Raw genomic sequence first — 144,179 nt, 5'->3', positions numbered from 1 at the left:
GAAGTGCTATCAGAATCAAAAATCCGATATCCGCATGTGCAAAAACTACTCTACGCCCTACTGATTACGTCACGAAAGCTTCGTCACTACTTTGAGAGCCACAAGATTACCGTGGTGACAGATTTCCCACTAGGAGACATCTTACGCAACAAAGACGCAATAGGACGCATATCCAAGTGGGTGGTTGAGCTTGGTGCTCTCCACATCGGTTTCACCCCGTGGAAAGCAATTAAATCTCAAGCCCTTACTTATTTTGTTGCCGAATGGACAGAAATCCAACAACCCGTATCAAGCGCTATCCTTGATCATTGGAAGATGTACTTTGATGGATCACTTAAGCTAGGAGGAGCGGGCGCAGGCGTCCTCCTAATTTCACCAGACGGAAGACAACTAAAGTATGTCCTTCAGATATTATGGCAAGCCACCAACAACAAAGCAGAGTATGAAGCTCTCATACACGGGCTAAGAGTGGCTATTATGCTCGGAATCAAGCGACTACTCGTATACGGCGATTCGGCAGTAGTCATCAACCAAGTCAACAAAGATTGGGATTGCACCAAAGAGAACATGGGTGCCTACTGTGCTGAAATCCGAAAACTCGAAAAACACTTCCAAGGACTAGAAATTCTACATGTCCTAAGGGACTCCAACATTGCAGCAGATGTTCTTGCCAAGCTTGGATCCGACAGGGCAGAAGTCCCACCCAGCGTATTCATAGAGGAGTTATTAGCTCCTTCTATCAAACAACCCGGTGAGACAACCACATAACTCACAGCCAAAGGCAACCAGATTCTGGTGATCAACACATCATGGACACAGGTTTTTATTGATTACATCAAAGAGAATAAGTTGCCAGTAGAAAAACAGCAAGCCACACAAGTCATCCGCAGAAGCAAGAATTACGTCCTAGTAGGAGACAAGCTATATAGAAGAGCAGCATCATCAGGAGTACTCCTAAAATGCGTCTCATTTGAAGAAGGCAAACAAATCCTAGACGAAATACACTCAGGCTACTGTGGAAATCACGCGGCCTTAAGAACACTAGTCGGCAAAGCATTCCGCACGGGTTTTTACTGGCCAACCGCTTTGAAAGACGCAGAAGAACTCATCAGAAGATGCAAAAGTTGTCAGATGTTCGCAAGACAAGCTCATGTGCCAGCCCACAACCTCATCTGCATTCCACCTGCTTGGCCTTTCTCCTGCTGGGGGCTAGATCAAGTGGGACCTCTCAAGAAAGCAAATGGCGGTTTCGAGTACATCTTTGTAGCAATCGATAAGTTCACCAAGTGGATCGAATACAAACCACTCACAAAATACAGCGCAGCCAAAGCAATCGAGTTCATCCAAGATATTATGCACTATTTCAGCATGCCAAATCGAATCATCATAGATTTGAGTTCTCCCTTCACAGCTATAGAATTCATAAGTTGGGCACAAGATTGTGGCTTCAGTATAGATTACGCATCAGTCGCACATCTAGAAGCCAACGGATAGGTAGAAAGGGCCAATGGACTCATACTAGCCGGATTAAAACCAAGATTGTATGAAGAACTAGTAGACTATGGGTCAAAATAGATCGAAGAATCACCCAAAGCTGTATGGGGGCTAAGGACTCAAATAAGCAGAGCCACCGGATACTCACCTTTCTTCCTGGTATACGGATCAGAAGCCGTACTACCCACAGACCTGATCTGGACGTCACCAAGGATAGAACAATACGACGAAGGAGAAGCAGAACACACCCGAAGATTAGAACTCGACAGCACAGAAGAAATTAGAGTAAATGCTACCCTGCAATCAGCAAAATACCTACAAGGACTAAGGCGCCACTACAACAAGAATACTCGGTCTCGATCATTACAAGTCGAAGACTTAGCACTAAGAAGAATACAAAAAACCGACGGGCGCCACAAACTACTCAGTCCATGGGAAGGTCCTTTTATCGTCGCAAAAGTCATCGGACCAGGCACATACAAGCTCATAACTGAAGACGGAAAAGAAGTCAACAATACATGGCACATCAGTCAGCTACGAAGATTCTACGCATAAAAACAACTCAAGGGAGAATATGTATACAAGACACAAGAGATCAACGTTCATGATCAACAAAGATACCGCAGTGTACCATTGTAACACATCAATATTCATGATCAACAAAGATGATTATTTCTCGACAAACATATATCCCATGGCTCTATCCGAGTTGTCTCTTAAAATGCAAAATGGCTGAAAAGACACCTGAGCATCCCGACCAAGAGCAAAATAGCTGAAAAAATGCTTGAGCCCGCCGATGAGGGTAGCTAACAAGCTAACACCCAAAATAAAATGCAAAATGGCTGAAAAGACGCCTGAGCATCCTGGCCGAGAGCAAAATAGTTGAAAAGACACTTGAGCCCGCCGATGAGGGTAGCTAACAAGCTAACACCCGAAATAAAATGCAAAATGGCTGAAAAGACGCCTGAGCATCCCGACCGAGAGCAAAATAGTTGAAAAGACACTTGAGCCCGCCGATGAGGGTAGCTAACAAGCTAACACCCGAAATAAAATGCAAAATAGCTAAAAAGACGCCTGAGCATCCCAACCGAGAGCAAAATAGTTGAAAAGACACTTGAGCCCGCCGATGAGGGTAGCTAACAAGCTAACACCCGAAATAAAATGCAAAATGGCTAAAAAGACGCCTGAGCATCCCGACCGAGAGCAAAATAGTTGAAAAGACACTTGAGCCCACCGATGAGGGTAGCTAACAAGCTAACACCCGAGATAAAATGCAAAATGGCTAAAAAGACGCCTGAGCATCCTGGCCGAGAGCAAAATAGTTGACAAGACACTTGAGCCCGCCGATAAGGGTAGCTGACAAGCTAACACCCGAAATAAAATGCAAAATGATTGAAAATACGCCTGAGCATCCCGGCCGAGAGCAAAATAGTTGAAAAGACACTTGAGCCTGCTGATGAGGGTAGCAGATAAGCTAACACCCGAAATAAAATGCAAAATGGCTGAAAATACGCCTGAGCATCCCAGCTGAGAGCAAAATAGTTGAAAGGACACTTGAGCCTGCCGATGAGGGTAGCTAACAAGCTAGAACCCGAAATAAAATCAAAACGACCGAAACTAAGCCTGGGCATAGACCAGAGCAATATCACGAGCAAGACCCTCTAGCTACTTGTACCAAATAGCAAGAGGCTCGGGGACTACACTGGAGATACCAAAGAACGCAAGATCTACATATAACGAGTTGTTTACAACTCGACGGATCAAGAAAGGTCGTCAACACAAAGATTTACATACAACGAGTTGTTTACAGTGCACAAGAGAAGGCCAAACAAGCACTCGACAGATCAAGAAAGGTCGTCAACACAAAGATCTACATACAACGAGTTGTTTACAATGCACAAGAGGAGGCCAAACAAGCACTCGATAGATCAAGAAAGGTCGTCAACACAAGTTGTTTACTTAAACAGAAAAGTACTCGACAAATTATCCGAGGAATAGGCAGGGCATTTAGGCAAAGAAGACATCAGGAAAAAAGACCTTCATTCCAAAAAGAAGTATAATGTCATATTACAAGGCACGGGCATGAAAGTCAAATACATCAAGCCTCATCATCAGGAGAAGGGAGGATGATATTAAGATTATCTACTATCCTAGTAGCTAAGTCTTCAACTTCAAGCTCCATCCTCTCAACAGCATCGATGTATTCTTGACTATCAGATTCCTCTGCTATCTTGGACAAAGAAACCGCTGGATCAAGAACTTGGACTTGGGCCAGAACATTCTTGGTACACAGTTGAGCGCACCTCTTCATGAACTCTTGGAAATGAGTTGGAATTCGAGGAATCAACTGAGCCCAAGATTGCCCGTCATCCGCCGGAGTTCGAAGAACGTCGGCCATTGAACGAAAGGATTTCCACAAAGCCTTCCAGTTTTCAGTAGCCGTCGTCAACCTGCCAGACAAGTCTTTAATGGTTTTCTGAGCCTGCACAAGATCTCTATCAGCTCCATGCCTGATCAACTTAGCAAGCGCAAGTTCCTCTTCAGCATGAGTAATTACCTCCTCAGCCTTGTTGTGACTTGTATGAACAAGAGTCCTCATTTCCTCAACGCCCTCCGAGAGCTTCTGCTTTTTGACCTGGAGAGCTGGACAAAGCGGCAGATAACAAGTCAGCAGAAAGGAAAGTTTCATTACAAAAAGAAACAAAAATAATTCTCAATACTGTTGCACTCCTTCTTCACGGCCTCCAAGTCCTTCATGGCCGCCGAGTTCTTTTGGGCCTCCTGAAGAGCGGCATCCCTCTGCTTCTCGGTTTCAACAACCCGGGCATGAAGAGATTTTTCTTCATCCTGATGCGTTTGACACTCAGCCTCCAGCTCAGCCCGGAGGAGATCAAGATCAGCTTTTAGGGTGCTCACTTCTAAAGATAACTTTTTCTTGTTTTCGGACGAGAAAAAGAAGCCGGTGTGATCATGAGAGAAGGACTGAGCAAAAAGATACAAAGAAGAACAAAGAATAAGGACCAAAGAAAAGCTTACATCCAAAGAAGGAACAATGAAAAAGCTTACCTAGAGCTTTTCTCTAAAAGAAGTCGCAAGGGATGACAAGTCTCCCCAGGCAGCAGTTAATTCCAATAGCCGATGAGTGGCATCGAACTGCTGCACCACATCATCGGCAAAAGGAGGACCGCTAGAGGCAAGAGAAGGAGAAGGAGAGCCCGGTCGAGGCAAAGAAGGAATAACCAGAGCGACCTCCCGGGAAGCCGAGGCCAATCCTTCAGAAGGACCCGACGCAATGGCCACGGTCACCTCCGGGGCGGCCAAGTCTGCAGCAGCGCCATCGCCAGAGAGCTTTGTAGCCCCCACAGCCACTTCACCAACAGTACGCTACGAATACTGAGGCTCGGTACTCGGTGGCACGGTGGAGGGCTGAGAAGAAGTCGACGAAGAAGCAAGAGAAGACGAAGGACTAAAAATTGATAAAAGAAATCGTCGATGAGAACCAGGAAAAAGGAGAACATAAGCAAAAGGAGGAAGCCAGAATCTACTCACCCGGCCACCTTCTTCCTCGTGAAGCCAAAAGAACACCTCATAGGGGGGACCACGGTGGCAAAAACATCCCCGCCACTTGGCGACAAGAGTGGTATAACCGATACCAGAGCCTCGGAAGAAACCGGGGCCGGAGCCATAGAAGAACTCGGCGCTGGAGGTGCGGAAGAGCTCGGCACCAAGGAACTAAACACCAGAGCTTCAGAAGAAGCCGGTGTGGGAGCCTCAGAAGAACTTGTACCCGACGTCCGGTTACTTCAAAAAAGATCAAGACTAAAAGTCAAGACAAAGAGGACAAATTCAATAGAAGGGGAATATGAAAACAACTCACCGCCGCATGATAAGGGGTACTTCATCATCCTCTTCCCCCTCGGTCTCGACCAAGGCCACCAGGGCACCCGCTGAAAAAAGAATAAAAGCACTCGGTTCAAGACAATAACAGGAAAACAAAGGGACAAAGAGTATAAATATGCTCACCTAAGAGCATGCTAGCTACAACTAGAGTACCTGGAGGAGTACTTGGCTTGCGAGACTTCTTGGAAGCAGGCAGGCCAGATGAAGACCCATCCGTTCACCCCCTCTTTGAGACACTACGAGGACCACAGGGGACTAGACAAGGAACATATTCTTCATATACATCAACAAATCCAGAAGAAACTCTAGGAAACGCTATGGAGATTGGGGACTTACTGGTTGTAGAAGCTACGATGAGTTCATTCCTAGTTTTTGCCACGACAGGGGAAACAGCGAGAGAAGGGATCGGGTCAACAAAGTTGTGCCCAAATTCCTATGAAAAAGAATAAGACAACAAGACAAGGAAAAGTTAAACAAAGAAAGATAAAGCAAGAATACATAAAGTACCCAAACGAGGAGAAAACAACTTACAGCTAGAGATGGGTTGTTGGCGGAGAACTCGGAGACAGTAGGCAGGACAACGCTTGCTCCCTTCAGCATCTTCTAGAGATGCTCGAGTACCTCCTCATCGGTCAGCTCAAGAGCTGGGACCATGTGAGAAGGATCCTCAGCCCTGAGTACTCGAAGCCAAGGTGCTCTCGCTCCTTCAAAGGCTAAACTCGGCGATGAAGAAAACCGGTTAAACCCTGCTGTTTCAGCATACTAATCCTATTAAGGAGTGGCTGGATTGCCTGGACCTCAGTGGGCGACACAGGGTTCTTATCCCATCGGTCATTAACCATGGGACCAGATCCAGAGTGGACAGCAAGGGAAGGGATCAGATTGGTGGCATAAAACCAGTCGGCATGCCAATCCCTTACAGAATCAACCAGGTCATAGTCAAAGAACTTGCTCTTAAGACCCTGGCGAAATTAAATCCCACAACCACCAAGAACGCTGGTTTCTTCGCGGCGGGGTTGGGGTTTCAGACGAAAGAAGTAACGAAATAGAGAAAGAGAAGGGAGAATTCTGAGGAAAGCTTCACAAAGATGAACAAAGATAGAAAGGTGAAGGACTGCATTAGGAGCAAGATGGTTCAAGCAAATCCCAAAATAGCTGAGAAACTGATGAAGAAAAGCAGAGGCAGGAAGGCAGAGTCCAGCACGAATGAAAGAGACAAAAAGGACAATCTCACCAGGACCTGGGATAGGGACCCGATGCTCGCCTAGAACTCTCCATTCAGCAATGGCCTTGCTCTGGATCAAACCATCGCTGACAAGCTCACGGAGCTACTCCTTGGTGGTCATCGGAGTCGGCCAAGACTTCTGGGCGTCCCTCATGGCAACAAATTCCTGATTTTCAATCACGGGGAGTGAAGATTCCTCGTCCATGAAAGAAGATTGGGACTTGCTTGTGGTTTTCTTCTTACCCATATACTAACGAAGGAAAAAAGCGACTAAGGGAAGAGAAAGACTTGACAGTGGCACTAAAGATGGCGGCGGCAATGGTGACGGCAGATGACTGAGAGCTAGGGTTTGAAGGCAGTAAAGAAAAAGAAGACGAAGGGTCTTTAAATAGATTTTACAGCGTTAAAAACGGCCCACCAGGCCTATTAAAGCACCATGTGAGAACACAACGGTCCATTTACCGACACAGCTAAAATGACGGAGGGCACAAATCCACACAATGGTACAATTCAATGGGCAGATCTCAGACTTATCCATCCAGCGATACTGCGGAGTTATCAGATAACTGCAAGAACAACCCGGCAACAAAGAAGAAAAGAAAGGCAACTTCACAAGGAACATGAGAACTCGGTTCTTACAAAAAGAACTTGGGAATATCATGAGCAACCGGAACTACAGCAGAAAAGTAAATAACAACTCAGAAGACAAAGATTCTTTCCATTACAAGTGACTTCAAAAATAGAAGATTACAAGTCTTACAAGACCCAACGTACTCAGTACCACGAAAAGCAAAGTAGCAAAGAAGAACACGGACACGGCTAGGCTCTAGAATGACTACGTGTCCCAAATTGCTACTCGGAAGGACAAACCGCCATCGGATACACTGTTTTCTTCAAAGGACTGACGTAGTGCATCCAAGGTGGAAATCAGCAGCATGGCAGGACAACATGGAGTAGAGAAGGCCGGCAGGCATCTGTCTACCCAAGACCGATGTGATGCTGGATATGGTGTTGATTTGCACCGGACAGTCTCAAGACAGGCAATGAAGATCAACCCAGAACTGCCAGATGAAGGAACAAAGTCCACATCACAAGACCTCCTCCAACTACCGCCACGCACATCCTGGTACATTGCTGCCGTGGAATTAGCCTACCTCTAATCCCTATCACAAGACCTCCTCCAACTACAACAAGGTACACAGGAACTACGGAACCTACCCGGGGGCTGCTCTACTTCACAAACTACCATGATTAGTGATCACAAAAGCTTCAACAGAATGTTCAATGGATGAAAGCAAGCACTCCGGGAGGGTATTTATAGACCAAAGGAGCGGTGCACATGGACTAGGAGTACCAACAAAATAAGACTAACAAAGGACACAGTAAAAAGACAGGACTCAATAATGGAAGACTCAGGCGAGAGGGAACAGTACTCGAAGACAAGCATATTTGGAAGAATATACCGACACAGTACAACCCGTGAACAAAAGGCATTCAAACTCAACCACCACCATACAACTACATCTGACAACAGCAGACTACCAGAGAATATGCCAAAACACTGCTTTCGAGTTCTTCCTGAACAAAACAACCCGGATATATGCTCGGGGGCTGCAAAAGGAGAGGTATACGATTCTATCAAACAACTCAGATTCAAGACCCTCCAACTTTTTGTTCCAAATAGCAAGAGGCTTGGGGGCTACACTCAGTGAGTGCACTTTTTTCGAAAAAGCGCACGTCACCAAGAAGACTTCTTCAAGACAAGACCCTCTAGCTCCTTGTTCCAAACAGCAAGAGGCTCGGGGGCTACACCCAGATGGATGTATTTTTTCTTCAAAAAGCACGCACCACTCGGAGATCTCAGGAAGCGCTACATGGTTTCACTCAAGAAAGCACTCGGACGATGCTTGTTCCTACTCGACAAGACCTAAAGGAACAAGACGAGGCTTCCAGAACTCAACCATGAAGTGCTCGGGGACTTATCGGTACGGGACCCACAGGATACCCCGCAAGGGAGGAAGAAGACATAGTCCAATTAGGATTCTCCTCCTATAATCTTAGTAGTAGTATTACTCTGTAATCCTACTAGGAACTCTCATTGTAAACCGACTAGGACTCTGACCCCCTGACTATATAAAGGAGGGCAGGGCTCCTTAGATCGGGGGTTCAACAGAGTAATTGTACGACACAACACTTCATAATCAATCCAACGTGAAGGCTAATGCCAGCTAGACGTAGGGCTATTACTCGATCTACGATTGAGGGCCCAAACCAGGATAAATCGACTGTCTTTTGCATTAACCATCGAGTTCAGTATACGCCGAAGCCCAAACATACTGCCCTAGGTACCCCCATGGCAGGCTATCAGTGGTCAAACATCGACAGATGGATCATGCCCAGATGACATTGCTACTACAAGCTCTCCTATATCACCACATTGCTTCATGTCACAAGGTGATACTAAGGTATCTAATGTTAATGTGGTTGATCATGTTGATTCATATGATGAGCTTGTGAGTAGACTTGCTAGCATGACCATGTCTTTAGAAAATGAGAGTTAAAACAATGAAATTGAAAAATGAAAACTCATTTCTAAAGAACTCATGTGAAGAACAGAAGCACTTATTTGATGTTCTTAAATCTTCGCATGGTGAGCTAATATTGACTCATGAGAAACTACTTGCATCTCATGAAGAATTATTGGAACAACATGCCTCTCTCATTAAAGTGTTTTCAAAGAAACTTAAAAAGAATGAGAGCTCGTCACATGAGTCAAGTGATCAATTGCAACATGTGACTAACTCTTGTGATGTAGGGAAGAAGCATGTATCCACCTCTTGTGATGATTTATTAGATATGCCATGCTCTTCACATATAGATGCTTATTCTACTTCTATGTCTTGTGAGACTAACCTTTTGAAGGAGAACAATGAGCTCAAAAGAGAAGTGAAGAAATTGAGCAACAAGATAGAGAGGTGCTATAACTCAAAAGTCACATTTGAGCATATGTTGACAAATCAAAAGAAAGTTTGGTGATATGAGTGGTCTTGGCTTCAACAGGAAGATGACAAAGGAAGAAAGAAAAAGGGCAAAGAAGATGAAGAAGGAACTACAATTGAAGTTATCTCACTCCATGTGCAACCGATGTCATAAAGTGGGACGCTTTGCAAATGGTTGCCCAAACATTGAGAAGCTCAAGAAGATGAAGAAAGAAGAGAGGCTCAAGCATGTGAAGTGCTTCAAGTGCCACACTTGGGGTCACCTTATCTCAATGTGCCCAACCAAGCAATTGGTGAAGCAATAAGAAGAGCCTCAACCAAAGCCACAAGATGAGCAAGAAAAGACACCCCAAGAGGAAATCAAGATCAACCATAAAGATGGTAGTGACTTGATGATGATGATGAAGAATACAAGAAGGGGTGGAAGAGCAAGGCATCCAATGCAAATTCAATATGACAAGATGATGAGCAAGAATGAAGATGAGAAGAAGGTGTATGCTCACATCAAGTGCTTTAAGTGTGAGGATGTGAGACACTTTGCCTTGAAGTGTCCTACCAAGCTTGAGAAGAAGGCTCAAGAAATTTATGAGACGTAAGGCAATGGGAAGCACCACATGAGCAAATGGAGAGAAGACTCAATCAAAGAGAAGGTGCTACTCAAGCCAGAAAAGGGGACACATGGCTCATTCATGTCCCTTAGGTAACTCACTTAAGCCTATTTCAATTGATGCAAATACTATGCTTAGGAATACCTCATTGGTTGCAATTGCAAAACATCCCGTTATTCATACCAAGGCTATGCCTAAGTATATTGCACCTAACTTGAAAGAACCCAAACTAGTTTGGGTACCATAAAAAAAGTGGATGATTGTTTGTAGGTACCATGGGCATTGGAGGCTTGGTTCAAGTGGTATTCATTATGTTGATCATGTGATTGAGCCAAGTATTGACAAGTGATGATTATTATCCCAATGCCATGACAAGATAATGAAGTCCAAGTGCTACAACATACAAGTGCAACATTCATATTGTGGATGATTTATTGATATATTTGATGGCTTGCAAAGATATGAGTTGAAGCTTGATAATTGGATGATCATGAGCTAACCAAGGTATATCTCTAACTGATCTTATTCATTTTGGTGCATATGAGTTGATTGAATTGGATATATATGCAATGTTGCTGGCTATAAGATGTTTGAATGGATAAATTGCTTAGTAATCAAATTTGGATTGATTTGAGTTGGATAAATTCATAAGATTACTTTTAGTAAGTGGATTGAATGAAATTATGTCTTGTGAAAGTATTCAAACAAGTTAGTTTCAATGTTGATTCACATTTGATGAATTATAGCTCAAGTAATTGAAATCTATCCTATGTTGCAAAATCTGAGGTAGCTGTGATCAAATCTGAGTTCGAGTGACAAAATCTATTTGGATTGGCTTGAAATATGGTATGCATGCTCTAGACCTATGGTATGAGACTCTATAGAAATTTTTTGAGAATTGGATAAGAGATGCTTCGGTTTTGGAGTAGATCTTGTCAGCGATAGTACATCAGTTTTCAGCATGTAGCAGTGGTGGAAGAATTGAAATATGGAACCAATCTAGAAGTCAAATGAATCTCAAATTTTTACAGCCGCTAGATGACTTAGTAAGGCACATCTCCACAAAATTTCGTGAGATTTGGATCTGTACATTGGGATATATGTATTTTTCTTTGAAGGGTACAGAATCTGCCAGAAAAGTGATAAATGTTGGATTGATCCAGAGTCACTTTGATTGAAAGGTCCTCATGTTGGAATCATGTTTATAAGTATTTGAGACACCTAAGTTTAGTTTCGAGATGATCTAGAAGCATGACAAGCAAAGAGTATAAGGCCATTTGATTGTGGAGTGTACTTGGCACATACTTGGTACTCAAATTGAAGATCAAGACCAAGCTCAAGATGGAGATGAAGTTTAAGTTCTAGAGATTATTGGAGATCATTTGGTAGAAAAAAAAAGAACTTAAACAAGTAGAAAGAAAAGGACTTAAAGAAAATTTCATGGTTACTCATCAAGTTAAGTCCATCACTTAGATTAATCAATCAAGATATTTCAAGTGAGTGTCAAGAATGGTTCTTTGGAGAGAGGTCACTTCTACCTAGTATAGGGACTTGTTGCCTATGTGTAGGTAAACCAAGTGTGGTACTTGGAAGGCTAATATGGAAGTGGTGATCCGATAAACATTTGAGATGCTTAGTTGAAGCAATCATAAGGGTTGATCAAGAAAAGCAAGCAACACCAAAAAGAGAGCTAGTCATGTATTTCAAGTGGTATTCTCACATTGATGCTCTCATGCAAGCAAAGATGAAATGAAGAAGCAAGCCAACCACAACAAGAAAGTGTACTTGATCATTAGTAATTCTTAAATCATATGGGTGAGGAATGGACTCTATCTATGATGATTGGTCTTCACCAAGCTATAAATTGGACTTCACATTGTTATTGGAGTAATGAATTGGAATATATATGACTATCCTCTACTCCAACATAGCAAAGGTATCATTGTAATGTGCATGATCATTTCATCCCTTACTAATATGCGGTTAGTGCATATAGTTCATACTTCATAGGATCATGCATAACAAACGAAAGTTTTAAATTCATAGCCTACCTGTCGGGTTCATAAACCCGGGGTCCCTCGCGGACCGGCTTCCCCGCAAAAGCTCGGCCCAAGCAGATAGTGCGCAACTCATGGGCCGGCCTGTCGACGAAATATGGTCGGTAGTCTACCTAGGGGTATGCCCAAGGTAGTAGATTGTCGGCAGACAGGTGCGTAAGCCACAAACAAGACGGTGACGCAAGACAGACATGAGGTTTTATCCAGGTTCGGCCGCCAAGAAGGCGTAATACCTATGTTCTACGTCTGATTGTATTGCTGTATGTCAATGAGAGATGTTTTTTAGAGGGGTCCCCTACCCGCCTTATATAGTTCGGGGAGCAGGGTTATAGATCTGGAAACTAATCCTAGTCAGTTACAATTGCCATAAGTGGCCGGATAAGGATTCCTATTCTAACCGACCAAGATCTTGCTTGATCGCCAAATCTGTCTTGACTCCTTGCGTGGGACTCCGAACAGGTTGGCCGGGCCGCGCGTTGTCTTTTGGTGGACCGGACCCACTGATCCGGGCCGGCCCAAGCTTAGCCGTAAGGGCATAGGGGTTAATACCCCCACAGCTAGTCCCCGAGCACCATGCATTATGCTGCGACACGCCATTTTAACCTTCTCCGAATAGTAAGGCTTGAGTCCTTGACATCTCTGACCACCGTTGTCACCGGAGAAGTAGGTTGTCCGAAGAATGTATGGTGCTCTTAAGAAAAAAGAAAAAGATTTCTGTCCTGTGAAGTGTGCTTACTTGTATTTCTGAAAAGAAATGTAAGTGAATCTTGAAGCGTCGCATCCTTGATCATCAGAGGCATAGGGGTCGAAAAACAAACACATTCACCGCAAGGTGAAGTGTGCCCACTTAGTCCCCGAGCCTGGTAGTAGGTGACGTAGGCACGTGGTGCTAGGGTCTAAAAAGAATTCCCAGTTAAGTTGAGAACCCAATCATCGTACAGACGATACGAGATGCATCGGTAGGTGCATCGTACCGATGTAGTCCTTGGGCTTGCTAGAAGGCGAAGTATGAGCCTTGTAGCAAGGTCTAAATAAATGTCTCTCAACTGTATGTAAGTACAAATCACATGTAGCCGAGGAGAACGATCTTCGAGCAAGGGTTGAGACAGTTCCTGAGCACGATAGTAATCCTTACAATCAGTCAAAGCATAGGGGTCGATTAAATAAACACATTCACCGCAAGGTGAAGTGTGCCCACTTAGTCCCCGAGCCTAGTAGTAGGTGACGTAGGCACATGGTGTTAGGGTCTAAAAAGAATTTCCACTAGAGTTAAGAATCCAACCGTCGTACAGGCGATACGAGATGCACCTGCAGGTGCATCGTACCGATGTAGTCCCCGAGCTTACTGGAAGGTGAAGTACGAGCCTTGTAGCAAGGTCAAAATAAATGTCTCTCAACTGTATGTGAGTACAAATCACATGTAGCCGAGGAGAGCAGTCTCCGAGCAGTGGTCGGGGCAGTCCCCAAACACGGTAGTGGTCAGAGCAGTCCCCGAGCACGACAGTGGTCTGGGCAGTCCCCGAGTATGGCAGTGGTCTGGGCAGTCCCCAAGCACGGTAGTAGTCGGAGCAGTCCCCGAGCATGGCAGTGGTCTAGGCAGTCCCCGAGCACGGTAGTGGTCTGGGCAGTCCCCGAGCACGGCAGTGGTCTGGACCATCCTTGAGCACAAGATATGCAGCGAAAAGACGACCGCCGCTTGTACTATTATTTGGAGTATTTATTTATCTTCTTATTCTATCAAGTCCAATCGTACATGTCTGGTCAAAAAAGCAGACAGGTATAGCACGTCATACTATCTTCTTGCCCTTTCTAGCGAACAGTCGCTTGGCACCTGTAAAGAGGTGCATCAGTGTGGGCCCTCTCACACTAGCAACAAAGAGGCGCGTACACTGGTAATGAAGGGGCGCGTTTATTGGCGTAGATCTCAAGGTTGTGAAAACAACCGTCTGCAGCACGTGCGCATGTCTCCCAAGAATCTCGGGCGGATGAAACGACGGAACTCTTGGTTATTTATAATATAGAACTGGTAAGTTACTTTTTACCGATCCCCATTATCATTCGCCACCGCATCCTTCTTCTTCCACCTGCCAAAACCCTGTACCTCCAAAATCATCACCAATCACCCCTCCACCGTATCCACCCCTTTAGCAAGGACAGATTAATGGTGAAGAGAGACGCCCAGAAGAAAGCCGGAGTCATGGCGAAGGAGTGGTGGAAGTCAAGGAGCAATGAGCAGACCATCGAAGACCTTGTCACCATGGGAGTGCTCCACAACACGGCACTCGCGGGATGGCGTGCGCTGGAAGGAGAAAGCTACCCCGATCCACAACCAGGTGAGATTGTGGTTTTCGAAGATTTCTTCAAGCGGGGTTTTGGGGTTCCAGTGCACCCTTTCCTTCAGGGGCTCTGTTTGTATTACGAGATTGGGATATGCAATCTGCATCCCAACTCGATTCTCCTTGTCTCCACCTTCATCCATCTTTGTGAAGCATATGGTGGCTTCCAACCCCATTTTGACCTCTTTCGCCATCTATTCTGTCTACGGAAGAAAGGAAGTGGCGGCTCGAAGATAGCCAGAGGTGTATACCTCAATCTGCATGACGGGATGAAGGCCCAGTACTTGCACTGTCCTTGGAACACATTGCTGGACAACTGGTACAAGAAGTGGTTCTACATCCGCGAAGAGCTAAACACGATCACCCTGTGCGACATGGGGTTCGTTCCGGAGAAGAAGAACAGCTGGTCTGAGAAGCCCGAGCACTTGGAACAGATCATAGAACTGCTTGGGATGATCATGTGGGGGAAACTAGATGGTCCAAGCGTGGTCGGGAACTTCATCAGCCGAAGGATCCAGCCCTGCCAGAGGAGGGTACATCCTGGCTATGAATACCAGGGTAGCGCAGATCCAACGAGGACCAGGAAAAAGGCGCTTGACAAGATCGAAGTCAAAGCCAAGATTGGAGAGCTATTCAACTTAGCCAATCCAAATTATGTCAGATTGAGCGACATCGAGCATGCCTTCAAGCTGGCCCGACCTCCCCCAAAGGTAAATTATGCTGCCTTGTACCCGTAGAGTTATGTTGTAACAAAAACTTACTGTGTTGTTGCCTGTATATTTCTCAGATTAATGGTTGTGATAAAGTAGCAGTGTTCATGTCTCCACCCCCTGGTGTGGATTGGCCTCAAGTTGTCAGCCCAACCACCCAGACTAGCGCCAGGATCGAAGACGTCGACTAGGCTATACTTGGGGTTGGGGAGGAGGCAACGGCCAGGGCTACTGGCAAGCAGCCAGCGGCCAGCAGGCGTCGTCAGGCCATCTTCCCATTGTCAGATGATGAAATAGAGGATGCAGACATCTTCCGACTCATCCCTCGAAAGAGGAGGAGACAACTGGAGTCGATGGAGCAAGGTGGCTCCTCCGTGCTAGTGGAACTCGCATCGCCGACCACTGCAATGCTGAGGACAAGCGGCAAAGGTGTCGAGCATCAAGCCCCGGTGCCGGTACTGGCCGTGGAAAGTGACCCGGTGGCACCCGTAGAGCACGTGGACCAAGCACGGACGAAGAGACGCACCTTCGCCACATCATTCCGTGCTTCCAAGCTGTAAGTATCTGTAACCTTGATGTAAGCTTTCAATTTATATTGAATACTGTTGTCTTCTGAACTTATCTCTGATATATTAGGTTGGCGTCCACCGAAAATCTTGACCAGCTAGCCGGGTGCAGCATGGCTTCGCCAGCAATGGCGGAGAGAACTACCCCACAGCCGGCTATGGAGGAACCTATAGAAGAAAATCTAGCGGAACCTCAGCAGACGAGCAGCCAGACGACAGTCCCCGAGCAGCTGGTCGAGAAGAGAGCCAAGCCAAGTACAGGTGCTCCAAGCACTAACCCTACTGAGGGGGATACTTCAGCACCAAGGGGACCAGACCAAGCTGAGGAGCAGCAGCCGAAGGTGGCACAGAGCACGCTTGCCGATGCTACGGCTCGTGGGAAAGCCATAGTGGTCGCAGAGACTACAAACTCCAGACCAGCACCGCTTCCTGAACAAGAGGCCAAAGAGGACGAAGTAGAAGAGGTCCTAGGCCATCCCCAAGACAAATGACAACATGTATATGTGTCGTGCTGGCGGAACGACCAGTGGGTTATGCATGAGGAAATCCTAGAGGTTGAAGAGACCCTGAAAGTTGAACGAGCTGCAAAACATCTAGTGATGGAAGTCTAGGTATGTTTGGCTTGACCACTTGATCCTGCTATTCAGTCAAACTGTCTGACTTAGCTTGTTTACATGCAGGACTTGATGAAGACCGCAAAGTACCGAAAAAATAGCTTCGACCAGATTGAGGGGACCACGTCAAGCAATAGAGAACTGGCGGCCGAGGTGGAACGCTTGCGCCACCAACTTGAAGCTGCCGACCAGGAGAGGACGGAGCAAGAGGCACAAAACTAGAACCTGGTCGTCTAGCTCAGTAACAAAGAGCAGGAAGAAACAAGTAAGTTGTCATTTTATCACAGCAAGTGCATGACACGTGGCGTTGCATTGTTGGTAGTGACAGCTATAGTGCAGGCTTAGAAGCTAAAGTAGTCCGTCTCCAAGAGGAGAATAGCCGTGTGGCCGCAGAGTGTGGTCGCCTGAAGGAGGACAATGAGAAACTGGTGCACGACCAGTCTCAACTCCAGGACCGCGCAACTAAGATGAAGGAGGAACTGAAAAGTAAGTGTTCTAGACCACCTTGCTCATTCTTTTGCCCACGTTATCTTGTCGTGCCGTTATATTTTGATGTCTTGTACGGTTTGCAGTTTTCAAAGTCAATGCCAAGAAACATCTAGAAGCCGTGATGAAAGATCATGACGGCTGGAAGGCGCGATGCCTAGAGACCACCGAGGATCGGGACACATGGAAGAACCGGTGCTAGGAAGTGGCAACTGGCATTTTGCCCATCCTTGACCTTATCGACCCAGCGCTTACAGAGGAAGTGCCAAGGACACCGCAGCTCGGACTGGTCGAGAGATGCCGAAAGGCATGGTGATGGTTCCAAGAGTTCGTGAAGGAGGTGGGTGAGTACACAGGTGCACATGTGCTAAGCATGGTGCGTGCCCACTACCCCCTGATCGATCTCAAGCGCCTAGAGGCTGGGTACCCGAAGGAGGTAGACCCAGACAAGGCTGAGGAGCTTTGGATGACCTAGCTGGACCTGTCATCAAAGATAATTAGCGACATTAACCTGTGTGGAGGTGGGACAGCACCTGTACGGGGTACGCCATCGACAAGTCAGCTAGAAACGCCATTAGTTGTGAGCCAACCGACGAAACCTGCGGTCTCGACTAGCCAGGCATCGGCGGGGCCATCCTCTTCAGCTCGACCAGTACAAGAGTCCCCAAGACTTGAGCAGGATATCGGAAGCAGCGAACAGCGGGTGCTGCGTGACCCGACCAGCCAATAGAATAGGCTAGAGCTGTAGAAGAAGGACGTAGTTGTGTTATTGTAAACTTGGACCTCTTTAGGCAAGCTTGTAATAACGTAACTGTATCTCATCATAAGCTTGTTTGCTTTGTATAAAACGTATTTAAGCTTGAAACTCATGTTGGTGTAACTAAGTGAGAACATGTTAACGTTCTGTTTAGCTATACCATTTTACTCGACACGTCATCCTGAAAAGTTTGTGAGGCCCTAGTTTGCCATGTGGTCGGAGTGTGAGGTGCATGACCTGTGCACACGTAGACACAGATAAGTCAAACCAGGGGGGACCTGTCGATCACCTGTAGCATAGAGAGCGGATCCCATGCACGTGTTGGGAGGAACCGGAGACAGGGCCTGCTCCGAAAACCGTAGAAGGAATGGTGGTCGGCTTTTACTGGCTAAGTTAGAATAACCATAAAATTCGAAGTGACACATTAGAGTGTGTGGAGAAATCAAAATAGCTTTATTGAAGTAAATCGAAAGTACAAGATGAGTACATATCTCAGTAGTTAAGCATAGAAACGCCTAAGCTTGTCGATGTGCCATGAATTGGGTACGTCCGTACCGTCCAGGTGAGCTAACCTGTAAGACGTTGGTCGTGTGACCTCCTTGATCATGAAGGGCCCTTCCCATGGAGTTGCGAGTTTATGGACACCAGCCTGATTCATCTTCCACTTCAGGACCAGGTCCCCGACCACGAAGAACTGCTCCTTAACGTTCTTGTTGTAGTACCTGCGTAAGACAGCAAGGTATTTGGCTGTACGTACACAAGAATCGAGCCGCTTCTCTTCTACACTATTTACTTCTAGCTCCCGCATTTCGTTGACCCTACCTTTGTCGAAGTTCTCTACCCATGCTGATCTGAAAGCTATATCTGCTGGGAGGACTGCCTCAGCGCCATAAACCATAAAGTATGGTGAGACGCCGGTGTTAGGACTGGGCTGAGTTCTGAGGCCCCAGACCATGGCTAGCAACTCTTTGAGCCATCTTCCGGGAGCTTTGTCATTTTCACTATACATCCTCTTCTTCAATGCGTCCAAGATCATGCCATTTGCTCGCTCAACTTGTCCATTAGCTCTAGGGTGCGCCACCGAGACATATTTTACTACTATGCTCCTTTCATCGCAGAAGTCCCAAAAAGCGTTCCCGGTGAACTAAGTACCCAGATCAGTGATGATGCTATTGGGTATGCCGAAATGGTGGATGACCTGGTCGAGGAACGTGATAGCCTTTTCTGAGGATGCCTGTACCAGAGGCATGTATTCTATCCACTTAGAAAATTTGTCGATCAGCACAAAGACGCATGTAAATTTCCCAGGAGCCGGTTTGAAGGGCCCGATCATATCCAGTCCCCAGCATGCGAAGGGCCAAGAGGCTGGTATTGTCTAGATCTCATGTGCTGGTACATGGATTCTCTTGGCGAAGAACTAACAACCCTCACAGTGGCGGACTAGCTTCTCTACGTCGGCTACTGCTGACGGCCAATAGAACCCTACTCGGAAAGCCTTACCGACCAGTGTTCTTGAGGCCGCATGGTTGCCGCAGGAGCCAGAGTGGATTTGGTCCAGGAGATGTTCGCCATCCTCCTGGGTTATACACTTCATCAAGATTTCCTCCTTTGTGTTCTTGCGCCATAACTTGCCATCGACGAGCAGGTACTGCTTACTACGACGCATTAGACACTCGTTTTCTGTCCGATCAGTGTAACCGCTGTCATCTATTAGGTACTTGATGAAAGGTATTCTCCAGTTGGGCTCATGAGTGGTCAGAGCCGGCTCGGTGGTGCTCGACGCCAGAACCGTAGCCACCAATTGCTAGTCTAGAGGCTTGTTTACCGTGGAATCTTCCTCTTCGATGGAAGGCGTGAGCAGGTCTTGGACGAATATGCCATGTGGGACTTTGGCTCGGGATGATCCTAACTTTGACAGCGCGTTCGCTGCTTGATTTTTGTCCCGGACCATGTGTATGTACTCGATGCCATAGAACCTGCCTTCCAGCTTTCTGATCGAGTTGCAATATGCATCCATCTTTTTGCTGGTCATGTCCTAGTCCTTGTTGAGTTGGTTGACGACCAGAGTCGAGTCTTCGTAGACATAGAGACGTTTAACGCCGAGCTCAACCCCAATGCGCAAACCATGTAGGCATGCTTCGTACTCGGCGGCATTATTAGATGCTGGGAAATAAATCCTAAGGACGTACCGGAGCTGCTCCTTGGATGGTGACATGAAAAGGACTCCTGCTCCCGCACCGTCAATGTTGAGAAAGCCGTCGAAGTACATCAGCCAATACTTGTCGGACCCCGGAGAGGCAGGCGTGCTTAAGTCTGTCCACTCGACGATGAAATCGACGAATGCCTAAGACTTGATTGTAGTACGGCTTGCAAATTCCAAGGAGAAGGGGCATAGCTCCATTGCCCATTTGACGATGCGCCCGTTCGCATCCTTGTTGCTAATGATGTCTCACAGAGGATACTCAGTCATGACCACCACATGATATCCGTCGAAGTAATGTTTCAACTTTCGGGATGTTATCAGTATGGCGTAGATTAACTTCTGAATCTATGGATACCTGGTCTTGGACTCATTGAGTACCTCACTGATGAAATAGATTGGTCGCTGTACCTTGTAGACGTGGTCGGGCTTGTCGCGCTCTACCACCATGGCCATGGAGACCACTCGATTAGTAGCCGCAATGTAAAGCAGGAGTGTTTTGTCTTCTCTAGGAGCAGTGAGGACCAGAGGTGACGTAAGGTATTGTTTCAGCTGTGTGAAGGCAGCGTCTACTTCCTCTGACCACTCAAACTTTTCGAATGCTCTGAGCAGTTTAAAGAACGGTAATCCTTTTTCGCCTAATCTTGATATGAAACGGCTGAGGGCGGCCATGCATCCGGTGAGCTTCTGAACATCCTTCACCTTTTTGGGCGGCTTCATGTCCAAGACAGCTTTGACTTTCTCTAGGTTAGGGCGTATGCTATCGTGACTGACGATGTTGCCAAGTAGTATGCCAGAAGGAACACCAAAGATGCATTTTTTGGGTTTAATTTCCACTGGAATGTGTTAAGGGCTGCAAAGGTGCGTTCTAGGTTGTTAATAAGGGTATGTGCTTCCTTGGTTTTGACAACTATATCATCGACATAAGCCTCAACGAGGTCGTCTTTTATCTCATCTTTGAGGCAGGCCTGTATAGCGCGTTGGTAGGTAGCCCCGGCGTTCTTGAGCCCGAACGACATGGTCATGTAGCAGTAGGCGCCAAAAGGCATGATAAAAGATGTCTTGATCTGATCGTCCTTTTTGAGAGCGATCTGGTGATAACCAGAGTAGCAATCGAGAAAGGAAAGCAGCTCGCAACCGGCGGTTGAATCTACGATCTCATCTATGCGAGGTAAGCCGAAGGGGTCCTTAGGGCAGTGTTTGTTGAGATCAATGTAATCAACGCACATTCTCCATTCATTATTCTTTTTGCGTACAAGAACCGGGTTGGCTAACCACTCCGGATGATACACTTCTTTGATAAATCCGGCTGCCAAAAGCCGCATAACTTCTACCCTAATTGCCTCCTTTTTGTCGTGAGTGAACCGTCGTAGCTTCTGCTTGATAGGTTTGGCCTTGCCGTTGATGTTCAAGGAGTGCTTGATCAAGTTCTGAGGTACACCGGGCATGTCAGTAGGTTTCCATGCGAACACATCTACGTTGCTCCTCAAGAACCTGATGAGCGCGTCTTCCTATTTGGGATCCAGGTTGGCCCCGATAAGGGCCGTTTTGCTGGGATCACCGTCGACTAGCTGGATCACCTTGTGTTCCTTGGACTTGATGTTCTTGCGTGGAGCCTCGAGCTCCGGGATCTCCAGGTGGTCGGTCAAGGTCTTCTTGGCATCGAGCATGGTCTTGGCCATGCGAATAGAGACGTCGTGAGCCTCTGCTATTTTGAAACTGTCGTCCTCGTAGATATAAGCTGCGTACACGTTGCCTCGGAGGGTTAGAACTCCTTTCTCGGTAGGCATCTTGAGCACCAGATACCTGTAATGAGGTATGGCCATGAACTTGGTGAGCGACGGTCGACCAAGAATAGCATGGTAGGTGTCATTGAAGTCAGCGACCATGAAGTTGACGTAGTCAGTGCGGAAGTGGTCCAGGGTCCCAAACTACACAGGTAGCATGATCTGCCTGAGAGGTGTAGAGCTCTGTCTAGGGAGAACACCCCAGAACTATGCCTCATACGGCTTGAGGTCTACCTGGGCTATCTTCAGGGTGGGCAGACTATTCTTGAACAGTATATCGATGGAGCTGCTGCCGTCGATCAGTACTCTGTCGAACTGAACCTTGTTGATACAAGGATCGAGGACCAGGGGAAAACATCCTGGCTCAGGTATTGCGGCCCATTGGTCCTTTCTGCTGAAGGAGATTTCGTGGTGAGACCACGGAGGGAGCCGTGGATCGGTGAGGAGGTTGTCGGTGTTGGCCATGTTCAAGCAAGCGCGGGCGAGCAGCTTGCGTTCTCGTTTGGTCTCGATGGACACTTTGCCTTCGATGATGGTGTGCACGCGATCAGTTGGCTTGATGTACTTGTGACGAGGATCTGCGTCTTCGTCGTCGTTATCCTCGTTGTGCTGTTCCCCTGCGTCGTTAGGCTTGTCGGATGTATCTGGATCCTGTTGACACGTGTAGATAGACTTGAGAACGTGGCAATTCTCCATGGTATGGTTTGACTTAGGATGGAGCTGGCAGGGCCCTTTCAATGCTTTGGCGTAGTCATCTTCATAGTTACGATGTCCGCCACCTTTTTTAACGGTGTTGACCTCGCCATCGTCTTCCCAAGCACGCTTGCCTCTGTAATCGTCACGGTGGTTACGCCGCTGATTACATTGGTCGCGGTGGTCGCGGGAGTCGTTGCGCTGGTTGCGGCGGTCAAAATTGTCGTTTCGACCACGGTTGTCGCGGTAGTCGTCGCGGTGTGGGGGGTGGTCGGAGCGTGGAACCCTTACTGCTTCTTCAATAATTATCTTTTTAGCGTCGTCGGCGTCCACATATTTCTTAGCGGTGGCCAGGAGCGCTGTGACCGATTCAGGTCTCTTGTGGAGGAGCTTGTCCCTTAGGGCATCATGGAAGCAGAGGCCAGTGATGAAAGCCTTGATTGCCTCGTTGTCGGAGATTGATGGGACCTTGATGCGCATCTCTGAGAAACGCCGGATGTACTCGCGCAGTGGCTCATCTTTTCGATCTCAAATTCGTTGCAGATCATATTTGTTGCCGGGTTGCTTGCAAGTAGCAATGAAGTTGTCGATGAAGGCTTGCTTGAGCTCTTGCCAAGAATCAAAGTAGTTCGCCGGCAAGCTGACCAGCCATTGGTGACCTACATGGCCAACAGCGACTGGGAAGTAGTTAGACATGATGTGCTCATCAGCCATGGCTGATCTGCATGTAGTTTCGTAGAGCATGACCCATAATTCGGGGTTCTCCTTGCCATCGTACTTCTAAAGTTTCTTGAGCTTGAAGTTCTTGGGCCATATGACTTGGTGAAGGTGCGGAGTAAACTGCTTCAAACCTGGCGGGCCGTGGGCAGTGTCGTATTCCATACGGTGATAGCTTTCGTGGGATGCACGATCGTTGGCTCTCTGGTTGATGCGAGCGCACAGATCACATCCTCCGAGGTAATGGCGGAGATCATTATTGCCATCGCGGCGATCTCGGTTGCCATCTAGATTAGCCCTGCGATCATGGTTATCGTGGCGATTGTCGCGGTTGTCTCGGCGATTATCGTCTTGAACGTCGCGGCGGTTGTCCTCCCGATAGTGGTTGTCATCCCGACCACCATCATGGCCACCATTTCCGCCTTGACAGTTGTCTGATGGGTCGTTGTTGCGTGAGCCACATTGGTTGGGTGGCTGTGAGCGGCTTAAGTACTGGCGGCTGTGGCTTGACTCAACTAAGACGGATGGAGCCCAAGCTTGATTTACAATCTCTACGGTCTGGACCATAGCAGCCATCAGATAGGCTTGTATTTCATCGCGAACTGCTTGGGTTTTCGGGGTATCGGGTAGCCGTTGCATCGTCGCCATAGCAACGGCTACATTGGCGCTTGGAGTCCTGAAGACCTGTTTGTCCCCCACCCTATCAAAAGCATTGTTGAGGTCGCGTGGCTAGACCCTTATGCATCGTGCCTCCTCTTCTGCTTCGGCTTCGATTTGTTGGTGATTAAACCGGTCAATATTGCGTGCTTCGTGCGCAATCCTTTCTTGCTCTATTTCGCCAACTGCTGGTGGCTCGTCGTTGCTGACAACATTGATCAAATCCCCTCGCCTTGGTGGGAAAGACGGGAATTGTGGGAACCCTGGAGCGTGGTCCGGGATATCTAGATCGTATTCGACGCCCTCATCGTCATGATGTTGAAGCTCGGTGTGGACGGAGGCGTTAGATGCGATGCCAGACGAGGAGCTAGAGTCACCCTCTTGGACCGTGTGGGTGGATCCTTCTTGATAATCCTCAATCCGGATCATGTTGACGAAGTTGCTTGGCCTCGGCCGAGGCTGATGTACAAAACACAGATCCGAGCAGCGTTGTATGTTATACGCATAGTTGGAGGCAGGGTTTCATAGGCCGTAGGGCTGGGCCTAGTAGTTCTCCATCGAGGCTCCGTACTCGAAGAGCCAGAGGCCCGTCGCGGAGGCTGGCTGGCGACGAGCGGAGCGCCCTTTAGGAGTAGATATGACCATGAGATCTGTACCAAGTCGTGCAGGACGGCTGGCCCGAGCTGGTCTGGTAGATCTGTTGTGGGGAGTGGCTACCTGCTCATTAGGTTGACTTTGAATTGCACTTACTAGAGCTAGGGTTTCAGCGAGTTTGGTGCTGACCCGATCGATGGAGTCGAGCAGGTCGGTGTTGTCGATCTGCTTCCCTTTGTAGCGAGGGAGCGGACGATAGGTTGTCGGCGTGGCTGAAGGTGATGCAGGTGTGGTTGGAGCCGGATGTACCATGGTTGGAGCTAGATCCATTATGGTCGGAGCTGTGTCCACCGTGGTCGGAGCCGTAGCTGATGCAGGTGAAGTAGTGGTCGACGTAGATTGAATCCGCGTCTCCTCCGTAGTCATGGCGATGAAGTCGTCGGAGCCGGTGGTCCAGGTGATCTGGCCGATGATGAACATGAGGCCATTCGGCGTAGCCACAAAGCCAGAGATGATGACCATCTTGTTTGCTTGGAGAGCAGTACGCACACCCCCTACCTGGCGCGCCACTGTCGACGAAATATGGTTGGCAGTCTACCTAGGGGTATGCCCAAGGTAGTAGATTGTCGGCAGACAGGTGTGTAAGCCACAAACAAGATGGTGACGCAAGACAGACATGAGGTTTTATCCAGGTTCGGCCGCTAAGAAGGCGTAATACCTACGTCCTACGTCTGATTGTATTGCTGTATGTAAATGAGAGATGTTTTTTAGAGGGGTCCCCTGCCCACCTTATATAGTCCGGGGAGCAGGGTTACAGATCTGGAAACTAATCCTAGTCAGTTACAATTGCCATAAGTGGCCGGATAAGGATTCCTATTCTAACCGACCAAGATCTTGCTTGATCGCCAAATCTGTCTTGACCCCTTGCGTGGGACTCCGAACAGGTTGGCCAGGCCGCGCGTTGTCTTTTGGTGGACCGAACCCACTGATCCGGGCCGGCCCAAGCTTAGCTGTAAGGGTATAGGGGTAATACCCCCACACGGCCCAAGTGCCTAAAACAATAGGCCAGGAGGGCAGTCCAGTTATCGATCGGAAGGTCAGGCCGAGGAGGAACAGCTCCCGCTTGTCGACTCTGGCCCACCTCTCCGACCGAAGCGCTCACTTCGGTCTCCAGCGCCTCTAGACGATCTCTCCGACCGGAAGGCCTAGCAAAGCACTACCTCCGACTCTAACCCCATGTCTTCGACTGGGGTATGCAAAGACCCTGCTCACTGCTCTTCTCCGACTGGTGCAACCAGAGCCGACTGGGACCAACCGACCGGGGACGCTCGCCCGAAAGGGACTAGGGAATGAACGAAGAAAGCAACGCAAGGTGCTTAAGTCAAACCATGATACTAGGGACCATACCCTGTCACCTACAGGAATAGTACTCTATAACCACCCTGACACAAATAGTATTGTAGGTGCTGACATTTTCCTCTACAGTATTGTGGACGCCGTTAACTCCCATACGGTAAGGCCCCCACATGCCTCTGGGCATCGACAGTGTTGCGGACGCCAGGATTTACCATACCAAGTGAACATGGTGAGACTCCTCACATGCTTCTAGGCATCAACAGTATATGCAGGTGCCGACATCTGCCATACCCGAAATAAGACGACATAACCTCCCACATACAACCGACATCCAACAGTGTTATGGGTGCCTATCATCCTCCTATACCCGCCGGCGTGGGCAACAAGACTTAGAAGCATACGAACTCTCTCCCTCTCACTTGTAAGGCCATCCCCTTCATCTATAAAAGGGGATGCGCTCTCTCCCAAGAGACTAAGTTGATTCAAGTTCATACAAGCTAATCCAGATCGATCAAGTTCACTAGCTCACAACCACAGAACCGCTAGGTTTGGACCTCAAGCACACGCTTGAACACTTACCTCATAGAGGAGCTCCTATCGCTCTCGGCCCTTCCCATCGGAGCCGACCAGACCTCTCATGCACCCCATCATTCTCCTTCTCATTTGTAACCCACTACAAACTTCGAGCACCTAGGCTCAGGAATAAAGTCACCGACCGACTCAAACTAGACGTAGGGCACGTTGCCTGAACTAGTATAAACCCTATGTCATTGAGTGCTAGGCCACCTCCGATCACAACATACGACAAAACTACAAATATTTACTTGTTGGTCACTTTCTGCACCAACAGTTGGCACCGTCTATGGGGAAGACGATGTATGTTCAACACTTTTTGGTCATCGGATGGCCCACTTTTCTACCACCCTCCGTCCGTGGGGAAGATGCTATACATTCAACACTTTTTGGTCATCGGATGACCCACTTTTCCGCCACCCTCACCATGGCGGGCTCTGGCGATTCGAATTGCTTTAGCTCACTGGAGTTTCCTGCACTCCCACCTGTTGGGATGTGGGTTCCACCCATCTTTGAGCCATCCTAGGCCTTCCTCCTTGGAAGCCTAGACTTTGTCGCCAACCGGCTCGGCGTACTACACCTCCGCGAGGAGGCACTTATCCTGGCACCCGTCGGAGGGGTGCCCTCCATCGACTCCGGGATGCACGACTTCAAGAGCGTGACATCTACGTGCCATTCTGATCAAACTCTCTGCTCAAACCACACTATAAGTAATATGCGTACTATTATTTACTCTTTATCTACTATCTCCCACCGATCATCTAGAGGCACCGTACTGCCCGTGCCATGAACATTGTACGTTCGGTTCCCCTACGGCCTCATGCCCTCATAGATGCGTACGCTCGGGGGCTTCGAAGGGTGCTGGCACCATCCCCCCTCACATCCGAATTTATGGGAATGGTGAGCTACGCACCTGCCACTCTCCATGAACTCCCAAAAGACGAGGGTGAGAGCAATGGCTCCAGCATCAGCGACGTGGCACCTCACCACCGTCCATCATGGGAGTGTGCTATGGTGGACTCTCTAGGGCAGCCGCCGATGGTTGTGGAATCTATATAGACTCACACCCCTCCGTACCCGCGTGTGGGGGCCATCGTGTCTATGCAAGCGCACACCGAGGAATTACGACAACGGCGGTAGAACCAACCACCGCCTACGGCGGCGCATTCGGTACAGCACATTGCGCCCCATGCGCATGGCCCAGTGGGTGGCACCTGGGGTCATGCCCGTCAGGTCCAACACAACATCATGAACTAGGGGAATGATCTCCCACAGTTCGCTTGGGATGGCCAGAACATCGCCACTGCGGCAATGCTTCTGCGTGGCGTTCCCAAGCCTATCGACCCCTAGGAGTGGGCAGTCTACCGAAACCTCTGGGTTCTAGTAGAAGTCGCCGTTGTTCAACAGGCGGAAAGCTCTGCATCATGACTCTGACATGTGCCCTCTCTCCCCACTAGGGGAACGGGGATGCACCAGACGAATTGCTCCATCCGCTCGCCGCTATAGCCGCCAGGTGTGGCTCGAGGGCAGCAGCCGCGCCACAGTCCGACCTAGCGCCTGCTCCCCATTGACCGTTGGTACACGAGTGGCCCAGTCCACACTAGGACGCTCGCAGCATCGTCAGCAACCGGCATCGAGCTTAGCACGATGATGATGTCCACCGGGCAGTGGCAAGAGCAGGTGACATAGATCCTAGCCGAACCATTGAGGGGAGCGGTGAAATACAGCCCGACGTAGTCGCTGACCGAATGACCAGAGTCCTAGCCCTAAGGGCCTAGGGCCGCTAGCCTTTGACCAGCGTATTCAGAGAGCGCTGTTCCCATAGCACTTCCGACCACCCACCAACATCACTAAGTACATCGGGGAGACAAACCCCAGTATTTGGCTTGAAGATTTCTGGCTCGCCTGCCAAGCCAGAGGGGTGGATGATGACTATTTCATCGAATTCCTCCCACACGACAGCATCTGCAACTAGGCGGACCTCAAGAGGGTCTTCGTCGGGAATTTCTAGGGGACGTATGTCTGCCCTGGGAACTCCTAGGACCTCAAGAGTTGCTAGTAGGAGCCTAGCGAGTCCCTACAGGACTACATCCGTAGGTTCTCCCAACGATGCAACTCCCTCCCTGATGTCATCGACGCAGACGTCATCAGTGTGTTCCTCTCTAGGATGACCTGCGAGTCCCTAATCCACAAGCTTGGATGGCCCTGTACCACCCACGACCTGCTCGACGTCGCCACTAACCACGCCTTCAGCGAGGAACCGGTTAGAGCGGTCTTCAACGGAGGCCAAGACAAAGGCAAGGCCAAGCGCATGGACCAAGATGAGGGCCCCTCTGCATAGAGGGGCAAGAAGAACAAAAAGGACCGGCGCTGACCAGACCAAAACCGTGTTGGTTGCGGCAACTGACCGCACAGGCAAGCAGCCCTAATAGGGCCTGCCTGACCATTTCAACAAGCTCATAGATAGCCCATGCACCAACCACGCCTACCCCATCAAACACCTCTATAAGGACTGCGAGCTCCTCAAATGTTTCCTATGACAGGCCGGTGGTCCAAAAGAAGGGGATGGCAAAGAGGCGATAGCCAAGAAAGGAGGCATGGCGGGAAAGGACAGAGATGGTTTCCCTGACTCTAATGAATGCATCATGATCTTTAGCGGATCCGATGCCATCTGGTCCAAGTGCTAGCACAAGGTACGCTATACGGAAGCACGCACCACCAAGACAGCCGTCCCCTCCTTCCTCAGCTAGTCGGAATCTTCGATCACCTTCGATCAGAGGGACCATTCCTCCCACATCACGAGACTAGGATGCTACCCGCTTGTCATCGATCCCATCGTTCGTAAGAAGCGCCTCACCAAGGTGCTAATGGATAGAGGCAGTGGCCTCAACATCCTCTACGTCGACACCCTTGACGCCATGCGTATCCCCCGATCAGAGCTTCGCCTGGTGGGCTCTCCCTTCCACAGAGTGATCCCGGGAGCACAGGCATACCCGCTCGGGCAGATCGACCTACCTGTCATGTTCGGCAGCCAAGCCAACTTCTGCTCGGAGGTTCTCACCTTCGAAGTGGTGGACTTTCTAGGATCCTACCATGCCATCTTGGGGCGGCCATGCTATGCCAAATTCATGGAAATTCCCAGCTACACCTACCTCAAGCTGAAGATGTCGGGACCAAACGATGTCATCACCATGAGTAGTGCCTTCTCACACGCCTTCACGTGCGACCATGAGCACTATGAGCTCACCACAATGGTCATCAACTCGTCCGAGCTCCCATGGCTCGGGGAATCATCGATCCCGATAGTCCTAGACTACAACCAACTGTAGCACCCGGTTTTAAAGACAAAACCAGATACACACTATATGTGAGCCCAGGAAGTCAAATCTCACATATAGCCACAAATAAGGTAATATCAAAAGACAATACTTATTACATAACGTATTAGTAAAAGAAAAGTACCCTCAGAGTAAAGACAGCAGAAAGTTGACTCCGATCTTCTGGCGAAGACTCCAAATTCACAGGGACGACTGACTGGTTGACCACAAGCCTAACTCCTCCAAACCAGCAATCTGGTACCCATCTAGGATTTTTATCCAATGTATAGAAAAATAAAGCAAGCGTAAGTACATATCGTACTTAACAATTATATCATGGGGTTCATGAGGCTCAAAAGGGCTGACACTGGTTTACTGCGATTAGCTTTAATAGATCATCTTTTTAAGCAGTTGGGTGGCAAAGAATTTATCATTCCCATAAACACATGATCAGGTAAACATGATTAATGTATAGCATAAACAATCAATTATTAGCATCATCATTATCCATTAGTGATCATCTCTATTCCATAAGGGTCCAAGGCCGCTCGTGTCCGTGAGCACGGCTGTTATAACAGTTTTATACTCTGCAGAGTTTGTACACGTTCACTGTGAGTTGTGATTTACCCTTTCACCCGAGGTAGCCATTCTCTTGACCCACTTCCAAGGAAGGTCGGCAGGGTTCACTATAAAGCCTTTCAAAGAATTCGTCTAACCAGTTAGGGCCGCTAGGCGTATGTGGCCCATCTCTAGGAGTGGCATGCGTGGGCCTCGCAGCACGGTACACACTTCCCAGCAGCAAAGGAAAACATACCCCGCGCCTAAAAGGTAACCACTAACAAGCTAGAAAAGATCCTCATACTGAGCTAAAGCCAGAGCCATATGGCCCTCACAGCTGTACTGTAAGTCCCGGATGATCGCTTACAGATAAGTCCTTAGGGAGAGGAATCTGAAGCATATAAACACTCTAGCCCCCTGTGTCCATGTTACTAAAAAGTCATGTTTTAATGTTTATTGCATATATCATTAGTCAAGTTACAAGATCATGGTTTTGATTAAGCACTAGCAAAAACTACCCAATGCAATGTCCCAAAGGTATCAAGGTACAAGTTATCCAATATCTAGGATATCCTATTTGGCAACAAGGTAGACACATGCAATATGAATTAAGTGTTTAAATGTGAATAGGTAACAAGGATGGTCCCATGCTATACTTGCCTTATACACCGATCCTTCAGTAAGCTTTATTCTTTGATGTCCTTCTTCTTCTTCTGGATCACCACGTATATCTCACCGACTGGACGTAATTCGTAGAACACCACACAAACATCCATACACATACATGCATAGCATACAGTTGTATCTATATCAGAATAGTACACCAATCATAGAAAAATAAGTAAAAAAGATTAATATATGATTCTACGTATCACTACGAACACACAGTCGCGAGAAGCACGCTAATCGAAGCTACGGTTGAAAAGTTACAACTATCGAGGGATTTGCTTAACATGTGGAAAAATAAACTATAGGCTTCATTTATGTTAACTATATGAATTCATAAAAGATATTTTATAAATAGTATAGATTAAATTAAGTCAATTTTAGATTTAAATTATAAAACAAAAGTAAAACAAATCATATTTTATGTATAAAACATAGTTGCATAATCATTAATCAAGATATGATTTAAACTATAATTTTTATGAAATAGTAATGTAGTAAACATCATTACTAATGCGTAGATCTCGACGTTATGAAACAAACGCAACTTGAACGGACTATTTCGGAGTTAAAATGAGTAAGTTACGATTTAAACAAGTTTTACTTTAATTAAATAATAGATTAAATCTACTCACGAATTTCAAGTGTTGAAAACATGCCTAGCAGTTGTATAAACATGTAGAAAACGTAAATACGATCCTAACGCAAATCGAACGGGTCAAATCGGACTTAAAATGCAAAAGTTACGCATGAAATAAGATTCAGTGGCATTTCTGAAAATATTTGAACTCATTTTTGAATTAAAACAATTAAAATTCTGAATTTAAATGCATTTTGGACTGGGCACACTAATTCTGGAAAACACAAGGTTTAAATCAGAAGAAAACAGGACCTAAAAGAAATTAGTTTGAACTAATTTGGATCGCGGGTTGATTCTACAAAAATAGGAGGGCTTTTCTGCAAAACATGCACGGTTGACTGCTGACGGGTCGACACGTGGCAACTGCTGGTTGGCGTGGTGCACCACGCGGCCTGGTGGACTGGCTGACCTGGCGCGGTAGGCTAGGTCTACGGTCCACGGTGGACCGGTTACACAGCGAAGGGGTACGGGCTTATCGTGGCCGTCCACGTCAGATCTGACGGTGCAGGCATGTACAGGGGCAGCAGGTCACCGGGGAAGAAGCACAGGACGGCGGCGCCATTGTTGCCGACGGCCCGAGCTCGTCGGTGATCACCGGTACGGTGATTCCGGTCATCCCCAAGACAACCAAGCGCACCTAAACGATCTACGGAATCTTGCGAACACGATGGAGGCGCTACCGAGGCGAGGAGGGTGCCGGACCATTGGTTCCGCGGCGGCGCCATGGCCGGCGGGTCTGGATGTCGCCGGTACGGTGCTCCAGTGCGCAAAAGGATGAAGGGAGGGCACGGGAAGATGGAGGAGCTCACCGTGAGTTCCACGGCGGTGGTCGCGGCGTCTGGAAGACCTCCAAAGGGGCTGTCGACGGTAGCGGCGATCTGAGGAGAGAGGGAGGGCACGGGTGAGGGCGAATCTGACCAAAACGTGACCAAAAACAAGATATAGAGGTACCTACGGGCTCGTGTGGTCACGGCGAATCTCGGCGTCGAGTTCCGAGGCGTGGGAGGGGTGAATTGCCGGCGACGGTGGTTCTCGGTTGCGAGGCAGAGGATGGAAGAGGAGGCGGGGCTCAGCTAGGGGCTTTATAGCCCAGGGGTGCTGCGTCGATGGAAGGGGAGCGGGGCATGCGGGCGAGATGGGGCGCTTGCCTTGCATGAGCGCTGGTGGCGGCGGCTTGCCGTACATGGCCACGCCATCGACGGGGCGGAAGAAGGAAAGGGAGCGGGAAAGAAAAGGAAGGGGAAGGAAGGGGACGATAGGCGGCTGACAGACGGGGCCAGCGTCGTAGTGAGGGGAAGAGAAGAGCGGACGGCACGTGCGATGCGGCTGATGCGCGGACGTCTGACGGTGTGGGGCCTGGAGTGCAGTGAGAGGGAGAAGGAGGCGGCGGCTCTGAAGGCCGAAGCGGAGCGGGGTGCGGGGCTGGGCCGCGGCGCTGATGCGGGCCACGCTGGCGAGTGGCGCAGTGGGCGCGGGGAAGCTGGGCCGCGGGGCAGGCCGAGCGTGTGGAAAAAGAGAAGGGAGGAGCGGGCCAGGGAAAAAAAAGCAGTGGGCCTTCGGGCCAAAAATGAGGGAGAGGGTTTTTCTTCTTTTTCTAATTCCTTTTCTATTTCTAGTTTTCCAATCCAAATTCAAATGTAAACCAAATGCAAATTCAAATAGAGTTTGAACATACTCTTCAATTCCAATATAAGTTAGAAAATTTTAGTAAGTTTTCAAAAATAATTTATACAACTTTTTATATTCTTTTATTTCCTAATTTTCTTTTCTTTTCTTTCTTTTATTTCAAAGCCATTTTCAAACTCTTTTCAAAAACATTCCAATTACTTCGGAGTTTTGGATCCACACCATCCATCACAATAAATAAGATGCAACAGCATGTATGCTCACACATGTTACTACCTTATAATGTATTTTAAATTAATGAAAAATTTTATTTTCCTATATTTCATGTGCACAAAAATTCATAAATAAATCATTTTAGCTCTACTTTAAAAGAGACAATTTTTAGGGTGTTACAATTCTACCCCCCTTAAGATGAATCTCGTCCTCGAGATTCGAAAGACGTCGACTAAGAGATAGGAATACTCCGTCCTTGGATTCTTCTTTACTTCCTCATGTAGTTCCATCGTCTTTATAAAGATCCACTTTACTTGCATACCTATCGCTCTTACTCCAAGTAATTTGCCTAACTAATTCCAAAACTTTGATAGGTGTCTTGAACAACTCTCAGGTAACCCTAAGCACTCGGCCATAATTCTTTTTCCTCATATGTTCACCTTTCAATAAGGCTTCCTTATCTTCTTGGTCCGAAAGAGAATCTATCACCAATCTTCAAAACATTAATGATCCTAGGAACCTGTGGGTTATTGGCCCATCACGCTTCCTTAGCTGACTTAACAAGCAAGACACTACTTTTCTTCTCGTATAAGGACACATCCCACATCTTCACAAGATGCATTATTGTAGATACAAAGCTCTTGTCCTGATCTATCAAAGCTAATACTTAGGCTTTACTTTGACCTCTTGGACTCCTTTAAACACTTGGCTGAGGTCTCTTGATCCAAACTAACTTAAAAGCTTCTTCGGTAACTTTATCAACATCTTGTTGGTCTTGGATAAACTTTTCTTGAACTTCTAACCAAAACTCATTGAAACTCTGAGTTCTCTCTTACATCCTTGAGTACCACCACGCTTTCGCTGCGCACTCTGATTTCCATTGTGCAAACTCGAACGTATGATACTTCATCTTACCAATTCCTCAACTTGGCTACCCCCCTTAAGAAAAGATAAACTAGGGGACACCAAAGTATAGCTTGCATCGTCTTATGATTGAAGTCTACTGTTGTCCATAATTTCCTCAGGATTTTTGATCGTCCAAAATTAGAGATATGAACCGATAAAGACAGGCAGCTCCGAAGATGGGGTAGGAAAAACAGAAGAAACCATAACCCAACTATTTATTTCATTAATCCTTATACCTTAGGCCTATAAACTAAATGAAATTGTGGGAACACCCAACAAAATCATTGCAATCATTACAAAGATGCAAAACAAGCATAACATAATGACAAATCAACAAAGCACTTAAAGATGCACAACTCATTCATCGACTCACTTGCGATACTATCGTTTTTATTACATAAGGGACACAACTCCTATTTCTTAAAAATGGCATGATTACAAGGACATCTCTCGCATGGGAGTGACACGTCATCCACTACATCAATTTCACCATATGCTTCTTTTGTATTGTGTGTCACCATCACTTGCTGGTGGTAGTCCTGTATTGACCTAACTCTGGCTACCTCCACGGCATAATTGTTGATCCTTCTGTGGGCAAGATTCAACATAATGTCCTTCCTGCTGGCAATGATAACACTTTCTCTTAGCTAGATCTTTTGTGATGTCATACTCCACAGAATTATTGCTCAGAGCTTGCTGATTCTGTAAATTCATCTTTGTTTGACTAGACCGCTTTTTAGCTCGCTTGATCTTTCGGGGTTGAAACTCCATGTAGGTGATTGTCCACCCATCTATGCATACCTCATGTGGAAAGACTGGAGTAACCTTAGCTTGAGAAACTTCCAATTCTTTAGAGTCTAAGTTTAACTGACTAGGGATTGGAGTTGGATGTGACGATGTAATAGAACTCAAATGTTGATTTCTTCCTGATTCTGACTCTGGTGAGATCTCCTTTCTCTTCTTATCCACATTGTCCTCAGGTACAGGCTGAATACCTTCGTACTCAATTCTTTCTCCTGATGGTGCGGTTAGAAGCACCGAACGCTGGGCATACTTGATCACTCCTTCACAAGCAGATAGCCATCCTATTCCAAGAATGACATCAATGTCTACTAACTCTAATACAATAAGATTTGCTTCAAATTTTACTCCTTTGATGTTGAGACTAACTCTTGGGCATTTGTGGTTTGCCTTCATTTCTCCTTCTGGGCTCTTAACTATCACTGGTCTCCTCATTGGAAGCATAGCTATCTCATGTTCCTTTACGTATGCACTAGAGATAAATGAATGTGAAGCTCTGGGGTCAAACAGCACTATGGCGGAAACTGAGTTTACTGGAATGAAACCATACACAACCTCCTTAGCTCTATGAGCAGTAGTCATATCCACATTATTCAATCTTCCTTGGATGTAGTTTCTCTTTGCTTTACTTCCTTGCTCCTATTTCTTCTGGACCTTCTGTTCTTGCTTTGGCTATGGGTGATCCTGGCATTCATGTGCCATTCTTCCAATATCTTCATTGGACTTCATATTATTCCAAGCTTCTGTTACTTGTCTTTTCACTGGTCCCTTTGGTATATTGATTTGACCTTGTGGCAAGCACTGTTGAAAACTCCTAGGTTGAGTCATACCACTGGTGCTTGTTGTTGCACAGCTACAAACTTCTCCTTGTTGAATGCAGTCAAGGACAACATAGCTTGGTCCTCCTGACCTTTGATGCTGGTGGTCTCCTCATTATGATTCATCTATATAGACAAGGATAGAGGATTGAGAATAGAGACAAAGTTTTCATAATAGACAGAGGCTGATGTGAGCATAAATTTTAGCAAATAACAAGGTTGGAGAGAAAACAAGAACTAAGCAAGATAAAAGCATGCTAAAACGTCCAGTTCTATCTAGGCTTGCGTCCTACAGTCAGCATTGCTCTGATACCACTTTGTAGCACCCGGTTTTAAAGACAAAACCAGATACACACTATATGTGAGCCCAGGAAGTCAAATCTCACATATAGCCACAAATAAGGTAATATCAAAAGACAATACTTATTACATAACGTATTAGTAAAAGAAAAGTACCCTCAGAGTAAAGACAGCGGAAAGTTGACTCCGATCTTCTGGCGAAGACTCCAAATTCGCAGGGATGACTGACTGGTTGACCACAAGCCTAACTCCTCCAAACCAGCAATCTGGTACCCATCCGGGATTTTTATCTAATGTATAGAAAAATAAAGCAAGCGTAAGTACATGTCGTACTTAACAATTATATCATGGGGTTCATGAGGCTCAAAAGGGCTGACACTGGTTTACTGCGATTAGCTTTAATAGATCATCTTTTTAAGCAGTTGGGTGGCAAAGAATTTATCATTCCCATAAACACATGATCAGGTAAACATGATTAATGTATAGCATAAACAATCAATTATTAGCATCATCATTATCCATTAGTGATCATCTCTATTCCATAAGGGTCCAAGGCCGCTCGTGTCCGTGAGCACGGCTGTTATAACAGTTTTATACTCTGCAGAGTTTGTACACGTTCACTGTGAGTTGTGATTTACCCTTTCGCCCGAGGTAGCCATTCTCTTGACCCACTTCCAAGGAAGGTCGACAGGGTTCACTATAAAGCCTTTCAAAGAATTCGTCTAACCAGTTAGGGCCGCTAGGCGTATGTGGCCCATCTCTAGGAGTGGCATGCGTGGGCATCGCAGCACGGTACACACTTCCCAGCAGCAAAGGAAAACATACCCCGCGCCTAAAAGGTAACCACTAACAAGCTAGAAAAGATCCTCATACTGAGCTAAAGCCAGAGCCATATGGCCCTCACAGCTGTACTGTAAGTCCCGGATGATCGCTTACAGATAAGTCCTTAAGGAGAGGAATCTGAAGCATATAAACACTCCAGCCCCCTGTGTCCATGTTACTAAAAAGTCATGTTTTAATGTTTATTGCATATATCATTAGTCAAGTTACAAGATCATGGTTTTGATTAAGCACTAGCAAAAACTACCCAATGCAATGTCCCAAAGGTATCAAGGTACAAGTTATCAAATATCTAGGATATCCTATTTGGCAACAAGGTAGACACATGCAATATGAATTAAGTGTTTAAATGTGAATAGGTAACAAGGATGGTCCCATGCTATACTTGCCTTATACACCGATCCTTCGGTAAGCTTTATTCTTTGATGTCCTTCTTCTTCTTCTGGATCACCACGTATATCTCACCGACTGGACGTAATTCGTAGAACACCACACAAACATCCATACACATACATGCATAGCATACAGTTGTATCTATATTAGAACAGTACACCAATCATAGAAAAATAAGTAAAAAAGATTAATATATGATTCTACGTATCACTACGAACACACAGTCGCGAGAAGCACGCTAATCGAAGCTACGGTTGAAAAGTTACAACTATCGAGGGATTTGCTTAACACGTGGAAAAATAAACTATAGGCTTCATTTATGTTAACTATATGAATTCATAAAAGATATTTTATAAATAGTATAGATTAAATTAAGTCAATTTTAGATTTAAATTATAAAACAAAAGTAAAACAAATCATATTTTATGTATAAAACATAGTTGCATAATCATTAATCAAGATATGATTTAAACTATAATTTTTATGAAATAGTAATGTAGTAAACATCATTACTAATGCGTAGATCTCGACGTTATGAAACAAACGCAACTTGAACGGACTATTTCGGAGTTAAAATGAGTTACGATTTAAACAAGTTTTACTTTAATTAAATAATAGATTAAATCTACTCATGAATTTCAAGTGTTGAAAACATGCCTAGCAGTTGTTGAAGACGGAGGAGCTCACCGTGAGTTCCACGGCGGTGGTCGCGGCGTCTGGAAGACCTCCGAAGGGGCTGTCGACAGTAGCGGCGATCTGAGGAGAGAGGGAGGGCGCGGGTGAGGGCGAATCCGACCAAAACGTGACCAAAAACAAGATATAGAGGTACCTACGGGCACGTGTGGTCATGGCGAATATCGGAGTGGCGTCAGCGTCGAGTTCCGAGGCGCGGGAGGGGTGAATTGCCGGCGACGGTGGTTCTCGGTTGCGAGGCAGAGGATGGAAGAGGAGGCGGGGCTCGGCTAGGGGCTTTATAGCCCGGGGGTGCTGCGTCGATGGAAGGGGAGCGGGGCACGCGGGCGAGATGGGGCGCTTGCCTTGCATGAGCGCTGGTGGCGGCGGCTTGCCATACATGGCCACGCCATCGACGGGGCGGAAGAAGGAAAGGGAGCGGGAAAGAAAAGGAAGGGGAAGGAAGGGGACGACAGGCGGCTAACAGACGGGGCCAGCGTCGCAGTGAGGGGAAGAGAAGAGCGGACGGCGCGTGCGATGCGGCTGACGCGCGGGCGTCTAACGGCGTGGGGCCTGGAGTGCAGTGAGAGGGAGAAGGAGGCGGCGGCTCTGAAGGCCGAAGCGGAGCGGGGTGCGGGGCTGGGCCGCGGCGCTGATGCGGGCCACGCTGGCGAGTGGCGCAGTGGGCGTGGGGAAGCTGGGCCACGGGGCAGGCCGAGCGCGTGGAAAAAGAGAAGGGAGGAGCGGGCCAGGGAAAAAAAGCAGTGGGCCTTCGGGCCAAAAATGAGGGAGAGGGTTTTTCTTCTTTTTCTAATTCCTTTTCTATTTCTAGTTTTCCAATCCAAATTCAAATGTAAACCAAATGCAAATTCAAATAGAGTTTGAACATACTCTTCAATTCCAATATAAGTTAGAAAATTTTAGTAAGTTTTCAAAAATAATTTATACAACTTTTTATATTCTTTTATTTCCTAATTTTCTTTTCTTTTCTTTCTTTTATTTCAAAGCCATTTTCAAACTCTTTTCAAAAACATTCCAATTACTTCGGAGTTTTGGATCCACACCATCCATCACAATAAATAAGATGCAACAGCATGTATGCTCACACATGTTACTACCTTATAATGTATTTTAAATTAATGAAAAATTTTATTTTCCTATATTTCATGTGCACAAAAATTCATAAATAAATCATTTTAGCTCTACTTTAAAAGAGACAATTTTTAGGGTGTTACACCAACCAACCTCCTCGATGGCCTTTCGATCGCTTGAGGAAACCAAGGCAGTGGGAATCGACCCCACCGACCCAACCAAGACGGTTCGGATCAGGACCCAGCTCCTGGCCAAATAGGAACGCAAGCTCATCGACTTCCTATGTGACAACCATGACATCTTTGCATGGCAGCCTTTTGACATGCCGGGCATTCCACAGGGGGTCACCGAGCACGCACTGTGCCTCGTCTTGGGCTCGAAGCCCGCCAAGCAGCGCCTGCATCACTTCGACGATGAGAGGCGCACGGCCATGGGCGAAGAGATCATCAAACTCCTTATAGCTGGATTTATCAGAGAGGTATTCCACTCCGACTGGCTTACCAATCCCATTCTTATTAAAAAGAAGACCAAGAAGTGGAGAATGTGCGTTGACTATACGGGCCTCAACAAAGCGTGTCCAAAGGATCACTTTCCTTTGCCGCGCATAGACCAGATAGTCGACTCCACCTCGGGTTGCGAGATTCTCTCCTTTCTGGAAGCCTACTCAGGCTATCACCGGATCACGATGAAAGAGTCTGATCAGCTCGCAACCTCGTTCATCACCCTATATGGTTCATACTGCTACATAACCATGCCATTTGGCTTAAAGAACACTGGTGCCACCTACCAGAGGTGCATGTAGCAATGCATCGCTGACCAAATCGACTCGCTCGATCAGCCTGACCAAACCGAGTGGCCAAGACCAACGATCACCGTCTATGTTGATGACATAGTGGTCAAAACAGCTCAAGCCTGTGACCTGATCGCAAACTTGGCCACGACATTCACGAACCTCCGAAGGTTCAACATTAGGCTGAATCCCGAAAAATATGTTTTTGGGGTTCCAAAGGGGAAGCTTCTAGGATACATTGTGTCCGAGCGCAGCATCAAGACCAACCCCAAAAAAATCATGACCATCTCCAACATGGGTCCCATACACAACGTCAAGGGCATGCAAAGGCTCACCGGTTGTCTGGCTTCCCTAAGTCGATTCATCTCTCGGCTAGCGCAAACGGGGGATGCCACTCTACAAGCTCCTCAAAAAGATGGACACTTTTGTCTAGACTGAGGAAGCCCAGTAGGCCCTAGAGAGCCTCAAAGCGCCCCTGATGTCAGCCCCGATCCTTGTCGCTCCCAAACAAGGAGAACCCCTTCTCCTCTACATCGCAACCAGCAACCATGTGGTAAGCGCCATGCTGGTCGTCGAAAGGGAGGAGCCAGGACACCGACTTAAGGTCTAGCGGCCCATATACTTCATCGGTGAAGTACTCGCTGACCCCAAGGTCCAGTACCCCCAGATGCAAAAACTCCTATACGCCGTGCTGATGGCGACCCAGAAGCTCCTGCACTACTTCACCGACCACGAAGTCACAGTCGTCACTTCATAACCACTCGAGGACATCATTCGCAACCGCAACACCATGGGATGGATCTCTAATTGGGCACTCAAACTCATGGGCCACGACATGAGGTACATCCCCCATACTGCCATTAAATCTCAAGCTCTCAAGGATTTTATTGCCGAATGGACAGAGGTACAGCTACTGACCCTAGACATCACCCATGAGTACTAGACAATGTACTTCGACGGGCCCGTAATGGCGCCCGACTCAGGGGTTGGAGTGGTTCTGATCCCCCCGGATGGGAGTAGGCTCCGCTACGCCATCCGCCTCCACTTTTCAGGCTCAAACAATGTCGTAGAGTACGAGACCCTCATCAACAGACTACGCATCGCCATCGAGCTCGGTGCTACGTGACTCTATGTTCGTGGTGACTCAGAGCTAGTCATTGATCAGGTCATGAAGGAGTCCTCCTGCAAAACCCCCCTCATGGCAGCATACTACCAAGAGGTGCGCAAGCTCGAGGACAAATTCTAGGGGATCGAGCTACATCATGTCCCTCAAAGGGACAACGATGCCACTGATTTTCTTGCGAAATTGGCTGCCAGGAGGGAACCATCCCCAAGCGGGGTCTCCATCAATGACGTCCACGAGCTATCCGCCCGCATCCTAGAAGGTCCGATCTAGACACACCCCGACGCCCAGCTGGTGCTCAAGGGCTCTGACCCCAATGCCGAGCTAGCACCCGGGGGCTTCAACCCCAACACCAAGTCGGCGCTCGGGGGCTCCAATCCTAGAACCTCCATGATGACGTCACCCGCAAACATCGCCGTATTGGCACTCGGTCAAATTGACTGGCGAGCATCGCTACTTGCCTACCTCCTCAAGGAGATTCTCCCACCCAAAAGGACTGAAGCCTGACGAATCGCTCGACGCGCCATGACCTTTGTCGTGCTCGGTGACGAGCTCTACAAACGGAGTCCATCAGGAGTGCTCATGAAGTGCGTCCGCACCACCTAGGGGAAGCAGCTCCTCCTCGAGGTCCATGCTGGGATTTGTGGACATCATGTGGCCCCAAGGTTGCTGGTCAGAAAAGCCTTTCACCAAGGTTTTTACTGGCCCACCGCGCTACGAGATGCAGAGGAGGTCATCCACAGGTGTGAAGGAGCTTTGAACCATCCCCATCACCAGACCATTCATGGTCTAGGGCCTCGACATGGTGGGGCCCCTCAAAAAGGGCCCAGGTGGCTTCACTCACCTGCTCGTAGCAGTCGACAAGTTCACCAAGTGGATAGAGGCCAAGCCCATTACCAACATCTGCTCGGAGGAGGCAGTCAAATTCTTCCTCAACATCATCTACCGGTTCGGCATTTCTAACTGTATCATCACTCACCATAGGACTAACTTTATTAGAAAGAAGTTCCTAGACTTTAGTGAGGGATACGTCATTAGGATCTACTGGGCCTTGATCGGACATCCATGAACTAACAGTCAGGTTGAATGTGCCAATGGCATGGTCCTCCAAGGACTTAAGTCACGCATCTTTGACCAACTCAATAGTACGCTGGGCGATGGGTTGTAGAGGTCCCAGCGATCCTCTAGAGCCTAAGAATGACCCCAAACTGATCCACAGGGTTCACACCCTTCTTCCTGGCCTACGGAGCTAAGGCAGTGCTACCCTCCGACCTCGACCACGGTGCCCTAAGAGTGAAGGCTTTCGACCGTGACCGAGCCACGGAGGCTCAACAAGATGCAGTCGACCTACTCAAAGAGGCCCGCAAGACGACCGTCATCCGCTCCGCTTGCTACCAACAAACTCTCCATAGGTACCACGAAAGGAAGATCAGAGGGAGGATACTCGAAGTCGGCGATCTCGTACTCCGGAGGACCCAATCAATGAAGGAAAAACACAAGCTCTCTCCACCAAGGGAAGGGCCCTATACGGTGACTGAAGTAATCCAACTGGGCACCTACCGATTGGAGGACAACAACGACAACGTTCTCACCAACACTTGGAACATTGAACAGCTACGTCATTTTCCCCTAAATTTGGTCTAATCGTTTTTTAGTCAACACTTGCCCCTATAAAGCACCCTAGCCCGAACACTTTTAGCCCGGTTCGCTTGGGGGCTAATAAGGGTACAATACTGAATACTACCTCTCATTTTTACTCCCTTTTATACTAACACATGGTAAACAACTTTGTCCCCAAACGGAAGCGCATTCCTTTTCCTTTGATTGTCCTACGTAACTTTTGTTCTTACTCCTAACCGAATGCACCCGCCACGACCTACGGTTATGAGTAGCCGAGCCCCACGAGCCATGCCCATGCTCTTAAAAAAGCTATAGCCTACAGAACTAACGGGCTGGTATGAAAAAGAAAGGACAAAAAACAAAAGATATGCTAGGATAAAAACAAGGAACGGATAGTGATTTCTATCAAAAAGCAGTTCTGATGTATTCATTGATACAAGAAACACACCGAGAGATAGGTAGGGAGCAAAGGGATGCCCCATGTAGGCCATGCCGACTCCGTCATGAACGACGAGCATGGGCCCCGGTCGGATATTTCCGACTCGAGCTCTCCAAACCCCGTCACTCAGGTCATCAAGGTAACACTAAGAAACCCCCTCTATTTCTTTATAATCATTTCATACATCCATACGCGCATTCATTCCATATGCCTGTGCCTCCTGGATGATTCAGGCCCTGAACCGCCCGGGGGCTCGAGAACTAAGCATCGCACGTGCAGCGAAATGCATGACAACGCTCCATGTTGCATCACAAAGCGGTAGTTGCCTCATTCGACATGAGCAACAACTGAGTTAGGGGAGAAAAATGCAGATGAGCCCCATGTGGCCCTCGCCCAGTCTAGCAGATAGGGTCATCTCAACCTTGTCATTCCATCCTGAATGCAGATGAGCCCACAGAATCTCCATCGAGGGGAGGCCGTTAGGCCACCCGGGTCAGTCTTCGAAATGACCCAGGCATCTACTGGGTTGTAGGTAAAGGAGCAGTGGAATATCATAAGAGGGCTATGCTGACCCCATCACAAACAACGGACCCAGATTCCACTCGATCATACCCGTTAGCTAACTCACCGAGCGCGTCAGTTGAGCCTGAGCGATCGGGACAAGTGACAAAACTCAGCCCCTCCGGTTGTGAGGAACCGAGGACGGGGTAATGCACACAACTCAAACTGACCCCTACTAAAGCCCAACGGGGCTCAGGGGCTCAAGACACAAAATGCCTAGGTCTACGACCCCAAACTCGCCCCATCAGGATCCACGACTCCGAATCGCCCGATCCCACGACGTGCACCGACGCTAGGATCAGCGAGCTCTGTCTCGCCCAATCCCTAAACTAACTAACTAACTGCCTTGGCTGCGCGAGCTGCACCGACACTAGGATCCGCGAGCACCGCCTTGTCGCCTCTCCTGATCCCTAAACTAACTAACTAACTACCTCGGCTGCGCAGGCTGCACCGACGCCAGGATCCATGAGCACCACCTTGCCGCCTCGCCCAATCCCAAAACTAACTAACTAACTACCTCGGTTGCGTGGGCTGCACCGACGCCAAGATCCACGAGCACCACCTTACTGCCTCGCCCAATCCCTAAACTAACTAACTAACTGCCTCAGCTGCACGGGCTGCACCAACGCTAGGATCCACAAGCACCGCCTTGCCGCCTCGCCCAATCCCTAAACTAGCTAACTAACTGCCTCAGCTGCGCGGGCTACACCGATGCCAGGATCCACGAGCACCACCTTGCTGCCTCTCCCGATCCCTAAACTAACTAATTAACTACCTCGGCTGCGTGGGCTGCATCGACGCTAGGATCCATGAGCACCGCCTTGCCGCCTCGCCCAATCCCAAAAAATAACTGCCTCGGCTACACGGGCTGCACCAAGGCCATGATCCATGACTGACTCGACTGATCCCATGGCGTGCACTGATGCCAGGATCCACAAGCTCTACCTCATTTGATCCCTAAGACTAACTACCTCGCCCGGTCCCATGGCGCGCACCGACGTCAGGACCCGTAAGCTCTGTCTCACCCAATCCCTCGAAACTAACTGCCTCGGCTGCGCAACGACGCCTTGGTCGATGACTCCATCTCGACTAAAAAACAAGCACACACGCTCGCTAAACAAATAGCCCCCTAGACGGTTCTGCCCGAACTGCCCAGGGGCTCAAGGGCTACATCCGCGGGTGCGCTCGTGTGCACCCACTGACGAAATGAAAACCTCCCCCACTGGCAACACGGAAAACCCCCCAGACGGTTCTACCAGAACAACTCGGGGGCTCAGGGGCTACACCCGCGGGTGCGCACCGGCGAGACAAAAACCCTAGATGATTCTGCCTGAAACACCAAGGGGCTCGGGGGCTCCTGTTGGGTTCATAAACTCAGGGTCCCTCGCGGACCGGCTTCCCCACAAAGGCTCGGCCCAAGCAGACAGCGCGCAACTCATGGCCGGCCCAAGTGTCTAAAACAATAGGCTAGGAGGGCGGTCTAGCCACCAATCGGAAGGCCAGGCCGAGGAGGAACAGCGCCTGCTTGTCGACTCCGGCCCACCTCTCCGACCGGAGCACTCACTTCGGTCTCCAGCACCTCCGGACGGTCTCTCCGACCAAAAGGCCTAGCAAAGCACTACCTCCGACTCCAACCCCACGTCTCTGACTGGGGTATGCAAAGACCCTGCTCACTGCTCTTCTCTGACTAGCGCCACTAGAGCCGACTAGGACCAACCGACCGGGGACGCCTGCCCGGAAGGGACTAGGGAACGAACGAAGAAAGCAGGGCAAGGCGCTCAAGTCAAACCATGATACCAGGGACCGTACGCTATCACCTATAGGAACAATACTCTATAACCGCCCTGACACAAACAGTATTATAGGCACCGACATTTTCCTCTACAGTATTGTGGGCGCCGTTAACTTCCATATGGTAAGGCCCCCACATGCCTCTGGGCATCGACAGTGTTGTGGACGCTGGGATTTACCATACCAAGTGAACATGGTGAGACTCCTCACATGCCTCTAGGCATCAATAGTATATGCAGGTGCCAACATCTGCCATGCCCGAAACAAGACGACATAACCTCCCACATACAACTGACATCCAACAGTGTTGTGGGCTCCTACCATCCTCCTATACCCGCTGGCATGGGCAACAAGACTTAGAAGCATATGAACTCTCTCCCTCTCACTTGTAAGGCCATCCCCTTCATCTATAAAAGGGGATGCTCTCTCTCCCAAGAGACTAAGTTGATTCAAGTTCATACAAGCTAATCTAGATCGATCAAGTTCACTAGCTCACAACCACAAAACCGCCAGGTTTGGACCTCAAGCACATGCTTGAACACTTAGCTCATAGAGGAGCTCCTGTCGCTCTCGGCCCTTTCGACCGAAGCCGACCAGACCTCTCGTGCACCCCATCTTTCTCCTTCTCATTTGTAATCCCACTACAAACTTCGAGCACCTGGGCTCAGGAATAAAGTCACCGACCGACTCAAACTGGACGTAGGGCATGTTGCTGGAACCAATATAAACCCTATGTCATTGAGTGCTAGGCCACCTCCGATCACAACGTACGGCAAAACTACAAATATTTACTTGTTGGACACTTTCTGCACGGACACTACCACTATCGCTTGAATGATTAATTTATCTAGTGGTTAGTATATGAATTTGTTCATGAGCTAGTGAACCCAAGTACTTGATCTATTTTGGATTGCTAACAAGTGACAAGTACAACATTGGCAAGATAACCCTTGTAAGAGATGTGAAGAAGCTTGTCATTGGTTCAAACCGAACTTGGAAGCTTAGGCAAATCAATTTAGTTCAAGTCAACATTAGAAGCTCATGATAGTGATAAGAGTTCAAGAACAAGACAACAATGCAAATGGATATCTAGTTTGATTGTTTCAAGTGGTGTCTAGACTTAAATTCACATGTGGTGTCTAGATCAACTTACAAGTGATATCTTACAAGTGGTACTCATGAAGATAGCAAATGTTCAAGAAATGGTTTTATTGATAAATCAATCATACACATGGTACCACACTTCTACACGTAGTATCTATCATGCAAGATGGTGGTTCCATAAGTGATCCTTAACTTTAAGTGATCATCAAATGAAGAAAGTTCCCTCAAATTCAAGAGCTCAAGATTATCAAGTGAATGACCCATACTTAGACATAGGGGGAGAAGCCCCACTACAATTGGTATCAAGGTCACAAGATCCTACACATGGCGTCTAAAGAGCTATACAAGTGGTGTCCATAAAAAATGCAAGATTCAAGCCTCAACCATCTACCCAATGCAACCCTTTGCATAATGGGAAGCACACCTATTATGGAAATTGATGACAAAGGGGGAGAGATTGTACAAAGATAAGAAAGCTTTGGGAGAGATTTGTTGAGAGAGATTGAGACAAAGAAGTAGAGGTTGTACATGGACATGAACAAAGAGGGAGCAACATTAAGAAATTGAGAAGGATCAAAATTCTTAGACAAGAGAAGCACATAAGTAGGGGGAGCAAGCTCATGAACTTATTAAGTAGGGGGAGCAAGCTCATGAACTTGTTTGTTTGCATTTGATATGTGCATATTCATGTGCTTGCTTGCATTGCATAAGTTTTTAAATTTAATATGCATGCTTGTGTGGTGTATGCTAGTTGAAGAACTTGAATGATGATATGATAACTAGTATGCATAGGATGGTAGCTAGACTTGTGTTTCTACATGTGGTACTAGAACCTTGCTTATAATATTGATCTCACGGGGCTTCTAGTGTATTTGTTGTCTAGCCACTCATGGTGCTAAGGATGGTGTTAAAAGTGCATCTCTGATTAGTATCACGCTTCAAAGGTTAATTCTTTACACCATAGCATCATTGGTAGTAATTACTCTCCCACAATTCCAATCTATGCATATGTGCGAGCTTCAAACCAAACACTATAGCACATATGTAGGGGGAGCTAATACTATCAATTCGGGTTTGTGGTACTTGTCCAAAATCATTTCAACATGGTAAAATTGCTTGGGCAAGCAACATGAATCCATTTGAGCTTAATTTCTAAATCCTTATAGAGTTGTCATCAATTACCAAAAAGGGGGAGACTGAAAGGTCCTTGTTTGGTTTTGGTAATTGAGTGACAACCTTAGGTGGACTAATTGTGTTTGAATGAGATACATAGATGATTAGTCCATAAGTACATGTGTGTGAGCAACATATGCCATAGAGGTGAAATGGCTCGGAGATGTCGCAAAGATGACACATGTGATGAAGGACCTCATTGCACATGAGACATGACTGAAAGGATCAAGATGCCCAAGAGGGGGGTGAATTGGGCTAATTCTAAAATTCTTTGCAATAAATAAACCCTACACTTAGCCCACTTCACCCCTTGTGCCTAGAAAGTGATTCTATTGATCTACCGCATAAAAGTTTAGCACCCTAAATTCCAATCCTACTCTAGCATAGCAATTCTAAGAATATAAAGACAAGAATTGAATTGCTCAAATGTAAATGCTTAAAGTAAAGAGAGGAAAAGAAATGCGGCGATGTTTTACCGAGGTATCGGAGAGTCACCACTCCCCACTAGTCCTCGTTGGAGCACCCGCGCAAGGGTGTAGCTCCCCCTTGATCCGCGCAAAGATCAAGTGCTATCTATGGGTTGATTCTTTGACACTCCATCGTGGTGAATCACCCACAACCGCTCACAACTTGAGTTGGGTCATCCATAAGCTCTACCGGATGATCACCAAACTCCCAATCACCACCAAGCCGTCTAGGTGATGGCGATCACCAAGAGTAACAAGCAAGAACTCTCACTTGACCACAACAAGCCTAATGAGAAGGGTGGATGCACACTTGCTACTCTCTTTTCACTAATGATGCCTTAATCTTGGATTCTCAAATCTCAATCACCTCACTAGGCTCTTGCTCTCCTTGGCACTCTCAAGGTTTTTTCTTAGCTGTTGAAATGGGAACAGTACTCCCTTGAATGAATAGACAAAGTATTTATACCCCCCTCATTCAAAATGAACCGTTATGTGCCTGAGTCAGCACTCTATGGGGTGACCGAACGCTCTGGTCAGTTCTCCCCGCCACTGAGCCGTTAAGTTGTGACCGGACTCTAACTAGCATCTGGTCAGCACTAACGGATGCGTCTAGTCATGAAAACTGCTCTTAGGAACCTTACTAATGTTGACCGGACTCTGGCACCCAGCGTTCGGTCACTTTGCTGCTCAGCGTCCGGTCAGCACTGATCGGACACGTCCGATTAGGATTCTACCTCTCTGGAAAATTACTGGAGTTGACTAGACTCTGGCACCTAGCGTCCGATCACATTTCACTCAGCATTCGGTCCCACCAGATAACTTCAGCTTGATCAAATAAACTGACCGGACTCAACTGCCAGCGTCCGGTCACACCGGAACCAACGTTCGGTCAACATTTGACCCTCCATTCACTTCCAACTCAAAATCATATGTGAATGAAGTTTTCTCCAATTGATCTTAGGGCTACTTTACACTTTCTTTAGAAAGAGAGGATCTTATCTAGTGACCTTCAGTAGCGGACAACACTCTAGCTAGATTGACTTTGTCCTCACAAGAAGAAAGGACAAACGAGCATGCTTGGATTGCAATGTGATACCAGGGGAGTGTGTTGTTTCTCAACATAAGCTTTTGGTGGTAGACTTTCATTTTCAGGTGCGTGCCCATAGGGATAAACAAGCTAAGATTGAAAGAACAAAATGGTGGAAACTGAAAGGGAAGACATCAGAGGTATTCAGGGAAAGGGTTATCAAAGAGGGCTCTTGGAAGGAAGAAGAAGACATAAACAACATGTGGGAGAAGATGGCAACCAACATTCGGAAAGTGGCCTCAGAGGTGTGTGGAGTAACCAAAGGAAGCAGAGGCGAGGCTAAAGATACTTGGTGGCGGAACGAGGAAGTCCAAAGGGCTATTAAGGAGAAGAAAGAGTGTTATAGATGCTTGTACCATGATAGGAGTGTGGACAACATAGAGAAGTACAAGGTGGCAAAGAAGACTGCAAAGCGAGCTGTAAGTGTGGCAAAGGGTAGAGCGTACGAGGATCTTTACCAACGTTTGAGTACGAAGGAAGGAGAGAAGGACATTTATAGGATGGCTAGAGTTCATGAGAGAAAGACAAGGGACTTCAACCAAGTTAAGTGCATTAAGGATGAAAGGGAGCATCTCTTGGTGAAGGAGGATGAGATCCAACATCGATGGCAAGATTATTTTGATAAATTGTTCAATGGTGAGAATACGGACACAACCTTTCAGTTGGATGACTCTTTTGATGACACCAATAGGTGTTTTGTGCGGAGAATCCAAGAATCTGAGGTCAGAGAGGCGTTGAAAAGGATGAAAGGAGGTAAGGCGATGGGACCGGATGGTATCCCAATCGAGGTGTGGAGATGTCTCGGGGACATAGCTATAGTATGGCTAACTAAGCTATTCAACCATATTTTTCGATCGAACAAGATGCCTGATGAGTGGAGGAGAAGTATATTGGTACCGATCTATAAGAATAAAGGGGATATTCAAAGTTGTACTAATTACCGGGGAATTAAGTTGATGAGTCCTACTATGAAGCTATGGGAGAGAGTTATCGAGCATCGCTTGAGAGCAATAACACGGGTCTCTATGAACCAATTTGGTTTCATGCCCGAAAGGTCAACCATGGAAGCCATTTTCTTAATAAGACAAGTTATGGAGTGGTATAGGAAGAAGAAGAAGGACCTACATATGGTTTTTATTGACTTGGAGAAGGCTTATGATAAAATACCAAGGAATGTTATGTGGTGGGCTTTGGACAAACATAAAGTCCCAACAAAGTACGTCGGGCTCATTAAGGACATGTACAACAATGTTGTGACTAGAGTTCGAACAAGTGATGGAGACACGGATGACTTCCCGATTAGGATAGGACTACATCAAGGGTCAGCTTTGAGCTCTTATTTGTTTGCCTTAGTAATGGATGAGGTCACAAGGGACATACAAGGGGACATCCCTTGGTGTATGCTTTTCGTGGACGATGTAGTGCTAGTTGATGAAAGCCGAACAGGAGTGAATCAGAAACTGGAGTTATGGCGGGAGACTTTGGAGTCCAAAGGTTTTAGACCCAGTAGAACTAAAACTGAGTATATGAGATGTGACTTCGGCACTACTATTTGGGAGGAGGAAGATATTAGTTTGGAAGGTCAAGTAGTGCCTAGGAAGGATACCTTTCGATATTTAGGATCAATGCTACAGAGAGACGGGGATATTGATGAAGATGTTAGCCATAGAATCAAAGCAGGGTGGATGAAGTGGTGGCAAGCATCTAGTGTCCTATGTGACAAAAGGGTACCACAGAAGCTAAAAGGCAAGTTTTATAGGATGGCAATTAGACCTGCTATGTTGTATGGTACAGAATGTTGGCCTACGAAAAGATGACATGTTCAACAGATAAGTGTCGCCGAAATGCGTATGTTGTGTTAGATTTGCGGTCATACAAGAAGGGATCGAGTTCGGAACGATGATATACGTGATAGATTAGGGGTAACACCAATTGAAGAGAAGCTTGTCCAACACCGGTTGAGATGGTTTGGACATGTCCAACGGAGACCTCCAGAGGCACCGGTGCGCAGTGGAATCCTAGGCCAGGATAGTAACGTGAAGAGAGGCAGTGGAAGACCGAAGTTGACTTGGGTAGAGGCAATAAAAGGAGACTTGAAAGGATGGAATATACCCAAAGACTTAGCCTTAGATAGGAGTGCTTGAAAGACAGCTATTCACGTGCCTGAACCTTGATTGCTTCTGCTGGGTTTTAACTCTAGCCTACCCCAACTTGTTTGGGACTTAAAGGCTTTGTTGTTGTTGTTGATCTTAGGGCTACTTTGGAGCTACCTAGTGCTAGATTTGACAAGTGTGCACCACACCTAACCCACTAGACTCACCTAGGTCAAGCTACTAATTCATAACCCCCTTAATAGTATGGCCAAAGGAAAAACAAAGTCCTAAACTACTCTAAGTGTCTCTTCAACACCAAACGACACTTAGAACTAGTCCATCCTTAACCTTGTCGTCCATCCTTTGAAAACCGAAATGATTTCCATCGTAGGGGTATGACAACCATGATTGTCCAATCAATTGTCATTACCATGACCTAACTTAATTGCCTCTGTAAAACACACGTTAGTCATAGTAATCTCGTATTGTCATTAATCACTGAAACCCAACTAGAGGCCTAGATGCTTTCAATGACATTGAGTCATGTGATCAAGGTGGAGAAGATCAAGACATGACTTGGCTCGACGGACCGGTTGCAAGTGTGAAGGGCAAGTTGAGTGATGACTTGGCGCCAATGGACCGAAGCAACGGTGAAGAGCAAGTGAAGCCAAGATCGATGAACCAATATGGTCACGTGATGATATGGAGTGGTTCATATCACTATTGATCATGTTGGTGCATGTGTTGCATCGATATTGGAGGAGATAGAATGGAATGCGCAAGGCAAAGGTATAACCTAGGGTATTTCGTTTCACCAGTCATAGGTGTGTAGAGAAGTTGATGACCAGATTTAGGATAGATGGTCATACTATCAAAGGTATAACCCAGTGCCACTAGATGCTCTAACTCATTGCATATGCATTTAGAATCTAGTGGAGTGCTAACACCCTTGAAAACATTTGTGAAAATATGCTAACACATGTGCACAAGGTGATACACTTGGTGGTTGGCACATTTGAGCAAGGGTTAGAAACTTCACTAGCGCCCTGTACAGAAAAGACAGGGTTTCACAGAGTGCGTCAGACGCTGGTCTCAACTAGACCGGAGCGTCCGGTCAGTGGAAGCAGTGAAGACACTAGCGTCGATCTTCGATCGGACGCTGGGTCACTTCGTGATCGGACACTAGCGGGGTGCGTCTGGTCCTGCTGATGTGGCAGCACATAGAGGAGACAGTGAGTGATCGGACGCTGGGTGAGTCTGGTCGGGCATGATCGGACACGTCCGGTCACGAGTGGAGGCTTACTAGAAGTGACCGAATGCTGAGGTCCTGCGTCCGGTCGTGATCCAACTAACTCGTCTGGTCGCAGCTAGAACCTTATAGGAAGTGATCGGACACTGGGGTCCTATGTCCGGTCGTTGCACTGTGCTGCATCCGGTCATTACTTGACCGTTGGGATCGAGCACTCGGTATTTGAAGAGAGGGATGATGTGGTAGCCATCCGTTGATCGGACGCTAGAAGGGTGTGTCCGATCGATCTGACCGGAGCGTCCGGTCACCTCGAGCAGTGCCCAGTGAAGGGGTACAACGGCTCTATTTCATGGGGGCTTCTATTTAAGCCCCATGGCCGGCTCTAGCTCACTCTCTTTTCCATTTGCATTGACATAGCAACCTTGTGAGCTTAACCAAAGCCCTCCCACTCATCTCCATCATAGATTCAACATTTTTTGTGAGATTAGGAGTGAATCTAAGTGCATTGCTTGAGTGTTTGCATCTAGAGGCACTTGGTGTTCGTGTTTCGCTATGGGATTCGCTTGTTACTCTTGGTGGTTGCTGCCACCTAGACGGCTTGGAGCAGCGAGGATCGTCGAGCAGAGATTGGTGGTTGTCTCCGGTTCCGATCATGGTGATTGTGAGGGGTTCTTGACCTTTCCTCGGCGGAGAGCCAAAAGGTACTCTAGTGATTGCTCGTGGCTAGAGTGATCCTCATATTGTGTTGGTTGTGCGGCACCCTATTGAGAGTTTGGCGTATGATGCCAATTAGCACGTGAACCTCCAAGTGAGTGCATCGCCACAACGAGGACTAGCTTGCCGGCAAGCAAGTGAACCTCAGTAAAAATCATTGTGTCATCATTTGATTCCGAGGTGATTGGTCTTCATTGATATTCATTCTTGTGATTGATTGGTTCACTCCTCGACACGGTGGTATAACTATCTTGCTCTCTCTCTTTACAATACCTCAAACTAGTTGTCAAGCACTTTAGTGTAGCTAGTTGTGAGAGCTTGTTAGTTTGGTTAGTGTGGCTCTTTAGTTAGCATTTGAGAGCACACTAACTTAATGTAGTGACATAGCTATTGTGTGGATAGAAACTATATAAAGTAGAATTGTGGTAGGTGGTTTACAATTTTAGTAGGCTAGCGCACCACTTGCTTCGCCTCATAATTATCTAACCGGTTTGCTAAGTGTTGTTGTAGAAATTTTTAATAGGCTATTCACCCCCCTCTAGACATTAGGACCTTTTAGGCGCGTCTGGTTAGGTGTTGGCAGCACGCGGGGGGGGGGGCGATCTAACGCAGCTCGGGTGCGTCAGGTCGTGGGCTTGGCGCGTCCGGTCGTCTTTGACCATTGGCGCGTGAAGTTACCGTTGAGATCGAGCGGCTCCGGTTGAACGTAGAGCGACACGTGGATGACGTAGCGCGACCGGACGCTGGGCCAGTGCCTCCGGTCATTGCGACCAGCGCGTCCGGCCAGCCCAAAAATTGCCCAATGTAGGGGTAACGGCTAGTTGAGCCCTTGGGCTATAAATAGAAGTGTCGGTAGGCCTTTGACCGGTTGCTGAGCACACTAGAGTCTAGGTGGCTTATGTGGTGGTGTTTGGGAGCCCTCTTACTCACTCTTGCTTGATAGTGTTCATCCGATCGAGTGAGTGAGCGATTCTAGTGCAATTACGTCATGAGGTTGCATCGAGTGGCACTAGGTGATCGAGTTGCAAACCGATGGTGCTTGTTACTCTTGGAGGTTGCCACCTCCTAGATGGCTTGGTGGCTTGTGACTCCGTTGAAGCACGCGAGAAGATTGTGTGGTGCTCCGGAGGAGGATTTGTGAGGGGGGTTGTGCCCACCCCATGGGAATCATGAAGAGCAACTCTAGTTGAGCATGTCATTGAGCTATCCTCACTTTCGAGGTAGGTTCTTGCGGTGCCCGACGTGCGGGCTTGGCGGGTGATGCCAATTAGCCGTCGAACCACCAAGTGAGCGGTCGACACAACGGGGACGTAGCTTGGTGGCAACCACGTGAACCTCAGGAAATTACTGTGTCAACATTGTCTTCGTCATCTTCTCGGTGGTTTGCATTCCGCGCAACACAAGCTTGTATTACTTCCATTTACATTGTGCTTGTGTAGTTGCTCTTGTGACTAGTTTAGCTTTAGTAACTTGGTAGTTGCCTTCTTGCTTGTGTAGCATAGAAGTAGCTCCCTTGCGTGGCTAATTTAGTTTTAGTAACCTTGTTAGTCATTTTTCTTAGTTTGTGTAGCTAAGTAAGTTGTGCTCTATAATTTAGTTTGTGTAGCCTTGTTATTGAGCATTGCTAGTGAGTTTATGTGGCTTTGTGTTTTTGCTTCACTAATTGTGTAGGAGCTCCCTCGGTTGCTTGAGTACTAGTGCATAGGTTTGTATGATTTTGCTCTATAATTGATTAGGTGAGCTAGCTAGCCTGGCACCTTTATTGCTTAATTAGGATCTTTTTAAGGTGGTTATGAACCTAGATAGAGGGTTGTAGTCTTGGCTAAACCGATAGTTTTAATTTCGCATTTGTTTCGGTTAGCCGGTGCGATTAATTTTAGAAAGGACTATTCACCCCCTCTAGTCTGTCATCTCGACCCTACGTATGGCCTCTGGACCCGACCCGATAAGGCTACCCCACCGACACCATTCATCGTGGTTGAGAGAAAGTGTGACATGAGAGAGAGGATACACTCCGTGACGTCATAACTGAAGTACAGGTTGGTTTGGTCCCCTCTTTTCTAAGGGATGGGTTTGTCCCCAAATCTTAGGGTATATTTTCTGAGGGATGACTCTAACCCTCCTTGTCCTTAGTCTAAACACTACTAAAAGCGTGATTGACATGGTTGGTCTTATGAAGATTTCAGATGATTCGTAATGTTTGTTATGTGTGCATTTTCTCCTTGGGTTCTTGTGTTCAATCCAAAATGTTTTTAAAATGAGTTCATCAACGAAACTCAGGATATATTCATTGTGAGGGATGACTCTGGTTCTCCTCGTCTCTAGTCTAAACACCACTGAAAGCGGGATTGATGTGATTGGTCTCATAAAGATTTTAGATGATTTGTAACATTTGTTATTTGCGTATTTTTCTCTTTGGATTCCTATGTTCAATCCAAAATGTTTTCAAATGTTCTGTTTTGCGTCTGTATTTTACCAACGCATTATTTATTTTCAATTGTCATGTTTACGTTGGAACTACATTCCAAAAGGTACCATAAGAATTGGTTAGGAGAGATCGAAGGGAGAGTTTGAGACACAGAAAGGATTTTGTGGCACAGATAGCACAATATCACAGCACTTCCATATCCGGGTCACCCACCGTTTTAACCGTATTCGACTTTTCCTCTTCTCCACCCAAACGGCTAAAAAAATCGGAGCAGCCAATCCTGGCCGTCGATCACGGATCCGAGCGCCATCCCGGCACCAGTTTCCATTAATAAAATTCCGACCGTTGGAGAAACCCCTCGAAACCCAACACCTACAAAGCCACCGCCGCCTCCGGCTTCCTTCTCCGCCATAACTCGTGCCCGACGAGCCCTAGGGAACGCGAGAGAAGGATTCGAAGGGAGGTTCAAGGGGGTTGCGGATTCGTTCCTCGTGGACGGCGGCGGCGGCCATGGCGTCCAAGAAGCAGCCGGGGCCGGGAGGCGCGGTTCCCGCTCAGGAACAGAAGAACGGCGGCGGTGAGTTTCCTCCCTGGCGCATTCTTCGTCACGTTTGATTGATTCTTGTGCTGGTTCGGTGATTCGAGGGGATTGGAGTAGAAGGATGTGGCTTCGGATGCTGCCGCGCTCGTAGTGTTCTCGAATTTCTCGTAGGGATTGTTGATTGGCTGGCGCGTGGCAGTAATGGTCGGTTTCTTTCTTGGTCGCCTTTGCATAGCAGATCGACGGGTTCATGAATTCCGGGTCGATTATGTCGTCACATACTGGCATCGCTGCTCTGGTGTCTAGTTCTTCCGTGTATGGGTTCAGTTGGGGATCACGTTCTTCTATCGCCGTAAAGGGAGCGCCTTTTTGGAAACGAAGATCTTTGGCTTTTGGTCTGACGGATTAGGCTTCTTGATCTGCAATTAGAAGTCCTGTTTTGGCTGCCGTGAGGCCGTGACGGGTCATCGATCGGTTTGATTAAACCTTGCGCTGTTCTTGCTTGCGGGTCTCTGATTCCATATCACGTAGAGCAGGCTGGGTATCGTTGCGATTCTTGTCCTGTTTGCTGAATAACGATTGAAGATTTTCAACAATTCGGTTTATGTGCGCGTCTATACCAAATCGTTCCTTGTGGGCTTATTAATTTTGGTTTGTATATGCACGTTTATACCAAATTTTCCCTTGTGATTGCGATTCTTGTGCTTATTGATTTTCTCTGTCAGTAGTGTAATGAAGAAATCCATGATCTTGATGTGAACATTGATAATGACTGCAGGATCTTAACTGCTGTGTCCATAATGCTGTGGGGAATCGTTAATAAATGGGAATATGTTTCTTTCTCTCTTTATTCTGCAAGATTTTATATGGTGTACCTTCAGATTGCCGTTCCATAAGTAGCATTCATAATAATGGTTTAATCTTGCTTTGTCCTTCACGAGATTTCGGTACTAATATTCTCTCTGCTAATGCACTTATGTTCGTCTTCTAAAAATTCAACTTGATCAGATGCGGCCAGACTCGTCAGGAAGACAATGGCTACATTTCCACAGCAAGCGGCGGCAAGACGCCGTAGGGCACTTGTCGACGTTGGCAATCTTATGAATGGCCGGCCTTCTCTTGTGAACCGTCAGAAGCAAGCGGTTGCAGCAACAGAAAACGGTCGTAAAGCAGTTGACGTTGGCAGCAAGAAGCCACTGGTTCCTCAGGCAGCAGCAAGAAGCCGGCGACCGCTTGCCGACATTAAAAATCTTATTATCAATGACCGTGCTGCTCCTGCAAATCGTCAGAAGCCACTGGCTGCTGTGAACAGGAATGGGAAAGCAGTAATGCTGAAGGAATGCAAGGTGAAGCCTGAAGTCATTGTGATCAGTCCAGATACCGAGAAGGAGAAGAAAGCCAAAACCTCAGGGGGTCCGAGATTCTGTAGGAGGGTACCAACACTTTTTGATCATTTGACAAAATGCAGCAGGGTATGAACACAAGCAAAATTCTAAGGTTAAGATTGTCTCTTTCTTTTCATTCTAAGAATGCCTGCATAACTTTTTGTCTGTACACAGGATTCTGATGGGGTTGTCAGCAGCCCGAAGAAGACAGATCCATATGACATTGATACACCTGATTCTTGCAATGAGCTGGCAGTGGTTGAATATGTTGAGGACATCTACAGATTCTACAAGAGCACTGAGGTGAGATAACTATGTGAAGCCACAGTTTTTTTTATCTTGCTGCATTGCTGATTCAAAGGATTGTTGAAGTAACCATTTCTGATCATTGTTGATCTGTGGCGTTGTTGCTTGTCCAGGGCACCTGCCTGCCCCTCAGCAGCTACATGAGCTCGCAGGCTGAAATCAGCGAGAGAATGAGAGCTATCCTTATCGACTGGATTATCGAGGTACAGTACAGGCTTATTCTAATGCCAGAGACGCTTTACTTGACCGTCTACATCATCGATCAGTACTTATCCATGGAGAGTGTTCCAAGAAAGGAGCTACAGCTCGTCGGCATAAGTGCCATGCTGATAGCAAGCAAGTATGAAGAGACATGGGCTCCACTGGTAGGCTTCCCCAGAATATTGCTGATGTTGTTTCTATGTGCTTCTAACCATGCTAGTCCATTCTTCGATTAGCTTACCCAAAACAACAATGTTTTTGCAGGTCAAGGATTTGCTGTGCCTTTGTGACAATGCCTTTACCAGAGACCAGATTCTAACCAAGGAAAAAGCCATCCTGGACAGGCTCCATTGGAACTTGACGGTTCCAACAATGTACATGTTCATTGTTCGGTATCTGAAAGCCGCAATGGGCGACGAAAAGGTATAGCTATCCACTCATAGTAATGTGTTTTACCACCAAATATTTTAGATATTGACATGTAATATGCCATTTTCTTCCGTACTTTTGGTGCAGCTTGAGAACATGGCATTCTTCTACTCTGAGCTGGCATTGGTCCAGTACACGATGCTGGTTTACCCTCCATCAGTGACCGCAGCTGCTGCCGTCTATGCTGCCAGGTGTACCCTCGGAATGAATCCACGGTGGACTGATATTCTGGAGCATCACACTGGCTTAACTGAGCCACAGTTACTGTACGTCCTTGATGACTATATCTTGCCTTTGAAATCCGATTCTAGTCCGAATTGATTACTAATAAGTTGAGTTTACTGCATATTATCAGGAGTCTCTAAAATAAAATGTGATTTTGAGATGCTATTGCAACCAATCCATTTCTGTCAAGTATTAACTGAATGATCATGCTAAAAAAACATCCTGATAATATGTCGACCTAAGCCTGCTGTTTCTTTCATGATAAAACTTGGCATCATGATCTGATTCTAATTTGAAGCAAGTCGAGTTGATTGCATATCCTCAGAAGTTTAACCGTGATTCTGACTTGCTATTGCAACCAACTTGCTGCTCCTAGCTGAATGCTCATGCTATACAGCTAGAGACATTTGATCAGTTTGCCATATCTGGCGTCCCCCCCCCCCCCCCCCCCTCGTATTGTATTGGCTTGTGCAAGATGTCATCCGTTGTTTCGTTTTTTTTTACTGTAGTAGGCCAGCAAAGCCTATGTGCTGAATATTTATAGCATTATTACTTTTGGCTTCTTTGGCTCATGACTAGGAGAGTGACTTGTTGGTTGTTGGGGATGATGTGTGTAACCGCAGGGATTGTGGTAGGCGGCTGATCAGATTCCATGCCCTGGCTCCGGAAAGCAAGCAGAAGGCGGTGTACAAGAAGTACTCCAGCCCCAAGCTCGGGGCCGTCGCGCTTCAATCCCCTGACAAGAAGCTGTTGCCAGTTTGAGCTGGGGTGCAGAGGCTCGCTGCTGCTCGTCGTTTTTTCCTTGTCGTCTCTTGGGAAACGACTATTGATGCTGCTGTATCATGGCTTCGATGGTACCATTTGTTTTGGTCGTGTACTCTTTGCTCTGCTACTGGAGCAGGGCGTGTGTTGGTCAGTGTGGTACTCGAATCGTCGATAAATATTAAACGATTATATCAGTCGGTTTGGTTAACGGTGATGTTTGTTGAAGGTTCTTGTGAAAATGTGATGTGAAGCAGCTTTGCACTTGCCTTGTGGCCTGTGTGCAATGTACCCCCGGTCGGTATCCTCGCAAGATCTGAAGAAGATATTTGCCGTTGTCACGTGACCAACGTTGTGACAGTACTAGTCGCACTTCGAGTTTGGCGGCTGGCCGGCTGCCGTGGCATGGTCGTCACTCGTCAGCGGCCTACTTGCCTCACCGGCGCTGAGCTCCGACACCAACGTCATCCTCCGAAGCATCAGGATTCAGGTGGCACACCGCCCAATTTGCTTGAGCCACTACTTTTCATCCATGAAATTTCTTCGCCCGATCGGCTGCGCTTGTGACAGCACAGTTCGTGTTGCTGCAGCAGCAAAGTCTTCACGCCTACAGACTACAGTACTAGTTGAAATTTTGGAAAGAAGGAAGTAGGCAGCTGCCGCAGAAATAGCACAGCCGAGCATTTCGGCCTGCTAAGATTCCAGCCCATACCTTGGCTTCTCTTTACCGGTCCACCCATATTTCCCACCAGGTAGAATTTCAAATAGAAGCCTAAGATGTCCATGGATGTTTGAGAGAATTATGTATTTGACATTAAAACAAATTAGTCGTTCATATTTGGCACTAAAAAAATCCTAACTTTCTTATATAGCACCAAATTGCAATTTCCTTTTCTAAATGGCACTACCGTCCATTTCGACCAGGCATATGTTAGTTGACCGTGTTCAACTTGTCAGTTCGTTTCGAGGGAGACCAAAATACCCCTGCCCCTCGGTTACTCGCACGCGCCATGTCACGCAGGCAAAGGCGGAGGAGGGATCGGCCGGCGACGGCCAGGGCCGGCCGCGCACGCCCCCACGGCCCCACGTGTGCCCTCAGGCGGAGGATGCGGGGCGGCCGCGGCCGCCGGTTGCAGATCGCGCAGCGGTGGACGCGGGGTGTCCGCGCCTGCTGGAGGTCCGACGCGGCGCGGTGGCGACGAGGCAGCCGCACCCTCCAGCAACCCGATGTGGCGTAGTGGAGGCAACAGGGCGCCCTTGCCTAGCTTCGCACTGGCCAGCTCACGCCGCGGAGGAGGCAGAGGCCGAACTGGCGCGTGCAGCTTCTTCCCCCGCACAGGCCGCGGGCCGGCCTCGCCCGTCGGCTCCCAAAACAGGCAGCACGACTAGATCTTCTCCGAGGGGATGGGCGCCAGGAGGTAAGACGTGACGCCCGCGATGGAGAAGTTGGCCAAGTCGCCGATGAGCGCAGCGAACATGGCGAGGCGGTAGAGCTTGGAGGAGAGCAGATTGAAGGTCCTCAAGCGTGCAGCACACCACGATGAAGACCGAGAGCGACCACCACACGTTGAGGTTGGTGAGCATGAAGGTGGCCTTCCACGCCACCGGCACGCGCAGCTTGAGCCCGGCTGTAAGGGTCGAGATGGCGACTAGAGGGGGGATGAATAGTCCTTTTTGAAACTTAATCATGTTGGCTAACCAAAACAAGTGCGGAATTAAAACTATCGGTCTAGCCAAGACTACACCCCTCTATATATGTTCACTAACACCTTGCAAAGACACTAATTATGCAACTAAGATGCCAGGCTAGCTAGAGCTCTCCTAAACAATTCTAGGAGCAAGGTTACACAAACATATGCCACTAGTGCTTTAAGCAACAAGGGAGCTCCTACACATGCTAGTAAGCAAAAGCACAAAGCTAACTAAGCTCACTAGCAATACTCAATAACAAGGCAACCAATGCCTAATTAGAGAGCGCAAATACTTAGCTACACAAACTAAGCAATGTGACTAACAAGGTTACTAAAACCAAATTAGCCACGCAAGGGAGCTACTTCTATGCTACACAAGCAAGAAGGTAATTAGCAAGCTACACAAGCTATCTAATTACAAGAGCAACTACACAAGCTTAATATGTATAAAAGTAATTGCAAGCTTGTGTAATGGGGATGCAAACCAACGGGAAGAACAAGGTTGACACGATGATTTTTGTCCCGAGGTTCACGTGTTTGCCAACACGCTAGTCCCCGTTGTGTCGACCGCTCACTTGGTGGTTCGGCGGCTAATTGGCATCACCCGCTAAGCCCGCACGTCGGGCGCCGCAAGAACCTACCCTGGAAGTGAGGGTAGCTCAATGACACGCTTTACTAAAGTTGCTCTTCGTGGCTCCCGCGGGGCGAGCACAATGCCCCTCACAAGCTCTTCTCCGGAGCGCCGCACAAGCTTCTTGCAGGCTTTGACGGAGACCACCACCAAGCCGTCTAGGAGGTGGCAACCTCCAAGAGTAACAAGCACCACCGGCTTGCAACTCGATCACCTAGTGCCACTCGATGCAACCTCACGATGCAATCGTAGTAGAATCGCTCACTCAGACAATCGGATGATCACTATCAAGTATGTGTGAGATGGAGGGCTCCCAAGCACTCTCAAGCATGGACACAAAGTCCCCCAAGGTGCTCAACACCAGCCATGGCCGAAGGCCACTTCTATTTATAGCCCCAAGGGCTAAACTAGCCGTTACCCCTTCACTGGGCAACTATCGGGTCGACCAGACGCTCCGGTCGTGTTGACCGGACGCTGGACCTCAGCGTCCGGTCGCCCGTAGACGGCCACGTGTCCCGATTCCAATGGTCACTTGACCTGACCGGACGCTGAACCCCAGTGTCCGGTCGTTTCCAGTAAGGTACCCGAGGCGTATTTCTTCGACCGGACGTGTCCGGTCCACCTTGACCGGACACAGACCAGCGTCCGGTGCAATACCCTCGGTACTATGCAGACCCGTCAGCCTGACCGGACGCACGCTGCCAGGGTCCGGTGCTTTCAGACCCAGCGTCCGGTCAGTTGACCGACGCCAGCGTCTTCGCGATCAACTCGTTTTCACTTCTAACTTCTTCACCCTTGCTCCAATGTGCCAACCACAAGAACTTGCATCCGGCGCAATAGAAAATAGGCATTCCATTTTCCCGAAAGCGCCAAACCCATCTCAACCCTACAAACACCACCTCCTTTGTAGATGTGCCAACACCACCAAGTGTACACCACCATGTGTATGTGTGTTAGCTTTTCACAATCATTTCCCAAATGATGTTAGCCACTCAACTTGCCACGCCACTCGATCCTAGCGACGCTGCAAAGTTAGATCACTCGAGTGGCACTAGATGACCGATATACAAACAAGTTTGCCCCTCTTGATAGTATGGCCATCTATCCTAAATCCGGTCATAAACTTCTCTACACACCTATGATCGGTGAAATAAAATGCCCTAGGTTATACCTTTGCCTTGCGCATTCCATTCCATCTCCTCCAATGTCGATGCAACACATGCACCAACACGATCAACAATGATATGATCCACTTCATATCATCACATGATCATATTGGTTCATCGATCTTGACTTTACTTACTCTTCACCGTTGCTATCGTCCATCGGCGCCAAGTCTTGCTCAAGCTTCACCGCCGCGCGGTCCATCACTCCAAAGCCTTCGACTTGCCCTTCACGCTTGCAACCGGTCCATCAAGCCAAGTCTTGTCTTGGTCTTCTCCACCTTGATCACATGACTCAATGTCATGTCTCATGTGCATTTAAGCTCCTTCATCATCATATGTGTGAGCTTTGCAACATCTTCAAGCCATTTTCACCTTCATGGCATATGTTGCTCACACACATGTACCTGTGGACTAATCACCTATGTATCTCACATAAACACAATTAGTCCACCTAGGTTGTCACTCAATTACCAAAACCAAACAAGGACCTTTCAATCTCCCCCTTTTTGGTAATTGATGACAACTCTACAAAGATATAGAAATTAAGCTCTTTTGGATTCATGTTGCTTGCCCAAGCAATTTTACCATGTGAAAAAGATTTTGGACAAGTACCACGAACCCGAAATTGATGCTAAGGTGTATAGAATAAACCTTTGAAGCGTGTACCAATCGGAGTTGCACTTTTAAGTTCATCCTTAGCACCATGGTTAGCTAGATATCACTTAGAAATAAAAGCACTAGATACCTTATGAGATCAACATTAAAATCAAGGTACTAGCATTGCTTGCAAAGCATACCAAGTGTCTAGCTATCATCCTATGCATGCTAGTTATCAAAGCATCATTCAAGTTCTACAACTAGCATACACCACACAAGCATGCATATTGAATTTGAAAGGTTATGCAATGCAAGCAAGCATTTGAATATGCACATATCAAATGCAATCAATCAAAGTTTATGAGCTTGCTCCCCCTACTTGTATGCTTCTCTTGTCCAAGAATTTTGATTCATCTCTTTTCTTCAATGTTGCTCCCTCTTTGTCCATGTCCATGTCCATGTCCAACCTCTATTTCTTTTATATCTCATCTCTCCCCTTGTACAATCTTAATCTCTCCCCCATTCAATCAAGCTTTCATATCTTTGTACAATCTCTCCCCCTTTGTCATCAATTTCTACTTTGGGGTAGATGGTTGAGACTTGCATTTTTGATGGACATTACTTAAATATTGGAATGACACCACAAGTAGATACCATTTAGAATTTGCAACTTGTACTACTTGTATCTTATCATTCTTATGCATGGGTCATCCATTTTATACACTTAAGTTCTTGTAGGTGAGGGATGCATTCTTCATTTTATGATCACTTAAAGTTGAAGATCACTTGTGGAACCATCGTCTTTTATGATTGATACCAATTGTAGGATACCAATTGAAGGTGTGATATCTTTTTAAAGAATTTTCTAGTATGAAACCACTTGTTGGATTTATCAAATTTTAATCATTTCTTGAACATTTGCTATCTTCATGAGTACCACTTATAGGATATCACTTGTGAGTTGAAACATACAAACTAGATATCCATTTGCATTGTTGTCTTATGCTTGTACTCTTATCACTATCATGAGCTTCTATGATTGACTTGAACTAAATTATTTTGCCTAAGCTTCCAAGTCCGATTTGAACCAATGACAAGCTTTTTCACACCTCTTGCAGGGGTTATCTTGCCAATATTGTACTTATCACTTGTTAACAATCCAAATTAAGTCAAGTACTTGGGTTCACTAGCTCATGACCAAATTCATGTTACTAACCACTAGATCAAGTAATCATTCAAACAATAGTGGTAGGCTATGAATTTAAACATTTTATTTGTTATGCATGATCCTATGAAGCATGTACTATATGCACTAACCATATACTAGTAGGGGATGAAATGATCATGCACATTACAATGATACCTTTGCTATGTTGGAGTAGAGGATAGTCATATAGATTCCAATTCATTACTCCAATAGCAATGTGAAGTCCAATTATAAGCTTGGTGAAGACCAATAGATACCATGTTGAATTTCATTCTTCACCCATATGAAATGAATACCACTTATGATCAAGTGCACTTTCTTGTTGTGGTTGGCTTGCTTTATCTTTTGATCTTTGCTTGCATGAGAGCATTAACTTGAGAATATCACTTGAAATATTATGACTAGCTCTCTTTTAGGTGTTGCTTGCTTTCCTTGATCAACCCTTTTTATTGCTTCAACTAAGCATCTCAAATGTTCCTCGGATCACCACTTCCATGTTAGCCTTCCAAGTACCACACTTGGTTTACCTACACATAGGCGGCAAGCCCCTACACTAGGGAGAAGTGACCTCTCTCAAGAACCATTGTTGACACTCACTTGAATTAACTTGATTGATTGATCCAAGTGATGGACTTAACTTGATGAGTAACCTTGATTCCTTCTTTAAGTCCTTTTCTTTCTTCTTGTTTAAGTTCTTTTCTTTCTACCAAATGATTTCCAATAGTCACTAGAACTTAACCTTCAACTTCATCTTGAGTTTGATCTTGATCTTCATCTTGAGTACCAAAAGTGTGCAAAATACACTTCTCAGTCAAATGGCCTTGTACTCTTTGCTTGTAATGCTTCTAGATAATCTCAAAAACCAAACTTAGGTACCTCAAACACTTGTAAACATGTTTCCAACTTGAGGACCTTTCAATCAAAGTGACTCTAGATCAATCCAATACTCGTCACTTTTCTGGCAGATTCTGTACTCTCCAAAGAAGTAAGCATATTTCTCAAAGTACAAATCCAAATACCACGAAATTTGGTGGAGATGAGCTTCACTAAGTTATCTAGCAGCCATAAAAATTTTAGCTTCATTTGATCTCATATGAACTCCCAAAATTGTAATTCTTCCACCACTGCTACATGCTGAAAACTGCTGCACTATAGCTCACAAGAACCACTCCAAAACCGAAGCATTTCTTATCCAACTTCCATGAAATTTCTACAGCATCTCATACCATAAGTCTAGAGCATGTACACCAATTTTTATGCCAATCTAATAGGTTTTGATCTCTCAAATATGGCTAAGTTCACAGCTAGCTCAGATTTTGCAATATAGGATAGATTTCAACAATTGAGCTATACTTCATCAAATATGAATCAAACTTGATCCTAACTTGTTTGAATATTTCCATAAGACATATATCCATTCAAACCACTTACTAAAAGTCATCTCATAAATTTATCCAACACAAATCAATCCAAACTTGATTACTAAGCAATTATTCATTCAAACATCTTATAGCAAGCAACTTTGTATATTTATCCAATTCAATCAACTTATATGCACCCAAATGAAATGATCAACAAGAGATATACCTTGGTTAGCTCATGATCATCCAACTAGGCAAGCTTCAACTCAATTATTTGCAAGTCATCAAATATATCTAATGAATCATCAACAACTTGAAATTTACACTTGTATGTTGTAGCACATTTGGACTTCATTCAATTTGTCATGGCATTGGGATAATGATCATCACTTAGCAATACTTGGCTCAACTATATGATCAACAAGATGAATATCATTTGAACCAAGCCTCCAATGCCGATGGTACCTACAATCAATCATCCACTTTTTGATGGTACCCAAACAAGTTTGGGTCCTCTCAAGTTAGGAGCAACATACTTAGGCAACGCCTTAGTATGAGTAGCGGGATGTTTTGCAATTACAACCAATAAGATACCATTGCCATCCTTCCTAAGCATAAAATTATCATCAATTGAAATGGGCTTAGGAGTGTTACCTAGGGGACATGAATGTGCCATGTGTCCCCTTTCCCGACATGAGTAGCACTTCCTCTTTGATTGAGCCTTTTCTTCCTTGCTCATGTTGTGCTTCTCATTGCCTTGCCTCTCATGGATTGCTTGAGCCTTCTTGTCAAGCTTGGTATGACACTTAGAGGCAAAGTGTCCCATATTTCCACACTTGAAGCACTTAATGTGAGCATAGACTTTCTTCTCATCTTTATTCTTGCTCATCATCTTGGCATCTTGGATTTGCATTTGATGCCTTGCTTTTCCACCCCTTCTTGTTTTCTTCCACTTCTTCATCAAGTCACCACCTTCATGGTTGATCTTGATTTGCTCTTGGGGTGTCTTCTCTTGCTCAACTTGTGGCTTTGGTTGAGGCTTCACTTGTTGCTTCACCAATTGCTTGGTTGGGCACATTGAGGTAAGATAACCCCAAGTGCGGCACTTGAAGCACTTGACATGCCTTAGCCTCTCTTCTTCTTTCTTCAACTTGAGCTTTTCTTTATTGGGGCAACCATTTGCAAGATGTCCCACTTCATGACACTTGAAGCACATGAAATGAGAGAGCTTCTCTTGTTCTTGCTTCTTCATCTCTCTTTCATATCTTCTCTTGCCCCATCTTTTGCCCTTGATCTTGCTCTTGTTGAAGCTAATGCCACTTGTGTCATTGCGACTTTCTTGATGATTGACATTGCTAGTCTTGTAGCTGACTCTACTCTTGTCACCAAAGTTTCTTTGAGTCTTCAACATATGCTCAAAGGTGACTTGAGAGTTGTAGCACCTCTCTAACTTGTTGCTCAATTTCTTCACTTGTTCATTAAGCTCATTGTTCTCCTTCAAAAGGTTAGTCTCACAAGACATAGAAGTAGAACAAGCATCTATATGTGAAGAGCATGGCATATCTAATAAATCATCACAAGAGGTGGATACATGCTTCTTGCCTACATCACAAGGGTTAGCAATAATTTGTGATTTATCATTTGACCCATGTGATGAGCTCTTATTATTTTTAAGTTTCTTTGTAAACACTTTAATGAGAGAGACATGCTTTTCTAATAAATCATCATAAGATGCAAGTAGTGTCTCATGATTCACATTTAGCTCATCAAGTGAAGATTTATAAGCATTAAGTAAGTTCTTATGTTCTTCACAAGAGTTCTTTAGAAATGAGTTTTCATTTTCTAATTTCAATGTTTTAGCTTTCTCATTTTCTAAAGACATGGTCATGCTAGCAAGTCTACTAACAAGCTCATCATATGAATCAACATGATCAATCACATTACCATTTGATACCTTGGTGTCACCTTGTGACATGAGACAATGTGGTGTAGTGGATGGGCTTGTAGTAGCATCATCATCATGGCTTGAGCATGAACCATCATCACCATCAAGTGTGCATGGGATAGCATCATCACTTGCAACACTTGTGGCATCATCATTAACCTTGTCAAGTGAACTTGTAGTTGATCGATCATCATCATCACTTGACAATGAGGTGGAGCAATCTTCCACAATCACCGAATTGTGGTCAAGCTCAACACACTCATGCGCCTCCTTCTTTGGTTCATCCTCCTTCTTGAATTTACCATCATCCCATGTGGAGTCACCGTAAAAGGCTTGGAGTGCTAGCCACATATCATGAGCACTCTCCAAATCCCACACATGTCTAAAAATATCATCATGTATAGCACACGTTAGATAATAAAGAGCACGATGATCAAGTTGTAAGCAATCCTCTTGCGCTTGGGTGAGGTTATTCTTATCCAAGGCATCACGAGAAAAACCAACAACAATGATCCACCATGCCTTGGGACCCAATTCACGGAAATGATCAAGCATATGACGTTTCCACCGTGCATAGTGTGTGCCATCAAAAATGTGTGTGTCACAAACAACTTCTAGCCTAAAGTTCGCCATCCTCTCGGGTCGGTGAAGACCACAAATGAGAGACCGGGCTCCGATACCACTTGTAAGGGTCGCGATGGCGACTAGAGGGGGGGTGAATAGTCCTTTTTGAAACTTAATCACGTTGGCTAACCGAAACAAGTGCGAAATTAAAACTATCGGTCTAGCCAAGACTACACCCCTCTATATATGTTCACTAACACCTTGCAAAGACACTAATTATGCAACTAAGGTGCCGGGCTAGCTAGAGCTCTCCTAAACAATTCTAGGAGCAAGGTTACACAAACCTATGCCACTAGTGTTTTAAGCAACAAGGGAGCTCCTACACATGCTAGTAAGCAAAAGCACAAAGCTAACTAAGCTCACTAGCAATACTCAATAACAAGGCAACCAATACCTAATTAGAGAGCGCAAATACTTAGCTACACAAACTAAGCAATGTGACTAACAAGGTTACTAAAACCAAATTAGCCACGCAAGGGAGCTACTTCTATGCTACACAAGCAAGAAGGTAATTAGCAAGCTACACAAGCTATCTAATTACAAGAGCAACTACACAAGCTTAATATGTATAAAAGTAATTACAAGCTTGTTGAAGGGTCGAGATGGCGGACTAGAGGGGGGGTGAATAGTCTTTTCTAAAATTAATCGCGTCGGCTAACCGATATAAATGCGGAATAAAAACAATTGGTCTAGCCAAGACTACACCCCTCTATATATGTTTCCTAGCACCTTGCAAAGATACTAATTATGCAACTAAGGTGCCGGGCTAGCTAGAGCTCTCCTAAACAATTCTAGGAGCAAGGTCACACAAACCTATGCCACTAGTACTTTAAGCAACAAGGGAGCTCCTACATATGCTAGTAAGCAAAAGCACAAAGCCAACTAAGCTCACTAGCAAAGCTCAATAACAAGGCAACCAATGCCTAATTAGAGAGCGCAAATACTTAGCTACACAAACTAAGCAATGTGACTAACAAGGTTACTAAAACCAAATTAGCCACTCAAGGGAGCTACTTCTATACTACACAAGCTAGAAGGTAACTAGTGAGCTACACAAGCTAACTAATTACAAGAGCAACTACATAAGCACAATGTATGTGAAAGTAATTACAAGCTTGTGTAAGGGGGTTGCAAACCAATGGGAAGAACAAAGTTGACACGATGATTTTTCTCCCGAGGTTCACATGTTTGCCAACACGCTAGTCCCCGTTGAGACAAGCTTCAAGGTTGCCGCTGGTCCTCTTGCTAGTGGTGACTCGCAAGTCACACTCTCCCACGTGGAGTGCTTACCACAAGCTCTAGCACTTGACCCGGCCGGACCACTTGTTGCCCTTCGCGTCTCGCTTTACTAGAGTTGCTCTTCGCGGCTCCCGCGGGGCGAGCACAATGCCCCTCACAAGCACTTCTCCGGAGCGCCGCACAAGCTTCTTGCGCGCTTCGACGGAGACCACCACCAAGCCATCTAGGAGGTGGCAACCTCCAAGAGTAACAAGCACCACCGGCTTGCAACTCGATCACCTAGTGCCACTCGATGCAACCTCACGATGCAATCGCACTAGAATCGCTCACTCACACAATCGGATGATCACTATCAAGTATATGTGTGATGGAGGGCTCCCAAGCACTCACAAGCATGGACACTAAGTCCCTTGAGGTGCTCCACCACAGCCATGGCCGAGGGCCACTTCCATTTATAGCCCCAAGGATTAAACTAGCCGTTACCCCTTCACTGGGCAACGGTCGGGACGACCGGACGCTCCGGTCGTGTTGACCGGACGCTGGACCTCAGCGTCCGATCGCTCGCAGACGACCACGTGTCCCGATTCCAACGGTCACTTGACCTGACCGGACGCAGCAGCTTCAACTGACCGGACGCTGGACCCTCAGCGTCCGGTCGTTTCCAGTAAGCTCCCGAGCATGACCGGACGCGTCCGGTCGAACGCGATCGGACGCAGCCCAGCGTCCGGTGCTTAACCCTAAGCACTGTGCCGACCGACAGCCTGACCGGTCGCACTACTTCAGCGTCCGGTCGTTTCGGACTCAGCGTCCGGTCACAGTTAAACAGTTAGACCGAATCCCTTTCTCCTCTAACTTCTTCACCCTCGCTCCAATGTGCCAACCACCAAGAATTTGCATCCGGCGCAATAGAAAATAGGCATTTCATTTTCCCGAAAGCGCCGAATCCCGCCTCGCAAGCTCGGCGGGAGGGAGAGAGGGACCCAAACCCATCTCACCCCTGCAAACACCACCTCCTTTGTAAATGTGCCAACACCACCAAGTGTACACCATCATGCGTATGTGTGTTAGCATTTTCACAATCATTTCCCAAAGGATGTTAGATCACTCGAGTGGCACTAGATGACCGATATGCAAACAAGTTTGCCCCTCTTGATAGTACGGCCATCTATCCTAAACCCGGTCATAAACTTCTCTACACACCTATGACCGGTGAAATGAAATGCCCTAGGTTATACCTTTGCCTTGCGCATTCCATTCCATCTCCTTCAATGTCGATGCAACACATGCACCAACACGATCAACAATGATATGATCCACTTTCATATCATCACGTGATCATATTGGTTCATCGATCTTGACTTTACTTGCTCTTCACCGTTGCCATCGTCCATCGGCGCCAAGTCTTGCTCAAGCTTCACAGCCATGCGGTCCATCACTCCAAAGCCTTTGACTTGCCCTTCACGCTTGCAACCGGTCCATCAAGCCAAGTCTTGTCTTGATCTTCTCCACCTTGATCACATGACTCAATGTCATGTCTCATGTGCATTTAAGCTCCTTCATCATCACATGTGTGAGCTTTGCAACATCTCCAAGCCATTTTCACCTTCATGGCATATGTTGCTCACACACATGTACCTATGGACTAATCACATGTGTATCTCACATAAACACAATTAGTCCACCTAGGTTGTCACTCAATTACCAAAACCAAACAAGGACCTTTCACTTGTGTAATGGGGATGCAAACCAACGGGAAGAACAAGGTTGACACGATGATTTTTGTCCCGAGGTTCACGTGTTTGCCAACATGCTAGTCCCCGTTGTGTCGGTCGCTCACTTGGTGGTTCGGCGGCTAATTGGTATCACCCGCCAAGCCGCACGTCGGGCGCCGCAAGAACCTACCCCGGAAGTGAGGGTAGCTCAATGACACGCTTCACTAAAGTTGCTCTTCACGGCTCCTGCGGGGCAAGCACAATGCCCCTCACAAGCTCTTCTCCGGAGCGCCGCACAAGCTTCTTGCAGGCTTCGACGGAGACCACCACCAAGCCATCTAGGAGGTGGCAACCTCCAAGAGTAACAAGCACCACTGGCTTGCAACTCGATCACCTAGTGCCACTCGATGCAACCTCACGATGCAATCGTACTAGAATCGCTCACTCCAACAATCGGATGATCACTATCAAGTATGTGTGAGATGGAGGGCTCCCAAGCACTCTCAAGCATGGACACAAAGTCCCCCAAGGCGCTCAACACCAGCCATGGCCGAAGGCCACTTCTATTTATAGCCCCAAGGGCTAAACTAGCCGTTACCCCTTCACTGGGCAACTGTCGGGTCGACCAGACGCTCCGGTCGTGTTGATCGGACGCTGGACCTCAGCGTCCGGTCGCCCGCAGACGGCCACGTGTCCTGATTCCAATGGTCACTTGACCTGACCGAATGCAGCAGCTTCAACTGACCGGACGCTGGACCCCAACGTTCGGTCGTTTCCAGTAAGGTACCCGAGGCGTATTTCTTCGACCGGACATGTCCGGTCCACCTTGACCGGACACAGACCAGCGTCCGGTGCAGTACCCTCGGTACTGTGCAGACCCGTCAACCTGACCGAACGCACGCTGCCAGGGTCCGATGCTTTCAGACCCAGCGTCCGGTCAGTTGACCGACGCCAGCGTCTTCGCGATCAACTCGTTTTCACTTTTAACTTCTTCACCCTTGCTCCAATGTGCCAACCACAAGAACTTGCATCCGGTGCAATAGAAAATAGGCATTCCATTTTCCCGAAAGCGCCAAACCCATCTCAACCCTGCAAACACCACCTCCTTTGTAGATGTGCCAACACCATCAAGTGTACACCGCCATGTGTATGTGTGTTAGCTTTTCACAATCATTTCCCAAATGATGTTAGCCACTCAACTTGCCACGCCACTCGATCCTAGCGACGCTGCAAAGTTAGATCACTCGAGTGGCACTAGATGACCGATATACAAACAAGTTTGCCCCTCTTGATAGTACGGCCATCTATCCTAAACCCGGTCATAAACTTCTCTACACACCTATGACCGGTGAAATGAAATGCCCTAGGTTATACCTTTTCCTTGCGCATTCCATTCCATCTCCTCCAATGTCGATGCAACACATGCACCAACACGATCAACAATGATATGATCCACTTCATATCATCACATGATTATATTGGTTCATCGATCTTGACTTTACTTGCTCTTCACCGTTGCTATCGTCCATCGGCGCCAAGTCTTGCTCAAGCTTCACCGCCACGCGGTCCATCACTCCAAAGCTTTCGACTTGCCCTTCACGCTTGCAACCGGTCCATCAAGCCAAGTCTTGTCTTGATCTTCTCCACCTTGATCACATGACTCAATGTCATGTCTCATGTGCATTTAAGCTCCTTCATCATCACATGTGTGAGCTTTGCAACATCTCCAAGCTATTTTCACCTTCATGGCATATGTTGCTCACACACATGTACCTGTGGACTAATCACATGTGTATCTCACATAAACACAATTAGTCCACCTAGGTTGTCACTCAATTACCAAAACCAAACAAGGACCTTTCACCGGCGCCGACAGCGTACATGGCCAGGTGCGGCGTGATGGTGCCGAAGAAGGCGATGGCCACGACCTTCTTACCAGACTTGACGATCATGCCCAGGTCCGTCTTCACGCCGATGACAAAGATTTGCAGCATGAAAGCGTACCCACCGATGGTGGTTATCTGCACCCACCCCTCCGCCATGGCGAAGAGCTCACCGCCGTGCGGGAGCATCCGCCTGAGAAGCGATGGTCCCAGCAGCACGCTGGCCAGTGTACACGCACGCAGACGATGCAGCACAACACCTCTATGGAGTTAGCACGCCGGCTGACCGTGACGACGACAGTGTTTGGGCGTCACGCCGGCGGGAAATCAGAATAGGCTCTTTCCAGGTTACTCCTAATTCACTACGATCTACGATGTAAGCTTGTGCCTGAAATTTATTTATTATTTTTTGTACGTGTTCTTATCTTAGTATTTGAAATTATTGATTATTTTGTTTGCACTCTTCAATTATCAAAACGCCATGTTTTAATTCACAAATATATTTGTGATTTTTATGCTTTCTTTATTTGACAACATGTTCAGTTTTTCTTTTTCTATCTGGCACTACATGTTGCTACTACATGGAAGGGTAGACATGTCATTTTAGTTGTCACTTAACACCGTTAGTGCATCAAATGGACGGCAATGCCATTTATAGAAGAAATTTTTAAGTTGGTGCTAGTTGAGGAAGTTCAAATTTGCTAGTGTCAAATATGAAAGACCGATTTATTTCAGTGCCAAATACATAATTCTAGATGTTTTTCATCCATATCAATCTCTCTCTCTCTCTCTCTCTCTCTCTCTCTCTCTCTCTCTCTCTTTAATTTTTATAACATATGTTGATAATTCACAAATTAAAGTGATTGCTTTATATTATGTTTCATATTGGCAGACATGTATTATTTAGATGCAAACCTAGGTTGCATTATCTTTCGTAATAACATAAGTGGAAAAGATAGGTGAAAATTGAGGGGTTATTTCAAATTATCTTTCGTAATGATAAAATGGGTAATTTCTATGCAAATTAAGTAGTTGTTTAAATTATGTTTTATATAGCTGAGATGGGCAATTTAGATATAAATTTATGGGTTACTTTATTTATTTTCATAATGGCTAACTTTTTATAAAACATAAATTATTGGATGGCTATTATTAACGATGAAGATTATTATAGAGATTAAATGCCAGATGTTTTTTATTATTATGAGAATTTTTATGATTTATATTTTATTTCTACTAGTCTTGTGGTGTAGACTTCTCTTCAAGAACTTCTGGTACATGGAAAAGCTCACTATAGTGTAATTACTCACTTTTTAATGGCCGATAATGTAATGGCCATTGGTTTCCTAACACTATCATGCAGGAGGCACTCTTTGCAGGCGATTCTTCTATAGAGATAGAGATTGTTTGTTTTCGGTTATTGCTCCTGTAGATGAATAGTACCCTGCCCCGATTCCTACACTCGGGCCACTATTCATCCACAGTTCTTCGATCCTGACCGTCCGATCCGTTTCCCCGTCCATCGGTGCCTGCCGCGTCCTTCCCCTCTCCAGAGCCTTCTCCTCGCTTCCCTTGACTTCTCGCTTCCATCCATTGACAAAAAATAAGCGTCCCCTCCTCAGTGCCTACCACGCCGCGCCGCTCGCTCTCCGGCCTCTGGAACCTCCCTTCCCCACGCTCCCTCTCCGCATCTGCCAGCGCCGCCCCCGCTCTGCCCGTCCTCTTCGCGCTACCGCGCCTTCCCTCCCCATCGCCTACGTTCTCCGGATCTGCGCCGCCATGGATACCCGCCTCCTCTGCGGCCCCGCGGCGGCAGCACGGCACACCGGCGCCCCTCCCCGCGCAGTGGTGCTGCAGACCCACCCTCAGCTCGCCCAGCCACCTGCGCGGAGCAGCAACGCGGCCCCCCGCGTGGCAGCCTGAGCGCCGGCCGCCGCATCCCGGCTGCACTGGCACGGGGACCAGGCACGGTACAGGGGCGGCCCTCCGCATGCCGTGGTGCTGCAGACCCGGCCTCGACTCGGCCGACCACCTGCACGGACGCGGCAGCACCAGCGCTGCCTCAGCTCGGCCACCGGATCTCGCGGCAGGTTTTCCTCCGCTGTCCCGTGCCTCCTCCTTCGCATCCTCTCTCCCTCCGTCTCTTCTTTTGTGCGGCAGATTGGGCGAGCGGCCCTTTCCACTGCCGGCTCTCAAGGTCTGCTCTATATGCCCCTCTGTCTCTCACCTCCAGGTTTCATCTTGATCTGACCATGTGCCTCTTTTTTTTTAAGTGCTTCCCTGCTTCGTCTTCCCAGCTAAGATTGCATAGATATGCTAATTTGGGACAAACCTCCATACTGCTATCTAATTCACGTGTTCATCACACGGATTTCATTCCTGCACAATATTTTTTACCCCGTTTTTCCCCTGATGCTGGGTGCAGGTGATGGAAATGTTCTTTTTGTTGTATAGCCTGTGACGAAAATGAACTCCCATGTACCTTCGGAATATAGGCTGATGATCTTCAATCTCCTGATGCTTGGTGCAGGTGAGGGAAATGTTTTTTTAGATTGCATAGCATGTGATGAAAATGAACTCCCATGTAGATTCTGAATATAGGCTGATGATCTTGAAAGCCCGACGGCATGTTCATGTATATATACGTATTGCTACCATCTTATTTATCCTACCATGCCACTTCCCTGCCTACAGTCTATTGCGATTCCATGTTACAGCTCGCACTATGGCCCACTCCTGTCCTAAATTTTTCCCTATTTGTTTATTGTCGTACCCTTAAAACAGCATGGCCATTTCAGCGAGATGACTAATTATGCAGTGGTACGCCTTCTTAAAGAAAAACCTTCCTGTTCTTTTAACAAAATTCTATCTCTGCCTTACCTTCCATGCCTTTGCAGTTATGCGAGAGGTCAAACGTGAATAAAATGTTTCTTTTGCCAATTCAAATCCTGAAGAAACTGCCTATGTTAAGAGGAAAAGGGTGCAGTGAGAGCTTGAGGTAAATGGAGAGCATCATAAGGACCAAGTGCCTGCTTATTAAATATATTATTTTTGTATGAAAAGAAGTAATCCACTTTATTTAGATTGTTTATTTTACTCTTTACAAAACAATGTACCTTTCGTATTTAGCTACATGTAATCACTTATGTAGTACCTTAGTCCTTGGGTCCATACTCTCTGAACAGAAAAATGTCCTATGCATTTGCAGTTTGGTATTGTCACCGACATTGAGGATTTTCGATACGAGCGAGCAGAAAATTGACATCATCAAGCAAGGCGAGATCTTTGGGTAAGGACTGCTGGTGCTGATCACATAATATTTTTCAGTTTCCTGCTTAGGCAGATGTTTCATAATCAGTGTGCAAGTATCTTTCACCTGCATAATCTGCATGCAAATCTCTATGTGCTTAACTATGTGCCTAATCCTTTCCACATTAGCGATGTTGGTTATCTGTTCTTGCCTATACGGGGATTGTTGTTTCGGCTTCTATCTCCTAAACGTATTAACGGTTGTACGTTTGTGCATATTTAGTTATCATGTGACTTCCCATCAGCACATATGCTGATCAATTATTATACGCTAAATCCATTGCTCTATATTGACGCTACTGTTGCTACATAACCATCGTACGTAGTATATGCCTTTATAGCATTGTCCACAATGAATAACATCGTTGGCAACAACGATTCTTCATAGCCATTGCTCATGCTGTTGCTCATAAACAGGCGGTTGTCTAAAATTGGTGATCTGGTCTTAATAATCAGTTTATTTATTAGTTTGTTCAACGAATTCTAGGCGCTGCTCTAAGAATTTGAGGTGATATGTAGTTGTAGCTCAGATTGGCCAGGTCTGCTCACTACCCTCCGTTTTCTTTACCATCAAAGACCTCTAATTAGATATTCTCTAATTCAGGTCTTATTGTGTCAGGGTTAGTCCATGGTGCCTGCTATCCTCATGTAACAATTAGACATGCTCTCTGTTATCTCTACACTACCCCTTCTGGTATAACAGATGCTACTAAACGGCTCCCTGCTTATAAGGTAGCAATTCGCTACAACTACAATGCCACCTCTATATGTACAAAACTTACTTTTGTACCACTATGTACACCTACAAACAATACTAAATGGTGATAGAATATTACATGGTCTATTGCTTCTTCACCTTTTTGAGCATGAATTATCTGATACCTTGCAATCCCTATGCTATGCTAATATCATCCTACGAAGCACGGGGCTCAAATGACAACCCATCTCTAACTAATTCTACTAATCTTTTAGTTCCATGTATGATCACATATGATGTGCTGTATTCCGACTTGCTGCCCCGTGCGAAGCACGGGGGTACCTGCTAGTTTCTCATATGTTTGGAGTTGGCTTTGGGGGTTTAGATGAGATTTAAAACATTTAGTGGCAGCAGCTAACTTTTGGTCACTTTGGTGTTTGAAAAGAAACGTGCTTTTTTTCTTATTTTGCAGAACTGTAGGCGATACAATCGATTAACCATTAGGTCTGCACATGGGTTATCCTCCAAAAGCTTATTTTGTTGGTTTTTGTTGCAGCAACATTGTAACAATTGGCACAAAGTGGGTACGATGTTTCTCTCCTAGGCACATGTGTGGAGATCTAGTCGTAGAATCGATGGTCATTAGAATGACAAGCATTTGTTTTTGTTTTGTTTTGTTTAGACTGTGTATTTAGAGCGTGATTGGAAGCTTGTATAGGTCTGGGCCTGACTTGTTTGGTTGATTGCTCTGATCTTCTAAGCCAGGCCAACATGAAAATCAAAGCACCTTCAATTAGGCTCTGGAGAGAAACGTAGGCTGGAGCGTTTCTCACAAGCAAGTATATGTCATGGGGCCAATGTTATCTTAAATGTTAAATGTTAAACAGTCGATCTCTTATTGTTTAGCCATTTTTTTATCTAAACGAACAAAATGATTGTTTAAACAGGATAAACGACTGATTATATAAAAATTAGCATACCACTACGTAACGTGTAAATGGTGTGTAAATGGGCTAAACCACCATATCAAAGCACTGCTTATGCTTCGCTGTTCATTCTAGGACATACATCATCTTTTGTTTTAAGGCTATTTGATTGTGCTCGAGGAGGTCTGGCTTATTATGTAACCAAATAAACTTACTTTTTCGTTCTATCTATAGGCTAACTCCATAAGGGCGTCCTCAACGGCATCGTCGATTTCGCTAGCTAAGTTGGCGTGGGAGAGAACTATAAGAAAACAAAAAGAGACTTATGTATTAGTACGAGTGATGGTGGGCTGGTGGATGCAGCCCTGTTCGCATGAACAACTTATTCAGAACTACTTTTCATGTTATGGAATAGTGTTTTTTTCTCGAAACATTCCAGCATAAGTATAAGTAAAGTCAAATTTTAGCATAAGCGAACAGGTTTGCCCGTCTCATATTATCTGGATAAGGATACGACTTACATGTTACCAATCACTGTGTCAACTCTGATGTAATATCAACTCCGATGTAATAATTGTGAGTCAACAAAAACTTTCCTTCGTTAAGAAAAAAACTGGACTGCTCTTTTTTAGCGACACGGACACAGTCGCCGTTGGGCAAAAAACCGGCTGGGTCGGCGCGCACGATTACTGCCGGTACCGGCCGACCAGCAAGGAGAACGAGGGACAGCTGCCGGTTGCGGGGCCCGGAGGCCCACTGGCCCAGGCCGTTTCCGGGGGAAAGATCTGGGCCAGGTCGACGTGGCGACGCAGCAGCCAAGATTTAGATAACGCTGGCCACCCCGTGGGCCCCGGGGCCGCGGCAGCCACACGAATCCCTTCTCAGCGTCAGACCACGCACGCAGCTCGCCCGGTGACCTCGTGGGGCCCGCGGATGTCGATGGAAAGTGGGGTAGAGTGGTTAAGTACTCCAGCTCCAGCAGGGGAAGGGATGCAGATGCATCTTCGTCTCCCTTGCCACTCCTCTCTGGTCTCAGCTTCTCTCTCCTCCTCCCCCACCGGGTGGCCACAGCAATTTACAAGCAGCAGCAGCAGAAGAGGAACAAGCGCTTCCGGGCGAAGAACAGCGTCACGGTCTCGTCTCACGGAGGAGGCGACAAGAAGGGTTCGGCTGCCAGTGTACGTTTTAACCAAGAAGATCGAGTTCCTCTTTCATATGTTTGCGGCTCCATGAATTTCGATTTTCTGTCTACTATGTTGTTGCCATGAATGGAATTCGCTCTTCTTTTCATGCCTTGTTGATCCTGCAAAGACGGCAGGTTATCTCGCTTGCTGTAAAGTTTAGCTATTGTTTGGTTTGGTTTGTTTACTCTGGTGATCTGATCCCCAATCAGGAGGAGCCATATTGGACCTGTTTGGTTGGGTGTCTAACTTCTAGCCTGGCTAGAATCGAAGTCTGGGCAGCCTTAGTCTGATCCTTGGTTGTTTGGTTGTCTGTGCTTTCTAAGCCTGGTCAGCCGCAGGGTGTGTTTGATTGCCTGATTTGTTTTGATACAGTTATCTCTTCTCTGAATTGGTAAGGATATCCCTTTGAGGCATTTCGTCGAATAAGTGGTGGACATCCTCGACGAGCACGGCACTTGGCAGCACCAAGGCGAGAATCGCGAGCCGGGCAACCACGACGAGTAGCAGGGCTAGCACGGCGAGCAGCAGGAGTTGGCAATGATCCACGAGAAGCTCGATACTTTAGTCTGCAGGCCAAGTCATATGATCCTGAAGGCGAATACGTTGCAATTCAACCGGCAGAGAAGACCAAACAGCATGTACGGAAGACAAGTAAAATAGGAGGCTTTTGATTCACTCGAAATCGAACCATCTATCAGTAGATGAAGTATTTTTTTTTTACATAACTGACTGTAGTGTAAACATGCACGAATTTATCTATGGTCTTATGCAATGTTCATTGATGCATTCAGCTACACATTGCAATATTTGCCAGTAGATTCAGCACAAAGGATTAGAAGGCCTAAACATTCACTCACATCCAACACATTCACGTCCTTTCGAATCATGCCTCTGCTGGCGTCATCGATGGGCGAAGAGCATCCTGGACCTGATGGGCGCCGACCACAAGCGGATCCGTGGTGCGCTGGCCTAGTTCCTCAAGCCGGATCCGCGGCGCACTCGGCAGCAGCAAGGCTCCGCGACATCATCTCCCTGCTGCTCTTCGGCCTCGAGCGGAGCCCGCTCCAGGACGCGCTCGCCGGCGACTTCCCCTTGTGGAAAGCGGCCTTTCCCAACGCCCGCGGGACCCCCGCCCTACCACCGCGGGAGCTCGCCGTCGAAGGGGCGCTCGCCAACAAAGGTGGAAAGTGGCCTTTCCCAATGCCCGTCGGATCACGGCCACCTCGCGAGCTCGCCGTCGAGCGCCGTGGGATCCTCCGCATTGATGGCTGGAGCACGCTGGCGGCGGCGGCCTCCTCGGATCGAGCCTCCGTCGTCGAGCGTCCGCTCCCAGACCTCCGCGTTGTGACCGGGAGGTGACGCGACAGGAGCCAGCGCGCTAGCCAAGCCAGGCTCCCGAAAAACGGTTCCCCATCTCGTTTTTCCAGGGCCAGGCCAGGACCTCTAAAGTGGCTTAGTTGGGCCTGGCTTCAGGCTATTTACAGGCAACCAAACAGCTGAAAGTTGGCTTCCTGGAGGTTGGTTGGGGGTTAGTCACCCAACCAAACATGCCCATTATAACTTAAGTATAGCTTCTGATGCAAAGTTGTTTGTGGACACGATCCTAACAGGCGCACCTCTTGATCTGGTTCAGATGAGCATCATGGCGTGGTATCCGTTGCCGAAGAGCGGGGGCACCCCGTCGTTGCCTGGCGACGAGTTCTTCGACAACCAGCTGAGCGCCGGCTGGCCGCTGTGGAGCTTCGGGTCATCAGCTGACGACGATCATGACAACCACGGCGCTGGCGGCGCGCGTGAGGAGAAGCACGGCAACGGTGACGCGGCGGGGAGTTCTGACGAACACACCGAGGGCCCCATCCCCGTGCCGCAGCAGCGCACGCAACCAACAGACGACATCTTCATGTATGTATATATAAAAATGCTCGATGCCATGCTACTTTCCGAGTGAAAATTCTGCCATTGCTGTTTCTGTACTTTCCGTTAGAAACTTCCTGATCCCTTGTGTGCTCTGATGACTTTGCAGGAGCCAGTTCTCGGACGAGGAGATGAGGAGGATGGATGCGCCGTTCGAGGCGCTGGACATGTTCCCGGGCTCCATGCACCGGCTCCTGTCCTACGAGAACATGCTGAGCGGGGTGCTCACCGGCTCATCAGAGGACCAGCAGGACGCTGGGCTGGGGGTGGACACCATGGACACCTGCGGCTTCCCTCTCTTCAGCCACGACCTGATGCAGAAGGCCCCGACGGAGCTAGTGCTGCCCGATCTTGTCACGTCCAAGGATCATCATCAGGTACAGGCCGGCGACGTGTGATCGATGCTCACTGTCACGACACCATGTTTGCACTGACGACTAGTCTAGCACAGACAGGTATTGATGATCTGATGAGCTCTGAATGCGTGTTTCCCTTCCAGGATGGGGCGAGTTTTACCAAAAAAAGAAAAAGGAGCAGATCCGTCGCTGATGAAGGGAGCTTGTTCTTCGAAGCGCTGGTGCTCCAGGAGCTCGAGGATGTGGTGTTCCAGGTACCTTCACCTCGCCAGATCCCAACTGCAGTGCAGAAAAATGTGACTGTTTGTGTTCGTGGTTGTAACGGTGAAACATGTTTGCTTGTTTGCTCTCTTACTGAAACTGAAGCTGACGAAGAGGACGCGGGTGTGCCTCCGGGACGCCTTCTTCAGGCTGGCTGAGAGTTCGAGAGCCAAGTGCAGCGCTGCAAACGGGGCGCCTTCTTCTGAATCTGGTGTCCAGCAAGCAGCAGACGGCAATGCGTCCAGGTACGTGACGTGACGTACGTTTCTGCCGCCCATGCGTCATGTGTGAATCTTTCTTTTTTCCCCCTCTCAAACTATGGACCATGGTCTGTTGTTTGTCTTCAGGATGTCAACGCCAGGCTGCCCGGAACGGGAGACGAACGCCATCGACAGGACGGTGGCGGACCTGACCATGAAGCCGCCGGGGGCCGTTCCTCTTGAGGTCCTCGTGAGCCGCTGCCCCGACGAGGACTCAGGGGTGGAGGCGCAGTCCGCAACCACCTCCAGCTGGACGACGACGGCATAGAAGAGGACTGATGTGAGGCTGATCCATCTTTTTGCCACATACTGCGTGCTAAGATTCGGCCATGAATTTGCTTAGCGCAGAGATGTACATACTTGCGTACTGCTATTGCATCTTTTGGCTGTGTTTAGTTCGTGAAATTTGGAAGTTGACTACTGTAGCACTTTCGTTTTTATTTGGTAATTAGTGTTCAGTCATGTACTAATTAGGCTTAAAACGTTTGTCTCGCGATTTCCAACCAAACTGTGCAATTAGTTTTTTTCGTCTATATTTAATGCTTCATGCACGTATAGCAAGATTCGATGTGATAACTACTGTAGCACTTTTTGGGAACTAAGCACTTAAAACGCGAGCTCGCGAGCAGAGGATGAAGCGAACTGGCTGTTGTTTATGCATTTGTACTTCGTATAGTGAAGTCACTGTCTGATGCAACTGAACACTGGCAACGTTTATATAGTGGTATATGGAACCGGGCTATTCAATTGTTATTAATTATGTTCTTTTTTGCTTTTGGTTGTGTTACAGCAATTCGTGAGTTTGAATGCTCTATTGTGTTACTTTCATCTTGGCTTTCTGTTCCTGGAGGAATTATCTGACTGAACTGTATGAAGCAACCTGAAATCACTAGAAACTATATGGCAGCCAGAAGGCACAAACAGAGTAACAGACCAACACGAACAGTGAAAATCGATGTCTGAATGAAGATAAATCCAGTTCAATAACAGGAAATAACTTCATCTTCTCTTATAACAAATTAAAGTAACACATGCTAGTCTGAATTCTGATCACATTAGGGTGATCATATCATAGGAAATATCACACAACTAACAGGCGAAGTAACACATGCTCGCTCACTTAGTCACCGACAGTGTATAACAAATAGCATCAATTTTGAACACAATGAAAGAAACTAAGAAAGAATAAATACGTTTAGACAAAGACATATGGTGCAATGGCCTATTTGGCTATTTGTTTACTGCTTTCTTGATTGCCTGCTGTTTGTGGGCACTGAATCGGCCATATCTAGTCATATTGTCGGGAGACACCTTGGGATTGGGGATTCCTGCCGATGCATTCACAAGAGTGAAGCCATGCAACTTGAATCCTGTTTAAGATATAAGATTATTACTTTTCTGACATCGATGCACATGCACATCCCCTCAAGAGACAGAGAAGGAATTCCTTTTTAGTTACCTGATTGGACTCTAATCTGACGTGATAGAGAAAAAAGAAAGCAGCGATGAGAGGATGAGTAAGGGGGTGTTTGGTTTTCTGGATTAAATTTTAGTCCATGTTACATCGGACGTTCGGATGCTATTTAGGAGAACCAAATATGAGTTAATTATAAAACTAATTACACAGATAGAGGCTAATTTACGAGACGAATTTATTAAGCCTAATTAATCCGCCATTAGCACATATCTACTGTAGCCCAACATTGTCAGATCATGGACTAATTAGGCTTAAAAAATTCGTCTCGCAAATTAGCCACAATCTGTGCAATTAGTTATTTTTTTTTGTCTATATTTAATACTTCATGCATGTGTCCAAACATCCGATGGGACAGGGACTAAAATTTTCCTGTAGAAACCAAACACCCCCTAAATAGCTGATCCATCTCATCTAGTCCAAAAATATTAAAAAATATAAGAGATGAGCACGTGGGTTCACTAACATATTGAAAAATAAAAATATATAAAATGATCATTCCACATCTCACCTCCACGTAAGGGGCTGACATAGCTAGTACCACTGCACACGCCATTATGGGCTAGATGTGTCTGCCAGCCAGCGGGTTACTCGTGGGCTCATAAGGCGCTTTGCCATTTTGTTTTTTATTTTTCCATTTGTAATTAGGCCTGTTATGGCTGCACTCCACATGCTAATAAAGTCCGTAAAGCAACTATAAACGGAATTGCTGGTGCTCGGACATCCGATGGGATAGAATTCCATCGGACGGTACTGAATGGTCCAGCGGCAACATGTCACTCTCACCGTATCGCTCCAATCCTTTCCCATCTACCTCGTCCCGCCACGCACGTGTATCCCCACCCCCATCCGTCTCGCCCCGCCCCGCCCCGCGCCCGCCGCTCCTTCCCCTAGACCCCTCCTCTCTCTCTGCGTGAGCGTGATAGGGAGCCGGGATGAGGACGAGCATGTCCCGTCCACAGGCCCCCAGGCGCGTTGCACGCCCATCCGCTGGCCCCCGGGCTCGCCACGCCGCTTCCTCCGATGTCCGGGCCGTGTCCCATGACTCTCTGAACATACATCTAAAACACGAAACACTTGCAACATGAAACATTTGAATGCAACATATGTCTAAAGCAGATGAAACATTTGGAACATACACTTGTAACATGTGGAGCATGATTGAACTTGGTGAGGTTGACATCTTAGTGAGCCCGCGTCGCCCTCCGCACGGGCGGCTCGGGCGAAACACTCCGCCGCCGCCCCAACTCCATCCCCTCCCTTCTCCTCGCCGCTGCTAGAGGGTGCTGCCACCGGGATGCCCGCGCGGCCCCCTAGGACGGCGGCGGCGAGGCTCTTCGCGAAGGCAGGTCGCAAGCTCTCCGTGCGGGGAATGAGCTCGGTGGCCAGGCGCTTCTCTTCTCCTCTAGCAAACTCCGATGGCCAGAGAGCGGATCCGGCCTCCTCATGCTCGGATCCGCCGTTTCCCTGACCAGATCCATGCGTGTGGTGGTCAGGTGCTCCTCTTCCCCGCGCAGCGGCCTACCGGGCCGACCTTCACGTGTCAGCGGCGGCCGGGCTCGCGCTCGCCTGCGTTCAGGTGGAGGCTGGCGAGCCTCTGCCTGGGCGGCGGTGCGGACCCTGCGTCCCCAACATCAGCATGACGACGACGACACCGACGGTGACGCCCTTCCTCTCCCCTTCGTATCCGGCGGTCGGCGGCCAGATCTGGCCGTCCCGGCTCGGATCCGCTGTGCCTTCCACTGGATCCGCCCCTCTCCGACCCCGCACCTCGACTGGGGGCTGGGGACCGTGGCTGTCCGTCGCGCGGTCCTGACCTGCAGCCGTGACGGTCATGGCGTCTACGATAGTGCTGCTGCGCTGGTCACGCCTCTCGCGGCATCGACGGTCAGTTTTTTGGGATGATCATGCAGTGGAGCGAGGCGCGCAGTTTGGCCGTGGGCTTGTCGGCGGTGAGGCAGCGCGTCCTTCGCTCTCTTTTGCAGGGCTAACAGCGGCGCGGTGCGCATAGTTTGGCCGTGGGCTTGCCGACGGCGGGGCTTCATGCCCGTGGCTGTCTTGCCGGTGCGCGCCTACCACCATTGCGGGTGAGTCCGAGAAAGGCTCCACACGGTGTGTCGGCGGACGGCAAAGGCTGGCCGGTGCACGCCTCCCACTGTCGCGGGCGAGTCCGGGAACGGCTCCGCGTGGTGTGGCGGTGACCGGCAACCCCCTCTGTCTTGGCGTGATTGCTTGCCAGTGCGCGCCTCCCACTTTCGCGGGCGAGTCCGATAACGGCTCTGCGAGGTGTGGTGGCGGCTGGCAAGCACCCCGGCCCCCTCCTCCGTCCTGGTGTGGACGCAGCCGGTGCGTGCCTCCCATTGTCGCGGGCGAGTCCGGCTTTGGCTCCGTGAGGTGTGGCGGCAACCGGCCTCACCCCTCCCTCCGCGTCCATGCCGGCGTGCGTCTCACCGCCTTTTGGGCGAGTCAACGCGATTACTTGAAAGGCTCTGGGCGAAAGCTTAGCTCAGATGGATCTGAGCCAGTGACGAGATCTCCTTCCCGAAGGCGTCATTGAAGAACCTCAGCTCTTGCTGCAGTCTCCTGGTTCGACCCGCTCAGCACTGGCACATGACTCGGGCGAAAGCCCTGCCAAGCTACTTGGGTGACGATGACTACGTTGCGGCGTTGTTCACCTCCTTGGAGGCATCGTCGTAGAGTTCATGTGTCTCGGTGGTGGTTGTGCTGTGTTGTTGTATGTGGTTCTACCACTTCTCGCCCTAAGCTAGGGCAATCCTTCCATGTTGTTTTTCCTCCTTAAAAACTATATCTGTAAATTATGAGGACGTTCAGAGCCTTTCCAATCAAATAAATCAGGTGGGGAACGCCTCCCCCCCGTTGACCGTCAAAAAAAAACTTGTAACATGTGTGTGAAACATATATAACATCCAGATAAAACACTTGCAACTTACAACATGAGAACACTTATTGCAATATATGCAACATCCAAATCAGCACACTTGCAACACACGTCTGAAAAAGCAGATGACACATTTGGAACGGACGCTTGCAACATACGTGTACAACCATTGCAACATCACGATCTATTTTTGCAACATCCATATGAAACGCTTGCAACATACCTCTGAAACAATTGAAACATATTCTTGCAACATGCGCTTTCAACGCAACATATCCTTGCTGCTAGGCAGAATGGAGGCTCATTGGTGCGCTCCGAAGCGGCCGCACGCTACTCCTCGGAGGGCCGGCGGTCGTGCGCTCGGAGGCGGCAGGCGAGTGGATAAAGAGCGATAAGGAAGATGAGCGAGTGAATAGGAATAAGTGAATGAGTAGTTTTTTTTTAGAAATGAAGGAGCGTGGGTTGCTAGGCTGGCATTGTGGCCTAGCAACAGAGTGTCCAAGCGGACAGACGCCCGGTTTAGAACATTACCGAACTATAAATGGATCTACACGAAAATTAAACCTATCCATTTTTTTGTTGCGGATTTACACCACCTCTCCTCCCCCCCGACACACACACACCACCACCACTACCAACCAATTTTTTTTTCAAAAATACAGGAGAGCTGCACTTCTTTGTACTACCGAGAAAGGAAAGATCCACATACATCACACACATCTCATATGGGACCAAATAACCGTTTTTTGTGAATACCGTTGCCCCTTGCTGCTACCCATGCTCAAAACAAAAGCAGAAATTAGAGCGCAAGTCCCCCAAAATTGCTCCCATTCAAACTACCTCCGTAGCACACACGATTGCCGCTGCAAGATAAATAAAATCCTGCTGCTTCAAGATTGAAGAAGAGAGATGGCCCAAGCTGTTCCACGAAATTCAAGCGTTCTTACGCCGAAAGGACAGCTGAGAGAGACACCACCAATTTGTCGTGAATTTGAGCTAAAAAATTGTAATTTACATTTGATCTTTCTGCTCTACAGCTACAACAGCAGGCATAAGACGCAGACTGCTTAGGGTTACAGGCTTACAGTTACAGTCCCATGAATGAATAGGAAGCGGTCTGCGCCCGGTATGCCTGACAATAAGTTTACACCCTTGTCCAGCTACAGGATTTGTTGCCACCTTGTTGTGTTGTAATCCGTGTACAACAGCGCGGCAGAGGAATTGGCCGTGGACAGAGCACACAGCAATGGTCAATGGAAGGTATGTCAATTGAGCAATCGATCAATCCCCATGTGAGAAGTAATATGTTCTTGCTACTCCAGGATGTCTGTTGGCCACAGCTGCCTCCACTTGGAGATGTCATCCTTGCTGCGGAGCTTCCTTACACCGCCGTAGAACCCGTCGCCCTCATTGCCCTCTTCCCTATGTTCCTTCCGATTCACCAGCGCTTGCCTCCATCTTGAGCCTGGCGTGTACTGATTGAACTCCAGCACGACGGTGTCTGCAGCGTAACCAACAGTTGGGGTTAATTTGAGTAGGAGTACATGAAATCACAAAAGGCCTCAGATAAATTTACCAAGGGTCATCTCAAGTGATATTAGATTCATGACAAATTCACTGTAACAGGGCATTCGAGTTCAACTGCATTTAAAATGATACGAATATTTTTATTCATTTAAAAGGGATGGACTGTCGAAAGATTTAATATCCCATCAAAGATTGTGATTCTTTACCTAAATATTCTACATGAGTCTAACACCAGATATTCTTCAGACTTCAGAACTAGTGATGCTGACCTCTAGATAGATAAATTATAAATAAATAAATGGAAGTTTAGTGCCTAAATAGATGGTTTCCTTACACAATTGAATATGTCCATACATGCTAAGAGCCAGCTGCTTCAACAATCATAGTTAAAAATGGCAGTTTAGTTTATTAATAGGAATACACATTAGTGTGCAACACCCTTATAGCACAATTAAGGTCAAACATATGCTACATATCTTAATTGACCATGTTGGGGGTACTATTTTGCTTTTCTAAAATGCTCGAGAAAAATGAGTCTGAGGCAATGATGTTGCCATGTAATAATGTTCTTTAGACTCTGCGGGCATGTTCATGACTATTAAAAGCAGATGTGCATACAACAACTTCTGTGATTATTAGTCAATTCAATAAGTAGCTATTTTGCTTAAAGATATTCTCACCACTAAGATGACACCGACAAAAGTGTTCATTTCCATCACATGACTCCAAGTGCCCAACAACTCCATACCACCAGCCTGCCAAACATAGAAGTGCAGGAATGAACACACTATCCACTGATAAAATACTCCTCGCCACTATCAGATAAGATTAGCACATTGTTTTTGAGGCGTCGTCTCCTCGCCACTATCAGATAAGATTAGCACATTGTTTTTGAGGCGTCGCCTAGACGTCGCCTAGGCGACAAGGCGTGCCCAGGGTGCTGGGCGTCAGGGTCGCCACGGCATGCGTGCGTATGGCGTCCGCCATATGAGATTAGGCGTCGATTAGGCGTGGAAAGCTGTCGGGCGAGCGCCAAGAGGCCTGTGGCGGACGCCGGAGCAGCAAGTCGAGAGGAAGACGGAATCGGGCAGGGAATCGAGCGGACGCAATGAAAACTAGCGGGAATCGACCGCGTCGCGTCCGCGCTAGAAGGAAAAGGGCGGGAATCGACCGCATATATGTTGTTGCGCGGCAAACCTCCCGCTCGAGGGCTTTTACCACAGGTGCGGGCCGCTGCAGCTTCACGGAGAGAGGAGAGGAAAAGAGGCGGCGGCGGCGGCGGCCCTGCTTCTTGGCGGCAGAGGCAGAGGCGGAGGCTTGCCACTCCTTGCTCGAGTCCACCGGCCGCGCGCACCTCCCGCGAGTCCGCCCCTGCATCTCCTCCTGGCTGCTCGAGTCCACCAGGGGTCCATCCGCACTGCACCTGCAGCTCCTGCCCGTCCGCACCTGCTCGCCCGCCTCCGTTGATCGTATACCCGTCCGCCTCGTATGCTCCCTGCCTCCTCTCTGGTCTCCTCTGCAGCCCTGCTTCCCTCCTCTTCCTCTGCTTCCCTCCTCTTCCTCTGTTTCTTTCCCTCTTCCCCTGTTTCTTTCCTTTGTTTCTTTCCCTGCAGCACTAGTCATTAAGTTATATTATGTTATTAGAGACTAATTTGTGGCTATTGAGTGATGAGAGATTTCAAATTTGCTATTTTGCTACTTTACGTTGTGCACTAGCACTCTGGTAGCATTATTTATTATGGTATTACATGCTAAGACTTGGCAATATTAAGGTATGATTTGCTTCTGAATTTTAGTATCATTATATATTAAGATGATCGTATGGAGTCGCCTAGGCGTCCGCCATAAACGCCTAGGCGTTGTGAAGGGGCTACGGCGCCGCGCGTCGCCGCAGCGCCTCAAAAACAATGGATTAGCATATGCCATACGGCAGTGTTTAATGATTCCACTGGCACAGCCTAAAGCAACCCTTGTTGGGTGCTCGGGAACATACCATATGGGAATTCTTTGTTCCTTCTCCACTGAATCTCAATATGATCACCAGGCCGGAGTTCATGTAGGCAGTCAGAGGTGTGCAGATCATGTGCAAGAGTGTCAACAGGTGGTGCCCTGACCCTGTCCCAATGCACACCATCCTCCAAGACCACAGTTCGTCGACCGTGTGGCAGATACCTGGTACATAAACAATTTTTAGAATATAAGCAAGGCAATTTCAAGATACAAGTTTTCAGCCTGTAAAGATCATATTTCTCGTATGTACTGTATCCACCACACAAATCATCAGAACATGTGCACATCTTTTCTTGGCTATCAAAGGAAAAAACAGAAAAAGTTATTCATACCTTGCACGGAATGTGTCGGTATGGAAATCATAACTGAGCTCTGCATCATAGCATGACATCATGAACCCAACATGCCCATGCTGCAAAACAGATAGGAATCATCAGGATTGCTTCAATAAACATAACCCCAAATGTTTGAAACTAACAAAGAACAAGAGCCAACAAGAACACAAATGTATGCAAGCTGCAATCCTAGTATTTGACCAAATTCAGGTGTATTGCAAGCCTGTCCAGGACTGAGCACAGCTGGAGCAGAGAAGCAAATATACTACTAAACCAAATTGGGATGTAAAATATTTCCATAATCCAACACTAATAAGAGGTCAGTAATTAGCACTAGTGAGGTCTAACAAAGAGTGTTAATTAGCAAGCTTTGCAATAATTGAACTGCTAGCTAGTAAATGACAAGACATGAGATGGTACCTCGCGGTTGTAGACCTGAGCCGGGAACCAGAACTTGCCGCTCTCCATGGACAAGTACCACCACATGATGGAATCATCCAGCACGGGGGCGGACGACTTGCCACCGTCAGCCTTGGACCGCATCCAGGACACCACCGGGCAAACGCAGGACAGCGTGGCGAGCCACCTCCGGCGCTTGCCGCCGCCGCCGCCCGAGACGGAGCCCGCGGCGCTGGACTCGCTGACGGACGCCAGGTGCGTCCTCCATTCGTCCCTGGCGGCGCGGCCCAGGACACGGCCCCACTTGCTGGTCATGTGGCGCTCCCAGAGGTGGTCGCCGCGGCAGCGCTCGCGCATGGAGCGGCAGACGGCGGCCATGCTCCGCAGCTCCGCCGGCTGCAGCCTCTCGAGAATGCAATCGATGGCCAGCTCCGGCAGGTCGAGCACCGACGGCTCGCCGCAGCCGCCGCCGGCGGCGGCAGCATCCTCCGCATTCTCCACCGTGGCCGCGGCCCGCTTCCTCTTGAAGGACGGCATGAGCGGCATGGTCTCTGTGGCCGCGGACGCGGCCGCGACGCCGCCGAGCAGGCGGAGGCCTGCCAGGAATCCGAGCAGGGAGAGCAGGAGCTGCCGGCACAGGGAGGCGAGGAACAGTCTCATGTCACAAGCGCATGGCCTGGACAGGAAGAGCAGGCAGGCGACGGCGAAGGCGGCCAGCAGGGCAAGCATCAGCACCGCGCTGCCGCTGCCGGAGCGCCCGCTGCTGCTCCGTCCGTATTATGGATAAAGAACGGCAAGCGCAGGCCAGGAGCAGTGGAGTTGCTGTATGTTGCTACGACCAAGACCGCATCAAGAGCTCGCTCGCCTTTTATGCACTTTCTTTCTCCGGCCGATCGGAAGAGCCGTGCGGGTGACGCGATGGAACCCACTTTGCGACAGGGAGGAGAAAGGAAAAGCGCAGCGAGAGAAGGTTAAAAAAACACACACACACACAATAAAATTAGGTCGGATTCGATCGAATCGAAGCCCGGGGATCGGGGGAACGAAGGACACTTGTTGCCGAGCCGGTTGTTCCTGGATTGATTCGAGCTCAGCGGGGCAAATTTGAGCTAGAATCTGGCCTCTTCTTGGAGCTTGGAAACCGCAGGAGGTGGTGGCCGAGATGGGATCTCCGGAAGCTGGGAAACGGGCGTACTGGAGCGAGCGAAAGATCAAGGAATGATCCTAGCAAGAATGGTGGGGACAAACCCCAAAAAAAAATGGGGGTGGGATCCCCGATCTTGGAAGGAGATAAGAGAAAGAGAGAGAGTTGGTGAGAGGAGAGCGTGGCGTGGTGAGTGAGCTGGGGAAGGGTAGGGCCGCGGCGTGCAAGCCCCACGCAGCCTTCTCCCGAGCTCACCGGTGCCTCGCTCCTCCCTCTCCCTGTCCCTCCCCTCTCCTCTCTCGCTTCCAAGGAGGAGGGGACTGGTGCGAGGACGAAGAAAAAATGGAATAGGAAATTTTGCAAGTGGCGGAGAAGGATATTTATGGGCGCAAATTGAAGGTGGTGAGGAGGTTCTTCTTCTTGCCGCTGTCCTTGTTTGTAGCGACTTTGGATCCATGCCGCTTGTTTTAGCTATTTTTTTCAATTTTTTGGGGCAGTGGATTTAGGAGCCGTCGAGCGCCAATAATTGGGAGCCATGCGTTCGCTCGCGCGCGTTTAGGACCAATCATGCAGGGTTGGGCTGGGATGGCGTCCAACGGATTCGTGGCCAAAATTAGGGGAGAAATATATAGTCCTATATGTGTGTGTGTGAGCGCAACAATTTTAGAAACAATAGTAATTTGTCGTAAAAGCTTGCTTTCCCGCTCGCTTGCTCCCATGGAGTAGACCACCGGAAACCAATACGGCAGGAATGCGGCATGCTGCCATGATCCGTGACGGATGGTGTCATGTTTTTACGGCCTACCGCTCTGGCTCCTTGCTACATTGTGCGGGGGAGCTAGAATCTATACGAAGATAAAATTAGTTTTATTAGCTCTCATTTTATTTTAAGAAGAGAACTGATAAAAAAAACCTTTTACTATTATAGTGCATAAATAAAAGGGTTAAAACCGAAACCACTCAATGCCCTACGAAACCGGGCTTAGGCTAAGCGCACCGCTCCTCCGCTAAAAGCAGCCTGTAAACAGGGCATGGCCCATCGGCCTATATAAGGTCGCTCACCTTGGAACGCTGCCGCCAGCCGCCTGTATTTCGATCCCTAACTCAACGAACAAACGAACCTGTCACTGCCGCCACTGAGCGTGGACTGCGTCGCCGTCTCCTTCCTGTCCGGTGAGCTCCTCGTCGATTCCTTGTAGCTACGAGTGGCTATGGCCTAGAAGCATCCATTTGAGCTATCATATGCCCCATTTGGCAGCCCAAATAGCCTGATTTGATCTCGGCATGGCTGGCTGCTAGGTTTCGTCGCCTGTTCCCTCCACTCCATCGAGGTCTTGTTCTGTCCACCCTGTCGCCTGTTCCCTCCACGGCCATGGCAGGCTGCTTTGGTTCTTCCATGTGTAGAACATGGGTGATAGAGGAAGAGGAGGACGAAGATGATTTTCATTTGATTGTTGATGACGACGACTTGGATGTACTGGAGTTGTTCGAGCTCAAGAATGCTGGACCCTCTCATCATAGACGTCGTTCCGATGGTCCACCAAAGCAGATACGACAGAGGGATCATGCGGTCAGGGATGCGAGGATCCGTGCTGACTGCTTTGGTCACAATCCTGTTTACTCGGCGTTCCAGTTCCGTCAACGGTGTGTTTCTATAATCTGGTAGTCATGGATTACTTCATGTGTTACTTTGCAGTACATTGACAGACCTTATCTTTGTGTGCAGGTTTCGAATGCGCGTCCATGTGTTTGAGCGCCTTATCGAAGAGATTGAAGGTGCGGACTACTACTTCAAGCAAAAGAAGGATGCCATTGGCCGTCTTGGGCTCAGTGGTTTGCAAAAGGCAGTTGCTGCTATTCGCATTCTTGCATATGGTCTACCTGCTGATGTTTGTAGATGAGTATATCCGTATTGGTGAGTCAACTGCTCGTAAGGCTCTCCACCATTTTTGTCGGGCTATCATTTCTGTATTTGGGGAGTACTACCTACGTGCTCCGAATGCAGAAGATGTAGCACGGCTTCTCAAAATTGGAGAGCAACGTGGATTTCCGGAAATATTGGGAAGCATTGATTGTATGCACTGGGAGTGGCGCAATTGCCCCTCGGCATATAAAGGCATGTTCACAGGGCGTGGGAAGCATCCATCCATGATACTTGAGACAGTAGCTTCGCATGACCTTTGGATATGGCATGCCTATTTTGGCATGCCAGGCAGCTGCAATTGTATTAATGTCCTTCAAAAGTCGTCCGTCTTCTTCGCATATTTGAAAAGCAAGCAGCTCCGGTATCATTCACCGTTAATGGTCACACGTATGACATGGGTTATTATCTTACTGATGGTATATACCCCAATTGGCCGGCTTTTGTGAAGACCGTTTCCCATCCCCTGGATATGAAGGCAGCACACTTTGCTAAGGAGCAGGAAAAAGTTCATAAAGATATTGAGCGCACTTTTGGTGTCCTTCGGTCTAGGTGGTCTATTGTTCGAGGCCCTGCATCTGGTTGGAATCGTGAACAAATTAGGGACATTATGACAGCGTGCATACTTATGCATAATATGATTATTGAGGATGAAGGGAAACTTGCGGAGAACACGGACTACAACAATGTTGGGGTTCTTGCTACTCCTTACCAGACCATAATCCAAGAGAGTGGAGTATATTAATAAACATCATAAGTTGAAGAATACTGCCATCCATAGCCAGTTGTAGATGGATCTTATTGAACACCAATGGATGTTGCATGGTTCATCCTAATCTATGTTTTAAGATGGTTCAGCACAAGTGGCTGCTCTGCCTGCATATGGTTCTTTTGGAGTCATAAATATTGTAATCATGTTATGTGTGGAGTCATGAACATTAAAATCCTGTTATGTATGGAGTCATAAATATTGTAATCCTGTTATGTATGGAGCTTATTATCATGACAACAAGTCCATACAACACAGCCACAAGCTGGCCTTAACTACAACAATCCTTAATGCAACACAGTACTAAAACATGAGTTCAATTAGCAAAGAGCAACTGGGTACATCACAGCAACATGGGTTCACAATTATTAGTAGTACAACACAACCACTGCAAGGTAGCCTCAACTAGGACAATCCTCAATGCAACACATTACAACACTAGTTTAAGGGTCTACACTGTCGTCTACATCGGCACCAATGTTCTTCAGTATCTCTTGTTGTTTCTTTTCATAGTACTTGCGGAGGCGCGGAGCACACTTGTCCAGATCAATCCCGAGGATGCACTCTTCCTCGTGTGTTTGTAGTATATCAGCTTTGTTACGCATGATCCATAGTTTCTCTTCCTCAATTGTTGCCATGTGCTGATTGTGTTAGCGCACCTCATCGTACCTCTGTGACTCGATGGCTGCCATTTGCTCATAGCGAGAGCCTTTCTTCGTATTTTCTTCTTGCCATATTGAAATCTTTTGTATCGACAGGTCCTGCAACTTTGAAACATATTGAGATGAATCTGACGGGGAGGAAGAGGCTGATTTTTTAGCTTCTCTTTTAGCTGCATCCCTCCCCATAGGCCTCTTGCTCCCTGAGTACTGAGAAGACGGTGTCTCTGGGTCATGATCGATGTTGGTGGCGGCTGTGGGAATGTGATCGGCTATTGCATCGTCGTCTCTAGGTCACGCCCCTTTGATGTTGAGCTCCATCCACTTAGGCTCGTCCTTCAGCAAATCCCAGCAATGCATGTAAAAAACTAGTATGGTTCAATGTCTGCAAAGTGAGCTAGAGCTAAAGAGGTCTGCAAAAAGGGTACACAATGTTAGAATTATGAAGCAAACTGTAGTTGAAACCAAATACCAATAACACATTGTCTCTCTCACCTTATTTGCATCACTCATCTCGCTCGGATTGTCTCGAAGAACATTTGCCATGTGCCCTGCAAATTTACTCGCTTCAGCCTTGATAGTTTCCCAATGACTCTGCAGCTATCTAAAACTTCTTTCGGGAAAGGAACCCCTCTTTTTATTGTACTGGCTTGTAATCCTAGCCCAGAACCCCTCCTTCTTCCCTGTGTTTATAATTGGGTCACAGCTAATTTCCAACCATGACTTCACAAGGAACACATCTTCTTTTGGGGAGAAGTTGGATAACTTGCTGCGACTAGGTACGACCTTGCATCGTCGACCAACTACCACCGATGCTCCTTCCCCATCACCCTGACTCTCTTTCATTACTGCTTGTTCAACACTCTCGACCGTTGTAGCGACTGGCTGATTTTGAGCATGGGGTGCATGAGATGATGCTAGAGTTGGGAGTGGCATGAACCCTTGGTTCAGAGCTGCGGTCCACCCTCCCTAGAAAAATGGGTACTGCTGAGCAGATGGTTGCAACCCTGGGTTCCACCCTCCATAGAATCCTGGCATTGGAAGACCCCGGCTAAAACTAGTAATGTCGTCACCAGCTTCATCACAATTATTATGATTCATCCTGCAATAACATGAAGTAAATGGTACAATGAGTATAGTAGAAGAACATCCGAATTCTTTAAGCAGCGGGTGTGCTGGTCCTAGCATTTCTAAATTAGCATAGCATCTTTGCTCCCTTTATCTTAATGAATGGCAGAACTCTTGCTCTATTTTAAAACATGAAGAAAAGACTGCAAGATTCTAAATCTATAAGCATATCATGGAACGATTTCATACAAATAAATGTTACAAGCAGGAGGAACAAAATCAATCAAAGCTTCTGATGTTTCAGATAACTAGAAGAAGAATTACTTAGCACTAGACCAGAATCAACCGAATTGATGGCAAACCATTTAAAATTTGACTTGGGATTAGAACTCCCGTGGGATGAAATATCTAAATTACTGATTTGCTAATCATCAGAACATGGCCAATTTAATTCACCAAGAATATGAACTCCCCTGTTCTGAGGCTGAATACATGGAGAAAGTATCACACAGACGTGCCGGGGATGACCGAGGCGGCAGTGCTGGAGGCCGAGCGCTGCGGCGGTGCCGGGGGGCGAGCGCGGGGGCGGGCCAGGAGGCGAGCACGGCGGCTCGCAGCGGGGCCGATGGGGCCACTGTGGCGGGTTGCAACGGCCACGATGGGCGAGCGCCTCCAGATCTAGAGGCTGCACAGACTGTAGGGATAGGGATTACCTTCTCCATCGATGGCGAATGGGCGACCGCGCTGTAGAGCTCTCCTCCGAGTTCGTCCGCGCCTGCCTCAACTCTCTCCACCGCCGACGATAGGGTGAGGGACGCTTCTCGGCCCCCTTCACTGACCCGCCCCTGCACTCTCCGGCGAGCACTGCCTCCTCCTCCCCTCTGCCCCAATGCCCTCGGATTTGAGGGAGACCGTCGGCTACCCTAGGATGCCGTCGAGAAGGACGCGAACACTTTGTAGGGCTGCCGCGAGAAGAGCGGTTGCTGCGGTGGGGAGGATAGCGGTGGAGAGGATGGACACTGGGTTTGCAGCGAACGGAAGGATTGGGGAGCAGATAGAGTTGTGCGGTGCGGGAGTCTGAAAGGTCCTAATATGGCTAGAGGGGGGTGAATAGCCTATTTAAAAATCTACAAATTAACTAGAGCAATTTGATTAGTATGATAAATAGCGAAATACAAACTTGCTCTAGCTCTACAAGGGTTGCAAGCCACCTATCCAACAATTCTAATTGCAATAATTACTAGGCACACGACTTGCAATGTTACTACTCACTAAAAGCTCTCAATCTTGCTACTCTAAAGAGCTTCACTAGATGAACTTAAAATAACAAAGCAAGCTCTCAATTCTAATTACACTAAAGAGCTTGTCATAACTAGTTTGCAAGAATATAAATGAGTGAGTAGGATGATTATACCGCCGTGTAGAGAAGTGAATCAATCACAAGATAAATACTAAATCAATTACCGGGAGAATACCAAAGGGCAAGAGACAACCAATTTTTCTCCCGAGGTTCACGTGCTTGCCGGCACGCTAGTCCCCGTTGTGTCGACCAACACTTGGTGGTTCAGTGGCTAAGAGGTGTTGCACGAACCTCGTCCACAAAATTGGACACCGCAAGAACCTACCCACAAGTGAGGTAACTCAATGACACGAGCAATCCACTAGAGTTACCTTTTAGCTCTCCACCGGGGAAGGCACAAGACCCCTCACAATCATCACAATCGGAGCCGGAGACAATCACCAACCTCCGCTCAACGATCCTTGCTGCTCCAAGCCATCTAGGTGGCGGCAACCACCAAGAGTAACAAGTGAATCCCGCAGCGAAACACGAATGTCAAGTGCCACTAGATGCAATCACTCAAGCAATGTGCTTGGATTCTCTCCCAATCTCACAATAATGATGAAACAATGATGGAGATGAGTGGGAGGGCTTTGGCTAAGCTCCCAAGGTTGCTATGTCAATGCAAATGGTCAAGAGAGTGAGTTTGAACCAGCCATGGGGCTTAAATAGAAGCCCCCATGAAATAGAGCCGTTGTACCCCTTCACTAGGCACAACACGGGGTGACCGGACGCTCCGGTCAGTTCGACCGGACGTAGGACCCCAGCGTCCGGTCACCCGATGCTTGCCACGTGTCATCGGCTTCAAACGCCGATCGCCCGATCTCAACGGTCAAGTGATGACCGGACGCGTCAGTTAGAAAGTGGCCGGACGCAGGACCCCAGCGTCCAGTCATTTCCAGTAAGGTTCCAAATGCGAAATTTCACGACCGGACGCGTCCGGTCATGCTCGACCGGACTCACCCGACGTCCGATCACTCAACGTTTCCTCTGTGCGTCTCACGTCAGCGTACGTCAGCACTGACCGGACTCAGACCATGAGCGTTCGGTTAGTTTACACGCCAGCGTCCGATCACAAGACCGAGACCGTGTGCTTACTGCTGTTACTGACCGGACTCTAAACTCAGCGTTCGGTCACTGCACCACCAGCGTCTGGTCACTCTGTGAACCCCTGTCTTTTCTGTATAGGGCGTCGGTGGCACCGTTGGACTGTCCGCACTCTACGGGCGGACACTTCGCCGGTGAAGTTCCTAACCCTTGCTCAAATGTGCCAACCACCAAGTGTATCACCTTGTGCACATGTGTTAGCATATTTTCACAAATACTTTCAAGGGTGTTAGCACTCCACTAGATCCTAAATACATATACAATGAGTTAGAGTATCTAGTGGCACTTTGATAACCGTATTTCAATACGAGTTTCACACCTCTTAATAGAACGGCTATCTAACCTAAAAGTGATCACACTCGCTAAGTGTCTTGATCACGGAAACAAAATGACTCCTACTATTTATACCTTTTCCTTGAGCCTTTTGTTTTTCTTTTTCTTCTTTTCCAAGTTCAAGCATTTGATCATCACCATGCCATCACCATCGTCATGATCTTCGCCATTGCTTCATCACTTGGAGTAGTGCTACCTATCTCATAATTACTTTGATAAACTAGGTTAGCACTTAGGGTTTTATCAATTAACCAAAACCAAACTAGAGCTTTCAGAGTCTGAACTGTATATTTGCAGTTCAGGACGGTTTGGAGCTACGCGGTGCGGACAGCCTTAAATGGCCGTTGGCTAGGAGAAGAAATCGCCAGATTCCTACTCTCATGTTCTAAAACCAGGATGGATGTGGCACCCAAATATACCCTATTTAAATGGATTTTTTTCTGAAAGTATTATACTTATCTATGATAAGAAGCAGAGATTGTCTTTTTTTTTAAGAACAAAAGGAGGGCAAACCTTCTACTCATATAGGAGTATTTAATAAAATAAAGTTAGTACTTCTATTCTAAAAAAACAATGCAAAATTTGCTTCATTAATATCAAGTTTGACAAAAATATAGAGAAAAATACATTAATATTTATAATGCATATTAAATATAGTTACATGGATTATTTATAATATACATATTTGAAGATACAAACTTTGATACTATTTTGTTTAAATTTAGTTAAATTTAAAAGTATTTAACTATTCAAGAAGCGATATGTTTTATCCTCTCTAGGACAGAGGGAGTATTTATAAAAGAACCGGTGTCGAGAGAAAAGAGGTTAATGAATGAAATGCGAGGGGAGGAAATTTGACCATCATTAAAGAAAAAACTTGCTATTACGTCATGAATGAGTGCCCTAGATAAGTGGGTTATCTGGGGTGCTGACCGTCCTCATCAGGACTCGCTGATGATGAGAGGCACTCCACTCCTCTAGTGTGTGTGTGTGGGTGGGGTGGTGAGTAGAATTGTATAATTGACGTGTCGGCTAAAGGACGACTGTATTAACGAAAAGTTGAACAGTGCTAGTATTATACTACCACGTACCACTGCACTAGTATAGTTTATTTACTCCAACTAAGGAACAACATACACAGCATGATGCATATGCCTTGATTTGGCCATGCGGATGCACATCGGCTCCCCGGCTACGACAAAAGGAAACCGATCGATCCGAAGTGCATATAGTACTCTACTAGTAGCAGTAACTACAAGCACTAAAAGTAGCTCGATAATGCCTTTAAAAAATACTAGTAGATCATAGAATATTTTATTAAAAAAAGAGAGAAATAAATGATAAACTATCTCTTGATAAAAAAACTAACCTCACACACTTCAATTTATTCATGTGTCTATACTTGCACATTTTTCTAGATTAACATATTAGGTTACTTTTTTTTTAAAAAAAAGTTTATATTCCCTCCATGTTGATAAAAGAGGTCGTTTTGGACAAGACTTGGGTAAAACACTAAGAATATAAATCATGAATAACTTTTAAGTCGTTGAGTTTGGAATTGTGAAAACATATGAATAGATTTGTCTTGAAAAATACTTTCATAAGAATATACATATATCACTTTTCAATAAATATTTTTATAAAAAAATAAGAAGTCAAAGCTACGCTTTGATGATCGTGCCGCTGTCTAAAATGACTTCTTTTAGCAAACCTCGAGGGAGTATGAACTATCAAGTTAATTATTAACTCAAATGTTAACGGTGCTCTCTAGGCATGTACGGTGTCCATGTCCGAAACAACGGCAGGTCTCGTGTGCCCGGGAAGGATTCAGCAGCTAGCAATGCTTCAGACAGCAGTAGCTTTAGCGTATCTTCCCTAATCTCATTCTCCGACTTAACTAATAACCTTGTATAGTAATATAATAATACTGAGTCGTCTGAAGTCTGAAGAAAAGGGTGCGTGTCCACCTAATGGTTGGCGTTAAATAAGCGATAGTGCTAGATATTGTAGGAGATAGGTGACAAATATATAGAATCGTTTGCTAGTGGTACGATAGTGGGCAAATTAAATCCTGTTCCGTCCGGGGACGTGTGTCGACGGGTGCGGACACAAAACGGACATGCTACCACTCTAACGTCCGATGCTACCACTCTAACGTCTGACGGTTTTTGGAGGCAGGTCAGATAAAGATTGGATACGGCGCCGCATATCCTCCTCCACTTGTCCCTTAGAGCCTTATCTGTTCGCACTACAGTTCATTCACCAGGTACCGCTCCTCCACACATTCGCTGCCGTTGCTCCTCTTCTCTCCCTCTCCTCCCCTCATGGTTCCAGGAGCGCTCCCCCCCCCCCCCCCGACTGTGCTCCGTAGCTCCGCGAGCCGGCGGCGGCGCTCCTCCCCGCCTTCCACCCGTCCTCCACACACCTCGCTCCCTCTCTGGCCGCCGGCGGCGACATTCTCTCCCACTCCGGCGTCCTCCTCCCCCACCACGGCGGCTCCATCACCCACACCGACATCTCCTTCCCCGACACTGGTGTCCTCCTCCCCCACCCTAGCTCCCTCCTCAACACCGACATCCTCCCCCACCACGGTGGCTCCTTCCCCCACACAGACGTCTTCTTTCTCGACCCCGACGTCCTCCTCCCCACCCCGGCGGCGCCCCTCTCCGACACCGGCGTCCTCCCCCACACGGAGCTCCTGATGCCCTCAGATCTGGCGGCCATGGCGTTCCCCGTGCAGGCCCTCTCTCCCCCTCTATATGTTGCAATTGTATCTTTCAGTTATTTCAGATGCTTCAGAGGTATGTTGTAGTTGAATCGTAAGGATGTTGCACAAGTAGATCTGGGGATGTGTTTACCCATGTTGCATTTGTTTCAAAGGTTTGTTGAAAGCACCGTTTCAAAATGTTTCACTTGTTTCTAGACGATGTTGCAATCGTTCTGATCTGGATGTTTTCATATGCTTCGCGCAAATATTGCAATAATACTTCCGAAATGTTTCAGTTGTTTCAATCTCATGTTGCAGTAGTTGTTCCATGTTGTTGCAAGTGTTTTTTATTCGAGCGTTGTTTCATATGCTTGACACCAGTGTTGCAATAATATGTTCCAAATGTTTCAGCTCCTTTAATCTATTATTGCAGCAGTTTGTTCCGTGTTGTTGCAATAATATGTTCATGGTGTTTCAGCTGCTTCAGCCTAATGTTGCAGTAGTTGTTTCCGTGTTGTTGCAATAATATGTTCATAGTGTTTCAGCTGTTTTAGCCTAATGCTGCAGTAGTTGTTGCACGTGTTTTATTCCAGCTTTCTATGTTGTTCGGCCGGGGGACGAGCCAGGCGGCCGGGGGCGCGTGGCTCGCCGGAGGGATAGTGGACGGAAGCGTTGGGGACGAGCGGATGGGGGTGCTACGGTCAGGGGGCGATGGGGCATGCTCACCGCACACGTGGGGCGGTGCGAAGACGGACGTGGCGGGTTGTGGGGACGGACTGCGGGGGCGAGTTGGGGGCGCGCGCGGCGCGGAGGAAACGAGCACAGAAGAAAAACAAGGGAACAGCGTGGGCCTCCGTCACGTAGACGTGCGGGGCTTGCGTCCGCGGCACCGTCCGATGAATCGGCGTCTAGGCGCAAGCAACTACCGGACACAAAACCACCTGGAAACACCTCTCCGCTCGACAACGAGGGAAGCCCGCTTGGAAAATTCGGACGTGGAAAAAGGCGTCGATCGAGCGCGGCCTTTATTTTCCTGCTCTTTTCTAATAAGATAAGATGCAGGTTTACGTATGCTGTTATACAGATTCATTGGATGATGGATGCTAGGTTTACGTGGATTAGTTTAAGTATGGTTAGACTTGGACAGCGTGTGAATTTAACCTAACATCTCCCCACAAGAACTCAGAAGGGGTCCTTTTTGGGGAGCAGGGGTGTGTGAAAAGTTGACGCATGGCCGCTGGCATAATATGCTGTTGGATGGATGATGCCAATTGCATGGCAGTAACACACAAGTAAAAATGTCTTTAAGGTGATTCTTACTTTTTAAGGTGATTCTTTACTTGACATTTGGATTGTGGAACAGAAACAAAAGTAAAAAAAAAAAAAAATGCCAACGTCGTGGAGGAAAAAGAGTGTCGAGTAAAACGGATCGAGCTGCCACCGAGTTGATTTCATATATGAAATTGGAAAAATAGCAGGTGACATGTGTTATCCAATTTATTTAGCTGGGTTGGGTACATCAGTGCTTCACTTATTCGGATTTGCTCGAGGAAGAAATCATTACTTTTTTTAGTAAGGTTAGCAACATGGTGGTCGAAACGAACATTTGTGGTGAATCATCAATCTCAAATGTGTTGGTCAAATCTTCTTTAGGTGTTCATAGATGAGTCATGTTCGCGTGATATTTTCTCTTGAAAGAATTAAGGATTTAGTATTTCAGAGCATCCGCATTCTCAGATAAGATGCGCTAAAAGAAATAATAACTCCAAGTGTTTCTCCATGAAGTACGGAGACCAAACTAAATACCATGCATAAATTTAGCAATGTAACTTTCAACAGATTAGATGAGTAGCGTGCAAAATTCCAAGTGACGACTCTGACAAATAACTGAGTGTTCGTTTTGTTGTTGTTTTTTTTTCTAAAAATGGAAAATAAAATCCAAAAGTAGCATGCATCCATCAAAACCTTATATATATATATATATATATATATATATATATATATATATATATATATATATATATATATATATATATATATATATATATATATATATATATATATATATAAAATAAAAGAGCCTCAACGATCGTTCTTGAAGCCCATGCTGCACAAGCCTTGTTAATCTTTACATAGTCAAGACAAGATAGAATTGGCTGATCCATCAAACTTTGTTAATTGCCGCCATACTAGATCGACGGCAGAGCTAATCACCTTGCAATTATATATAAAGTAAACCATAATAAACAAGGGCAACTTGGTGATGTGCCTTTATGCGAGTCGAGATTACACGATCGGGATGACGCAGTGCTCAACCAGATGCTCAAGAAGCAAGTAGCCGGCCGGCCACCGGCCTACTACCGGAGGAGAGCACTGAAATGAAAGGGAAGGCCGCATGGCATGTGTTGCTAATCAGCATCGCCGCTACATCTATCGCCGGTGCCACCCTGGGCATCAGGGCATGGGCAGGTTCACTGAATCCATTTGCAGGTATGGGCTGGAACTGCAAGTTCTGCGGCGGCTCTGCAATTTGCGGCCGGCCGGTTTGTTTCGGCTTATATGATCGTACGATTATAGATTATAAATTAAAATAGTATTTTTCTCTCATATCAAACCAGCTAAAAGACTTATAATCCACTCAGCCAAAACGAGCCAAAACGAACAGCCTAGTCGATGGCATGAACCTGGACAAGGACAGGCTCACTCGTCACTCCGACCGTTTCACTTCTTTGCATATCACTGCATAGCTCATAATTGTGTCTGAAAAAGCTTGTTTGGATCTAAGGCTGGATAATGAGCCGGCTCGGTTCGTTTCGGCTCGGCTTGTTCTGGCTCGTTAAGATAACGAGCTAGCTCGGCTCAGCTCGTTATCCTAACGAGCTAGAAAGTCAGCTCAGCTCGGCTCGTTAAAAGCTCGAGCTGACTCGTTAAGCTCGTGAGTCAGATATAAAAAATACACAAAATATAATATTTGTATTTATCTAAAGTTTGAGAATAATAATAATACAAAAGAAATGCATCTAACAATCTTAAATCGAATAAAAAAATTAATATGCGCTAATATATATACAAGTATAATAAAAGGAAAAAGTCTACTCCACCCCTCAACTATGGAAGGTGGTCTACATAACCCCCTCAACTATGAAACCGTATGTTTTACCCCCTGAACTTTCCAAAACCGTCTAATTTATCCCTGGGCGGTTTTTCAGGGCGGTTTTGCTACAGTAACAGCGGGTCTGCTACAGTGACAGCGGGTTTGCTACAGTGCCAGTGTTTTGAATTTTCTCTTTTTTTTTTGTTTATTTTCGTTGAATTTTTGAAAAATCATAGAAAAATCGTAAAATGAAAAATCTAATTTTATTGGACTCCACATGAGTAGATCTACACAGTGAATATATAATACGGTATGTTTTAGTACAAATTTTTTTTGTAGCTTTAGATTAATTGGAAAATCCAATTTTGTCTGTAATTAATTAGAATTTATCTATAACTAAGCTATACATAGTCCAATGAGTACGCAATTTTTATTATAGTTCAAGCATACAATAATTAGCGTACCATAAAAATTTCACCACAATTGGACCATAGAAGCTGCAGCTATGAATTATTCTAATTAATTACAGACAAAATTAGATTTTCCAATTAATCTAAAGCTACAAAAAAAATTTGTACTAAAACATACCGTATTATATATTCACTGTGTAGATCTACTCATGTGGAGTCCAATAAAATTAGATTTTTCATTTTACGATTTTTCTATGATTTACTATGATTTTTCAAAAATTCAACGAAAATAAACAAAAAAAAGAGGAAATTCAAAACACCGGGACTGTAGCAAACCCGCCGTCACTGTAGCAGACCCGCTGTTACTGTAGCAAAACCGCCCAGGGGGTAAATTAGACGGTTTTGGAAAGTTCAGGGGGTAAAACAGACGGTTTCATAGTTGAGGGGGTTATGTAGACCATCTTCCATAGTTGAGGGGGTGGAGTAGACTTTTTCCTATAATAAAATACTATAGTATTCATGCATGTAATAACCTTAAATGATACTTTTTTTCCTGGAAACTGGCTCATTTAGCTCGCGAGCAGCTCGTGAGCTGGCTCGAGTTGGCTCGTTATAGCTAACGAGCTAAAATCTTAGCTCGGCTCGGCTCGTTATCTTAACGAGCCGAGCCGAGTCGAGCCAGCCACGAGCCGAGTGAGCTAACAAGCTTCGAGTTTTTCGTCCAGCCTTATTTGAATCATGTGCTACCTTGCTTGATCATCTGTCACTGGATACCGGGTGTAGTGAACATTTCACTTTCGCCATGTCTGTTCCTGTCCTGGCACGATAAAACAATGGAGCAGATTTTTATCTGGTTCTTTAGTAGAGTAGATACGAGGATTCGTTGCGGCACGGTACGTCAAAGATCTAAGGCGTGTGTCTTTTCTCACTGGAGACTAAAACAGGAACTAAAACATAAATTAAAATTATATTTATTTGAATAGACTAAAAAGAACTAAAGAGCTGAACAAAGACTAAAATATCTGTCTTCTTCCTCAGGATAGAGGCCATGGAGAGGGAGCTCGCCGGGCAAAGGGAGCGCTCGTCGGAGCTCGCCGGGGAGAGGGAGCGCCCACCGGAGCTTGCGGTGTTGGGGGCGCGGCGGGGCGGACGGGTCGGGGTGGCCTCGCTTGCCGGCGCTGGTGCCAGGCAGCGGCGCAGCGGACGCGCGGGGCGAACTCCGGTCAGGCCACCACGCGACGGACGGGTCGGGACGAGGCGGCACATCGAGCGTGAGGAGAGAGCGAGGGAGGAGAGACAGAAAGAATGGGTGGGGACTAGCAACAAATGAGGGGCATGGGGGTGTCAATTTGGCCCCTTTAGTTCCAATAAGTCTCATCCCAAGGGACTTATGTATTTTAGTCTCTAGTCTCTATTTTAGTCCATGGTGTTTGGTTCAAAGAGACTAAAAATGACTAAAATTTAGTCTTTAGTTCCTCCGCTCGTAGAAACAAACAGGGCCCTACTCATCGATTTAGCACTACCCCTACTGAGATTTGAGCAGGGGTCATCTCAATTTAAACATCTCTTGTAACCATGTGTCCAGTGTCCTTCATCATGTTACCTATAGATGAGCCAACCACCTAGGTGCATGATTGGGTAAACCGATCCAGAATTGCGAAAAATCGAGTAATATCTGGAGCATTGTGGTCTGCAGTTAAACTTTGAAGGCATAATATATAATATTATTTAGTCGAGTCCATTTTACACCCTGAACATATATCACCTGAATTTGGAAACAACCCCGCACTCTCATATCAGACTACGTAACTCTTAAAACCAAACAAAATACTCCTTTAACCATTTGGAAGTGATTTTTTCTTAGGTGGTTTTGCCAAAATAGCACTATTTATTTTGCAGGAGCCACCTTGGTCCTTTCGCGCTAGTAATAGTAAGTTGTTTGGTTGGTAACAAATCTGCACTATACTATACTGTAGTTAAAGTGCATAACATGTAACTATACAAGTACAAGATATTTATGTTCTTTTCAAATGATTGCGCCACGAAACATGCACTTTTTTGTTCGCCATGCACCTAATATTAGGCTAATTTTCTTTATCTTTTTTTGGCCAATGATTACCAGAGTGCCTGGTAGCTTGAAACAGTTTTCAACTTGAAAGTTAACTATATTGTTTCCATTTCAATCGCTATTTTGTAAAACCTTACACAACAATAACAACTACGATTAATAAATCGGTTGTAATGTACATCGGTTCCCGACAAACAATTCGTAGACAGCAACACCAAATACAGCTGAATTTGCTTGTTATTATTTAAAAAATCATATGAAGATTTTGGGTAACCCAAAGTGTACCTTCAAAAGGTGTAATCCCATTGGTAGGACACTATATTCTCAAAGAAACAACTTTTTGTAGTAGTAGCGCTAACTAACTATAAACATTTGTAAATTAGCAATAAATCCAAAACATAGACAACAACTGTATATGGTACTAGTATAGAAACAATTTTTACATATAGACAGCCAAAATTCATTTTTAAGGACCGTTTCGGTAACCGCCTCTAACCCAAGGATATGTAGAAATGAGATATTTGTAGAAAAAGTATCAGACAGAAAAACACATGATTATGGTTATTTTATCTGGCTAGTAGAAATTTGTTTTATTTCTCTGAGAGAGGACGGCTTTTATTTAACGAGACCGCCAAAATGCGTATCTCTACAGGGTGATGGTCCGATGGAACCATAGCCTGGACGGCCAAGAGGCCCGTTAGGCAAACCAGGCCCATCTGTTACTTCCCGGTTGATCTGGGCCGAAACTGGCTGAAAACACTGTTTCGACTAAATTGTGAGAGAAAAACACTGTTCCAGCTGAAAAAAAAAGCCGAACAAGTTAAATATGGGGTAAGCCGAACGGGACCCATATCCGTCGCAAAAACATGTAACTCTAGATATGTATAACTTAAGTCAAAATATTTAATTAAATTTATAGAAAAATAACATTATTTAAGTCAAAACATGTAATCATTGATCAAACTTGCTTGGGACTCGGCAAAAACGAGTATTTTTTAAAACGGAGGGAGGAAGGTCCCGTTTTGAGCAGCGGCATCTTGAAAATGCAAAGACGGCATCTCCAAACAAACAGTGCCAACGCCCCGATTCCGTATAAGATTCCGCCTCCGATTGCGATCAACCAACGCAGGCAAGTTCACCCGAGCCCGAGGAAACCCACCTCGCGCGCGCGCGTCCGTCTTCGCCGCTAAACCCGACTCGCCGGCGAGAGAAGAGGAAGCCCATCGCCGACAATGGCGTCCCGTAAGAAGGCTCCGCTTAATTTTTTTTTTCTGACCGCCGCCCCGCGCGTCCTTGTTGATGTGATGATAAGCAGTAATTCTGATCTGCGCGTGCAGGCGTCAAGTTTGAGAACTCGTGCGAGGTGGGCGTCTTCGCGAGGCTCACCAACGCTTACTGCCTCGTCCCCGCCGGCGCCTCCGAGGGCTTCTACAGGTCGGTCGGTCTCGGCTTCTTCATTCGCGAACCATAAATAAATCTTAGTATTCCTGCTGCGAATCTGCGATCGCAATTGATTGCGTCCTATTGATACTGCTCTGCCTCTGACCGCGGCATGCATGCGGTGTGCTCGAGGGCGAGCTCGCCGGCGCCGTCCCCGTGGTCAGGACCTCCGTCGCCGGCACCAGGATCGTCGGGAGGCTCTGAGTCGGTGAGGACTGCGCGCGCGTCCCTCTTTCATCCTCGTCAATTTGATTTGCTCTGAAGCTTGCCTAACATGATTGGTGTCTGAGTTTCTCTTGTGTGTCAGGTAACAAGAGAGGGCTGCTGCTTCCCCATACCGCCACCGACCAAGGTACTACGATCATTTGCATATTGCATCTTGAATGTGTGCCCAAAATAGTTGCTCAATCGCATTGTTCGAATCGACCATGGGATCGAAGAGCAGTGGTGAATTCAGTAGCTGCTGTTTTGGGGCTGATTGTTTTAACATGTGAGTTGAGAAATAGTGGGAATAGGGGATTGATTGTAAACACAGGGCAAGCGTCGCGTCGCATCATTCGTGGTATATAAGGTTCCTCTTTCACCGACAGACCACGGTCTGGTGGTCTGACAGACTGTTGTTTCTCCTGTTCCCAGAGATCCAGCACCTGAGCAACAGCCTGCCCGATGAAGTGGTGGTCAAGTGCGTCGACGAGCGCCTTTCCGCCCTGGGAAACTGCATTGCCTGCAACGACCATGTTGCTCTCACACACCCTGACCCCTTGCTATACTTTTGATTCTCAATACAGTTGACATATTATGCATATACATTCCTGATAAGCAAAGCAGTTGGTCCAATTCAGAATGCCTGCCGTCCTGCTCTCATGTGAGGTGTGTGACTAGGGATGAAAACGGTACGGATATTTTTCGACCGTATTCGAAACCGAATCCATTTAGAGGAGTTGAGATCTGTCCGTATCCGAGTCCGGATATCCAACATCCGATACCGTATCCATATCCGAATACTCAAATCGCATATTTATGATATCGATATCCAATCGTATCATATCCGACATAGTTGACACTATCCGTGTTCGAATCCGAATCCGGACATAAATATGAAAACAAATATAATATCGGTGATATCCGTTCGTATCTGATCCGTTTTCATCCCTATGTGTGACAGACCGTCTCTCACCTTGCTAATTTTCTCTGGAACAGGAAACTGAAGAAGTCATCTCAGACGTTATCGGTGTAGAGTGTTGTGATTCTGTGGATCGACTAGGGTAGATCTAGACGGATGAACACTTAGATCCGTGAAGCACATGCACATTTAGACCTAGAACACTACACCGAGAGGGAGATAGGGTAGAGAGGGGCTGGTGATGAACCTGAGCCTCCGGATGAAGTCGCGGTTGTGCTGGCCATCGCTGGTTCGGTGATGGAGGCAGCACACGGGCAGCGACGGGTGGAGTAGAGGTTGCACGGACGTCGATGCAGTGCGGTGGGGCGTAGCAGTGACGACGGCGAGGATCAGCGGAGCTTCCCGTCGCTGGCTGCGCGCCCTCTTAGATCGGAATTAGGGTTTGTCGGTGGGGTTTGCGGCTCACGGCGAACCTCGTGCTTTGAGCCGCCGGCCCCCACCTCTTTATATAGCGCAGTGCGACGGGGGCCCACCAACCATGTAGGGTTGGGCGCTCCCGATCAGGGCGCGAGACCAAGGCCCAATAGGCCGTTGGGCTTATTGGTCAGGAGATCAATCTAACATTCCCCCCCTTGATCTCACTATTACTTTTATCTTTAAACTTTAAACTTTAATCCTTTTATCCTTACTCATTTCTTCACAGATGATGCATAGAGCATGTCTCATCGTCACGGTCAATCGCCGATAGATTTAACAGCTACAATGCACGTCTCTGATCTGAAATAGTTACTTTAACTTTTGGGCCCTTTATAGTCCAGGAATCATAGGCTTTCCCTTAAACCCATGCCGGCTACATGTTCTCTGAACACGTTGGGTGGTAAGCCTTTTGTAAGCGGATCCGCGAGCATCTTTTCGGTACTTATATGCTCAAGACTTATCATTTGATCCCGGACTTTATCCTTCACAACATAATACTTTATGTCAATGTGTTTGGCAGCACCACTTGACCTATTGTTGTGAGCATACTGTACTGCTGGATTATTATCGCAGTATAATTTCAGTGGTCTATTGATGTCGTCAACCACCTTCAAACCGGGTATGAACTTCTTTAGCCAGTTCACCTGCCCTGTTGCCTCATAACACGCTACAAACTCGGCATACATTGTGGACGATGTAGTGACGGTTTGTTTTGAGCTTTTCCATGAAATAGCTCCCCCTGCGAGAGTAAACACATATCCAGACGTGGATTTTCTATTATCTCCCGCATAATCAGAATCTGAATATCCCACTATATTGAGTGAATCAGATCTTCTATACGTCATCATGAGGCCTTTCGTTCCTTGCAAATAACGCAAGACTTTCTTTACCAATTTCCAGTGTTCTATTCCAGGATTGCTCTGGAATCTGCCAAGTAACCCGGTAACAAATGTCAAGTCAGGGCGCGTACACACTTGAGCATATTGCAAGCTTCCGACAGCTGAAGCATATAGAACCACTTTCATTTGATCGATCTCATATTGGTTCCTGGGGCATTGAAAATCCCCATATCTGTCGCCCTTGACTATAGGAGCAGGTGAGGGACTACATTTGTGCATACTGAATTTCTTTAAGACTTTTCTATGTATGCCTTTTGTGACAGTCCTAATACCCCTTTACTTCTATCTCGGTGAATCTCGATCCCTAGAACGAACGAAGCTTCACCAAGATCTTTCATATCAAATTTTGAGGACAAAAACTTCTTTGTTTCCAGTAGTAGACTGACATCACTACTAGCAAGTAAGATATCATCCATATACAGGACAAGAAAGATAAACTTCCCATTCTTAAACTTTGCGTAGACACAATTGTCCTCAACATTATCTTTAAACCCAAAATTCTTTATTGTCTGATCAAACTTCAAGTACCACTGTCTTGAAGCTTGTTTTAATCCATAAATAGATTTCTTTAGGCGGCATCCCAAACGTTCTTTTCCTTCCATGACAAAACCTTTCGGTTGTGCCATGTAAACATTTTCCTCTAAGTCTCCGTTGAGAAATGCCGTCTTTACATCCATCTGATGTAATTCCAAATCGTAATGTGCCACTAATGCCATTATGATTCTGAAGGAATCCTTACATGAGACTGGAGAAAAGGTCTCATTGTAATCAATCCCTTCTCTTTGTGTAAAGCCTTTTGCCACAAGTCGAGCTTTATATCTCTCTATATTCCCTTGAGAGTCAAGTTTTGTTTTGTAGACCCATTTACAGCCTACTATTTTGGCTCCTTTAGGAATTATCTCTAAATCCTAAACTTTATTTGCATTCATTGATCTCATCTCATCTTCCATGGCCTCAAGCCACTTTGATGAATGATCACTTTTCATGGCTTCTTCAAATGAGGTGGGATCATCCTCCATTTGAAATTCTTCAGTGTTGTACACTTCATAATCAGCAGGAATAGCTGATTTTCTAACTCTTTGAGACCTTCTAGGGGCCTCCTCAATTGGCACATTTTCTGTTTGAGGCTGTTGTTGCTCCCCCTCATGTGTGGCAATAGGTTCTATAGGATCCTGAGGTACAGGTTCCTCATCATCATTCATTGTTGCCACAGGCGGGATAACAACAGATGCTGGCACCACAGTGTCTTGTACTGTTGGTGCAGCAACAGCAGGTAGTGAGAAAAATGGCTCATGAATGATCGAAGTGGGTGCATACACCCGCTTCTCTTCAAGGTCAATTTCTCGAGCTACCATGCTCCCCCTAATCATTTCATCCTCTAGGAAGATAGCGTGTCTCGTTTCCACAAACTTCGTATGTCTGTTAGGACAGTAGAAACGAAAACCTTTTGACTTTTCTGGGTAGCCAATGAAATGGCAACTCACTGTTTTGGGATCTAGCTTCCCAATGTTTGGGTTAAAAACTTTAGCCTCAGCAGGGCTCCCCCACACACGCAAGTGGTTAAGTGAGGGTACTCTTCTTGTCCACAACTCATACGGTGTTTTGGGCACCGACTTACTTGGTACTCTATTGAGAATATGAATGGCGGTTTTTAACGCCTCCATCCACAGACTCGTGGGTAAAGTGGAGTAACTTATCATACTACGCACCATATCCATCAGGGTACGGTTACGCCTTTCAGCTACTCCATTCTGCTGAGGTTCGCCCGGTGTTGAATACTGGGCGACTATACCATTCTCCTGTAAGAACCTTGCAAAAGGTCCAGGAACTTGTCCATATGGGGTATGTCGACCGTAGTACTCTCCTCCACGGTCAGACCTGACTATCTTAATCTTTAAATCATGCTGATTTTCAACTTCTACTTTAAATATTTTAAATTTATCCAACGCTTCTGTTCTTTCTTTAATTGGATAAATGTAGCCAAACCGAGAGTAATCGTCTGTGAATGTTATGAATGAATCATAACCATCCACACTTTTCACAGGAAAAGGACCACATATGTCTGTGTGAATAATCTGTAGAATTCCTGCGCTTCGTTTGGCATCTTTCTTAATTTTCTTTACATACTTTTCTTTTATGCAATCTCTACATTGTTTTAACTCTGAGAGCTCTAATGGAGGAAGAATATCATTCCTCACTAGTCTTTCTATTCTCCCCCTCGAAATATGGCCTAAACGACAGTGCCATAATTTCGACAACGCATCGTGAGCTCTCTTTCGTTTTCTGTTTCCATTGTTCGATGAGGATACATTTTCATTCACATCACATACGGAATTCACATTTTCACGAAGTGATAACAAATAAAGCTCATCTTGTCGGAAGGCAAGACCAACACATTTATTATTAAACAATATCCGACATTTGCCATTTCCAAAATGGCAATCATAACCATCATGGTCTAACTTTGATACACTAATAAGGTTTCTTTGCAAAGAAGGTACATAAAGAACATCTCTAAGAAAAAGTATGAAGCCATCTGGAAGCTCTAGAGGAAGATCTCCAACGGCCTTAACATCTGCTTGTACTCCATTTGCGACTTTAATGAAACTTTCGCTTCTTTGCAAAGTTCTCATCGAACGGAATCCCTGTAATGAATTAGCAACATGAATAGTTGCACCTGAATCAATCCACCAAGTAGATTTTGAAAACTTTACATACAAGGATTCATTTACGAATGTAATAATGTTCTCACCTTTATTCTTCATAATCATCTTTAAGAAATCAGAACAATTCTTTTTATAATGTCCCGTCTTCTTGCAGTGGAGACACTGGTCTTTAGCCACTGGGAATTGCTGGTTCTGAGACTGTTGCATGGGACCTTTTCCAGATGACTTGGAGGAAGAGCTGTTATTATAGTTCTTTTTCTTATCTTTTAGGTAGTTGACAGAACCACCTTGTGAAACTTTTATTCTTTCCTCCTCCTGCACACACATGGCTATGAGCTTTTCCAAATCTCATTTTTCAGGCTGTATGTTGTAATTAACAACAAAGGTGTCAAATTCTTTGGGCAAGGAAGCAAAAATCAAATGAATAAGAAACTCATCCTTGAGTGCCAAATTCATTGGTTTGAGCTTAGATGCCAGATTGCTCATTCTCAGTATGTGCTCTCTAATGCCACTGCCGCCACCAGAGTACCTTTCTGTAACCAGCTGCTTGATCAGCTGGGTTGCATATGTCTTTGAAGAGCCAGTGAACTGACTCTTTATTCTATCTAGGTACTCTGTGACCGTGTCATAGTCTGGAATTGAGCCCACAATAGCAGGCTCAATCGTGTTCTTTATCACTGCCAAACACTTCTTGTTGGCAGTGACCCATTTCCTATGCTCAAGGTCATAGGACATCTTTACGGGAGTAAAATCCTGCTCTCTGTTCTGCCATGCAGCATCAGTCTCATCTGTCTCCCTCACCGGTGCCACAGGTTCTTTGGGACACGGTGTGGTGACAACCCAGTCCACCTCAGCGAGGATAAAGGCTAGGTCTATCTTTTTCTTCCACTCAATATAGTTATCACCTTTTAGAGTGGGGATCTCTTTGATACAACTCATTAAGTTGTATCCTCCTGAAAACATAATTCAAATAGGGTGAGAACAGAAATAACAACAATAATTGCATGCCTTAGTTTAACGTTGGTCAAAATTAAAACATACAATTATTTTCTACACTAATTCTACATCACCGTTGGGCAGAAATAGAATTAATGTATAACAAAAACATTATAATATTGCCATTAATCAACGTTGGTCAGAATAACAACAATATTATAATCAATTTAAAACATATCCATTTTCAAAATTAAATTCCCCCGTTGGTTCGAATTTAATAATGAAAATTACATCTTTAAATACGCAGCGGAAACTTTAACATTTAATAATCTTTTTCCTATTTTCCAGAAGCAAATTTACTATTTACTGAACAAAAAATATCGTTGGATAAATTTTGTACAGAAAATTATCATAAAAAAATCAATTCAAATTGATCAAACTGTTTTCTGGAAAATAAGAAAAATAAAAACTGTGACTTTACTATTTATTTGGCCATTTTGGCCCAGCCAGCACACGCGCGGCCCACGGCCTGCTCACGCGCGCGCGCGTGCCAGCGCACTCGGCCCAGCTGCCGCAGCCCATCCGCGCGCTCCAGCGCACCCCCGCGCCCAGCCGCGCGCGCTCTCTCCCCCGCGCCCAGGCCGCAACCTGGGCCTGGGGCGCGAAACCGTTTGCCCGCCTGGGCCTAAAGCCGGTCCGGCGAATCCTGATCGCTAGATCGGATCGAACGGCTGTCCGGTCGTTTCGCCCGAACAAAACCCCTGGCCGGCCCCTCTCCCTGAACCCTAGGTTCATTTCCTCTTTCTCCTCTCCTCTCCCACGGCGACGGTAGCGAAAAACGAAGGGAGCGCGCGGCCACCTCGTCACCGGAGAAGAAGGGAGGACGACACCGGTGCCAAGCCCCTCGCCGGTGCGCGCGCTCGCCCATGGCAGAGCGCGCCGCCGTCGAGCGGCTTTGGACTGCTGTCCTGAGCCACGGCCGAGCCGGGCCTCTGTCCGCTCGCCAACCATGGCGGCGGTGATCACCGCCCGCACGGTGGTGGCTTTCCGCGCGACGGCGGTGTCGGGAGGACCGGGTAGGTTCCCCTCTCCATCTTTTTCCTTCCCCAAAACCCGATCTAGGGTTAGGGTTTCATTTCTAGGGTTAGGGTTCTTTCTCATTCGATCCGAGATCGGGATCCTTTTCATCCTTTTTCGGTTTCTTTTATCCCGATTTTGCACGATTTCCCGATTAGGGTTAGGGATTAGGATTGGGGACGAAACTGTTTTCTTCTCCCCCCCCCCCCCGATTTAAAATCGGTTTATTTCTTTTCTGAGTCAGTCACCGAGCGGTCGCCGGATCCCGGCGCGGTTCTTTTGATTCTCAGTCAGTCCCCTTCCTTGGTTAGGGTTAGGGTGTCGAGACCATGTCTCATTCTGTTCTTACTTTTCCCGTACCCAGATCTACCGCTAGAAAAAAAAATGGCTCTGGTACCATTGTTGTGATTCTGTGGATCGACTAGGGTAGATCTAGACGGATGAACACTTAGATCCGTGAAGCACATGCACATTTAGACCTAGAACACTACACCGAGAGGGAGATAGGGTAGAGAGGGGCTGGTGATGAACCTGAGCCTCCGGATGAAGTCGCGGTTGTGCTGGCCATCGCTGGTTCGGTGATGGAGGCAGCACACGGGCAACGACGGGTGGAGTAGAGGTTGCACGGACGTCGATGCAGTGCGGTCGGGCGTAGCAGTGACGACGGCGAGGATCAGCGGAGCTTCCCGTCGCTGGCTGCGCGCCCTCTTAGATCGGAATTAGGGTTTGTCGGTGGGGTTTGCGGCTCACGGCGAACCTCGTGCTTTGAGCCGCCGGCCCCCACCTCTTTATATAGCGCAGTGCGACGGGGACCCACCAATCATGTAGGGTTGGGCGCCCCCGATCAGGGCGCGAGACCAAGGCCCAATAGGCCGTTGGGCTTATTGGTCAGGAGATCAATCTAACATAGAGGTGTTCAGGCAAACGATTGCAGGGAACATCCTGGTTGGGAGCTACTGCACCTTCACCAACAAAGGAGGACTCGTAAGCTCATTAACAAAGCCACATCTTGTCACCGCGAGCAGAGTTGAATTCGGATACTGAACGTGAACGGTAACCCCTGTGTTTTTCATGTGCGTGCACCGTGCAGGTTCACCCCCAGACGTCGGTAGAGGACCTGGACGAGCTCTCCACGCTGCTGCAGGTGCCCATGGTCGCCGGCACCGTCAACAGGGGCAGCGAGGTCGTCTCCACCGACATGGCCGTCAATGGCCCTGTTCGCTTTGCTGAAAAGTCATGGCTGAAAATACTGTTCGCTGATTTGTTGCGAGAGAAAAACACCATTCGTTCGCTAAAATAGTACGGCTTATAAGACAAACAAATAGAACAATAACTGGACGGCCTTCTGCGCCTCCGACACCACCACGGCGACCGAGGTGTTTGTATCGTGAAAAAATACTATCAGAAATTCAGAAGTAAAATGTTTTTCTTTCCTAGCATTGCCACGCTAGCATTCCCTTTCGAGGAATAGATAGATCGGTTCACACGCCAAGTTTCAAATGAACTAGTAGTACAAAAGCAATTGAACTGATGGCCCTCCATAAAAAACAAGTAACATATATAGCAAAAAAAGTACCACTACATTGCTATACCAGCACAGCGCTATGGCAGCCAGCTGCCCACAAAGCTGTTGAGCATGTCAAGAAACCTGCAAACTATTTCATCAGCTGCAGCCTGCAGGTTTCAGAAGCCACCGTCAAACTTTTTAGCTCACAGCTGCCAATTCGGATTTGGAACCGCAAAAGGCCAATGATGTGCGAAAGGCTCATCTTGATTCTACTGGATCAATGAAATGGATAACAAAATAAAATATATGAAGAGATAACACACATTATGTCTAGGGCACTTTATCAAAATTTCTATGACTCAAGAAGTTCAGCAAGGCGAGTCCAAATGCAAACAGACACTAGTAGTTCATTACAAGACTAGGACGTTATTACCTCACCATATTCTTTAGCAGAATGCCAAAAACAGCACATGCGTTGCATGGGAACATGATGGATCTCACACTACTCCAGAATCTAATCGAGCAAGTCTGATATTGACTTCTTCTTGACAAACGGATCAGTAGCCGCAATCAAAGTTGCCAAGGCACTGTTGGGGAAAATGTTATCAGCCTTCATCCTCTCTTTGAATCCATAAGCAGGGGCCTTAGCATGTAGATAGGAATGGAGCAGCAACTGGTACATCCTGATCCTCCCAGTGTAGCCGATTTGCCGCAACTTGTTGAACACTTTCTCAGAGTTGTGGATGTCTCCTTTCTTTGAGTAGCTATCAAGCAGCTTCATGTACGAGCTGTAATTAGGCTTGATGTAGTTCTTCAGAGATAGCTTGTGCAACAGGGACTCGGCTTTCTCCACCTCTCCGGCGTCAACATATAGCTTCACAAGTGCATCCAAAGTTGAGGTCCCAAACTTGACATGGTTCTCATCCATCCGCTTTACTAGTTCCTTACCTTTGTCTAAGAGGTTCTGATCAGCATACACCTTTAGCAAAGAGTTGTAGAATTTGGAAGAGAGTGTTTTCCATTTCACAAGCATATCCTCGAAAACCTTCTCTGCCTTCTCAACATCACCAAGTTTACCAAAGGCCTCTATAGCAGACAGGCACTCATCTAGGCGAGTATTATCCTCGCACACCTTCCAAATTCTTTCCACATCATCACTATTGCCCAGAAAAGCATGTAAAGGTAATAGAATCTTGCAAGCAGCACGATTTTTCTGGATATCATCACCCTCCATAGACTCCAAAAGTGTCTCTGCTTTCTCACGCTGACCATTAAATATGTAGTGCTTGGCAATTGTAGCATTAAACATGAGATCTGGCTCAATGCCATCTTTCTCCATTGATTCAACCACTTTCTCCATAGCTTCTATATCTCCAACCAATCCCTTGGCATCTACAAGGAGCTTGTAAGTAAACAGAGATGGTTTCACATCCTCCTTTTCCATCATTGTGAGAACATCAGCAATCTTCTTCTTGTCCAACCTTTTGTAGAGTAGCAGAAGCTGATTGAAAGAAAATGTTGTAGGCGGAAATCCAAGATCCTTCATCCTATTAAAAACTTCCTCTGATTTTTTCACATTGGCTGCAGCAACACAATTGGCCAAAAGTGTTCTATACACAACCTCACCCCTATGAGATGCAGGAATTTTCTCAATATACTGTTCTGCTTTATGAAGACCATAGACCTTAGCTGTTAAATCAACGCGTGCAGCGTAATCACGCTCTACAAGTTCGAGCAGCTGTGATTTTTGAACCCATTCAACAAGCTGCAGAGAAATAGTGACAACATTATTTCACAAGACAGAACAGCACGCATATGATGATATGAAGGTACACAATCACCTTGATACAACATCAGTTATCTATTCATAGCATACAGTGCATAATTGAATGTTTAATTGAGTGATTGTTTCTGATTATAGATTATCAAATAATGGGCATCCTATCTGGATTTTGGAAAGTGGTAGCATGAAGTTGAACACATGCATTTAGAATGAAGGTTGTTATCATTATTCATTATTTTTTAAACCAACTATAAGTGTGCACCTACATCACTAGCTGTGTTGCTTTCCTCAGTGGTATTGTACGACTACTGCTGATGCATACATAGGATAAATGTACTGGCAATTGATAAAGGTATAAATTAGAAATGCAAAGAAAGACTCCAGAATTAAGTATAAAGAAAAAATAGTAAGAAAAATGAGTGAGCAAAGTTATACTGAGCAGAAAGCAACAAATAGCCTTTTGCAATACAACAACAACAACAACAACAACAAAGCCTTTAAGTCCCAAACAAGTTGGGGTAGGCTAGAGTTGAAACCCATCAGAAGCAATCAAGGTTCAGGCACGTGAATAGCTGTCTTCCAAGCACTCCTATCTAAGGCTAAGTCTTTGGGTATATTCCATCCTTTCAAGTCTCCTTTTATTGCCTCTACCCAAGTCAACTTCGGTCTTCCTCTGCCTCTCTTCACGTTACTGTCCTGGCTTAGGATTCCGCTACGCACCGGTGCATCTGGAGGTCTCCGTTGCACATGTCCAAACCATCTCAACCGGTGTTGGACAAGCTTTTCTTCAATTGGCGCTACCCCTAATCTCTCACGTATATCATCATTCCGAACTCGATCCCTTCTTGTATGACCGCAAATCCAACGCAACATACGCATTTCCGCGACACTTAGCTGTTGAACATGTCGTCTTTTCGTAGGCCAACATTCTGCACCATACAACATAGCAGGTCTAATCGCCGTCCTATAAAACTTGCCTTTTAGCTTCTGTGGTACCCTTTTGTCGCATAGGACACCAGACGCTTGCCGCCACTTCATCCACCCTGCTTTGATTCTATGGCTAACATCTTCATCAATATCCCCGTCCCTCTGTAGCATTGATCCTAAATATCGAAAGGTATCCTTCCTAGGCACTACTTGACCTTCCAAACTAACATCTTCCTCCTCCCGAGTAGTAGTGCCGAAATCACATCTCATATACTCAGTTTTAGTTCTACTGAGTCTAAAACCTTTGGACTCCAAAGTCTCCCGCCATAACTCCAGTTTCTGGTTCACTCCTGTCCGGCTTTCAAGCCTTTTGCAATAAACAAAACAAAAGCACCAAAACGTTACTTTGAACTATACAGAATCACAGATACACCAGCAAAGATGCAGTTTGCATATCATTCATATGATCAGGTATTATCATGCTATGCTTTCATTAGGCAACATTTTAGCCAACCCCTTCTAAGCTTTACTTAAGGATCTTTGCACTTTTCTTGTCTTTACCCTCTGTAAGATGATTAAAAATAAGTTCAGGGAAAAAATCTACATGCTAAGTACCTATTTTCACCTTAAAAGATCTGCATTTCAACATGAACTGATCAAACAAATCTTGCACCTGGGAGCACCTGCCTGTGCCTGGCAGGTTTTCCAGGGTCACAAGCAAACATGCTTCTATGTTGCTGGTTAAATACTTATTTTCACATTGAACAGGTTATTGCAATTTAAGGAGTAAAGGTAAAGCATATCGTTCGTTTCACATATTATCCAGCGTACTAAGTGTTCTTAAAAAAAAGTTAAATATAGAGCCACCTCCTGGTTAAGTACCTCCAATCCAGCATACTAAATGTTCGCACCCGATTTAAATATAAAACCACCTCTCAGTAGGTTAAATGTTAAATACCTCCAAGGCTTTGGAGTACCACTTCCGCTTTCGAAGATTAAGAAGGACATAATAGAGTTCGCCCCTATCAAATGCATTGCCATCCTTTGTCCATTTCTCAAGCGTTGAAGTGAGTTGATGCCTTGGAGCTTCCAACACAGTCTTGAGGAAGATGGAACCAGAGGTCCTTTTAATGTACTCCTTCTCAGGTTTTGCATCGGCATCCACATCAGGCAAGCCAATTTCATCAGCGGCATCCTCATCTGAACTATCTTCAGATGTCAAGCCAGCATCATTTTTACCAGCTTCTGGTGGAACCTCGAGTTCAGAAAAACCATCCTCCAACTCATCATCCTTGTCACCAGAATTTTCACCTGGCTGAGAGGAGAAACCCCTACTCCAAGCAAACTGGCCAGATGAGAATGACAATTGGAAGGCTGGTGGCTTTGGCTTATGACAGCAGCACGCTTTCTGACAGTCTGCCTCGTGGTGCTCTTCTACATTCTTTGGATCGGCAGTTAGCAGCACCTCAAGACTCGTGCAACCACGGGCACTCACAGTTTTTAGGGCGTGGAACCTGAATCAGAATCAAGCAGTTAGTAAAAGCTGCAAACCAATTATTAGAACAAATTGCATGCACAACATGACATAGAACAGCGACCCTGAGCATGCTTTCACATGCTGATAAAAAACATGAAAGATAAACAGGCAATTGAATGTGAAGTTGAACAAACAAGTATGGGACATTGCTCTTCGTAAAAAAAAAAATCAGATGCACTCGTACTAGCCAATCTCACAATATATAAACAAACTATAGACAAGGCAATATAAGAAATCATAACAGATGCGGATGATTTACTCTTAACCCTGGCAATTACATAGATACAGTTATCCTTAAATCGGCACAGAAACACAATACGCCCAACATATTGTTAAGTGATACCAACAATCTCAGCTTGGCAATGAACAATTCAACAAAGATTTAAACTTTATCCCCTCGTAATGTTATACCCGTGTGTTCCAAGCAATTGCGACCTATTAACAGGGGATCACGCATTTCGGAGCGCAGAAGATAAAAATGAACGGATCTACTTGGCGCTACGACGCAATAAGCGCAGAGAATAAGGAGCCCTACGCGGATCAAATAGGCCGCCGCTAAAACGACGGATAAAGGGGGATGACAACAAGAGACCTAATCGGAGAACCAGCGGCCGGGAGGATCACTACCTGAGGGGGTTGCCAGCTCGGCGCAGAGCCCACATGGCGTCGCTGCGAGAAGGTTCCGGGCGGCAGCGGCTGTCGAGAAGGCGTGGAGGAGGGAAGCGTTGAGGGGAACAGGGGAGCCAAGGAGGAGGCGGCTAAAACCCGAGCGGGCGGCTGCCTTTTGGAGGGAGAATGGGGAGGACCGGAGGATGAGTGAGGTCTAAAACCCTAGCGCAATGCGGAGCGGAGGCGCGGCAGAGCGTTTTGGTGACGGCTGCGGCACACACGGGAATCGGTGTGTTGGGCCTTCTTTTTTTCCCTTGGAAAATGGTGAGGACCGGAGGATGAGTGAGGGCCTTGCTACCACTGTCCCCAACCTGTTTAGTTGAGTTGGGACTATTTATATACAAAATGCTCGTAAAAATCTAATCTATTTACTAATTCGCACGTAAATGACTATTTTGGAAAGGAAAAAAAATACGTAAATGACTATTTTAGGAAGGAAAAAAAAATTAAAGTTTTGCATCCATCTTTTTTATTTGATTGTATAGAGTATAGGTAAAACCATAGAAGTGTATTTCTTCTTTTATTTTTCTTTAGGAAAACGGCAAGATGTGTGGCCTCAACTCTCTGTCCGCTGTGGCCCAAAGGAAAAAATATCACAGGGAGAGAGAGAAAGGGGTCACGGATGAGTACGGAGCGTTCGTCCCTCAGCTCGTCCGCCATGGTTGGTTGCCGAAGCTAGTGGGGAGCTCGGCACCGGCCGGGGGAAAAGGAGTAGAGGCTTGGGGAAGATGGAGGATGGCTTGGAGGTGCTCCCCGTCGACCCAATCGAGCTGCGGTGGCCAGACGAAGGAGATTGACGAAGGCCTGGAGATGCAGGGGAGGGAGAGGACCGCCGCTGGAGTGCTGGAGCTCGCGACAGCCGCCAGCCATTGGGGCAAGGGGCCGCGCCGGGGCAGGGCGGCGCTCGCGCCCACGCCGGAGCCGGTGCCCGCCGGAGGGAGCACGCGCGGCGCCGTTGTTTCGTTCGGCCCCGTTCCAGTGCCGTTAAACCTGCCTCGTCCGTTTCTTTTTGCTTTCAAAATAGTATTTTCTCTCATAAATTTCTCAAGATTTCTCCAGATTCCTCTAAATTTCTCTCAACGAATCGGGAAGTATTTGCCCGTAACCAAATCGGGAAGTATTTGCCCGTAACCATTGTAACCTAGGTGAATATTTATCCAGAATAGTGTTTTCGATGCTGACGGAAAAAGAAAAAAAGGAACGAACCCATAACCATCCTAAGAGCATCTCCAAGAGTTCCTTAAACCCACTCCTAATCCTTGGTTTTTAGAAACAAGAGACAAAATCTCTCTCCAACAGTTTCTAATATCTTCTCCTAATTTTTAGGCACTTGGTAAACTGACCCTAGGCGCGAGTATCTTTCCGCGCTCGCAGCGTAGCGCGAATCGGCGGCTTCCCGCGCGGCATCAATTTGGCGCCCCTCCTTTTGCCGCGAATCGGTCCTTGGCGCGCTCATTCATCGCAGTTGCATCGGATCTCGGAGACATACGAAGGAAGCCGCTCCTCCGTCGGCATCCAGAAGAGGTTCGATGCCGCTACTGTGAGGTGCTGAGGTACGTACGATCGGTTTTTCGTCTTCGCAGTATTGGTCTCCTCTCCCTCCGATCTGCTTTTGGATCTTCACGGTATTCTCGCGTGCTCCGTCGTGTCGTCGCCGTCGTCGTGGCAGTGTTTGCCGCTGTATCTGACTGACGCGTTACACGCAGTGGCAGTGCAGCGTATCTGCTCGGTCCTCCTTCCGATGACTGACGCGGTCCTCCTTTTTTATCTGCTCGGTCCTCCTTCCAATGACTGTGTTTGCTGCTGTATCTGACTGACGCGTGACATATGAGTTTCCAATGTGTTTGCCGCTGTATCTGACTGACTGTGTTTCCAATGACTGTGTTTGCCATCCAGAACCCTAGCACCATGAGTCATGGGTCATTTCGTAATGATTTTGCATGATTAAGAAAGGGAAATACTTTGGTAATGATTTCTTTGTCCATATTTGCAGGCTCGTCGCAATGTCCGGTGGTGGATATTGGACTGATTTGGTCACAGGATTTGAGGGTGTTCGTTCTTTGGACGAGTTCAGCTTTCCCATGACACAGGAAACACACACATATGAGGACGTGCAGGTAGGAGCTGGTGTTGAAGAACATGAAGTACATGCAGTAGCAGGTGCTGAAGTTGTAGAAGTACAGTCCAGTGCTGGTGGTAATAAACGCCCACGCGTTCCAAGGCCAAACGCCAAGAGGCAAAAAAATTTCATTCCGGACGAGGATGTAATTGTTGTCTCAGCTTGGTTGAACGTTAGCAAAGATCCCGTGCAAGGTGCTAATCAGTCTCATTCCTCCTTTTGGCGTAGAATTTATGATTACTATGAGACCCACAGGAAGTCATTTGCAAGCCGAACAGAGAGTTCACTAATGCATAGATGGATGTATATTTTGGAGAATGTCAACAAGTTGATGTGGGCCTCAATTTGATTTTTTAGATGTCATTTATTAGAAACTCTTGGAGATGACTATCTTTTTTCCTCTCAATATCTTTTTAGGAGTTGCCAAACTACAATTTTTTAGGAGAAAAATATAGGAAACTTTTGGAGATGCTCTAACCTGGGTAAATATTTGCCCAAAAACAACCGAAAGTAGGGGGAGGGACTTGCTTTCAGTTTTGTATTAGAATATTGTATTAGAATAAAAGCTGTTTTTGATTAAAGCAGGTGTGGTTTTTGGATCCTTTAGTTGGCTTTTAGATTTTACTAAAGCAAAAACAGGTTCAAAAGCCTAAATAAACATGGTCTCAGTGTTTCTCCCTCCATGTACGCAACTAAGGATCATTAGTATATTGCTTGTGCTACTAAAAATCCATATTGACATCTTGAAAGAAAACAATATGTCATGTAAATAACAATTGTGTGCCCGTGCTAATGTTGCGGTGACACTTCATCCATGCACATCAAAACAACCTAAAGACAATATATGTTTCTATAGTAAGAATAAAATGAAATATATACCCTCTCCTGCGTCATTACTACTGATTTCTCCATGATCCATAACATTTGCATTTGCATCTTCTGAAAGCAGTAAACAATGTACTACAAATCCTCCATATTCATCTTGAATTGTCAATATATTTCTTGACAACAGTACAAATAATCCCATTCTACTACAAGATTAGAAGGTACCAGCAGGAACAGCCTCCTCGTCTGAACCCCACCATTACCTGGCTCCATTACTTCAATCAAACCTACATCATCAGACTCTGAATCAGACCTGAGGAACTGAACAACATATATGAAATTTGATCACAATTCATAGATGAGACATACAATATATGTCTTGCTAATAAGCATAGAGTGATTTGAGACTTGAGTCCAGAATCAATGTACTCCACATCTGCAATTACAGCCTCATTTCCATTAGTCACAAAGTCTTGGCAAGCAGACGGAGCCTTTTCTTTCTTATTGGCATATTTGTTGGCATTCAACACAGGCTTGGTGATGTAGGATTTAATAGAATTGTCTTTTCCTTTCTCTAGATCTTTCAAAGCCCTTTCCGACATTTTCACACCTTGTAACCTGCATGGAATATTGGCAGAAAAAGGCATTTAAGAACAAAATGAACAAATTTCAGTCCATTCCTAACAGGTGAAGATTAAAATAGTTAAAAGGTTGTCTCTAGTAATTTTTTTGGAGCATTTTCCATAACAAACAGATTGCATAAAGAGTAGTCAACCAGTCCATGGAACAATGATCAAGTAATAAAACTACAGTGCAAAAACATAATTAGTGGAAGTTGAAATTTAGATGGTTCCATGAGATCAATAATCATCCACAGCTAGTCAAGTCACAACAGCACAATCTGACAAATGGTAATCCAATCCACTACAGTGTGGATACCTGTGAGATCTCCCTATACAAAATTCCACGAGTATTGGATCTCCCCAAGGCTTAGGCTGTATTTAGATGGCGAATTTTTTTGCAAAATGATATTGTAGCATTTTTCGTTGTTATTTAGCAATTAGTGTCCAATCATGGACTAATTAGGCTTAAAAGATTCGTCTCGTGAATTTCGGCTAAACTGTGTAATTAGTTTTATTTTTTATCTATATTTAATGCTTCATGCATGTGTCCAAAGATTCGATGTGATAGGGAATCTTGAAAAAATTTGCAAAATTTTCTAGAACTAAACTGGACCTTAGGCCAGGATGACTTAGATTACAGTGACAGGCACACTCAAGAGAGAGCCCCAAATGTTTGGCAAGTTATCAACAACGCGCCACAAGTTATCTCGCCACTTTCTATACTTGGAGCTCTGTTTATAACAACATGCATAATTTGGACCAATCTTTTGTTTAATATAATATTCATGCATCGTGAAGTGTACAAAGGAATCGTTGTGTTGGGCCTTCTTTTTTTCCCTTGGAAAATGGTCGGGCCTTGCTCCCACATGTTTGATGAAGTGCATAAAATTAGTGTTTCTCCGTCCATGTATTCAAATAAGGATCATTAACTATTGGATAAGACAATATTTTGTACTCTTAACATTCATAATAACATATATGGATGACTAAGGCTTGTTTGAATCTATTAGCACTAAAAAATAGCCGTTAAAATCCGTACTAGTGGATCCAAACGGATCTGCTAATAAATCTATTAATTTTTATTTGGAGGGCTGCTAACTATTAGTTCCATTAGCAGGTTTGAAGTTGCTAATATGTGCTAATAGTTTGTATGTACCTTCAACTAACTATTGTTGGCGGTCCTTAACTCACATTTTTAACCGTCAACATTTATATAAAATCCATCTAAATGAACACCAAACATAGAAATAGGGCTCATAACTAACAAAGTTCCATAAGTTTTGGTGATTCATCAATTGCAGGAAAGTTTCACGAGTTTTGGTGATTCATCAATTGCAGGAGGACATGTCGGGATAACGCAAGAAACGTGTCAAAAGTACACAAAGAACGAGGCATAACATCACTCGACATGAGCCCAAGGGGAGAAGGCCCACTTACTCGGCAAATCAGGGGCACCGTTAGATGGAGAAAAAAATGCCAAAACCCATATGAAATCAACTCCAAATGGCGCAAAACTTTGCAGGACCCATCTAGAGTCTCAATGAAGACAACCGGTCGAAGATGGGGCCATTCGGGCCCAGTTGGGGTGCGGCCGCACCCCTGTCTGGCGTGTCTTGGGCCCATCTTTGGTGGGCCGCCTCGTGCCGCCTTTCCAAGGACAGTTGCATGGGCGATGGCGGTAACTTAAATACGCAAAACGTCGGTTTGGTGCCTTCCATGAGGGGATGAAACATTTTCTAAATGACCCCCTCCTCTCCACCTATAAAAGGAGGCTTCCTCCTCCTCATTCCAACAACACCACAAGAAAGAAGAGCTAGCACACTTCAGCAAGAGCAACACTCCAAAAGGGCCTAGGCCCTAGCTAGCTAGAGTTGAGTAGTTGGGAGAGATGTGAGGGAGAGCTCGGGGAAGCATCGGACTTGTCGGTGTCTCCCTGTCTTGTACCTCAACGAACACCTACGCTATACTTCCCCGGGTTCTCCCGCTAAGTGAGTGTTCATGTTCCTTATGGTACAAAGTCTTTCGTTTAGCTAAGCTTTACTCTTACTTGTTTACGGGTTCGTCGTTTGTCCCCGTGGCGGCGTGAGTATGAAAAGCATGGCACTGAGCGGTGTGAAGTTACCATCTATATTGGGAAGAGTGAGGAGTTCCCCGATATCACTGGAGCCTGGAATGTGACCGCAACCAGGTTTCACTTCGTCGATACCTACCAAGTTGTGGCCTTCAAAGCCTTGCAGCACCTTTGCCAGATCTATGAAGAGCCCATTGCTCATACCCCCATGAGGTTCTTTCCACCTTTGGAAAAGGATCGATGGGTATGGAGGGCTCGCATAGAGGCTTTACAAGGGCAAGATGTGTAAGAAGATAATCCAACTGTGGTGCACTTGACCACGTACCTGCTTGCTCTAGATGAGCAGTATGACCAGCAAGCCTCAGAGCTGAGGAAGTGCCTCCGGCGAGCCGAGGAAGCCGAGATCTTCTCCAGGATGCTCTAGGTGCAGCTCGCTGAAGCGCATGCTAGTGTGGTAGCCATAGAGAGTCGTGAGACTACCATGTCGGAAGCCCTAATGGAGGCCAAAGATCGGCATGCCCATCAGCTGGGAAAGGCCTACCTTGTTACTAGGGCTAAGCATAGGACGCTAGCTGCTGAAAGGCAGGATCTCTTGATCTTGGAGGGAATCCCTGTCCACCCACCGGAAAGAAGGAGAACCAGTGTTGTAGTACCGCCAGCACCCCCACCCTCGGAAGTATTAGAAGTAGAGTCCTTGCTTCCCCTCACTCAGCCACTGTCAAGAGAGGAGGCAGATCCATAGCTAGGGCGGTAAAAGAATCCGCTGAGCCCAGGAATGAAGATGTGTGGTCCGACAAAGTAAATTAGTTGCCTTGGGATGATGTACCCATAGTTAGTGGTGTCTTTCGTCGCTGTCCTCTAGTACTGTAATCTTTCCATTGTACTTTGTCCATAGTTGTTGAGATCGTCTGGTCATAAGGAAGGTGAACGATGTGTCGACAATGGGAGAGTAATTGCCTGTACGTTGTACCAGTATAATAATGTTTAGAATGTGCATTTTATTTATTTCGCTGTGTTTATTGCGTCCATCTACCCTTAGGTCTTGTTAGACATGCTTAGGGTTTTCAAGGACGACGTTAAGAGGGTTACAAGAGAAGTTGCTATTCAGGTACGAGCAGACCAGCTATGATGGGATAACGTAGGACACTATATCGACTAATTGTGGATGTCCTAGCAGAACACTAAAATCTCTTTAAATCAAATCTGTTGTGGGATTTGAATTCCTTGTCTCTTGTTACAAAAGGAACCCTTGTCGTCTAAATCTTTCCTTGCAATACTCCTCTGATTCTATGGTCTATGACCTCATCGCCTTCATTGCGTGTAAGTTGGTAATAGTTGCCTGGTTAATAGCTTATGGTGCCACGACGAAACCGAGGTCCCCTGTGGAACAGTTGCCACATGGTGATGCTGCTCGACACGCGCTGGTATCGAGGTTGTTGACCAAGTACCTTTGCCAAGTTATACTGCCATACCGCTCTTGATACAAAATATTCTTCTTAGAAATATTCGAGTGTTCGGACGGGAAATCCACAACAGGTTGATGAAATAGTGTTTCCCCAAAGTAACCAAGAGGATGTGGTTTTGGAGGAAGCATGTATGTCGCGATCTCAGTTCATACAAAAGGTTGGCGCATATTGTGAACAAGGAAGGGAAGGAAAAGAAAAGCAAGAAGGAAAAGTTAGCCTTCGGGTAGTCAGGAGTGATTGGAAAAGCCTGAGTGGATGTTATGTCCCAAGCCCTGTGTCCACTACACACGCTAGGTCACTATTGCCGCGTGCCCTACGGACGCCATCAGTGTTAGGGTCCACTAGTACCCTATTCTCGTGTGACCATGACATTATGCATCTTGCACTATACTCATGCACTGTGCGCTTCCCTTTTTCTTGGCACCCTGTCAGCTCTCGATCCTCACCCTCATCCCTGTACTGGACACCCCTCCTATTTTCCTCTCTTGGGGACATGGCCGCCCGCACGCCTCCTTGTTGAGTGAACCCCCTCTCCTCTCCTTTTTCCTCCCTCCACTCAAGCTCGTGTAGGGAGCGCACCATGGCCGACGCTCTTCCCACCTCCGTCCACCAAGCTATAAGGTGCCACCTTGTGTGCCTCTCCTTCATCTCCATCCCCTTGAATCCAAAGCAAAGCTATGAGATCTAGCCATCGCTCTTAGAACTAAGGTTGCCAGTCAGATGTGATTGCGTAATCCGAGAAGGAGGGATCTGCTTTTCATCAAAGAAGTTCAAGTCCACCATTGGTTAGTTTGGTCTTAGGGTTCACGATGTTTGAGTTCTTAGTCTCCTGTTTTTGGATCTATTGGACATACGTCATGTTTTGGATAATCATTTTCTTGTTGTTTCTCCATTGTCCCCATCTATCTCGACTCTTGGATTAAGCTTTTGGTTGTACTAGGTTTGTTCTTAATCGTGTATCCCTAAATCCTTGCGTGGTTTAATGGGCGAAGCCATGTAACCTCCTGTGTACCTTCAGGTCTATGAAATGTAATCGTGTTTTCCCTTTTGGTTCTTGCTCTGAATCTTGGAACAAGATTCTTTTAAGGGGGGAAGGTTGTAACACCCTGGTGTTACGAGCTTGCTTAGCACCAAGATTAAGACCTAAAAGAGATTAGCAAAACAAGTTCGCTGGGTTTAAGAGTTTAAAACTTACCTGAGATGATAAACAAATTTCTATGTGACTCACTTTTGTGGTTGAGAAAAATCAAATAAATATCTAAGTTAATTTACTCAGTGCGTAAATGTGCTAATGAAAATCCTAACAAGAAAAATAGGAAAAGTAGTTTTAATTGTTTAGCACAAAAAATAATTTCTATAAACAAAAATAAAACATAACTTGTATTTAGTACTTAAATAAAAATTAAAGTACAAGTTTAGTAGATGGAAATGCAACTTTAACTTTTGGGAAATAAATATTGTTAACTAGTGTTTTGGGAGCTCAAAAATTGAATCCGAAATTTAAATAGAACTTTTCGTTGAATCAGCAAGAAGTCAAAATTGTAGTTAAAGTGTCATTTTTTGCGAATTATATTGAGCAAAATAATTAAAGAGTGCTTAAATGTTTTGCTCCTATGGGTTAGTATGAAGTATGGACTATTGTGTGAAATGCTTATTGGTTGAAATTAATAAGGTTTAGGCCTTTTAAAAATTGTAACAACACTGTTAATGGCTGTTAGTTCGAACTGAACCTTAACTTTTCTAAGTATGGGGAAAGTAGTAAGACAATGCTATCTTGACATTTCATGTCTAACAAAAATGTTTAGACACTAGCCATATGTTTTGGTATTGTTGTTTGCTTCTAAGTGAGTACTTGGGTATGGTGTGGGTCATGGGTGTGTTGTACGTCGCGTTGCCCTCTTGAAAGGTCCTTGTTTGGTTTTGGTTATTAAGTGACAACCTTAGGTGGACTAATGTGTTTAAGTGAGATACACAGGTGATTAGTCCACAGGTACATGTGTGTGAGCAACATATGCCATGACGGTGATGATGGCTCAAAGATGTTGCAAAGCTCACACATGTGATGATGAAGGAGTTTAATGCACATGAGACATGACATGGAGTCATGCGATCAAGGTGGAGAAGATCAAGACATGACTTGGCTTGATGGACCGATTGCAAGTGTGAAGGGCAAGTCAGATGCTTTGGAGTGATGGACCACATGGCAGTGAAGCTTGAGCAAGACTTGGCACCGATGGACGAAGGCAATGGTGAAAAGCAAGTCAAGTCAAGATCGATGAACCAATACGGTCACATGATGATATGAAGTGGATCATATCATTTGGTGATTGGTTGGTGCATGTGTTGCATCAACAATGGAGGAGATAGAATGGAATGCACAAGGCAAAGGTATAACCTAGGGCATTTCATTTTACCGGTCATAGGTGTGTAGAGAAGTTGATGACCGGGTTTAGGATAGATGACCGTACTATAAAGAGGGGCAAACTTGTTTGCATATCGGTCATCTAGTGTCACTCGAGTGATCTAACTTTGCATCATCGCTGAAATCGAGTGGCATGGCAAGTTAAGTGGCTAATCCTTTAGAAAATGTTTGTGAAAAGCTAACACACATACACATGGTGATGTACACTTGGTGGTGTTGGCACATTTGCAAAGGAGAAGAAGTTGGAGTTAATGAGGATCAACTTGGTGAAGAAACAGAGGTGAGAATATGTCACTATGAGTGATCGGACGCTGGCCTCGGTGGGACCGGCGCGTCTGGTCAGTGGCAACAGAGAGTGCGCAGGCGTCGATCATCGACCGGATGCTGGGCGAAGAAGTGACCTGACGCGCGAGTGCAGCGTCCGGTCAGTGCTGACGTATGCTGACATGGTGGCGTGAGAAACATCAGTGACGCGTGCCTATCGAAGAACGACCAGACTCAAGTTCTATGTCTGATCATGACTGACCTGACATGTTCGGTCACAAAATAGAGGCTTAGGGAGCTCTCTAGAAATGATCGGACTCTGGCTGGTCTACGTTCGGTCATGTAGGATCGGACACGTCCGGTCGCAAAACAGAGGCTCGAGGAGCTCTCTAGAAATAACTGGACTCAGGCGTAGCAGCATTCGGTCATCCTCGTTGTGCTGCGTCTGGTCGTCGTGTGACCGTTGGCGCGTGAAGTTACTGTTGAGATCAGGCGGCTCTAGTTGAACGCAGAGCGACACATGGATGACATAGCGCGACCGGATGCTGGCAGGGTACGTCCGGTCGATTTGACCGGTGCGTCCGGTCATCCCAAAAAACGCCCAGTGAAGGGGTAACGATTATTTTAGTTAGTGAGGCTATAAATAGAAGTGTTGGTCCTCTAACTCAGTAGAGCTTAGCACACTAGAGCCTTGGTGGCTTATGTGGTGGTGCTTGGGAGCCCTCTAACTCACTCTAGCTTGATAGTGTTCATCCGATTGAGTGAGTGAGCGATTCTAGTGTGATTGCATCATGAGGTTGCATTGAGTGGCACTAGGTGGTCGTATTGCAAGCCGGTGGTGCTTGTTACTCTTGGAGGTTGCCACCTCCTAGACGGCTTGGTGGTGGTCTCCATCGAAGCCCACAAGAAGCTTGTGCGGTGCTTCGGAGAAGAGCTTTATGAGGGGCATTGTGCTCGCCCCATGGGAGTCGCAAAGAGCAACTCTAGTTGAGCGTGTCATTGAGCTGCCCTCACTTTTAGGGTAGGTTCTTGCAGTGCCCGACGTGCGAGCTTAGCGGGTGATGCCAATTGGCCACCAAACCACCAAGTGAGCGGTCAACACAACGGGGACATACCGTGTTGGCAAGCACATGAACCTCGAGAGAAAAATCACTGTGTCAACATTATTCTTCCCGTTGGTTTGCAATCCCCTTACATAAGCTTGTAATTACTTTCATATACATCGTGCTTGTGTAGTTGCTCTTGCAATTAGTTAGCTTGTGTAGCTCACTAATTACCTTCTTGCTTGTGTAGCATTGAAGTAGCTCCCTTGCGTGGCTAATTTGGTTTGTGTAACCTTGTTAGTCACATTGCTTAGTTTATGTAGCTAAGTATTTGCGCTCTCTAATTTGGCATTGGTTGCCTTGTTATTGAGCATCGCTAGTGAGCTTAGGAGCTTTGTGCTTTTGCTTACTAGAATTGTGTAGGAGCTCCTTGATGTGCAAAATACTAGTGACATAGGTTTGTGTGAACTTACTCCTAGAATTGGATAGGTGAGCTCTAGCTAGCTTGGCACCTTAGTTGCTTAATTAGGATCTTTGCAAGGTGCTAGAGAACATAGATAGAGGGGTGTAGTCTTGGCTAGACCGATAGTTTTAATTCCGCACTTGTTTCGGTTAGCTGGCGCGATTAAGTTTCAGAAAGGACTATTCACCCCCCTCTAGTCCGCCATCTCGACCCTATAATTGGTATCAGAGCTAGGTCTCTCATTTATGGTCTTCACCGATCCAAGAGGATGGCGTCTAGTGGGCTAGATGATTGTGAGACACACGTTTTTAATGGCACAAACTTTGTACTTTGGAAAAATCACATGCTTGATCATTTTTGTGCAAAGGGATCTAAGTTTTGGTGGATTGTCACTAGTGGTCTCACCCATGTCTTGGACCATAGAAATCTCACCAAAGCTCAAAGAGTTCTCTATGAACTTCATGCACATGCTTGTTGTTTTCTAATGGATGCATTGAGTTTTGACTTGATAAAATAAGTAAACTACACGAAAACCGCTCGTGAGATATGGGAGTCCATCAAGCGCACCTTCGGTGATTCCTCCACATGGGATGATGGCAAGTTCAAGGAGGATGAGCCCAAGAAAGTGGCGCATGAGGATGTTGAGCATGACCACAACTTGGTGATTGTGGAAGATTGCTCCACCTCATGGTCAAGTGATGATGATGATCGATCTACCACAAGATCACTTGACAAGATTGATGATGATGCCACAAGTGATGCACATTATGATCCTTCCTCATGCACACTTGATGGTGATGATGGTTCATGCTCAAGCCATGATTGTGATGTTACTACAAGCCCATCTACTATACCACATTGCTTCATGTCACAAGGTGACACCAAGGTATCAAATGCTAATGTGGTTGATCATGTTGATTTATATGATGAGCTTGTTAGTAGACTTGCTAGCATGACCATATCTTTAGAAAATGAGAAAGCTAAAACATTGAAATTGGAAAATGAAAACTCATTTCTAAAGAACTCATGTGAAGAACATAAGAAATTACTTGATGTTCTTAAATCTTCACATGGTGAGCTAAAATTGACTCATGAGACACAACTTGCATCTCATGAAGAATTATTAGAACAACATGCTTCACTCATTAAAGTATTTACAAAGAAACTTAAAAATAATGAGAGCTTATCACAAGGATCAAATGATAAATTTCATATTGTTGCTAACCCTTGTGATGTAGGCAAGAAGCATGTATCCACCTCTTGTGATGATTTATTAGATACGCCATGCTCTTCACATATAGATGCTTGTTCTACTTCTATGTCTTGTGAGGCTAACCTTTTGAAGGAGAACAATGAACTCAAAAATAAAGAGAAGAATTTGAGCAACAAGTTAGAGAGGTGCTATAACTCAAAAGTCACCTTTGAGCACATGTTAAAGACTCAAAGAAACTATGGTGACAAGTGTGGCTTGGCTTCAAAAAGAAGATGACAAAGGGTGAAAAAAGGTGAAGAAGCTACAACAAAGAAAGCTCTCTCATACCATGTGCTACCGGTGTCATGAAGCGGGACACCTTGCAAATGGTTGCCCTAACATTGAGAAGCTCAAGAAGATAAAAGAAGAAGAGAGACTCAAGCATGTGAAGTGCTTCAAGTGCCGCACTTGGGGTCATCTTACCTCAATGTGCCCAACCAAGAAATTGGTGAAGCAACAAAAGGAGCCTCAACCAAAGCCACAAGTTGAGCAAAAGGAGACACTCCAAGAGTAAATCAAGATCAACCATGAAGATGGTGGTGACTTGATGAAAAAGAAGAAGAAGAAAACAAGAAGGGGTGGAAAGGCAAGGCATCCAATGCAAACTCAAGATGCCAAGATGATGAGCAAGACACATGATGAGAAGAAGATATATGCTCACATCAAGTGCTTCAAGTGTAAAGATATGGGTCACTTTGCCTCGAGGTGTCCTACCAAACTTGAGAAGAAGATTCAAGCAACTCATGAGAGGCAAGGCAATGAGAAGCACCACATGAGCAAGGGAGAGAAGGCTCAATAAAAAAGAAAGTGCTACTCATACCGGGAAAGGGGACACATGGCACATTCATGTCCCCTAGGTAACACTCCTAAGCCTATTTCAATTGATGATGATTCTATGCTTAGGAAGGATAATAATGGTACCTCTATGGTTGCTATTGCAAAACATCCCGATACTCATATTAAGGCTTTGCCTAAGTATGTTGCTCCTAACTTGAGAGGACCCAAACTTGTTTGGGTACCATCAAAAAGTGGATGGTTGTTTGTAGGTACCATTGGCATTGGAGGCTTGGTTCAAATGGTATTCATCTTGTTGATCATGTAGTTGAGCCAAGTATTGATAAGTGATGATCATTATCCCAATGCCATGACAAATTGAGTGAAGTCCAAGAGCTATCAACAAACAAGTGCTATAATTCAAGTTGTGGTGATTTATTGGATATATTTGATGGCTTGCAAATATTTGAGTTGAAGCTTGCTAGTTGGATGATCATGAGCTAACCAAGGTATATCTCTTGTTGATCATTTCATTTGGGTGCATATGAGTTGATTAAATAGGATAAATATGCAATGTTGCTTGCTATAAGATGTTTGAATGAATAAATTGATTAGTAGTCAAGTTTGGATTGATTTGTGTTGGATAAATTCATGAGATGACTTTTAGTGAGTGGTTGAATGGATTTATGTCTTGTAAAAGTATTCAAACAAGTTGGTTTCAAGGTTGATTCACATTTGATGAAGTACAGCTCAAGTGATTGAAATCTGTCCTATATTGAAAATCTGAGTGAGTTGTGATCTTAGCCATGTTTGAGTGATCAAAACTTATTGGATTGGCATAAAAATTTGTGTAAATGCTCTAGACTTATGGTATAAGATTATGTACAAATTTCATGAGAGTTGGATAAGAGATGCTTTGGTTTTTGAGTGGATCTTGTCAGCTATAGTGCATCAATTTTTAGCATGTAACAATGGTGGACGAAATGAAATCTGGTAGCAATCTAGAAGTTAAATGAAGATCAAATTTTTACAGCTTCTAGATAACTTAGTGAATCACATCTCCACCAAATTTCATGGTATTTAGATTTGTACTTTGGGAGAAAATGCATTTTTCTTTGAAGAGTATAGAATCTGCCAGAAAAGTGACAATGTTGGATTGATCTAGAGTCACTTTGATTGAAAGGTCCTCAAGTTGAAAACATATTTTTAAGTAATTGAGGCACCTAGGTTTGGTATTGAGATAATCCAGAAGCATAACAAGCAAAGAGTACAAGGCCATTTGATTGTGGAGTGTACTTTGCACACATTTTGTACTCAAATTGGAAGATCAAGATCAAAGTCAAGATGAAGATGAAGTTTAAGTTATATAGATTTTTGGAGATCATTTGGTAGAAAGAAAAGGACTTAAACAAGTAGAAAGAAAAGGACTTAAAGAAGGAATCAAGATTATTCATCAAGTTAAGTCCATCACTTGGATCAATCAACAAATTCATTTCAAGTGAGTCTCAATAATGGTTCTTGGAGAGAGGTCACTTCTCCCTAAGTGTAGGGGCTTGCCGCCTATGTGTAGGTAAACCAAGTGTGGTACTTGGAAGGCTAACATGGAAGTGGCGATCCGTGGGACATTTGAGATGCTTAGTTGAAGCAAATCAAAAGGGATAATCAAGAAAAGCAAGCAACACCCAAAAGAGAGCTAGTCATGGCAATTCAAGTGGTATTCCAAACAGTTCAAGCATTGATCAAAAGATGAAGCAAGCTAACCACAACTAGATAGTGCACTTGATCATATTACTGGTTCTCATTTCATATGGGTGAAGAATTGAATTCAAAATGGTATTTATTGGTCTTCACCAAGCTTATAATTGGACTTCACATTGCTATTGGAGTAATAAATTGGAATCTATGTGACTATCATCTACTCCAATATAGCAAAGGTATCATTGTAATGTGCATGATCATTTCATCCCTTACTAGTATGCGATTAGTGCATATAGTACATGCTTCATAGGATCATGCATAACAAATGAAATATTTTAAATTCATAGCCTACCACCATTGCTTGAATGATTAGTTGATCTAGTGGTTAGCATATGAATTTGTTCATGAGCTAGTGAACCTAAGTACTTGATTTAATTTGGATTGCTAAACAAGTGACAAGTACAATATTGGCAAGATAACCCCTTGTAAGAGGTGTGAAGAAGCTTGTCATTGGTTCAAACCGAACTTGGAAGCTTAGGCAAATCAATTTAGTTCAAGTCAACTTAGAAGCTCATGATAATTAGCAAGAGTACTAGTACAAGACAACAATGCAAATGGATATTTTGTTTGTTTCAAATGGTATCTAGACTCAAGTATTTCATCAAGAATTCACAAGTGATGTCTAGATCAACTTACAAGTGATATCCTATAAGTGGTACTTATGAAGATAGCAAATGTTCAAGAAATGGTCAAGTGATATCACATCTACATGTGGTATCAATCATAAAAGACGATGGTTCCACAAGTGATCCTCAACTTTAAGTGATCATCAAATGAAGAATGCATCCCTCACCTACAAGAGCTCAAGTTTATCAAATGGATGACCCATGCTATGACATAGGAGGAGGTGTCTCACAAATTGGTATCAATGTCAAAGATCCTATGTGTGGTATCTTAAGAAGCTATACAAGTGGTGTCATTCCAACAATCCAGTGATGTCCATAAAAAATGCAAGATTCGAGCCTCAACCATCTATCCCAAATGCAAATATTTGAATCAATGAGAAGTACACCTTTTATGGAAATTGATGATAAAGGGGGAGAGATTGTACAAAGATATGAAAGCTTTGGGAGAGATTGAGACAAAGAAGTAGAGATTAGACATGGACATGGACAAAGAGGGAGCAACATTAAGGAATTAAGAAGGATCAAAATTCTTGGACAAGAGAAGCACACAAGTAGGGGGAGCAAGCTCATGAACTTTGATTGATTGCATTTGATATGTGCATATTCATGTGCTTGCTTGCATTGTATAAAATTTTAAATTCAATATGCATGCTTGTATGGTGTATGCTAGTTGTAGAATTTGAATGATGATTTGATAACTAGCATACATAGGATGGTAGCTAGACTCATATTTTTACACATGGTACTAGAACCTTGCTTATACTGTTGATCTCATGGGGTTTCTAGTGTTTTTGTTGTCTAGCTACTCATGATGCTAAGGATGGTGTTAAAAGTGCAACTCCGATTGGTATCATGCTTCAAAGGTTATTCTATACACCTTAGCATCACTTAGTAGTGATAACACTCCCACAAATTTCATATTTATGCATGTGTGCAAACTTGAAATCAAATCATTTGAGCACATGTGTAGGGGGAGCTATCACTACCAAGTTGGGTTTTATGATGCTTATCTAAGTCTTAACATAGAGCTTAAATGTTGGATAAGTGGCATAAAATCTAAATCAAGTTGGCAATTTACACTTGTGTGAAGTGCTAGCTTGAAATGAGCTTAATTTTCATATCTTTGTAGAGTTGTCATCAGTTACCAAAAAGGGGGAGATTGAAAGGTCCTTGTTTGGTTTTGGTTATTAAGTGACAACCTTAGGTGGACTAATGTGTTTAAGTGAGATACATAGGTGATTAGTCCACATGTACATGTGTGTGAGCAACATATGCCATGACGGTGATGATGGCTCAAAGATGTTATAAAGCTCACACATGTGATGATGAAGGAGCTTATTGCACATGAGACATGACATGGATTCATGTGATCAAGGTGGAGAAGATCAGAACATGACTTGGCTTGATAGACCGGTTGCAAGCGTGAAGGGCAAGTCGAAGGCTTTGGAGTGATGGACCGCGTGGCGGTGAAGCTTGAGCAAGACTTGGCACCGATGGACGAAGGCAATGGTGAAAAGCAAGTGAAGTCAAGATCGATGAACCAATACAGTCACGTGATGATATGAAGTTGATCATATCATTTGGTGATTGGTTGGTGCATGTGTTGCATCAACAATGGAGGAGATGGAATGGAATGCGCAAGGCAAAGGTATAACCTTGGGCATTTCATTTCATCGGTCATAGATGTGTAGAGAAGTTGATGACCGGGTTTAGGATAGATGACCGTACTATCAAGATGTAACAAAACCGACCAATTTATAAGAGCACAAGTACAAAAGCAATCACCGGAGTGATCAAACCGTCATACTTGAACCCATATAAACCTGGTAGTCAACTGAAACCACGATGGATTTCAAACCAACTTGCATACAACCAAGATCGTAGTGATTCAATATAACAAGCTACATGTTACAACCATTTCACAAGTAGTTCACAAGTATCTCATACATTGGAGTTCACATAGTTATTACAACATGAGTTCACAAATAGCGGAAGCAAAGTAGTTTGAGACCATCACACACACTTAGTTCAAATATAAGCCAGTTCCATAGTCATATCTAGCAAAAGCATCATGATAAGATAACATAGAAGATCATGCCCATGATCTAGTCTTCATCACCAGCAGGGTGGAGACAATACTTGCAGTAGCCGTTATAAAGCACATCATCTGCAACAAGAGGGAATAAACCCTAAGTACGAGAATGTACTCAGCTAGACTTACCTATCATAAACCAAAAATAAATGACACCAAGAAGTATGCAAGGCTTTATCAGTGGATCTCGCTTGACAACCATTTGTCATAAAAGCTTTAATGATACAAGACTATAATTTAAATTATTAGTTAAGCAACAAATTATCAATATTAACCTGTCATCTAGATTAGCACCTGTACTAGAGCAAGCACTTGATTAAACTCCAAACATTAGTAACCATATCTGGTATAATGTTGTAACATCATCATTATAACCATCAAGTTCAATTAAGTGTCTCTACGTTGCCGCTGCTCAGTCAAGTTCTCACTATCCGGGAGAGACAGTGACTCGAATCGATTCCTACCCAGCTGGGGAATTATTCCTAACACACACCCAATCAACCTGATCAGTGGTTGCCTCAGGTCACCTTTGGTACAACTCAGGAACAAATTCGTAGGTCTGAGCAGCGCCGCACTTAGGGAATCCACTCTGCCAGGAGGTCAATCTCTCCTTTATACTTAAGCTAATGGCTCCCCACACATCCTTACTACCGCCAGAGTGCGCACTTTCACTTCCCGGCTTCTGGCCTGAGTTGAGCTACTCGGCTTCACGGTTGGAACGAGTTATCCGGCCAACTAAGTGATAGGCATGCATTCAACATGACATGAGGACGTATAGCAAATTGGTCCTTAACCGACATAGATGGGGATAGATCTACACCCAAGACCTCCTTGCCTTGTCGTTTCACTATCGACATCCCACCCGGTCTCCATTTATTATTAACACATGGTTATTTCCATGATAGCAAATATAGCGATCCATGATCAGACATCATCCTATCTTGCAGGTGACAGAAAATCACCTGACTTTACCGGTCTAAGCATGGCTAAGCATTGATTCGCTCCTGGACCTAAATAGGATTCAGGGTACATTTACTGGACAAGGAATAGATAGATATGCAGCAAGTATTTGCATCCAATTCCTATCACTTAATGCATCAAACATATAAAGATACTCAAAGTAATCATTTTTAAAACATAGGAGACTTAGAATGCTCCGGGGCTTGCCTTTCAGAAAAGAGGATGGTTGGTGATTGGGACACTCAAGAACTTCTTCTTCGTTGGCTCCTCCTTCTGGGGCCTGCACCTCCTGCTCCTGCACTGGCTGCTGCTCCTCCGGAAGTCCTTGCTCGAATTCTAGAAGCATGACTCCCTCCAGAACACCTATTGTATGCATATGCATAGCATAAGAGTCATGCAGGCAAAAGAGATGGAAGGTGATGATGAAATGTACATCCATGTATAGACAGACACATGAATGACATGATGATTCAAGATTAACATTTATTTTACTGAGTAGATGCATATCTCTTCATGAAAGCAAGAACTACACACTCACCAAGATCTAACAACCTAAGATAAAGTTGTTCATCTTCAGTAAGAGGTGTAGCACCTGCAACTAACAATTTATTTTAATTAGCCTAAGCATCTAAATCATCACATCAACTCATATAAAAGCAATCAAGTTATTCACTGCATTCACAGATGTAGGGCTGCAGACAACAGCTACTAGGTTAACTCATAACTAGAGTTGTACTAACCCAAAAGACATGCAAAAAGACAATCTGGAAAGCTTATGAAATTTTCTACAATTCATATTTAAACATCTCAGCATGATTCCTAAGTTAACAAGGTCAAACAGGCACATATATCAAATCTAGTCCTAAAATTCCAGAGAGCTACAAGTTCTGAAGACCAACTTTGAACAATCATAACTCACAAACTATTTGGCCAAATGGCATGAAAATTTAACACAAGCTAGTTAATTGAGTTATATACAACTTTGTTATAGACAAGATTCAAAGCAAACATCATCTTCACCATGTAATTTGCTTAGCTCTAAAATCTATCCAGAAAGTCACTATAAGTGAATTATAGTGAAAGTAATATTTCACTACATACAAGAATAGTACTTTGAGCACTACCAATGTTAACAACAGTTAACATACATCAAATGAGTACTAGAAAACATAGTGGTCATTCCTAAATAAATTCTTTTCATGCCTTTATTAATTTATTCAGATAATTAGGTGAAATAATAAACACATAGCAAAAGTGTACAGAAAATTCCACAAAAATTACAGTAGCTTATACATGTCCCCAATAGGCTACTGTCTAAATTTCACAGTATTTGAACAAGTATAACACCCTACACAAAAATGAGAAGCCAGCAGGGCTTAAAATAGCATAAATAGGAAATCCTATTAAAAGGTCTCAAACAACAGTATTCATATTTTTATTAGCTTTATAACAGCACAAGAACACTGTACAAAAAGTTTCATGCTCAATGGATATATATTCTTACCATGAAAAATAGCACAAGAATCTAGCATTTATTTAAGATAAATAGCAAACTCCTATTTCCCATAAGATCACTGTGCAACCAATATTTTTCCTAGGTAGTACATGATAATACAAGACTAACAAAATTGGAATCACATTTTTAGCACTTTCCTAGCTCAAGTTTTACATTTTACCAGATTGAAACCATTTAAAAGCATTTATAAAACTCTATTTTATTCTCCTAGAAAAATACAAGAAATAGTGCATTTCATATTTTTATCAAATACTACACTTCATGTGGAACCCAACAAAATTTGGTTCACTCAAATAGGACACTCTTTGCCCTAGTTATCATTTTCCAAAGTTAGCACAAAAATCTAGAAAAGAAATACACAAAACCTAATACTGCCGTCACTGACACGAGGGACCCACAAGTTAGGGGACCCCACATGACAGTCAAACCGAGACATGGACGACGATCGACCGGCGCTAGCTCGCCAACGGCGAACTCTCTGGTGACACCAACACCACCGTGATGATCCTCTCTCTCTCCCGCATCGATAGAGGTAGGTGGCTCGCACAAGGACACAACAGAGTTGGCTCGTCGCCGGCCATGGTGGCACGGCGGTGCGCTGGCCGTCTTCGGCCACGGCAGGTCCAGGCGAGAGGCGCTATAGCATCACGGTGCTCAGGCGATACTACCAAGGCTAAACTAGGGTTAGTGGAGGCGCTAGGGAAGCCTAGCCGAGGGCATGTCCGCGCGGTGACGGAGCTCACTCCGGTGATGCTCACACGCCGGCGATGTCAGAGTGGTAGAGGTTCGGCAAGGTAGGGTTAAAGCAACTACGAGACATGGGGAAGACAACACGAAGGAAAGTAAGCATGGAGGAACGGTGGTTAGCTCGGGCCACGGCGAGCTCAAAGTCCGGTGAGGTGCCAGTCATGACGGCGGTGACGGGAATGACCAATAGGCCCTCACCTTGGCTCGAATGAAACTACAAATGGGTCGAGGG

The 144,179-nt window shown here is 46.0% G+C and overlaps 4 protein-coding genes and 2 pseudogenes across 15 annotated transcripts; 4 read left to right on the top strand and 2 right to left on the bottom strand.

Moving 5' to 3' along the window:
• Positions 1-56,244: 56,244 nt before the first annotated feature.
• LOC136452003 (cyclin-B1-3-like) lies at positions 56,245-59,859 on the top strand. Of its 3 annotated transcripts, none has more exons than XM_066452676.1 (8): positions 56,245-56,387; positions 57,360-57,823; positions 57,911-58,039; positions 58,156-58,245; positions 58,339-58,407; positions 58,508-58,666; positions 58,760-58,938; positions 59,521-59,859. In XM_066452676.1, the coding sequence occupies exons 1-8, from the start codon at positions 56,321-56,323 to the stop codon at positions 59,657-59,659; spliced, it is 1,296 nt and encodes a 431-aa protein (XP_066308773.1). In that variant the 5' UTR covers positions 56,245-56,320; the 3' UTR covers positions 59,660-59,859. The 3 variants fall into 3 exon arrangements, with proteins under 3 accessions (XP_066308773.1, XP_066308772.1, XP_066308774.1); XM_066452677.1 differs by having other exon boundaries at positions 56,246-56,387; positions 58,309-58,407; XM_066452675.1 differs by having other exon boundaries at positions 58,156-58,407.
• A 19,772-nt stretch (positions 59,860-79,631) lies between these two features.
• LOC136449859 (protein LNK3-like) lies at positions 79,632-83,450 on the top strand. 7 transcript variants are annotated; one of them, XM_066450079.1, is made up of 7 exons: positions 79,635-79,825; positions 80,646-81,359; positions 81,465-81,733; positions 81,855-82,122; positions 82,245-82,355; positions 82,468-82,607; positions 82,710-83,450. In XM_066450079.1, the coding sequence occupies exons 3-7, from the start codon at positions 81,465-81,467 to the stop codon at positions 82,888-82,890; spliced, it is 969 nt and encodes a 322-aa protein (XP_066306176.1). In that variant the 5' UTR covers positions 79,635-79,825; positions 80,646-81,359; the 3' UTR covers positions 82,891-83,450. The 7 variants fall into 7 exon arrangements, with proteins under 7 accessions (XP_066306177.1, XP_066306176.1, XP_066306171.1 ...); XM_066450074.1 differs by having other exon boundaries at positions 80,204-81,359; XM_066450077.1 differs by having other exon boundaries at positions 79,635-80,469; positions 80,623-81,359.
• Positions 83,451-87,891: 4,441 nt separating this feature from the next.
• LOC136449857 (F-box protein At2g26850-like) lies at positions 87,892-92,794 on the bottom strand. 4 transcript variants are annotated; one of them, XM_066450071.1, is made up of 5 exons: positions 91,288-92,785; positions 90,865-90,944; positions 90,516-90,694; positions 89,203-89,277; positions 87,892-88,496 (listed from the first exon to the last, which is right to left on the bottom strand). In XM_066450071.1, exons 1-5 carry the CDS (start codon positions 91,993-91,995, stop codon positions 88,309-88,311), a joined length of 1,230 nt encoding a protein of 409 aa, XP_066306168.1. In that variant the 5' UTR covers positions 91,996-92,785; the 3' UTR covers positions 87,892-88,308. The 4 variants fall into 4 exon arrangements, with proteins under 4 accessions (XP_066306168.1, XP_066306169.1, XP_066306166.1 ...); XM_066450072.1 differs by lacking the exon at positions 89,203-89,277 and having other exon boundaries at positions 91,288-92,790; XM_066450069.1 differs by lacking the exons at positions 87,892-88,496; positions 89,203-89,277 and adding an exon at positions 89,305-90,129 and having other exon boundaries at positions 91,288-92,794.
• Positions 92,795-94,143: 1,349 nt separating this feature from the next.
• Positions 94,144-95,116, top strand: LOC136452001 (protein ANTAGONIST OF LIKE HETEROCHROMATIN PROTEIN 1-like; annotated as a pseudogene).
• A 14,001-nt stretch (positions 95,117-109,117) lies between these two features.
• Positions 109,118-117,894, top strand: LOC136454529 (eukaryotic translation initiation factor 6-2-like; annotated as a pseudogene).
• A 440-nt stretch (positions 117,895-118,334) lies between these two features.
• Positions 118,335-123,163, bottom strand: LOC136452000 (pentatricopeptide repeat-containing protein At1g80270, mitochondrial-like). The gene is made up of 3 exons (XM_066452674.1): positions 122,885-123,163; positions 121,679-122,234; positions 118,335-119,775 (listed from the first exon to the last, which is right to left on the bottom strand). Exons 1-3 carry the CDS (start codon positions 122,917-122,919, stop codon positions 118,525-118,527), a joined length of 1,842 nt encoding a protein of 613 aa, XP_066308771.1. The 5' UTR covers positions 122,920-123,163; the 3' UTR covers positions 118,335-118,524.
• Positions 123,164-144,179: the final 21,016 nt, after the last annotated feature.

This window comes from Miscanthus floridulus, chromosome 5 (genome assembly GCF_019320115.1).
Source record: "Miscanthus floridulus cultivar M001 chromosome 5, ASM1932011v1, whole genome shotgun sequence".
NCBI classification, from domain to species: Eukaryota; Viridiplantae; Streptophyta; class Magnoliopsida; order Poales; family Poaceae; genus Miscanthus; species Miscanthus floridulus.
Note: the sequence above shows the minus strand (reverse complement) of the source record. Positions and strands in the feature narration are given on the sequence as shown.

Excerpts from the sequence above, each read along its gene's own strand:
- LOC136452000 (XM_066452674.1), bottom strand. The coding sequence starts at position 122,919 with ATGTGGGCTCTGCGCCGAGCTGGCAACCCCCTCAG. Across the intron at positions 122,235-122,884 it reads CGAGCTGGCAACCCCCTCAG|GTTCCACGCCCTAAAAACTG; the intron begins GTAGTGATCCTC and ends ATTCTGATTCAG. Across the intron at positions 119,776-121,678 it reads GGTACTCCAAAGCCTTGGAG|CTTGTTGAATGGGTTCAAAA; the intron begins GTATTTAACATT and ends ATTTCTCTGCAG.
- LOC136449857 (XM_066450069.1), bottom strand. The coding sequence starts at position 91,995 with ATGCTTGCCCTGCTGGCCGCCTTCGCCGTCGCCTGCCTGCTCTTCCTG. Across the intron at positions 90,945-91,287 it reads CTCAGGTCTACAACCGCGAG|CATGGGCATGTTGGGTTCAT; the intron begins GTACCATCTCAT and ends TCTGTTTTGCAG. Across the intron at positions 90,695-90,864 it reads ACCGACACATTCCGTGCAAG|GTATCTGCCACACGGTCGAC; the intron begins GTATGAATAACT and ends TTTATGTACCAG.
- LOC136449859 (XM_066450078.1), top strand. The coding sequence starts at position 81,465 with ATGAGCATCATGGCGTGGTATCCGTTGCCGAAGAGCGGGGGCACCCCG. Across the intron at positions 81,734-81,854 it reads CCAACAGACGACATCTTCAT|GAGCCAGTTCTCGGACGAGG; the intron begins GTATGTATATAT and ends ATGACTTTGCAG. Across the intron at positions 82,123-82,244 it reads CGTCCAAGGATCATCATCAG|GATGGGGCGAGTTTTACCAA; the intron begins GTACAGGCCGGC and ends TTTCCCTTCCAG.
- LOC136452003 (XM_066452675.1), top strand. The coding sequence starts at position 56,321 with ATGGCGTCCAAGAAGCAGCCGGGGCCGGGAGGCGCGGTTCCCGCTCAG. Across the intron at positions 56,388-57,359 it reads GGAACAGAAGAACGGCGGCG|ATGCGGCCAGACTCGTCAGG; the intron begins GTGAGTTTCCTC and ends CAACTTGATCAG. Across the intron at positions 58,408-58,507 it reads AAGAGACATGGGCTCCACTG|GTCAAGGATTTGCTGTGCCT; the intron begins GTAGGCTTCCCC and ends ATGTTTTTGCAG.